At 43.1% G+C, this 121,505-nt stretch overlaps 3 protein-coding genes across 5 annotated transcripts; 2 read left to right on the top strand and 1 right to left on the bottom strand.

The window, feature by feature from the left end:
• Positions 1 to 37,525: 37,525 nt before the first annotated feature.
• Positions 37,526 to 83,257, top strand: UBE2E1 (ubiquitin conjugating enzyme E2 E1; the record flags this gene model as incomplete). Of its 2 annotated transcripts, XM_080338728.1 has the most annotated exons (6): positions 37,526 to 37,705; positions 39,836 to 40,014; positions 42,158 to 42,208; positions 75,879 to 76,011; positions 81,509 to 81,656; positions 83,160 to 83,257. In XM_080338728.1, 6 exons carry the CDS (start codon positions 37,526 to 37,528, stop codon positions 83,255 to 83,257), a joined length of 789 nt encoding a protein of 262 aa, XP_080194854.1. The 2 variants fall into 2 exon arrangements, with proteins under 2 accessions (XP_080194854.1, XP_080194855.1); XM_080338729.1 differs by lacking the exons at positions 37,526 to 37,705; positions 42,158 to 42,208 and having other exon boundaries at positions 39,863 to 40,014.
• Positions 83,258 to 87,987: 4,730 nt separating this feature from the next.
• On the bottom strand, positions 87,988 to 99,143 carry NKIRAS1 (NFKB inhibitor interacting Ras like 1; the record flags this gene model as incomplete). The annotated part of the gene is made up of 3 exons (XM_080339967.1): positions 87,988 to 88,227; positions 90,958 to 91,199; positions 99,050 to 99,143. The coding sequence occupies 3 exons, from the start codon at positions 99,141 to 99,143 to the stop codon at positions 87,988 to 87,990; spliced, it is 576 nt and encodes a 191-aa protein (XP_080196093.1).
• Positions 99,144 to 100,840: 1,697 nt separating this feature from the next.
• Positions 100,841 to 105,726, top strand: RPL15 (ribosomal protein L15). Of its 2 annotated transcripts, none has more exons than XM_080340590.1 (4): positions 100,841 to 100,913; positions 101,886 to 102,070; positions 103,093 to 103,229; positions 105,371 to 105,726. In XM_080340590.1, exons 2-4 carry the CDS (start codon positions 101,899 to 101,901, stop codon positions 105,674 to 105,676), a joined length of 615 nt encoding a protein of 204 aa, XP_080196716.1. In that variant the 5' UTR covers positions 100,841 to 100,913; positions 101,886 to 101,898; the 3' UTR covers positions 105,677 to 105,726. The 2 variants fall into 2 exon arrangements, with proteins under 2 accessions (XP_080196716.1, XP_080196717.1); XM_080340591.1 differs by having other exon boundaries at positions 100,843 to 100,913; positions 101,889 to 102,070.
• The last annotated feature ends 15,779 nt before the right edge of the window (positions 105,727 to 121,505 follow it).

Below are 121,505 nucleotides of genomic sequence, written 5' to 3'. Positions count from 1 at the left end.
CACCACAGCGGCACACCGCCTTCTTCCCATTTCACACACTGAAAATGAGTCACCAACCCATGGCAACAGGAAATGGTTAAGTGTTCTGTTTGCCTCCCACCACCCTACCACCACTGTTCTCACCTGCTTTTTACCCTTTCCTTCCTTTGTGTCCATTACATTACTCTCCCACTTCTCCCACTGCACAAACCTGCACATTTTGGCCAACCACCTCCTTACCTCCCTTGGCACATTGTATTGAAAAGTTGTTGATTTGTTACTCTCCCACTTTGCCTGATAGACTGCCCTGAGATTACAACCTTGCAGCGCTCGTACCACTGATGACATAACATTTCATGACTTAGCAGACGTACTCACAGCTCCATATAGTATGTCCCTGAGCATTTTATCGCAGCATGTGAGGAGATGTTTCACAGTATCCTATCTAGGCACTGCTCCTGGCCCAGAGCCTGAGCATTTGAACAGTAAACTCCTTTTAGGACTCATGTGAATGTGCACAGAGATAGCGAGGCAAGAAACATAGTTAACCACTAAAGTTCCTCACAATCATTGCAAAATGCCAATAGATTCTGTTCATCTCTACAGAGAATATAAATTGGAATTTAAACACAAGCAGGTTTCTCTTCTTGCTCTAGCAGCATTAATCTCAGACTTTAGGGGCAAAGATGGTTTCCTCCATGTGCCCTTTCTTTCTTATATCTTCTTTGGGAATCTGTTGTGGAGTAGCTGGTGATGCACATCTGCCCTTATGCAAACCAGTAAAGCCATTTGAAGATGTGATCCACATTGTTGAAACTCCACCTAGTTTCTAGGAGCAATTTGTGGAAGTGGTTCAAATCTTAGGGACTTGACTGTGCAGAGGACATCATCCTATACGATAGAGCGTCATTGCAATGCACTGCAGCTATCCCCCAACAATGCTGCATGCAGCCTTCCTTCTTCCACGACCTTAATGCATTTTCCCAGTTCACTCTGACCCAAACTCCAATTGTGCACCCAGGGACATTTTGACAACTACTCTTCCTGCTGACTTGCTTTCCCTGGGAGGAAGCCTAGGGAAACCCGGAGTGTAGGCAAGCCTGAATTGGAAGAGACGACCTCCACTTCTGGATTTGCCTCGACTAAACAGCAAAAAGAAATCTGAATCAAGAGCTGTGAGGAATCTGCATACGGCCAGTCCTGTGAAACGTACTAAGATGCTGAAAGGTTCAGATAGGTGCCTAACCACATTGAATTGCTTCCAGAGGAAAGTTAAAGCCCTATTGTTTGAAATTCTTAAAACTGTCAACTGGGAAATTCCCTGTAGAAAACAAGCCTGCATTGACTAGTCCTCCAGTGGCCTTTCCCATCTTCAGCTCCTGTGATTTATGTGCTCAAAAATTCCTTTGTGTTCTGTGCTTACCTGGAAGATTCACATGTGGCTGGCATCCAAGAACACCATAGTGGAGTTGCGTTAGACTAGTTCCTGTTGTATCTTCCCTGCTTTAATTTGGATCTAAAAGACCAGATATGGACCAGATGCAGCATGTCCTCTTCAGACTGGAAGGCCACATTTTCCCGTAGGGTCATCCATCCGGTTCGACAGATGATGGTCAAGAAGTGAAATGCCTCATCCTTGCGAGATGCTACCGGAGGGTCTTCCCTTGCTGCACCTTGCTCAGGCTCCTTGGCTTCAATCCTGCTCTATTTTATTTAAAGGTGACTGTACTGAGAGAAACAGAACTAGCCTGGGGCAGAACTGGTCTGAGTTCAGAACCAGTCTCCTACCAGCACAGACGTTTTGGAATATTTACTTCACATAGTTTTTCAGGATGAGGTTTTGTTTTAAAAATAGCATATAAGGGAATTGTTTGTTAATGCAACTCTGTTTCATGTAAGCGTGCCCAAAGCTCTTCTTTGCCATGTATACAGCAGTATATTTGCATATCAGAAGGTTTCACGTAGCTTCTCAAGTTACTGTACATGCCTAACTGCTTCCGATTGCCACAGTAACACTGGGGAAAAAAGCTTTTACAAGTGCTTCACCAGGCAAATCACATTTTTAGCAGGAGCAGAACAATTCCTTTCTCTTAGAAAGATGTTTTCAATGAGGGAAGAATCAGTACAGTACTTAGTTACAATACTGGAGTGTCAGTTGTTTATTGAGCCAGCAAAGGAGATATAAAAAGAACTGGCAGGGCTCTGCAAATCTCTTTGATTTTTAGTAGTGACTCTACTACAGTAAACAGTAAATAATGTAAATAGCAAAGGTGTTCTCATTCACAGAGAAATGAAATGAGAAGTCAAAATCCTTTTTTTTTCCTTGTGATAAGAAATCTTTTGAAACCCTCTGATGCCATTTCTTATCCCATCACTATTGCATTAACTTGATATGTTGCTGTTAAACAGCCACACTTAAATACATCAAATGGATTAATGCTGGCACTTTATCAGGTACAGTTTCTGTTTCTGTAAGACATCTCTAGACATATAGAAACTACTTCAAATGAGAGAGGAAGTTTCTCCTCTTCACTGATTCAGAGGACTGTATGTAACTGGCTGATATTTCTTAAACATCCCGATTAGTGCCAGGCCGGTCACAGCTATGACAGGGCAGATAAGTTAAGTGGGCTTTGAAAATTGCTCTATTTGACATGAGTTATCACAGCTTCGAAGTGCTCTCAACTGTGCAGGAAAGCAAGCAGAGGAGCAGTGAAGAAGAGCCTACAGACACATCCAAGCCAGCTGCAGTTTTGCCAGGCATAACTCAACCAAAGCTGAGGTATGAACTCAGTGAGCTGTCTTGCTCTGTCTTCGCTTATCTGGTATCGCTGTATGTAAATCCTCAGGCTGAAGGAAAGGAGAGAAAGAAGTTGCTCGCAAGAGAGAGTAATTTCATCACTGATAAAGGAAAGCGCTAAAAGGAGTGAGTCACCGGGCACCATTTACAGAGCAGTAAATAAACACAGTGTAGTCACTTGTTGCATATTTTTTTACTATCAAAAGTAAGAATGAAAGCTCTTCTCTCCCCAAGCCTTCTTGCTGGTTTCTGCCTTGAGCATCCAGCAGTTCAGCTCTGCAGGACCAGCTACCTCGCAGGCAGGCAGGCAGGCTTCCAGTCCCTTCCCACCACTCTGGGACTTGTATGATTGCTGCCTTAAATATATGACTCTGCACAAATAACCTTCAGCTCATGGGCCAGGGCCTGCCTCCCCCTGCTCTCTAGGAATGTCACTAAATCACTGCCAGCCCTGGCACAAAGCCTGACTCTGATTGTGTCATCTTGGTCTTGTGTCATGAGCCACTGGGGCCATAGTGAGATCAGGGACTTTGTGATGAAACAGGAAAGGTTTTTCCAAAAGGAAAACTGAACCCAAGAGAAGGAGATCCTTCCTCCTCCAGCCATATTTTCAGTGCTCTGCCTCCTTGCATGGGGCAGTTTGTGATTTCCTCCCCTTTCAGCTGCTGCTGACACATGGCTGGGTGCTTTCCAGCCTTCTCTGTGCACATTGTTCTGCAAGTGTTTGTCTTAGCAAAGCGCAGAGCCAGCCGCACCTTGCAATTAATAAATATGTGTCAACACTCTGTGCAAGCCTGATTATTATCATACCCTAGAATTAGAGGGCTGGCACAGCCATTGAGCTGCCCGAGGGCCTGATCCTGTCAGGTGCTCAGTGCTTTTCATTTCCATTGACAGGAAGGAGAGTGGAGGCTGGGAGGGAATTAAAGAATTCAGCTATCTAAGGGGTGATTCTTTTATTTAGCCTAACATTCTAAAAGAGATTATTGCTGTCAAGAAAGAGGAGCAGAGCAAAATTAATAGCTAGGGGCCATCCCCTCAACTGCTGTAATGCTGCTCACTTAACAGCAATGGATCACTGCTGATTTACATCAGCTGAGAATCTGGTGCTGTGTTGGTAAACATGAAATGGACATTATAAAAGGAAATTAATAACACTGAAAGCTAACCTAAAGGCTAAACATGCATGCAGGGATTCCTCTGTCAGTTACAGTGCAGCTGTGAGGGGCTTGAGTTGAATTTTTAATCCGTCTTGACCCTGACAGGTCAGAGAACTCCCCATTTATGCTTGAAGTGGTGTCCCCCTGGAGTCAGGGTCACACCGACCTACCTGGCAGGAGGAATTGAATCCTCAGGCCTGCTTATGATTTGCACCAACGCCTCTTTTCACTGGAAATGCTGCGACATTTACCTAACACTGCTGGCGTGATAAAGCAAGCACAGAGGCAGATCTTGAAGGGTGGTTAGTTTCCTGAAAATGCAGACAGGATGTATTTTTAAGATATCTCCACTCTAAAAATATCACATCAGGCTAAATCCTGAGCTCTTCTTGATTTCATCAAGCGCTCAGCATTGCTCCTGCATCAATACTTTCCAGAATTTGTAGAAGTGCATAACTGGTCTTTAGGTACCTTCGTAACTTGAGAAATCCTGCCTCCCTGGCAAGCAGGGGATCAGGCCATCCAGCAGAATTTGGTTGCCTACTAAGGAATAGGTAGTTCTTGTCGAAGCTGCTGCATCAGGAGGGTTGAGAATTGAGCTGGAAGGATGGAAATGAGCAGGTCCTTGACAGAGAGTGGTAGCCTGGAGTACCATCAGTGTTTCTTTCACAAGAGCTCAGGAAAAGGTGCTTGCTGCCATTTACTCTTTTCCATCTCAGTTGATTTGAGCATCTTTGCATCATTTAGAGCAAGAGAAGAGCTGGCGTGGGTACTGGTGTGCTGACTTGAATGAAGAGATATCTCAGAGATCTGCAAGGATGTCTGAAACAACAGCCTTGAAGGAAGCCTTGGGTCGGCTACTTGAATTAAACACAAATGAGAGTTCCTCCAAGAACTACTGTTAGTAAAGCAGTTGTAACCCAAACTTCCTCTGCCCCCTTCTAGTCTATACAGCAGACACTGCTGTAATATCAAGGCCCACTGTTGCAAAATAAACACCAAAACAGGTGAACTGTGCCCCATAGCGAGTTCAAGTGCAGCATGTTCAGGTGCAGGAGGCAATACTGAAGGGTCATATTGTGGTTAGAAAAAGGACCCTTACATCATGTAATGCGAAGTCCTTATCCAGTTTTTACAGTCCAAACCTGTCTGAGGGGCATAGACCTCTCTGTCAGCTGTGGACCGGACTCTTTGCCTTCATTCATGCTTTCAGCTTATTGGAAATAGCTTTGGGAAAGCTAATTCATGAGTTTAATTCACCATAGCTAACTATTCCTATAACCTAGGTCCTCCCTGTCTACTGTCTTTCTTGATTATTCTGGAATTCAGCTCCTGCATTAGATATTGTTAATCCAACTCTTCATTTTCCAGCCTCACTCACATAACTTAGTATCAATGGTCCCTTCTATGTAATAATACCAAGAAATGGCTTTTCCTAGCCAACATCGCAGTGAAAATTGTCATCATGGTACAGGACTGTTTTAAGGCATGGACCCACAGTTCCTAGTCCTACAGCACTGTTAAAAAAAAAGATTCCTGAGATCCATCAGCCAGTCCAGAGGCAGTGAAATGTTCTGAATAACATAGATTTTCCATTTCTTACATAAGCAAAGTCCATACCCTCTGTGAAAGGCATAGAGGACTATCTCATGTTTTTATAAGACCTGTTTGCATTTGAACACAGCAACCCCAGCACAAATCATGTGTGTACAGTTGTGTCAGACCTCCTGAGCAAGGCAGCAGATAAATGACTTCCCAGAGAGGCTGGGTGCTGCCGTGCGTGGTTGTGATCTCGTGTTCGGCTGCCATCTGCTCAGGACAGCAGAGCCCTCAGTGATCCATTGGACTAGGACTGCCACAATTCATAGCATAGCACTGTTTAGCCTTCATCATTTACACCTTATTTGCAGCCTGCCCATTGCTGAAAAAGCAATCGTGTTGTTTCCCTCCTAAAATTTCTCTCTGAAAGATCCCTTCTTATGACACTTTCCCAAAAACCACAGCCCAAACTCATCTATGGTTGAGCTGCTGTATCACCAATACTGCCCCTTGCTGCTTATGACACCATCTATTCTTTTTTTAAACTTCTCTAGCCAAAAGGCATCCTTTTCTTCTTTTTTCTTCTTCTTTTTTCTTCTTTTTTCTTTTGTTTTCTGTTCATACATTACCTAGCAGAGTTATATTCTGTTAGAGTGAGATTGGCACATAACATCTGTTGGTAAAAGGAATAGCGTTATCATTTTTTAGAGGGAACTTCTTTCTCATTCTGTGTAAGGCTGAAAGAGCAGCCACAGCTCTGACTTCTTTGTGTCTCTATGCTAAGTTGCTTGTGGCTGAAGTTAGTTGATTTATTACTTGTGCCCTTTAATGGGAAGAAGTATTCTCCCCAAAACTGTACTGGCATAGCTACAATTGTCCCTGGTGCCTTCTTGCTTCTGGATCACCTGGCCTTCAGCAAGAAATCCAGTTACTTGAGAAAAGAGGAGCAGGAGGGCCTGTCTTGCAGGGAATGCAGAAAGCAGGTCTGCTGCAAATACTACAAGGCTCTTTTATTATCTGCATCACCTGATGCAGACACAGCTTTGCTGCCTGGGGACCATGATACCTGTCTCCACCTCAGCATTGCTTTCTGGGGGTTTCATTGACCCTTTGCCTTGGTGTCTGCATTTGGAGGGCCTGTTCCACACTGGACTTCAGAGACACTGTCTTTAAGACCTTGTTTGTGCATTTTGACTATCGGAGCTCATTAAATCAGCTGATTAAAGCCTAGATCGTCAAAGGTATTTAGGCACCTAAATCTGGTTAAGCCTATTTGATCCCAGTGGGGTTAGGTATGCCTGTGTTTTAAAGGACTTGGGTGCAGTGTCCTGGTTTTGGGGGGAGGAGTAAGAGGAGGCAAGGAGCAAGAGACATTTTTCTGCAAAATGTGCATTAAAGGAGTGAATATTAGAAACTAAGGATGTTAGACCCTGAATTAGAGATCTGAAGTTTACAGAACTAATAAAGAATAAATAGTGGCAAGAAAATCAATGTTTGCCACATTTCTTCCAGCTTCTCAAAATATACTGGGGCAAACCACACACTTTCCAACACTCACATGCCTTTTTCCTCTGTCTCATTTGTTCCATTTCCTCACTGCTAGTCTGCCACTGACCATCAGCCCCCTCAGGCAAGGACTGTGCTCTCCTTTGTGTCCAGAAAGTGTTTGGCAGACCCTGGGCAATAAGCATATGTCTTTCAAAACCAGCTAAGCAGTGCAAGGATTTATGCTGCCCTGAAGCCCCACACAATAGGAAGAGCACATTGTGTTGACTCTTTGGTATTTGTTGTTGTTGGTCTTATGTGCTGGCAAGCAGGTCTCAGCTCCTTTTCCTGATGACTGCTGTGGAATAATCCAGCTTCAGTTGTGATAAGCCCTGATGAATACCTGAATTTCAGCATGGTTGCCGTGGTTGTGCCTGGACGTGACTCCTACCCTAGAGTTAAGTTCTTCCTGTGTAAACCGGGCTACTTTCCAGGCACAATCACAAGTTAGAAGACCACTTCTCTTGTCAGAAAGGAGCTGAGCTGCTTTCTAATGGTGGTGATTTGTGCCAGGGATCCCTTTGCTGCAGTTCTGAGGGCTGCTGGTGCTGCTGAAGGACACAGTGTGGTGTGGGATGCTGCTGGGAGCCCCCTCTCACCTGCATGGCTGGGCATCTACACAGCCTCCCTGTGCAACCGCTCTGACAAAGCTCAGCAGTTACAAGTGTGCATATTATACCTCTGGCAGATATAAATACGCGCTTATGCATATCTTGTATGGAAACAATTGAACAGAGATATCTGTCGCTGCAGCCTCTGAGTGTGCATGGATGTGAAGTCTGCAGGCAGAAACAACAGCTCCCAGCTCCCTTCACACTTGTTTCATCCCTTTGCCAGGCCATGTCTGACCAAAAGCTGCCTCTCCCCCTTCACTCCGAGAAGACAAGGCAGCACCCACAGAGCCCAGTGAAGAGGAGCCGGAGGAAGGACTGATTAAGACATGAGCAAGTAAACTCTGTTCATGAGGTGTTCCCAGCAGAGGTGCCTGAGGGACGTCTGCCCACAAACCCCACAGCAGCAGCCGCCTTCCCCACACCTCCGGAGACACCAGGAGAATTTCCTCTTCGGCTATTTTCAGGCAGCATCTGTGTCTCTCACCAGCCATGGATGCCACGAGGCATGGTGCCAAAAAATCAGCAGCTTGGCAGCTTCTCTACATGGACTCAAGAAATATATTCTGGATTATCTGTACCATCTGCCTCTCACAGGTGTTCATCTGGGAGGAGGGGGGAGGAGAAGGGCACCTGAGGGCACCAGAATCCAACTGAAAGTGTTTTATAGGGCAATACACACTGTAGCAGCTGGTGCTGATGAAGGAGGAAGGAGGAGGAAGAACAGATAATAATTCCTGCCTTGGAAAGATTAATAAAGTTTATTGCGCAGTTTCACCAAAACTGGGCAAATCTCTGAATCCTTATCCCTTGGTCTGCCAGGCAGACAGGGGAGGTTTGGGGTAAGAATCTCCAGCGTTGTGTACTAGAAGCAATTTTCTGGGTAAGTTTGGAGAGGAACTATGTGGTGTGTGCCTTGTTTGTGGGTCAGTGTAAGTTTGGAGTGAGCATCCACAAGCCATGGTCTTGAATCTTTTGTCAGCTACAGCAAAATACCACTAACTCTCAGCAGAGACCACAAAGATCTCATCCTGCTCTACTTATTCATGGTTAATCATTAAAATGTTCCTGAGAGTGGAACTCTAACAGTTCTCACAGAATGACAAAACCACATTTATGAGTAATAATCGTATTTGTGAGGAGACGAAACCCTGGCAGCAGTGAATGCTTTGCTTTCCACTGCTCTACAAAGACACTGTTTCCTGCCCCTCCCTCAAAAAGAATTTGCTGTGGCAGTCCCGGCACAGCCTGCACACCTACAGAAACCACGGGCCACCCACGCTGGCAGCACACCAGCACTCACCACCCGCCTCACCTCTGGGGCAGACACGGGTCAGTAGAAGCTGTAGCTTCTACACACCTGCAGAGTCTCCACACTGAAACAGGGAAACTGAGGCAGGAGGGTATTTCTGCTTCTTTCAAGACAACCTTCGACCTGCATTAGGTAGATCTGGCCAACACCTTGCCTGGTAGGTAGTCCTGCTGTCATCCTTGCTGTGGGTCTCAGAGAAGTCATGAAAGAACTGGGGAAGACCATAACCACTCCTTTCTCTGTTCCTTATAAACCATTGGTCCAACATCTCCTTTAAAGCCTTCAGAAGGTGCAGGGATGGCTGGGCTTCCAGCTGTGACACCTCCACACCCATTGCCTTCAGAAGTGTTTGTGGGAATAGACCAACTTTGCAGCTACTTTTCAAGACATAAGGCTGTGCAAGTCATGAAAGATTTGCACAGAGGGGAAGCAAAATAAAACCACTTTCAGCTACACCAGAAGGCAGTGCAGAGCTGGTGTGAGGAAAGAGATTGTTGTTTCATGTGGTTTCCAGATAACCACTGATAACATATATGATTGCAGCTGACCTTGTAATACTATATTGCTACTTGTATTTTCTTTCAAAGTATAAAAAGCTGTGTTGCCTAATGCAAATGAAGTTGACGGTGGAGAAGGAAGCTCACAGCACCTCTGGTACAGGGCTGATGACTAGAGTATCACCTTTCAGCCATGGCTCTCTTATTCCTTTTGTGTCCCTCATTGTATGGAACACATGCTGTCTATGCCATTTGACTGTAAAATGTGGCATTTCGTAATTAGACACGCAGTTTTCTAATCACCTGGCCTGACCACTGGGCTTTCGTTTGCTTCATCTGTGGAGCTTCATACACTATTTTGCATCACTCCTGCCACCGCAGAGGGTCTCAGAAGGGTTATGATGCCCACCTTCTTGGTGGTTCCCTGCCACGATGCTTCAGGTCTGATTGTAAGTTAGAGCTTCTCCATTAGTAACACCACAAACAGACCAGAGCCCTGATCCAAGGAATTTTAATTTGATACTTGTGGGAATAAAGATAAGTAATAAGAAAAAAGGAATCTTTGCTCTTTTGAACTAGACCAGGAAAACTAATTGATCTCAGGGAAGCTTACAACATACTCTTAATATAGCAGGTATCCATATTATTAAGGGCTCCAGAGAGTTCCGGTTTTATTCAATTTACTAAAAAACACCAGTGTTTATTTCCTAGTGCAGATTTTCTATTTTTGTTCTCAAGCACAGAATAAAAATACCCCAGATGCTAATGGCTGTTTATCGGGAATTTAGAAAGTGGAGAAACCGAAACTCAAAAAGAAAATTGCAATCATTTATTGATAGGACAGGGCAAAAGATAGTGTCAGTTGCCTATGAGTACTGCTCATATGCCTTATGGTGTGTATAAAGATATATAAACATTTCAGTGTCTTTGGGCACCTTGCCATCTTTAAGGCTAACTTTTTGTGTCACTTGTTTTTGGGATAAAGAGGAGTGAACAAGCATCATACTAGTCCTCATGAAAAGTGCCAAACTGACAGTCTTGAGAACAAGTACTTAATACATTTCTGTGTCAAGCAGCACAGAGGCACCCACCCAAGGTGTATTGAGAAGAGCTGCACAAGACTTCTCTCCTATGGGAAGAGAGAGGTACCTGAATGCTGCCCTCATCTTGCCTGCTGTGGGTGCTGGAAAGGGTCTTGGTGTAACACAGAGGAGTTGTATCTCAGGTGCAGCATAAGTCTGTCCTGGCTACTGCAAGCACCCCAAGATCATTTAAGCCACAGTCCTGGCTGAGTCCCCAAGGCTTTGTACTGATACCTTTTATCCTCAGATGTTTTATGGTAAGCTGTGCCTGATCTTCAGGAGCACCTGTAAGTTCAGCTCTTACAGAGCTGAATTTTACAGAAGTTTTATGAATATATTTTAGAAATGAGACTTGCCCTGTATTACGATTGCACATATATCAGACAACAAATTGCATAGCTGCTCTGGTCATCAGCAAATGTCTGCCCAAGGTTCCAGGGTCACCACATGATGTACATACCAGTTGGGCTGACTTCAGTCCCAGGAGAAAGAGAGAAAAGAGGAAAAAAAAATGATGACACAAGGCTTAATTAATGAATTGGAGAACCAAAACATAATTATTGCCAGTCAAGAGATATTGTGAAAAATAGGTCAAACAAACTGAATGTATTACAGCTATGTAGTTATTTTTATCAGCTGATATGTTTGACTTAGTACTTTGTGCTGTTTTGTTTAAAAGTTGGTACTACACAATTTTCACAGAGTCTGCCTACAGGAGACTGGGAAAACACACTACTAAGCTTTCAAAAAGTAGTAGTAACCATATGACATGGTATTGGGGGTCTTCTATCGGGGTTCTGTAAGAATCAGCATTAGGATTGAGGGCATTCAACATTTCAAATCAATGTCCTGGAAATGAATATAAAAATCACTGCTAATAAAATTTTCAGATGACATAAAGACAATGATGAGGACAGAGCACTTGTACAGACTGACCAGAAGCTTAGCAATCCTAGATCATTCTAACAAAATGTGGTTTTATGCAGTGAAATGTAAAGTAATTCATTTAGCAGAATGGATTCAAGCCAAAGTTACAGACTTCATCCTCTTACAGAATGGATCTGAAAAATATTATAGCAGAAAAGAAATTCAACATGGACTCTGAGGCAATCCTGTGATAAAACATGAGTAGTCCTACCCTGGGACTTCTAAACTGATGATTAGTGAGTAGGACTATGAAGTGATTCTACTGGGTAGAACATTGGGGCAAATTATACTGGAATACATCTGTTTTTAGTGTCCACCTGTTTGAAGTATATTTGAAGCAGGAAAGAGCCTCCAGAAGGAGATAAATCTTTGCAGGAAGAGATGCAAGGGTTGAGTGCTTTAGCTTATGGAAAAGCAAATCAAAGGGACTAAATTATTGCATAGAAGTACCTTTGTTGTAGGCAGAAAATAGAAGGATTGCCCAGTCTAGTGAAGAAAACTGTAAAAAAAAAAAAAAAAAAAAAAGAAATAATGGCTGGAAACAAAGGCCAGGCAAATTCAAATTTAAAAAACTGAGGAAATTTTTTATTGGTTAGTTTTGTTTTTTTGGGATTTTTTTTTTTGTAGTGAAGGTGATCAACCACTGGAACACATGGCCAAAGGATCAAGTCTTTCTCTATCTCGTAGCATCTTCAAATCAGGGTGTGCCTTAGCCAAATATGAATAATTGGCTTACTTACAGATATAACTGCAAGGAATTAAATGGCCTGTGATGCACAGGACGCTATACCAGATAATCTAATGATCCCTTTTCACCTTAACCTCTGTGCATCAATGAATAAAAGGGATGAATTCTTGTACTACAGTGAGACATTGCCAACTGAGAAAGGAAGAACCAATACTTTTGGCATACAGAGACAAGTGGAGGGTTCTTCTACACAACCAGAACTTTGTTACTTTAGTTATGACTTGACCCTTTAGTAATATGTTAGAGGACAAGAAATTGATTTATTTTGTGGGGATTCCCATTGCTAAATCATTCTTGCCAGAAGGTTTGGAAAACAAAATTTCTTTATTTCCTTCCCTCTAAAATGAGGTTTTCAATACATTAATTTAAGCAAATGCTAACCAAATGAAGAAAATAATTTGGAGGTTCCTATTATTATCTGTGATAAATAGTAAATACTAAGCTCAGTCTGAAGACAGTTGAAATTAAAGGGAGTCTCCACAGAGTTTTTCCAGTGGAAGTTTTATCAGGTTCACTGGCATTCAGACAGTTGTTATGCCATTATGCTATAACATATCCACATCCGGTCAGTAGAATAGGCTTCAGATACATTAGTACAGATCTGGATGCTCACCTGAGGACTCCACCTGCACTTTATACTCTGTAGGTTTGGTTTTTGCTGTGGTTTTTGTTTGTTTGCTGGGGGGGATGGAACAGTGGTTTGGTTTGGTTTGTTTTCTTAATACACCAGCCAAAGGCTTCTTAAAATGACATATATGATTCTGTTACCCATTTCTGGAACAAATTATATTTTACCTAGATTCAGGTTATTCTGTAGATATATTTTTCACAACTAGGGGAGTATCAACTTCCATCATAAGGTTCATTTTCACAATATCAGTGTCAAATAATTTGGGGAACTTCTCTATTTCCCCAAAAATCAAGGGACAATATTCTAGAAGACCTGAAGGGAATTCATCCCAATAGCTTCGATTTAGCTCCTACAATAAAAATGCCCTTTTCTGAAATGTTCAATTTTATCTGTCATACCTGCCTCTCAGCATCATCAAACCTCCTTGATAACCTGGCTCTTTAGTGTGTTTAAGCAAATATCTTGGTTGTGTAATGCTAGAGCCAGCTCTACTTCTGCTGTTTTCACTGGGAACACAAAGTCAAATTTTCTCACTACTAGTAGAAGTATTTTTTTTTAATGTAAGTAGCAGCAATTCTAAATATCATACATTAAATGAGTTACAGAACATATAAAGGCCATACTCTTCAGTAGGTGTTTTTTATTACCTGTTTTTATTACCATGTTCTTGCCTATAGTCGATGTGTAAAAAAAGGTCTCTTCTGTTCTATGTACATTACACCAGAAAAAGCACTGCTCCATTTTTGCCTCTCCTAGCCAGCATAGCATCATAATTAATGATAATTTTTAAAAATATGATCACATTAATAATAATACTTGATGTTTTCTCAGACAGAATAATACATTCCAGTGATACATGTATTAGGATGAAGAAGGGATTTACCTAACAGGAGGTTACTTGGGTGACAAGACAAGAGAATAGGATGGGAACAGGTGGATCCAGGGCACTTGGAAACTGTATAATATAATAAGGTCTCTAGATACAAATGTTTTACTTATTTAACTGGTTTATGAAATTATGCATACCTCTATATATATATTTAATACACACGGAAACTTTGCCTCTTTAGAATGTATAGCAATAGTTATTTTATTCTGCGATTGCCATGTTCAGGTCCACTCTGAGTACACCAGCTAAGCTTTTATTCTCTCTCTCAAAGAAAAGAAAGACCTGCAGAAATGCATCACTGATGCAGTGACTCCTACTGGGAATAGTTTCTCAGAAGGGAATGATGAACTGTCAGCAGAGAGCAAATACTTTGGGGGAAGACGGGAAAAACAAAACAAAAAAGATGCAGCTGAAAGGAAGGAGAATCTACAAACTGTGAAGCTCATTGTCAATTAGAAAACCTGTGACATGTTCCCTGTCCTGCCACTGATACCTTGAGGCCACCCAGAGAATGTGTCTTTAGTGTCTCTGGTCCCCCTCCAGTACTTCTTCATCACACTGCCATGTTGTCAGTCTCTTGGACCTGGTTGTAATGAGGAGCCATATCGAGAGAGAGCTGAGTTAGATATGAGAGGCAGCAGGATAATATCTGCCTTTACTAGTGGACAGATACTGCTTTGAAAACCCAGGACATGGGTCCCTGCTGATAGGATATGAACACAAGGATTATTAAACGAATGGATGTCATAACAGAAATAATAACACTGACCTCTAGTTTTCATCAGTCTTAATGTTGTTCCCTCATTATAACAAACTACCTACCCTTTGGCCTCATTTTATGCACATGGGAATCAGATTATTGCCTCATAAAACAAAGGAGCAGTGAGATTATCACTTAAGTAATGGCCCCAAACATACTGTTAGCACAGTGTCATGGGCTGCTGGTATACAGCAGTCATATAACTCCTTTCAGTAGGGCACAGTCCCAGTAAGACAGGCAGTGGAATGAGCACAGCTTCCCATTCACCCCAGGAGCAGCCAGTCCCTGGAATTTTATCTCAGCAACTTGTTAAACCTCAGAAAGCTCAAATCCGTTTAGAAGCGACAGCTGCTGCCTCCGTGCCAAGTTGCTTTATCAGTTTTAGATAGCCGATTCCCACCCCCTCTTTTCCCCCGGGTATTTGCTGATAAAATGTTTGCACACTGTTACATGGGGAAATAAAGAGCACTCGGGAAGAAAGAAAAAAAAAAAGGATGAAATAAAATTTAAAAAAGAGACCTTGATAATTTAAGAGCTGGCATTTCAGAAGGAGAATGTCAAGCAGTTTAGATCTTGTTGATGCTGAACCCTGGGGCTCTTCCTCCCTCCTTCTTTCTCCTCATGTTCAAAGCAGGCAGAGCGATCCCATGTTAAGGGCACGTAGCCGGATACGTCTGCTGGGGATTCTTCTGACCGGTTCCAAGCACACAGCAGTGACCAAAGTCTGGAGAGACAAGTATCTGTGGATATAATGCCAGCATTGTCTACACTTTCATTTCTGCTGTATGCTGGTCCCTCTCCTTCTCTGCATTCATCGTGGCTGTTACATTTATCTTGGGAGAGAGGCCATCATAGGCTGCATATATATTAATCATTTTTACCTGCTTTTCTTTTTATTCTTTGCTCCCTTTCTTTTCAGCACAGGGAGATAGAAACGCGGTAGTGTATCACAGCAGAAGTACTTATACAGCACTTTTTTTATCTGGAGATCTCAAAGTGCTCTACAGAGGTAAGTGCTAATATAGCAGTTATCATCCCTGGTTGTCAAATGAGAGAAGCGAGGCTAGGAGAGACCATACCCAAGAGCACACAGCAGGCCAGTGATACAGGGTAGAAGAGACCTCACAGCTTCCATACAGCATTTTGGGGTTTGTGCTATATGCTTCTTCAGCCAAGCAGCCTGGTGGAAAGACCTCTCTTGTCCTCCATCAGAGACACTCTGAGCAGCGAAAGACATCCTTTTAGACAGCAACTATGAGAGATTAAGCACTTCATGTTTCAGTGGACAAGCCAGTGCAGTGTAATATTATCTGCACTGTAGCAATAGTTATTTTCATCTCAGGACACTGCAAAACAGCTTTGCAAACACTGCTTCCCATTGAGGTTACCAGGCTGGCTGGGTAAGCAGGCTGCAAAGGATGGGTGGGCATTAGGAAATGAATATATGCATCAGGAGATTTAGAAGAGGTGACTACACATCTGATTATTAGCAACTACCGCTAAACACTCCTCCCTCCCAGAGCCAGGATCCAACCACCCTGGGTAGGCAGAGCTATCCCCAGTCACACAGACACAGCAGCAAAATTCTCATTTCCCCGAAAGTAGTGGTGTCTGCATAATATCACACTGCTGATTTTTATATCTTGATTTCAGTTTTGTTTATCTTCTGAGAAGAGTTATAAAAATAAAATCCAGATTTTTTTTTTTTTAAGTGCTGATGAGGATGGGAGTTTGGATGTCTCAGTGATTAGGTAATGGGAGAGAGAGTCTTTGGCTTGGAGTCACCCGTTCAACTGTACTCGGGTCAGCCATGTGTTAGCATTGATATTGTCCACTATCCCATGTACTGAGAAGCTGGTGGTCTTATCCTGATGTGTAGCTCAAAAGGAACATTTTACTTGCAACGTGCAGAGGATTTATTAGCAACAAGGTTGAGGAGTACATAAGCATGGAAAATTAAGCAGACCTGAAACTTCTGGGCTGTGCCAGGATTTCAATACGCTGGAAGATGCTGTGGATAATGCTGACCATGCTGCACACCTCTTGCAGGTAATGGGTCTAGGGAAAAGCCTTCACTGCGATCAATCTAGTACTTTATGAAAGGTGGTATCACCACTTCAAAAGAGGCTGAACCATAGTGTTCTTTTCCTTTGATAACTGAAAGTTTCAGTAGATTCAAGATTTAACTGACTCCTTTTTGGCTCGTACCAGCATATGAACTCCATGTATTTTTTTATATTATTATCTCCACTGAAAATATTCTGTGGTTTCTTTTTCCCAGCTGATACAAGTACAATATCTTTAACACAGTACTTGCAGCCAGTGCCAGGGCCTTGGACAGTTGTGGGGGGAAATATGAATTAAAAGTGGATTTGAAAAAAAATCTCTTCCTTAATGGTACCTTTGTAACTGATTAGATTTGGTAATGGACTTGCAAATGAAGTTTAAACATTAATCTAAGAGCTCAATTAGGTAAGGTATTATGGTGCAGCAGAGATTTTCTCCATTCCCCAAGCAAGTGAAAAAAAACTTGGAAATGAAGGCAAAATCAGCTTCTTTTCTTTCTTGTCTTTTGAGAGGTTTAGCAGAGGTTGTTACTGAATTAATGAAATACTATTGATTCATATACCCTTTCTAATAAGTGAAATGGAAGGGGATATCACTAATGTTTCCTGCAGCAGTTTCTTACTGCAACTGGTGACACCATTGAACCTCCATAGGCCTGAAAATCCACAAGCAAATGAGACCTCCCTGGAGGTCACCTGCTGACTGGAGATCCATTAGAAAACCATCTGACTTCTTTTGAGTAATATCTTAAGATTTCACTTTGCACTGGCAGTCATAAAGTACACTTTTCAGAATGACCAAGTTACTGGACTCCACAGTGTTTGCTCACAAAGGTTCCAACTCAAAGTCACACTTAACCACATGTTTAAATGGGAATTAAGCATATTATTAAAGTTAAGTGTGTGCTTAAGTACTGCTCTAAATAGAAATGCTTTCCTGAATCCAGAATAGCAGCAAAGAGTAATTCCTTCCACTGCAGGCCTTGCAGGGTGGAATGCCACAACCGACATTATGCAGGAGGTCAGACAGGATGGTTGGTTGTAGTCATCCTGTTTGGACCTCCAGCCTATGAAGAGGACACATCGTTGATCAAATACCAACTTTCCAACTGGACTATGTCCAGCACAAGCAAACAGTGTTTAGAATTACAAGGAAATAAAGACAGGCTGAGGTAATTAAACTCAGGGGAGATATTTTCCATTCACAAGCCCCAGTCATTGGTGTTTTGGATAACTTGTTCTATTAAAAAGCTATCTTTCTACAATGTATTTGAACAATCCTTTATTCTGCTCATTCTATTAAGGTTGCTCTAAAATTATTCCACTGAGTATTGCCAGCAGCTTTGAGACCTTTAGCACACAGCATTAAGTAGAAATGAATAAAGACTTGGCTAAAATAACACATGGTGACTCACTTAAAAGGTTCTGTCAAGACATTTTATACACCTTTCCTTTTACTCTGCTTTATTTATAATATTCCTCTGAGAAGCCTGAAAAGACTTGATTCTTCCCTCCGGCACTTGGTCCCTTATGCTGTGCAAATACAGGTTGTCTTCAATGGCAGTGGGAGTGAACCTGGTTCTTTCCTCGTACAGGTCTCGGCTTGCGTAGGCTACTGCTCTGCTAGACCATCCTCATCATGGATCAGCAGTAGAAGTGTCCCAATAATTGCTGCTATTCAGCTGCGTGATGAAGGGAGCATCTGTAATGCAGAATTGGTAGTTCATGTAAACTAATAACTGTGAGACTTTTAAACGTAAATTCTTGGAAAGCGACACATATTTGCATTCAGGCATTACAATATCCTCACAGTACATGAACCCAGGAGATGCCGAGTTTGTTAAAGAATGCAGCGGTCCACTGTGGTTTCCCACCACAAGAACCACGTTCAGTGAGAGACACTCATTCCACATACATCTAGTCGTGCCTTACAAGAAGACGTCCTTCAGCTACTGCAGGGAGGACAACCTAAGTGGGAGGACTGTTTTGCTGGCTGGGACTGTTCATGAGTGGGATGACAGCACTAAAACTATCTCAGGTACAAACATCACAGCATCAGCTGGGTGTGCATAGTGGGGTGAGTACTGAGCAGCTCAGCAGAGCCTTCCAAACCATGTCCTTCAGATCTGTGCTGACAGCAAAGCTGCACCACTCTGTGTGAGCTCACAGTCTTCCCTGGGTAGTGCTTTGAAGCAGGGAATTGCTTAACTCATCCCCCATCTTCTTGCACTCTGGTGCTTTTGCAACACATTCATCACAGCTCCTCCTTCCCCCTCTCGCTGCCATTTGACTGCCTCAGGAGAAGCAGGAATGTGGAGCCAAGTGGCTACATTGCTGATTTTGTTTTCTCTGAGGTAGCACCAGTGCTCTGCCAGCTTTATTTGCATGAAAAATATTGTTTAAAAATATGGGGGCTTTTTATAAGCTCTAAGGTTAGATCCCCTTCTCATCTATGCTGATAGCAATCAGGAGGTTGTCAACAAGAGATCTGGTTTAAAGTACAGCCTTAATTCCTTTTCAAGTCTTCTAACAGAGTGTAGATGCCACTGTGGAACAGTTGCCTGTCAGCAGCCAAAAGAAACCATGCTAGAGGTTGTTGCTAGGACCAGATATTAAAAAACTGCTTCCATTAGTCCAAGAGCTATCTCCTTTCCCACCATCCTCTTTCCTGTTTCTCCACTGCCTCCTCATCCAGACCTGGAGCCATACAAAGTGACAGTTGTTGGTGACAGCACCCATCTCTGGGAGAAAAATATTAAAACCCTAGCCCAGAAACACCCCAGGTAACAAAACTGGAGTTTCTTGAATTCAGGAAGAAAAACCATCCAGGGAAACTGAGTTTTCACATTATTAAGAGGTGGGGGTTAGGGGGATGTCCATCACATTTCAGAGAGCTACTGAGAGCAAGGCTCTCTACCAGCATTACTTCATCTGTCTTCAAAGAGAGAGGCAACAACTGTTTAGTAACACTGTGTAAAAAATCCTGACAGCTTATAACAAAATGGGAAGCGGAAACTGGATTTTTTCTTCAAAGATCATTGCCACTAAATTACCCACCAATTCTCTCTAATGAATTGTGTGACACAGCCCCAAGAGATCTTGCTTGAAGAACAGTTCTCCCAAGTAAGCTACTGTAAAAACCTTGACAGGTTTTTTTTCCCAGATTTGACAATTTCCTTGGTGCAAGATCCCTCCCCAACCCTCTCACAAGCCAGGCATGAGCATTGCTCACTCTTTCCTTTTACCTGCTTTCCATGGGAAGGACTAAACTCCTTTATGCAAAGACCTCTCTGGAAGTTTTCTGTCTCAAACGAAGTCGTACTAAAACAGACATTCAAGGAAAGCCTTTGCCTGAAGTACTTTTGCAAGATTTGTCCTTCGGTTGTATTTTGATGGGCTCATTGAATCTGACCTGTAACAGTAACAGATATTTAAAGATAAAAGACCTTGTATTTTGCTAAGGATTTGAGTTCTCAAAATACAGTGACCCTCACTGTGAGCTAATGCAAATTTGCATGTTTTCACCAGCTTTGATATACTTACAGTAATTTGGCCCCATCAGGGTTTCATCCTTTGTATTTTCTTTGAATTTACCTTATATCAGCTCTTTCCCTCAGAAAGAGAGCTCAGACTCTTGCCTGCATTATTGGGCCCAACAAATAGCCACCCATGAGATGGGAGATTGTACCCATCACTTGGTCCATTGTAGAGGTAGCATGACTGAGAAGTCAGATAGTTCAGGTGAGGTATTACAGAGCATCTCGTGCCTGGTACCTTCCTAGAAGGGTCAATCATGTCTGAGCACTTTTCTATTGATGGAGTGCTTTTGAGACAATGTAGTCATGATTTATTTTAGAGTATTTAATTCAGGGTACACTTATGGAGTTAAATTTTGTCTCCAAACCTGTATTGTTTATGTGTGTGTCTGCATTTGTATTTATATACGTGTGTCTATATATATCTATAGATATATAGTAGGCATATTGCTTTGGTTGGCTGCTCTTCAGATCCAGGACACAGAAAACCAACAGTGTCATAATTCACTATTAACATTCACAGACCTTTCCAGCCTCCCAAACCGTAACTGCTCTCTATGTTTTGTGAGATCAGATGACAAGGACCACTGCCTCATAACGGTACCTCATAACACTGAGCACTGAATTTGGACATCACATTAGACTGCAAAATTGCAGCCAATAATCATGGCTCAAAGCATATCACTGACATGAGCATAAATATTGCTCATTAAATATTATGGGAGAGGAATATAAAAATCTTGCTTAGTCTCTCATTGAAGCACTAAACAGCACAGCCAAAGCACCTGCTACATACAGCTCTGTAAATCTCTCTATATGGTATGGCATCCAGCACTGTAGAACTGGTTCATCATCATGTTCATCTACATTTTGAGGAGAGAAAGAGGTTCCTGGGGAACCAAGTCTAAACCTTTCCAGATGTGCTCAGCTATGGGAACCTCAGTACCGTCTTTGAGACCTCAGTTATTCTTCATATGACTGGAAAGCACAGCTGCTTCCAGTAGCCAACTCAGTGATATACAACATGACACCTCCATCCTTTCCAAGGCAGATCCCCTGCTAAAGTCAATGGGAATTTGGCATCTGTATCAGCAGCCAGTTTGGCCCTGCAAAATAAGGTGTCAGTATGTGGTTTTCAAGTCAGTTGCCAGTAGGGATTTGTTTCTGTGGGAGATGTCCTTGGATTTTAAAAAAAGATCATGCTAGCACTTTTGTTAGTTATATCAGTACAAAACCTGTCTATAGACCAAGCCAAAAGGTTTAGGATTCAAAATATTCCTATTGGATGGTGTTAGTTTGCTGGAAGCAAATTTATATATTCAAAACTCTAGTCCAGGCAAGATAAACCACACTTTAGCAGGCACTAAGCTGATGAAACCAAAGCCTTGCAGGCAGAGCCAGGCTTTAGTTCAGCATCCATCTCCATGGAAGAGGGCAGACAGTCACATGTGGCTCTGCCTACACTCCAAGCCAGCCAGATGTGAGGCAGCCAAGAAGCCCTGGTGAAGCATGTGTATTGGATCCAGCGTGTCATATGTACTCTTGATTAGTTTTCCATTTCCAGTCTTGGAAGACATCCTGATCCATATGTGGATTAATTATGCATCATATGCTCCCTTTGCAATCAAGAAGCAATATTAACATTTTCCTGCAGCTACAGAAACACCTTTACGTTGCAGGTCAGCATCTTTTCCTACAGCTAAGTTGGAAAGGTGGGGGGAAGGGAGAGGAGAAATAAACTTACTAGAAATGTTTCTTAGATTTGATTTTCCAGCTGTGAGCTATGAAGTTACATTTAAAAATAATTAAACCAAAAATGTCACATAGGTAGCTCACGTAGGGCTCTCAAATTGGTACTGACCACATAAAAAAAAAAAAACCAGGTAGTAAAAGATGCTAAGAGAAGCTACTATAGCTTCAGTACTCAGCACTTTTGAAAATCAGGCCACTTGATTTAGGCAGCTAAACAGGCACATTGGAAGTGGTTTGCCTTAATTAGTTCCCCAAAGTTACATAGATTATTAGAAAAATAACTAAAGAAGCATTTTATTCAGGAGACAAAATATAATGCAGTGTTAAACTATTAAGGATAATTTGCATGAAACATGGTGTGCACACACAACTCCCTCTGTTTGAACTTTACAGCCTTTCTATATAATATATTAGTAATAATTTTCTCCTTGTGATACTCGGCAGGTTTCTCTTGCTTTGGGGGATATTAGGTGAACTCTTTTGTAGGTAAAATGACAACTGTAAATGAATGGTAAGATTATGTAGCTGAGTGGATAAAATACTTTAAGTTATGGCACTATGATAAAGACACCTCTGCAAAGGTTGCAAATCATTTTTCATTTTAAGGTCAGTGTTCATGATTCCACTAACATTTTTAGATAGGTTTAAGAATGAGGTTCATTCTGTTTAAATATATCACAGGGCTGTATCTGCAGAAAGCTCTCTGTGCCTGCAGAGAACCCTGCTCCTATTCCATGGCAAGGAAAGACACAAGTCTCTGTCTGGGAGAGCTCCTTGGAAAATTCTTTAATTTGGCACTAAATATTTTTAATCCAATCCAGATTCTTTCTTTTCCAACTCAAGCCGTAGACCCTCTTTTTCTAACCATAGACCAAGCTTGTACTAATGATGAGGCTCATGAGCTTACACATAAGGAAGAGGATATTTTACCTTCCAAAGCTATCTTGTGCAAGATTGCTGGATTTCAAATTTGGAAAAATTTGTGGAATTTATACAGGAGAATTATGCAAGCACTTAGGGGGCTTTCAAATGGGTCACTACAGTATTAGGAGATTAGCTTTCTACAGGGCTGTGTGCACTAGGAAAAATAATGCCCATTTTAAAGATGAGCTCAGCTTCAGTCCTGCACCGGTAGTCTGTGCACAAGGGTATACACAACTTGATCTTATCATTCTGTCACAAAAACCTGCTCTCACCACCGCTGTGAAACCAATACAAGTTTTCCTTGTGGCTCAGCTCCATAAAAACTGATAGTAGTTTTGTCTTGACAAATGCAATTTGAAAGCTGCAATTTCCTTGGCATCTTTAGGGAGAAATGAGGAAGGTGCTTTGATGGGTTGGGAATTTTTCCCAGATTCTGCCCTCAGCTGACTCCTCAGAGAAGTCTAGGATTTTATGTTTTTATGAGAAAATAGTAAAAACAAACGAACAAACAAATGCTTCCCAGTTCAAAAGGAATTTTCAGGAAAGTGTCCTAATTTCACGATTGTTGATGTTACTTTGGGATAAGCCCTGTGTTGGACCTATGGATATGGCAAAAAGTTTGTGCACAAGGCCAAATTCTGCCCTTATTTCTCCACGTAAGAGCACAGTCTTGGATATCCTTCAATTTATACTGGAGAGCTTGGTCCTTTAGTATTGTGATTCTATTAAGAGACTGGCAGTTGATGCTTTTCTGTCTCACTTTTGGAAACAAAGACTTTTCCTCTGTCACAGTGTTGTTCCCACCACGAGTGTCCTAGCAGATATACAGCTAAAATCAGTGCTAGTGTAAGTGGGCACAATCTTTTATATCTCAGCTGGGTTGAGGAGCCTACACCAGCACTGAATCTGCCCTGGTATTTTAGACCAAAGGTGTTATTTATTACTGTAAGCATCTTATTCATTGCTGCTGGTGCCATAAATACATATTAAGATCCACCTGCTCCATGATTTCCCAGCAGCCGCATCACCTCTCAGTTCCCCTTTAATTTAGTTTAATTCTCCGTCCTAACCTCAACCCCAAAAAAACACACACAGACCTCCTCCCCCCACCGCCCGCGACCTTTTTCCTTTGTGGGGGACTTGAGAAAGGTCCTACGGGCACCGCCGCAGCAGTGGTGATTTTGCAGCGTTGCTAAATTAAGTCCCCGATTAAAGCCGACGAGCTCCCCCTCCTGTCGCCGAGCCGGAGCCCAGTCACCCCGAGCCGAGTCTTGAGGCTCCGGCTCAGCACCGATGGTACCTGCAGGAGGGCAGAAGGATGCTGAGAGTGGGGTTAATTTTGAAAGCAGAAAACTCCGGAGAGGAATAAGGCACTGCCAAGGGAGGTCTGGCGTAGAAAAACCGGCGTGTCGGAAAGCAAAGCAGCTTTATATTGTACGCTAGAGCCTTCATGGGCTGAGATGATAAAACTGTCTGGCACGGGGTAATGCTAGCCTTTGCCAGGACATTACTTATTTTAAACAATCACATCTTTAAGAAGGACATAAATGCTAAAATTACAAGAAAATCCCTTGTTCCTTTGCTATCTCTGTATCTTCCCTTGTAATGGTTTAACTCAAAGGGCTTGGGATCTAGGAAGGAGAAAACAGAATTTTTCAGAGACTGTAAGCCTGTCCCTGAGGCAGAGAGGAAAAAATGAATACAGAGTAGTGTTGAGAGAGGGCACCACATGCATTGTAGTCAGAACAATTTTGTTCAGGCTCTCTCCATCTATGTTTTATAGATGCAGCATGTATTCATAGAGCAGGAGGATGGGCAGAAGCCTGCATAGTGTTCTCCAGGCATGCGGAATGGAAAAGCTAGATCCAGAAGTGCGTTTACTGTGGGTGCTGCTGAAGCATATCTTCAGGCACAGTGTCTGGAGAGCATTTTAAGATGGAATGAGGTCTTTCAGGTGAAAACTCTGCTGAGAAATTGTCACCAGCCAGTGCTGTCAGACAACACGTAATTACTGTAGGTCTGCCCTTGGGTCTGACGTGTTTTAGAGCCTGATCACATAGTGAAGCTGAGCAGAACAAGTTGAGGAGTTTCCTCTTGTTCTTTGTCAGAGGCAGAGTGTACTCTGGAGCAACAGTGAACCAGCGGCTCAAGGTGTGTAGCTGTTCCCTTATTTACAAATCAGAGCTGAAACTCATTTGAAGGGAGGGGGGAAAAAAGGGGGTAATTGGATTGAGGCCTCCTTTGAATGTTGGCTGACAGCTATCGCTAAAATGGAAGAAGAAGAGCATCATGTATGGTGAAAGTGAACCCAGGCATAGGACAATGTCACCTATGTCCTTCTGCCACTTCCCACTCCTGGCAGGCCCTGGAAGTGCCTGGAGGTCAGTCTAAGCTATTGGGTGATAGTGAGGAGAAGACAGGGGTGTTGACACACAAGAAAGGAGGCTGGGGGGAAAGGCTCACCCCTGGAGCTGAAGTCATTCATTAAAGCTGTGCATGGGGTACAATGAGTCAAGAGGCTATTCATTTAAGACTGGAGGTGGGAGTAAAATTTAGTACATTACTTGTGGGTTTTTGCCAAAGCCTAAGCAAAAGTCTGAGAGAGAGCAATGTGTGTTCGCACCGTTTGCAGTCCAGTCAGGCAAATCTGGCACAGCTCAGCTATCGCAGGGTAGATGTTTTCCAAAAAATCCTGCTTCCGTCCTCTTCCCTCCCATCTCTAAAAAATCATCAAGGCCATTCACAGGGCTCTGTAGAGTGTGTACCGCAGATCATAGGACAAAACACATTTGTTCTTCTGAGCAGAGACTGTGCATGTGTGTCTGGATGCGAAGTATTGTGGGCTAGAGCTCGGAGCTGACATACATACGCATATATGAAGCAGGGCAGAAGGACACCACCATACAAGCAGAGAGGAACGGCGCTTTACACTGGTGTGAAAGCTTTAACCCTTCCCAGACCGGAGGACTGAGTGGCGCAGTTTAGAACAGCCATAACCTCCATTGGGCAGTTGTTGTGCATGGAGGTCCTTGGGAGCACCCCATACTTCTTCTCCCTTCCCCTTCCCCAATCTTTCCATGCATGCAGCAAGCACATCCCATATGCTGGGGGCCAGGATGGAGTGACAGATTAAAATCTCACCCCTATGAACTGCTTCAAAACACCTTTATGCCACAAGGCTATTGGGAAGTATTCATAGTGACAACCAGACCGTTCCTCTTAGTCAGAACTCTACATGAGGTAAGTTTGTTGGTTTCAGTTGGTTTCATTTGGATGCTCATGTTATTTATTATGGTTTCTAAGAGTAAATCAGAGTTTTAATCTTAGAAATAAGTGATGGGGAAACCTTCCAGCCGCCAAAGCGAGGTTTGACTCAAAAAGGAAGAAAGAACCCAGTTGTTCACAGGCAGCCTCAGCAATCGAAGCAGCCAGAATCTCCACTTCCTCAGTCACCACTTTCATCAGCACTGCCTTGGCACCAGGCTCCTCTCCTGAAATTGTGAGTAGGTGGAGATGTATTTGCAGGCTGGAGGGAGTTCCTGAGCTGACACACTGCCAGGTTCAGGCTTTGTTAACTGTTGCTTTCAGTGTGAGCTGCTGAAACTGTAACAGGAGCATTTTTAATATCATAGAGGGGGGTAAAAATTAAAAAGAGGCCATTAGATTAAGCAGCAACCCTGGGACAGGCTGTAAGTGACAGTTAAGAGAGAGATATCTGGAAGATTTGCCAAGTTCAAAGGTCTCCATTATTAATGTTCCAGTAGCTGACTTGATGGATTGTCTCTAGTCTATGTCTCCTTATTCCTTCCACCTTCTCTCCTAAAGACAAATGCTTAAGACAAATCTCTAGATGAAGGGATAGACTCTGTAATAGATTATTTCTTATTACTTAGAAATTGGTTAATAATTTACTAATTCAATTTCAGTGTTTCATTCCCCACTCCAATTAATCTTTAGAATACAAAGTAAATGCTGTTCTTTGTTCTTCCACTGCTAATGAAGAAAGAAACTAATGAGGAGACCTGGCCTTGATACTTTTCTAAAGATGATTTAGCAGCACAGGAGTTAATGCTGTTTTTTTCTCCTTTTCTATTTACTTCTGCTTCTTAAACACAAAATCTACCCATAAAACTCAAAGCTGTACAAGCTGGTCATGAGCCCAGTTTCAAGCATGTTACACAAGTCTTACTCTAGCAAAACTTCATTTTCTGGCGGAGTGTTACTAAAATCGTACATATATATACTCTTCCATTCTATAGATAAATATTTTATACAGATACCTTATACATAATCAAACAAAACAAGATACAGGAACCTTTGTACAGTGATTCAAACTGCTGTCTACCACTCTGGAATGGTGCTTTAAGATTTAGTAGATGTAGAGAGTGATTTGTTTCTAACAAATTGTATCTGTGGCTCTGTGGCCGTAATGCGTTTCAAAGAGATTTTTTTAATCACATCTGTCAGGAATTACACAAGTATGGTCAACCCAGCCTCCTAACATCCCTTCCAGTGCTGTTTCCTGTAATTCTATTACCTCTTGTTTCTTACTTCTTTTATACTGTTTTTTTCTTACCCTATCCCTCCCATCAGCACTCTGAGAAATATTTTAAGCCCTGCCTAAAGCACTGTACCCAGGATGCATGCGAGTCTGTGATTGATGGCTGCTCCTCTGCCAATACACTGGTGAGAATTAGGAAACCGGTTCAGATTCCAGCCAACTGACTTTTGTTCTTGCAGCATGTTCTGTCATCAGTGGCAGGGGTTTGGATGTAAACACTTAGGGCACTAAATGACACGTTCTAGTGTTTAGATGCTTTTTGCCAAGTGTGATTTCACACCTTGGTGAGCACAAAAGAAAAAAAAAAAAGTCAACAAACCTCCAAACAGAAACATTTATCTACTTTTATTACCACAGAGTCCTTTTTCTTAAAATAAAAATTATGGTAGTAGTGTGTGGGCAAAGTTGATAAGCTTACTTCATGCAATTGCCACTGATGAGGAAGAAAACAGCCTTTTTCCCCACACTGACGAGCTTGCTTAAGCCTGTCTCATTACAGAACAAGGGCAGTACATTAAGCCCTTTAATAGCAGGACCAGAATCCTGTCTGTGTGAGGAAGGGGAGCAAAGGTGCTGCTCAGCACAGGTTCCGCTATGAGAAACCGTGTCAGCCAGGACAGGACTCCTCACAGCAGGCTCTTGGCACCCTTCTCCATGTGAAGGAGATCACTCAGATCTGTACCCAGCTAGAATTTGCTTCTGAGGGCTGTGAAAGCCATTGCTGGCTGAACAGACGTATCCAGGTCTACTACAGGCCAGCACTCATGAGCTTTTTGTCTCTGTACAAGGGCAGGAAATTCCCTGTGCATCTTATTCTCTGCTTTGCGCTCGAGCACAAGAGAGGGCAGGGCTTGATGTATAAAGTTTACCTTACAGATTCCTAATTCTGTTAAGCAAACACATCTACACACCACAGAGCAGACCCCCAAATATATTAGAACTGTGAATTGTCCCAGATCTTTGGCAGTAAGGGAGTAATATTTTCCAAGTGACTGGGTAAACTGACACCTTCAAAACCACCATAAACTGATCGATTGGGCTTGACTCTGAACTCCCAGCATAAATCTGGAGTAAGGCTGCTGAACTCAATAGAGTTACGCCATGGTAAAATTAGAATCCTCCTTTTTGCCTTTTTTCTTTTACTATGCTAGCTAATCCCATAGCTGCAACAAAACTGAAAAATCTATATATACAAACTCCAGTGGCCAGGCTATCTTATTGTGAAACCTACAGTATATCCCAACCTTATAAGAAATCATTCAAGTGTGACACTGTCCTCTCTCTTGCTTTTCTGATAAGCAGAAAGAAAAGGCTGCCAATAGGATAGGAACTAGAAGACGGGAAAATATTATTTCACAGCAGGGGAAGAAACATAACTGAATGGAGATCAAGGCAGCTAAATTAAAGAAATCCACAATACCTGGGTAACAGGGCCACAACACAACACACGTCTGCAGTGGAGACTTTAAGGCAGCTGAAGGATTCTCCCAATGGCACTCTTGAAGTTGCAGAAAGCAGCAGCATCTCCACTAATGAGTTCCTTCCAAAAATCTGCTCCTATCTAATGGCTTGGTTTGAAACTGATTAAACTAGTGAAAAGAACCTTATTGACTTTATCAGTCAGTGCATGAGGCCTGAAGAGTTTAAATAAAAGGTAAACTGGTGTAATACTGTCATGATAAATGAACCCACAGTTTCCCAGGCTGCAGATGATTGTACTGCATTGTTTGTCCTGTGTGACATTGTAAATTTAAAAGGGTGAGTGTTTAAACCAAAAATAATGGCAGAATTTAGAAGTGGCATTGGAGAGGTGTTAGTCCTGTCTCTGCTATTTGAAAAATCTCCAGTTTCCTTGCCAACAAATTCCTAGAAAAAAAAAGATGGCAATATTCCATTACATTATTAGCTGTTTTTAAAAAATCATATGAATATGCCTTTCATATCAAGCTACCCTATAACGTCTTCCTGTAGTTTGCAGTTTCAATACATAAATTCTGAGGTTTGAAATGCAAATCTCATTTTTGGGGACCTAGCAATTTATGTGCAAATCTTCAAAGAGCAACTGAAAAGATTTTTCTCTGTCTTCCTGACTATGCCTGGTAGAGGAAGCACTCTTGACATCTGTTGTTCAGTGTCCTTTATTTTCAACCTCAGTTTTGCAAACAAACCCTTGTAGGGTGTGGTACATTTAGCCACCCAAAGTGCCACAGAGCTGTGCAGTTTTACTGACACCTTGATCATCATATTCTGTATCAGAGGCGTGTCTTCCTGATTTGCTTTAAGCATATACACGACTGGGTTCTTACCAGCCATGTTTGTCTAGGCTGGTAGGTGTCTTAGTATATGAAATAGATAAATAGATAAATAGATAAATAGATAGATAGATAGATAGATAGATAGATAAATAAATAAATAAATCTGACTTGGGGTTTTGCTCAAAAAAAAAGAATTTAAAACTCATGAAATGGGAATTGAATTTCTGCAGTTATGTTTTTGTCTCCTGTCCATATACTGGTAATACCTAAAGGACAGTTCAGTTATGCTATTAAAAGAAAAGGTTTCTGTCTAGAGGGCTCCTGTTTTTACCACAGCAGTTGATGAAAGAGGCAGTGGCTCTCAGACTATGGCTACTGCTGACCAGTGAGGCTGGGGAGCATTTGCTGTGTTGTTGGTCCATTGAGAGGAAGTGTCTTCCATGGGCATTTGCAAGGCACTTCAAGGAGCAGCCTGGAAGCAGGAGGAAATAAGGAGAAGTAATTAATGTAGTGGCATTTGCTGGAGAAGTAGCCACCATACCACCTGGAAGGAAGGGGAAGAAGGAACTAATCATCCATTTTCAATGCTTGAAGAAGATGGGAGGAAAAACCAAAACAAACACAAACTTGGCTGACTGGACACAGTGGCCAAAATTCAGGGAATCACTTGCAGGAGGTTAAGAAAAGCCATGAACATGGCAGGGTGTAGAGAAAAAATGGTAGAAAAGGTTAAAAAGAAGCAGAGAATCATGGCCAAATGTGGAGAAAGACAGTGTTTCAGTTTATGGGGAGAGGGAAATAAAATAAAAAGCCAAAGAGGGAAAAAGGTGTAATGAATTATTTGAGAAAGGATTGCAAATACAGCACCAAAGCAAGGTCCTCCTGTTCCAGTTCTAACTCAATGAGAATGTTGAATGAAAAGATTGGCAGAGCCACTTCATTACACCATGGATAAAGTTTCCCAAAGCATGTCTGCGCAACAAAAGAGGTTATTATATTATGTAACGTTACATAATTATACTGCTGTAGTTCCTTGTGTGAACGCTCTAGAAGTGAATCTTTTTCCATCTCTGGAAAGGGGTTTAGTTGAACTGGAGACAGTATTTTTAAGTTGGTACAGAGGTTCACGAGTAGGGTTATGCTCGTTTAACTGTATCTGTATAGTTGTATTGGTGTAAAGGGGGAAATGTGCCTGTGTGGACAAAGCCTGAAATATCTAGCTGTCCTTCAGGCCATAGACATGACATTCTTTAGCTTAGCAGGAAGCCACTTTTCAAAGACATCTTTTATGATTGTATGGTAACAGAGCAGAACAACACAAGGTTATTTAACAACAACAAAAAAAAACCCCTGTTTTACAAGCATTCACGAGTGTTTAGGTTTCCTAAGCTTATACTTCCATGTAAGCAATTGCTGAAGATGCTCACAGGATTGTGAGAGGGGATAATGAGAAAACATTGTGTGTGAAGTTTCAGTCCATGCTGTGAACACTTCCATAACCTTTGGCATAATCTGAGAGTTACCATGGCCTATATCAGGAAGAAAAAACTAGAAAATGGTGTTTAAGAAATCTTGAAATGAAGGAAGACTCCCTAATGCTGAAGTTTTTAACAGCACACACACCTTTTTGTTTTAACTATGGACTTTACCTGGGAAATGAAGAATACTTCATCCCTCAATAAATTTGAAAAATATATGATTCAAGTGTTAAATATAAGTAATAGTTAACAGTCAAATACATGTTCTATTCTTTGCTTCCATGCGCTGGTCAGACAAAAAAGAAGAAAAGAAGTGCTATACACTGGTTTCTCAAGAATGCAGCATCAGGGATCTGTAAAAGTCTGAGTGATTCTATTGCTTCCTTTTGAAGGGCTCTAATAATAAGGAGGCCTAGGGAGAAAAATTGCAGTTGAAGACCATTGAAGTCTTGAACTGTAGTCAAGCCACAGGGCGAAATTACTGAGCCCTGAACACCTCTCCTGATCCTTCTCTGTTGAGAAGAACCTTTGTTAGATGAGGAGGCAGAGGTTGAAAGACTCAATTGAAATCCTGACTAAATACATTTTCTGAGAAGTTAGGACATGTGGATTTTTCCCCACATGGATTTACAAATCCACAGAATTTGAGCAGACGGGGAATCACTCTTTTTTTTTTTTTTTTTTTTGGTAGAAAGAATAAACTAGAATAAGAATATTACTAATTCAGCATTTGAGCAAGCAAAGCAGATTTTCTTGTACTAACTCATTTGAGCCAGACTGACACATACTGTGACACTGAGAAATATTTGAAAGGGCAGAAAGAAAGGACTGTAGGTGTGAGTATTATTTATATGGTGAAAAACCCTTTTGTCTCAGGTACTAGAAAAATTGCTTTGTCCACTTATTGCTGAGTTCTTAAATAGCCCATGCAGTACAATTGACTGACATTTTATGTGTCTTATTGCAGATCCACATCTTCACAATGAGTGATTTTCCAGGGTACATCTTTGGAGACTATGGTCAACCTGTAACATTTCGGTGACTGTATGAAAAATACTGTCCTTTTCTTCTGAATTTATCAAAGCACTCTACAAAGGCAGAGGCATAAACTGTGAGCGTACACTATTAATGAGCCATTCCCAGCGGTTTTTCTCTCTGACTATTCTGTCGCAAAGACAGACACTCTGAGGTTAAGCTTAAGGCATAAAAAGATCTCTTGGGATAGCTGTGTAGGCAAAACAGTTGTACAGGCAAAACCCAACATCGGGAGGTGCAGTTTGTGCTGGCGAAACAGTCTTTGAGATGGGCTTTTCCTGGGCTATACCTGGCATTCTGCCAGCATAGGAATGTCACAAGATGACTGTAGTGGAAATCTTCAACTGTAGATTTGGTCCAGTAGTGGCCATTACCATTGGCCATTTAGTGGTGACAAATAAAAAGCAAACACAAGTTTAAATGTCAAGTTGGAATTACCTGCAAGTTAGCTGGAGAAGACTGGCAAAAATAGGACATTTGCTGCTGTTTGACCCATTGCCTGCAGAAGTCCTTTCGTCTAGGTCATGCTGGCCAACGCCTTTCACTTCTCCCAAGGCTCTTGCCAACATGAATGCCATTGCCCTGGGAGCTTTCAATTGATGATAGTCCATCTACTGCTTAATCTAGTGTGATCGTTCCTCTTGCTGAGATTCTTCAGGGCCTGAGTACTGCTGCCAAGGCAAAGTGGTATGTAGAAACAGAGAGCTCATGATAATCAATAAAGCAGCAGTTTCTGTAAACTGAAAAAGAGGCAGAAACAGGAAAACCATCTGAACTGGTGGAGCATGCAGTGCCAGAAGAGAAAAAGTCAAGGAGTCTGGAATACTGCGATGCAGGGAGCCTGTGTGCTGCAGAGACAGAGAAGAAAAGCAGAGCCAGCTACTGCAAAGCCCGAAGGAAGCACAGAGAGCACTGGGGAGGCAGCATTCTGCAGAAAAACAGATCCACCAGGCACAAAAAGGAAGAGACAGAAAAGTCTAATGAGTGGCTAGGGGTGCACCTCTATTTACACTTTCAGTCTAACTCCTGATTAACATCATTCTCTTCTTTTGCAGGAGGGAAAATGAGGATCAAAAATATGGAATCACTTCTAGAGACATGGACAAGGAAAGCATCAGGTATCTCTCAGTCCTGGTCACTAAGTACTATGGCAAAGTGAGAAACTGGTGAAACATCATATCTTCAAGGTAAAGCAATTTTAAGGCTCAAGCTCATCACCTGGAAGCAAGGAAGAAACCCCTGGAAATATATGTCATGAAACTTTTTATGATGCTGTGAAACTGAATTGATCTAAGCATCTTCAGATTTTCAGTTATGAAAACCAGAAAAGGCATAAAAGAATCACAGTATAGGTACTAGATACATATAGTTGTATGCAGTGATACTTCCCTACTTAAGCTTTTGGAATCAATTGCCAGACACTCTTCATGTCTGTGGGAGTCTGATCAGGACTTTAATAAGTCCGAGAAATGGAACAGTTCTCAAGTCTTTCTGCCCACACTCAGTCTCCCAGCAAGGCCTTCATGGAGCTTCCAGGACTAATCTCAAGCACAACCAAAACCAAGTGGCAAATAGCAGGGGTCTGATGACGAGACCTGAACTTTTTCCTTCCACAACCATGTCCTCTTTGGCACTGGAATAAAAGGAGAGGAAACAAGTCTTTTTCTGCTTGTAGACCCTTTCATTCTTCTGTAAGGAACTGAAAAAGATATAGCTCTAAGGATTAAGAGTGGTATTGTGTGAGAAAACTACAGCAAGGGAAGTTGGACTGCATCATTAAGTTACGGCAAGATAGTTGCGAGCAGGAAACCGAAGACTGAGCCTGTAAATTCCCTGCCCTTACGTGACATCAATGAGCCACTTGTGTTTTCTCTGTTACGCTTTCTCTCATTTGAATGCAGTTCCTTCCTCTTTTGGCCCAATTCAGAGTTTCTGCCTAGCTTTATTCAAACAGCTGTGTTGTAGTCCTGAGCTTATTGTACTTTTTCCTTGCCGCCTCACCTTGTATCACAGGGTCACATAAAAAGGACAGTGTGTCATCACAGGACTGCCTGAGATACCAGCATGTTTCTGGCTTTGCCACTGTCACTTGCAAGTGTGAAATTAGCAGTGAGCTGACATTAGGAAAGCCAAACAGATGATCATTTATTTTCTGCTCCCCATAAAAGGCCTGATGCAAAACTCACAGGAACTGGTGGAAATATAAGGGCTTTGGCTCAGACTCAAACAGACCAGCCAGGAATAATGCTGAAAATTTATCTGGAGCTGAGATGGTACAAAGGGACTAATCCCAGTCACCTTCCTTTAGCAGGAGGCTCAGAGTGATTTGAATTGGCTAGCTTCTGTTGTGAATTAAGCTCAAAGCCCCAAAGGCAACTCAGTTCTAGTCATCTAGCTTTGCAGCCTCCTCCAAACTCGATCCAGAGGGAAAAGTGACTAATCCTATTCAGTTGCTACACTGAGCTAATGCCATCGATTAAAAAAGCTTGGGGCATGGGGAAAATGAATAATCTGGGTCAGTTTTCCCCTGCAAATCCTTTGCACAACTTGGCAAAAAAAAAATAAAAAAGAAAAAAAAAGTTAGGAGACAGAGAGGATGCACTGATAAGAAGGAAAGCTCACCCAATAAGGTGCACACGCTTTATAGAAAAGAAATAGAATTGCATCAGTGAGGATTTGTCAGAATTCCCAAGATGGGAAGATATTGGATTAGAGGAGCTAGTTCTCCTGTTTGCTGGGGAAAGAATCATATTCTATACTTGTTTTCAGTTCTTTGGTGTCTGTGCAGGGTTGAGAGGACAATCAGAGGTGGGAGCAAGGCAAGCTGTAAAAACATTTCTAGGCACAGAAGTGGACTTTTTGGCCCCCTCTCTGGGGCTATGGGTATGGCATGGCTAGCAGAGGAGAACAGCCCATTGCCTGGTCCTAGCCATGACCTGGGAGGTGAGTCATAAAGTGGGAGCTGCCACTGTAACAGCTGCTCAAGCGGTGACATTAGTAGGTGCTTTCAGCAAATGCATTTTTGGGTAGGCTTCAAAGTAAATAACTGCTGCTGCTGGTTATCGTATTATTACTTTGAACGGAGTTACCAAGGATTGTGTGCTGCAGAAAAGGTTAGTCTACAGATGACCCTCTACCAAGGTTATTAACATAATAAAGGAAAAGTGCATGTGTGATTTTGTAACAATCTTTATGGTTTCCCTGCCCCTTGTCACAGAAGTGGAGGGCTTTCATTATTAATATCAGTTGTCTCATTTGACTTTGGTGCAGGTTTCCTGTGATGACAGGAAAGGGCTGGAGGTTTGTCTGTAGTGAAAGTGAAGACTTTCTGGTTTAAAAAAGTTGTTCCATAAGCAGTGATATTTGTGAAGCCTGATCACCTTGCTTTGTGTCCTCTCATCTCCTGCATTTGTCACCTGGCACACACCACCAGCCTCATCCTCCACAGCCCCCCAGGGTAGTTAGGAGAATGCTGACAGAGTGCCTGGCTGCTGTTAAGTGTATAAGAGCCGAATTCTGCCCCGCTTTTGTCAATTAAGGGCATGAAGTGATCAGATCACCCGCCCTTATCTAAATGTCAGTTTTCATGAAATGTATTATGTGCCTTCAAGGACATTGCCAATGGTGGAGATGCCAAAGCTCCACAGTTACGGGAGGGAAGGATGACCATGACTTCTCAAGTGTCATTCCTATGAGTCAAACCAGATGGGCTGGCAAGCTGCTTTTGGAGAACAATTCAGCAAGGCCTAGTATGTGGTACCACAGGTAACGAAGACTGAATAGAAGGGTTAGGAAAAAAGCCTCCAAAACAAACAAAAAAAAACCCCACCCAAAGACTAGGAAGTGTGACACTGTGGTGGAATTCTTTCTTTTGCCAGAGTGACTCTCCGTGTCTCTAGGGTATCTAACATACAGCACTGCTCAACCATGTGGGAGACCAGGCAGCAAACTGTGCGCAGTATAGGTAGTTTTGGGTGAAATTAGGTGCTGCTGAGCTGTATGCAGAAAACGGGGGAGGAGGGAGAAAGAGAGGATGAGGAGAGAGAAGCAGCAGATGCAGGGGTCCAAGGAAATAGAGGTGGGGGTGACAAAGGGAAAGACTGTCCCTGCACAGGTTTCCCCTCCCTTGGTACCTCTAGCTCAAGGACTACTGGATATAAACAGTGAAAGATCAGTGTGACAACCAGATCCTTGTGATGAGCGACAAAAGTGTGAAGCTGCTGTCCTGTGAAGGACAGGCTCAGCATCCTCTGTCCCAAACACCTGTTTTCTTCATGTCCCAGGTGTCCCCACTACTTGACCCAGCCTTCAGGTTTTTGTCCTCACTCAAGTCTGCACCCATGCTAAGGGACAGGGTCCTCCGAGAGAGGTTCTGCTGAGAGCCAGCTTCACACCACCTGCCTCACCGCTGGGCAGAGAGCCAGGTCCCACAGGAGCCCGAAGGCAGAACTCAGGCAAAGCTCCCTGGAGGCTCGGCAACGCTTCCCCCGGCTGGACCCGGGCCCTCCGACAGCTGAGCCCCTCAGGGCGCCCAAAACCCGGCGGAAAGCCCGGTCTTCAGGAGGAGCCAGCCTCGGCTGCCCACTCCCCAACCTCCATCCGCGCCTCCAGTCGCTATGAAGCGGAGATGTCCAGCCCCGGGATGTCCCGCCGGGGCGCTGGGCCGTGTGCCCCCTCCGGCCCCCGCCGCTCCGGCGGGCTCAGCTTCGTAATGGAACCGCGGCACTCCCAAGGCGTCATGTCGCAACAGCGCTCTGTCGAGGTAGCAGCCGAGCGTGCCTGCGGGTCACCTCGAGGTCTTCCCGCGGGAGGAAGGATGAAAATGCAAACTCCCGTTCATTATCATGATGCACAGTGGTGACAGTCATTGTATTTTCGGCCACTGGAGGTACCAAGTAATTCGATACGCGATCCCACGATAGGCTGTGGAAACCGGCGGCACCGAGCCAAATTTGCCCCGGGTGAGGTCGGTGGGAATGCTGGTCCCTATTGTCCCTTCACGAGTGGGTGCGACACCTCCGGGAAGAGCTGCGGCAGCCCACCGGGGCGGCCCGTGGGGAAGGCGGGCTGCTCTCTGCGCCCACGCGTGGGCTGGGGTTGGCGGGTCGCTCCAGCCCAAACCACGTTTCTTCGTTGGGTGGACAGCGAGAGAGAGACCGACAGCAAAGATTTCGAGAAGAGTAAAACCCCTCAGAAATACAACACGCCAGCAGCCCAGGCGGCTGAACGCCGCTGCGCCTTTCCTACAGATGGACTCTGCATCAGGGGACTTGGGGGAAAGGAAAAAAAAAAGGAGAGAAAAAAAATCCCTAATACTTTTACCTTTGGAAAATTGAAGGGGGGAGGGGAGGAGGGGGCGGCAGGGAGAGAGGACGGACTTGTGCTGTCGCTGCCAAGCCCCGAGCCCAGGATTTTGTTTTCTCTCCCAGCATGCGTTGATGACATCACGAAGTGCCCCTTCTTTGTGTGTCAGTGATGTCACCAAGTGCAGTGTGGGGGACAATGGAATCCTGAACTCCGTGCGAGGGCGAGTGGGAAGTGGCTGCTCCTGCTGCTGGTTCAGGGCTGAGCCGGGGGAGGGAAGGGAAGACACAGCTGCTGCTTCAGGGCTGAAACAGGTGAGAGACGGGAAAGCTGCCGGGGGATCCCTTTTGGCTTGCTTGCGGTGGGGGGTTTGGGCTGGGCTATTTTCTCTTTTTTTTCTTATTGCTTTCCAACTGAGACAGGTGAGAAGTTGCTTACTGCTGCCGGAGGGACAAAGCAGGTGAGGCACGGGAGCAGCTTTGGGGTTGAAACAGTTGTAAGAATAGGAGAAAAGCAAACAGCGACCCAGCCAAACATAACAACCCCCTCTCAGCCTTCAAAAAAAAAAAACTCAAAAAAAAAGCAGTCCCGGGAGCTTTCCCCCTCTCCCAGCCACCTGCCTCGACCGCGTCCCTGTAGGGCTCTCGCACGGAAGCAGAAGCGCAGCCAGGGAGGGTGTTTATCCCTCCCCCCCTTGGCACCGCTGCAGATTACTTTCCAGAGGGTCTCCATTAAAAACTCAGGTCCCCCCGCCCGAGCGCCCCATTCTTCCTTCCCCAGTCCCCCGCGGAGGGGGGGAACGACCCAGGACGGGGGGACTGTGGCTGCCGGGATCCCCCCTCCAGCCCCGCAGCGGAGGCTCCTCCGCCTGCCTGCCCCGCCCGGGCCCCGCTCCACGCGTGTGGCGACCCGGCCCCGCCGCCCCCCAGCCCCGCTCGGCGGTGGGGGAGGCAGCCAGGGAAGCCATTGCCTGTTTAATAGTTGCTGTTGCAGCACTTCCGCTTCTCTCCCAGCGAGAGAGACACGAGTGGCCAGGCCCAGCCGCACCGAGGAGGAGCAGCCAGACACAAAGGGAGAGGTAGGGGGACGGGGCACCCCCCCGCCGCCCTCCCCGCCGGCCCCGGGGGCGAGGGCGAGGGGCAGGTCTCGGCCGCGGCCCGGCGATGGGGCGAGAGGCGGTGGAGCCGGCGGGGCAGGGGGGATCGCGCCCGGGGCTGTCAGGTACCGCTGTCCCCCCGGCCCCTCGCCGCCCGGCCCTGTGGGCCCGCGGCCGGGGGAGCTCGGCCGGGCCCCCCCGACCCCGGCTCTCGCCAGGCGGAGGGGTGGCAGCGGGGGCGGCCCGACGGGGACAGGGGAGCTCCCCCGGGGGCCGGTGGCGCTGGGAGGGAGGCGGCCGTGTTGCCGGCCCCCCGGCCCGCTGCTGCCCCTTTGCCGCTCGCCCCGGGCCTGCGGCTGCTCCCCTCGCTCCCACCCGAACTCTCCCGGGGCGCCCTACCAGCCCCCACATCCCTCCCGACGGCTTCTCGCCCCTCTGGGGTGCGGACGTGCCCTCGGTAGCCCGCCGTGTTTGCCCTCCTCCCCTGTGTCCCCGAGGTGCCCGCACGAAGCTGGGTTGCCTCCCCCCAGCACCCTGCTGCCCCCCCCCGCTGCCCCGGCCTCCCCAGGCCCTCCACTCTCGCCCCTCGTAGGCCCTGGGCCCTTCGTTTCCAATCCCCCCCTCCCGCACCTCCTCAGCACAGACCCTCTTGTCCCTTCCCCCTTTGCTGGCATCACCCTGGGTGCAGTGGGCCTCAGTGGGTCCCCTCCGTGCACCCCACTCCCTGCTCAGCTGTTCCCCTGCAGTTCCCCCCCTCTCGCCCCCACTGTGCCCAACAGCCCATCCAGCAGGCAAGGGTGATCCAGCTTGCAGGGGTTTCCCCAGCTCCTTCGGGGTCTCCCCCCTGTTGCTGGGGATGCCCCATTTCCATTTTAGCGCTAGTGATGGTACCCCCTCTAGCCCCATCCCTTCCCACCTCCCCCACGTGCCTCCCGGGAACCCGAGGGACCGGAGCTGTTCCATTTTTATCTCCAACACCCCTAGGCTGGATAGTCGTGGGTGGTGATGGCTCTTGTGTGTGTGCAGTTTGGGGGAGATTAGAAGGAATTGCTTTGAGCTTCCCTGATCCTCGCAGCCGTCCTCATTCCAGTCTCTTCTTCTCCTCTCGTTTCACACTTGCTTTCTGAGAGGAAGCTTTGAAAGTCTCTTTTCCTCAGCTCCTCGGTGTTACTAGTGCAGGGGAGGCTGCTGCTGCTCCTGGTTCAACTGTAGGGCCTTAAGAGGGAGAGACACGAGGACCCTTTAAAAGGAGCATGACCCCAAACACAGAGTGAGATCATCAGCAGCCTTTCTCTGTGTGTTTGTGTTCACTGTTTGTTCCCCACACCCCATGGTGTCTCCTCTCCAGGTTGGGGTGTGTGGTGGGGGGGTCGCTATGTCGGATGACGATTCGAGGGCCAGCACCAGCTCCTCCTCATCTTCATCCTCCAACCAACAGACAGAGAAAGAGACAAGCACGCCTAAGAAGAAGGAAAGCAAAGTCAGCATGAGTAAAAACTCTAAGCTGCTATCTACCAGTGCCAAGAGGTGAGGCTGCAGTCAGTTTTCTTACTGATTCGCTGCATCTTCTCTCTTTCCCCATTTTATTTTGTTCTGTTCTCTGCTGTTCCCCTCTTGCTCCTGTTCCTCATCTCTAGCCCTTACACTCAACCTTTCCACACAAAGCTACCATTGTCTCACTTTTTTCAGCGTCTCTGTGCAGCCTCTGCCCAATTTCAGCGCTCTCTGCTCTCTCTTCCTGCTTCATCCTCTGTTCCATCCCGAACACTTTCCTGCCTTTTTTTCCTCTGGGCTGCTGCTCTGCCCTCAAGTATTTCTGCTGTCTTTTCCTTTTTCCTTATTAGCATCAGTTATAGGGAATGTGTAGGTTTAGCATGTAGGACCTTAATTCCTTCTCTGCTACTGGAAGCTGAATGGCCTGGGTAGGGCATTGCATTTCAGTGTCAGTTTCCCTCTCTGTAGGCTGGGATGGATCTAGAGTGGCTTTATTCTTTCCAGGACTGCTTTGGTGATTAGTTAATGTTTATTAAGAGTTTTGAGTTTGCTTGCACTGGGAGAGTACACTCCAGTGCAAGCAGTGTAATATAGCCCCAGGTCTTTTCCACCAAATATGTTACTGTTTTTCTGTCTGCTCATCACTTATATTGAATTTTCTGTAAATGGCTGGGTGTTGACTAGAATAAATAATCCACAGCATGTCCACTTGTGGACATTCTACTCCTAAATAGTTTTTGCTCACAGCCCAGAGTGGGTTGTTGGAGTTTTTTTGAGACTGAAATAATTTTTATTCCAGAATAATGGCTACATGCGGGAGAGATGCCTGCACAGAATAGTAATTCCGTGACAGCTACGTCAGTCACTTTTCTTCACCCAGACAGACTCTTGGAGCCACTCAGTTAAAAAAAATAAAAGTTACTCTTCCTTGTTTATTCTGTGTTTCACCTGAATTCAGTACCATCCTGCTCCAGGGAGCTAAGCTGGCAAATGGAAGTTTTCAAGCAAACTTGCAGTAGTTCAGTAAGAATAATAAACCATCTCACTGAAGAAGCTTTGCCAAGCAGCACAGGGAGGTTGTATTTGTAGGTGTCAAAAGTGACTGGGGTTTTATGCAAATGCCCTGTCATTGCAACTGAGTTCTCTGTGGCTTTGTAGCATTTAGGCAGTTTGGTTATTCCAGATCTCCACTCAGCAGGTTTCCATGGCAAACTGACATGGATAGTGGCAAGTGGTGCTTGCATGTCGTGCCCTTAACTCTTTTAAAAAGAAGATTGTAAACTGCCTAATATGAAAAGGCTGTGGTTCTCGTCTATGACAAGTGGAAGAGAGGCAGAAGATGCTGGCTGAGTTTAGAGGAGATGAGAGGCAGACTGAGTGCTGGGTGGGGAAATCTGGAGTGGAAGCCTGAGTGACAGTAATGGGACTCCAGGGAAGGAGATGATAGCTGGTTGGGCGTTTTGTGGCAAAGCAGCATGAGCCCAGAATAGTTTGGGCAGGGAGGACAGGGTGTTGTCTGAACGTGGTGGAGAGAAGGGAGCATCTGGAGTCCTGAGGGAGGGGACGTGGGGGTGTTGTGTGGCTCTTGGGGGAGAGGAGAGGGGTGAATTGAAGGTGGCAGGAATGTGCAGGAGCATTGGAAATAGATATTCACTTTCCTTTAAGTGTCCTTGGGAATGGCGCAGTTATTCACTCCCCTGGGGCTGGTGTTTTCTCTCAGGATAGTGATGGGAAGCTAGGAGGGAAGTGAGGGGAGCTAATTTGGCAATGACTATTTCTCTGGATCCAGCAAGACAGAATTCCTTTTCAGGCTGCCGTTTCCTCCTAGCACCTGGTCCATCACATTTGCAGAGGTTTTCCCTCATTTGCAGGCTGGTTGGCAGAGTAAAGCAGACAGTCTTTTCCACTGCCCTGTGTGGTTGGCATCTTTATGAGAGCGTACAAGTGTGTGCCTGTCTGGGTTCAGCCTGTGGTGCCTGTCTGCTTTTCTGTCCATCTCTGTAACAGGGTGTCTGTCCTGCTTTGTGCATTTGGATGGGTGGGAGGCTGCAGCTGAGAGTGCCTCTCTTACATAGCATTGCAAACTCGCAGTGACAGTATGTCTGTAAGGCGTATGTGTTAACTGCTGTCCCACACAGTGACTTACCTTTGTTCCTTCTTGCTTTTATTGCCACAGGATTCAGAAGGAATTGGCTGACATCACCTTAGATCCACCTCCCAACTGCAGGTTGGTGTTGATTCCTTCCCTGAGGAGGGTCGGGGAAGGTGAGGGGCTGAAGTGTGGTTGTGTGTGTCCTAACTGTCCTCAGAGGCTCTGGATAGAGTGAAGGAATGGCTGTTTAGGTGGTTGACAGTACTTTTGTGAATGCTTGGATGACATTAAATAGTTTACAGGTGGAGGGGACTCCAGAGATTATATGTGTTTTGATATGGGGGTTCTGTTTGTGTTTGGGGTTGTTTTGGTTTGGGTTTTTTGTGTTTTGTTGGTTTTTTGTTGTTGTGTGGGTTTTTTTTGTGGTTTGGTTTGTTTGTTTGTTGTTGTTAACAATTGCTTTTCAATCTGTTATATTGCTTTGTGTGTATGTTTCCAAAACTGGCCTATAAAGAAGAGTGTGAAAACTTTCTCCTTTTTTTTTTTTTTCTGGTTTATAAATCTAATGCCTGACTGCACTAATCTTATATAAATAAGAGTCCTGCCAAGGAAGCAGAGAATAGTAAAATGCTACGAGCTTTTTAGCTCAGAGAGTTCTGTTGTGAACAGTGGCTTACAGTGGAAGAGAAGCGTTTTCTCACTCTGTGGGTGCCCTACAGGAGCACACACGTTAGCTCTGAAAATAACAAGCAGGGTTATTCTGTTGCCCTTTACAGAGCAGCTTGTTTTTAAGTATGTTTTAGAAACTTGTATTGTTTGTTTGAAACATCTAGCAGGTTGATTTGGTTCATTGCCTGGTGGCCCGAGCCTCTTTACATTTGAAGAGAGGACAGTAGCGGTGTAACATCTTTGGTTGTGCTTGTTCATTGGAGAGGAAAGTTGCTTTCGTTCTGGTCTGTGTTTGCTGTAGTTGCCAAAGCACAACTCTGTTCTAATCTTCTTGCTGTGGCTGAGGTTTGAGGCCTTTTGATGTTGGTAATAGCAGAAAACAGAGAAAATTCTGTTTATGTCTATTTAGGTTGGTCTTTTTAGTATTGAGTTGTCACCCACAAATGAACATGAACCTTTTTATTGAAGCTTTTTGCCACTGTTAGTCTGCAGAGAGGTATTATCACAAGAGTTAGCCTGACAGCTCCAGAGCCACTCTCTCAGTACCAGTCCTAAGGATCATAATTAAGATTTTTGTGCTGTTTGGAAGATAACTGATGAGCTCTGAAATCTTTAGCTATTACAACGTTGTTTTAGTGTCAGTAATGACTCCCTGAATATTACAAAAGCTTCCACTTCTCAGTCTGGAGATGTCTGTCCTGTCTGCATCTTGGCTCTGTGTCAGGATGAAGTCCACATGCTCTCCCCTCCACCTCTCACCATATCCTGATTTTCATGGGAAAGAAACCCAGAAGCACAGCTCAGAAAGGCACTGTGGCTTGCTCTGTAGGTAACTGAGTCTAGATGATCAAGGTGCTGCGACTGCAGTCTGAGCTTTGTGAATCTATCCAAAAGTTCTGATAGTATATGAGTATGTCAGATTACAAGCTTCATGCAAAGATTTGTGTAAATAATATTAGAACCCTAATTTTTCCTTGTTTCTATTGCCATAATTCACAAGCTAGCAGATAATGTGTCTATGTAGAATATGGTTGTGATTTTTTTTTTTAATTATGTAGATGACTGAGGGTAATGCACTTCAAGGCACACATAGTAAGTTTGTGTTTTTTTCGGCCTTTGTAAATATTTCTCATGATAAAAATTACTTAGTACAAGTAGTGATTATTAATTTTTGCCCATAATGCAATTACAAGTATTCTGCATTCCTTCTGACCTTCAAAGGAGTGACAGCGAAGGCTGGCAACTCTTGCGAATAATACATGAAACTGGTGTTAATTGTTACTGTCTTTTAGTGTGTTGATAGGAAGGAAAACGTGAATGGAGGGGGGTGTGTGTGTGTGACCAAAGGAGTTTTGGTATTGCTCAGCTTTGGGTGAAGTCATCCTGCTTCAGTAAAGATGGTGCTGAGAGTGAAGGAGAACAGCTCTGCTGATGGCTAACAAGGTTCCACTTGCACAGTCAGGCACTGGGAGTTTGCTGCTTCTCTAGCAGCTGGTTTGTAAAAGGGTGGGCAGGTGCTGATTGCCACAGCAGTGAAATGAGCTTCAGCTATTGCAGTTATGGGGAAAGTTCACCTCTTGTGGAAAAAGAAATAGAAATAGTCAGTTTGGGAGTGTGAGGAGATTAAGCAAGTCAGAGACTCTGGTTGCTGCATGATGCTTAAGGTTGCCAAAATTTGCTCTGGGAAAGCCTGCTAACAGTTTAACTGCTTTGTTTTCTTTTTTTTCCCTTCATATGAACATTATTAGCATGCTGTGAGGGAAGTATTAAATACATAGTTCCAGAACTTAGTTTCAATTTCCTGCCTTCATGACTTTGGTTATCCTCACCTTTCCTCTGACCTCCAGCCCCTCATCTCTCTGCTGCCCTTGTGCCTCTGCAGGCTTCTTTCAGGCGTCACTGGCAGGAAAGAGAGGGTGGGAGGCATCCTTTTAGGCATCTCACTCTCTCCTGCAAGACTAATCTCAAAACTTACATATTTGGGGAGCTATATATGATATCAGGCACTACCTATTCTACTGTCAGCTTCAGAAGTCACATTTGAAAATGTGCGTCTGAAACTGTATCCTGTGTTATGTTGGAAATGTCATATTCCTTTTTTTCTACTGGACGCTCTTATAGCCCTCACCACCGTCTTTGTATTTTCCCCTGTTCTGTGCTGTGCCTGCTGTTTGATAGCACTTAATTGTTGGCTGTGCTTTAATTTTTGGCCTCATTGCAAAGTGCTGTTCTTCTTCCAGTCTTATTGCAGTAATGGGAGTTCACGATATTTAACACATCCCAGAGCAGCTCTGCATATTGAAAGAAAAAGCTTTAGATTGTAAATGATTTTTAATAAGAACTGTTTTATTTTTCTTCTTATAAAACACCACATATAAGATGCAATTACAAATAATGAAAGCCATTTGATATTTCAAACAAAATAGCTTAAAAACAAATTAGTTTCATTTTTATTTTTGCAGCTTGCAGTGACCGTATTTTCATGTGTGTAACCCACAGATCATCCGTTTTGTTGGGTTTTGCTTTTTTGTTTCTTTTGGGTTTTTTTTTTTGTTTGTTTGTTTTTGTTTGTTAAGCCCCAAACCCTGTGATTGAGCAGCTATGTGGGTTTTATACATACATGGGTAATATGAGGGGAAGTTTATCCCAGAACTTCCTCTCCCCTTAGTAGTTTCTTTGCTTCTGGTTTTCCACAGCTTGTCTGTGTCCCCCAGATGCTTACCTGTGCTCATCTCTGTCTCCTTCATCATCCCCTGTAGACCCTTTGCCCTTCATGTTTCCTTCCCTAGGCTGCGAATTTGGTTTTACACAGGTTAGTACTTTCCTTCTACAGAGGTGCAGGTTATGTGCGTGGAAACACAGCAGATGTTTGGCTTGTTTGTATAAAATAGATCTTTTGACTTGAAGACAATTTCTAAAAAGACGTATATAATACATTTTGCAGATTTGTGGATTCCTGATGGAGGCAATGCTGTCCTCAAGAGAGTCCTGCTGTAGTGTATGTGTAGTGTTTGGCTACTTCTGAATGGTTCTTACCCTCTTCATTGGTTTCAGTAGGCTGCTGCTCTAGAAATCTTTAACTTTCTGTTGTCCTCAAGGTGATTTGACTTCTGATATTAATACTGAGTTACGAAAGTTAAATGTGGCTTTCAAGTTCAAAAGTTAGTGGTTAGTGGTTAATATGAATTGGAGAATAATTGTTTGGACCTAAAGTATTTTAAATATTTTAAGAGGGTAACTGATGATTTTTTTATTGGACTTCCCATTATATCAGAAAGTTTTTACTCCTTTTAGGACTCAAAGAAGGTACCTAGAGACTTTTGGTCTTCTGTATATGTTGGTGATACAGAAGTAGGTCGTGTCTTTACATTGGATCATGGAAGTCTGCATCTGTGATTGTCTGCAGATGTCAAAATACAGTTCCATCTTGCTACGTAGGCAGACGTGATCTTTCTTTGTAGATAACACTCGTGAGTTCTGTGCCAAAGCTTTGCTTCTGTCAGTGTGATGAGGTTTCCAAAGATTTCACAGAAGTTAATTAAAGCTTTAAGTACTGTTTATTCTCTTTATGTCATTTATTTGACCTCCATATCTACGCATCTCCTGATAGTAAATCTGCTAATTGCCACGAGGTTATGAAAGAAATGTTTTTCCCCATTTTAGGGATGGGGAGTTGCAGCACACAGAAACCAAGTGACTTGTCCAAGGTCATGCAGGAAATCTGTGGCAAAGTAGAGCAATGAATGTAAATCTCCTCTGTTTCAGGCTAACTTGCAGCTGAGCTTTTCTCCTGGAACTGTCTGCACTGGTTGCATTATGAGCAGGGCTTTGAATCTGGGCTTTATTGGGTGTCTGATATTGACTGTATGTAAGCATGGTAGTTTAATGTTATTTTTCCCATCTGTGTAGAGGGACCAAAATGGATGTTAACTAGAATTAATTTCTTGACCAAACTGAAACAAGTTTGTCTCCACATGGCTCATTTAAGACAAGACCAGCTGTTATTTAAACAAAGACAATTTGCAAATCTTTACTGAAGAGGGCATTTGCCTGCAAGGCTTACAATCCCTTCAGAGTTAAATGCTATCAGAAATTCTTTATTTAAATAATAATAAAATACAGTTGTGTTTCCTGGCTCCTTCAGTTCGGCTTTTGTAAATTCACAGAATAAGGACCAGATCTCTCTAAGAGTCTCGTGAAAGTTAACTGTCAGCACTTAATAAATATATATCTCAGAGATGGTGAAGAGATGTGCTCTCTGCTATACTGTATGGAATGTTCATAGTTTTCAAAACTTTGCAATGTGGAATTAAGATTTTTTTGGCTAGAGAGAAGTTTGCAGAAAATGTGTGGCTCAAAGGCTGTTTTGAACCTAGTACTTTAATAATTAATGTATTTAATCTACATACCATGAAAGTCTGGCATTTGTTTTGATTACATTTGTTTTTATGGTGCTTGTAATTTTTTGCAACTTTGTTTTCTTGATACCTCCAACTCCAATGAGGCTTTACGTGCTTTTGCTTTTAAATCTAGTGCATTATCTAAGGATAAGACTAAGACTGTCGCTGTTAAACTATAATATCAGTGTTAGTTTTATTCTTTTCATGCTTGGAATAGTCCTTGCTGAACATAGCCATCTTCTAGCATAAACTTTCTGGTCTTAGATTTTGTAACTAAAAATCTTAATTTCAGTAAGGCTTTTTTTTTTTAATATATATGAACATTTAAATTATTAGAGCAAGGATGACACAAATGCTGCATTTTTACTTCCTTGTAGAAACAAAATATGCAGATCATATTTAATGACAACTATCAGCTTGCAAAAGTGGTTTTATCACTTTGTTCATTTTGTTTTGTTTCCCTTTGTGTTGTTTCTCTGAAGTGAGAGTGTTTTCTGTGAGAGGTTTCCAGCTGTTGGATAGGAAGGACCTTCATAATTAGTGCTGTGTGTAGCTGAAAAATATATTTTGTCATATAAGCTACCAGCGGTTCGGCATTCCCTTCCCCCTTTGTTTGGTACATAATCCCTGGAGAAATAACTCTTCCTTTTGAAATGGTGTATTAACTAATTTAGAGATCCTCTGCAGCTGTGTATGGTCGAGCTTGCAAACACTAAAAATAATACCATTTTTACACTCGGTGAATTTGAAGTACGTGTAGGTAGCAGCTCCTGCAGGCCAAGTCCTCTGCCTGATGTACTCAGACAATAGCTGCCCAGGAGCTGCTTCTTTACTGTGGATTAATTAGTTAATATTACAGGAATTCACTTTACGGAAGATATTCCTGTTTTTATTTCTTGGCTCCCTTTAAAAATCAGAAATGTTTTGATGGCCAGGCTGTTCAGACACTGTGGCAGGAGCTGGCTGATGCTGTGGTAGATTTTGTCTGGTGCATCCCAGCTCAGTAACTCCCAGATGAACTGCATTCTGTGCTTTTACATGCCAAACATCAGAACGATGGATCTTGAGAGCGGCTGTGAAATTGTATCATGGCTGAGAACAAAGAGGATTGGAATCCCTTCTGTGCAGACTTTTGTATACCACTTAATTTTATTATTTGACTTTCAGCTTAGCTGCCCTTGGAGGGCACTGTGCAACTGTGTTTATGATGCTATGTATATGCTTTATCTGACAAATTGTAATATTTCCTCTTGGTTATGCGGTCTTTAATTTAGCATGTATTCCAGCTCTGTCTACATTTTTATATTGGATATGTGTGTAGCAGCCATTTACATGTCTGGTTTTGTTTTAAGAAATATTCATGATATGTATATGGTACTTTATGGGCTTAAATGGGAAGCATGGCATTTGGAGTATTTATACTTTGAAGGTTATTTATACTTTTAAGGTTATTGATGAGTTTCAGTGTGTAGCAAAACTTCTGCAGCCTCTGCCTGTGCTCTTCTGTAATCACACACGAAAGACCAACCTTCCATACAGCACTTCTCTGAAAGTATTTAACATACCAAACAAAAATAAGATATCATTTTGTGTGAGTGGGTTAAGAGATTATTTCGTATTTGTGCAGACTTGCATGCCACATACAAAGCTAAGGGCTGTGCTTTCTCCACCAAAGAAAGTGCTTTAAACTAAGTTAAATTAATAGTGTAATTTAGTCATTATAGTAGAATCTTGCCAATCTGTACATTTATTTGAATGAAATAAGTTTATACCTATTTTTCCCTCTGAGGCTTAACAGTGGAGGTCTAAATACTGACTTCATCATTTTACAAGATGAACTAGAGAACATGTATTGTCAGGTACTATAAATAAGCTACAACTGTCAAAATAAACACTGTACACTCTGGAATTCAGAGGGGTTTTCTTGTTTCTCTTGCCAATTTGCAGGTTTCAGCAATATGCAATTGGTCTTCCAAGGCATTTGTGGGAAGTATAATGGTTACTATGGTGCATTTAATACAATTTTTCTATGTATGAGGGGCTAATTGACATTACCAGGAGAATATATCACCCATCTATATGCTTAACTGCAACTTCTAAAATGTAGTATTCTTTTCTTTATTAAGCTGGACTCCGTGGGAGGGAAGCGAGGGGAGAAAAGGAGAGTGGGGCATGCAGATTGCAGCTTGGGGCAGATGGGATGTTTGATTCCTTATGCTCCCTCCAATCTCTTCTGTGATTCTCGACTGAAAATACAGATCAGGTGAGATGAAGTTGAGCTGTTTTGAGAACTGGGTCTAGGCCAATTTTGGCAATTCATTTGTTTAAGAGAAAATACAAAGTAATTGGATTAAAGAAGCTGTATGAGTAATGATGTAGAATCCTGCTAAATTTATTTGATTCTGTATTTCTGTGAATCGGTGCAGAATTCAGGGCTTGATTCCTCCAGGGGCTTCAACTTTGAGAGTCAAGAGTGAGTGTAAACCAAATCAGCATGTTAGTTAGGTGGATTTTGCACTTTCTTTCTGCTGTTGTAAATGATTATTTAAGAGATCAGAGAGTTGAATTTCTCATCTTTCCCTCTGGAGCTGCTGGACTCACTGGAAACCCAGAGAATCTTGAACTGGTACTGAGAATTGTAAAGGCAGTAGTAAATTCTGTGGGCTAGAGGGGAGATGCTTCCCGAGGCAGGTGGACTGCTAATATTTAATGCTATTTCTGCTGTGGTTGTCTGAGCAATAATTTTTTGCAATTGAAGCTAATTCCAGTGTCTGTTAAGGAGAAACCAGGAGAGGAGTCTTGAGGTGTTTTCTTTCTTTCTTTCAATGCCTAGGATCCCACAGAGAGTTGCACACAGGAATGGAAAAGGCCCACAAACACTAAAAATTCTGTAGTCAAAGGTGTCTTTTCACGATAGATGAATTGATGAAAAGAAGAAAAATACTTCTAGTGTGGACACAAAGCTTTGTCAGAGTTTTTGGAGACAACAGCAAAGCTTCAGCGCAGTAGCTATTGTTATACAAGGCAGCCTGCCAGCATAACTTTCTCAAAGGTTTTACATGCAGCTTTAATATCTTCACTGAAATTTTAAGGTGCTGATTTAGGTGATGACCGTCATGTTTGAAATTTTCAAGTGGACAATTTCTAGAAAGTTTCAATGTGTTATTTTGTATTCTGAACAAGTGTAGACTGCCTGAGAAGTGGCCTGTAAATGGTGGAGAAAGTGCAATATATTTAATTAAAGCATTGTTTAACTGTTGCAGGTGGTTTTGAGAGATTGCTAAAATGCACACTGTTGTAGTAACATAGTTTTAAAGCAATTATATCAATACTGTAGTATACCACAAAAGGTCATTTCATCAGAAGTTTCTGATCAATCAATTGTTCTAATTCTATATTTGCATATTGTTTCCTGTATGTCTTGGTAACCTTTTTAAAGGAGATAAATTAGGTGATGCATACAAGCATTTATAGTTGGTGTCCTCCTTGACTTCCTTGTAAGTAGTTTATCAATAAGAATTGTCTAGTTTTGTTTTTGATGAGGTAATCCTCAATTTGGGAATTTTGTATTTTGTAGTTCGTTGGCTTCTGATGAAAGGACTTGTGCCAGCTTACAGTTATCTTAGAATCATAGAATTGTTTAGGTTGGAAAAGACCTTTAAGATCATAGAGTCCACCCATTAGCTTAACACTGCCAAGTCCTCCGCTAAACCATATCCCGAAGCACCACATCTACACGTCTTTTAAATACTCCCAGGGACAGTGATTCAACCACTTCCCTGGGCAGCCTGTTCCAATGCCTGACAACCCTTTCTGTGAATAATTTTTCCTAATATCCAATCTAAACCTTCCCAGCACAACTTGAGGCCATTTCCCCTTGTCCTATCACTCGGTACTTGAGAGAAGAGACCAACACCCTCTATGCTACAACCTCCTTTCAGGTAGTTGTAGACAGCGATAAGGTCTCCCCTCAGCCTCCTTTTTTCCAGACTGAACAGCCCCAGTTCCCTCGTCAGACTTGTGCTCCAGACCCCTCACCATCTTCATCACCCTTCTCTGAACTCGCTTCAGAACCTCAATGTCTTTCTTGTTGTCAGGGGCCCAAAACTGAGCACAGGATTTGAGGTGGGACCTCCCCAGGGATGAGAACAAGACCACCATTGCTTCTCTAGTCCTGCTGGCCACACTATTGCTGATACAAGCCAGGATGCTGTTGGCCTTCTTGGCCACCTGGTCACACTGCTGGGCGCACTCATTTGGGGGTCTTTCAGGGAGAGGGAAAAGACTGAAGGCTTTAAATAGCTGTGCCAGATACAATCTCAAAATATTATTAATCTGACTGGAGTTCTCCATTGCGTTAGCTGTGGGTATATGTTTTTTTCCTACTTCAAACTGAACTTCAACAGCACCCTTGTGATCTAGGAAACTCGGCAAGAAGATACGTAGTAGTGACAATAGTGACCTAGGAGATCTAGGTTTCGGATGTAACTGATATAAGGCCTTCAGCTGCCCTGCTGCTTGTTTTCTAGTTGCATCCCAGGACTGAAGTTTCTAGTGAGATTTTAATACTTAATTTAGAATAGAATTTTTCCATTTTTTTTCCATCCCCTCACTCTTCTTATGAGGTTAATCAGATTTCAGGCTATGGTAAGACTATGAGAATGAATGAGTTGCAGGTGAGGAATGGAAAAGGACATAAAACCCCTCGAGGCAGAAGAATGTTACGTTCCTATGGACAGCAAGACTGTACAAGGCATTAGGGGCAGCAGAGGGAGATGTCCCATCGGGGTGGCTTGGCATCCTCATCTTAAATGAAAGGGGAGAGCCGTCCATGGGCCAGCCTCATGGGCATGAATGTCTTTTTAAAATAGGCAAGCACGCAGGCTGCAACAGTAGTTTTTGCTGTGCTGCTTGTGGCATAACCCCACCTGGGAGGTGAAACATTGATACAGCAATAAATTCAACATATTTACACAGTCTTACACTCTTTACAATGCTCTGTAAATCAAGAAGGCACACCCTACTATACCTTGAAGAATACATATTACAGGTGCCCAGCTATATTTTTGTAGGCCTCCTTGAACTGCTGCGTGAGCTGCATGTGGCTCTTGATCCATGGGTTGTCCACCTGTGTCTTTAGAAGTGCATGAGCAAGATGTGAGGAGCAGGAGAAGGAAATTGGGGAAGCGATAGCAAGAAAGGATCAGAGGGAGAGAAGGGCAGTGATAGAAAGGGAGGGTGCAGAATGGGAGAGAGAAACAAGTAAGCAAGCAGAAAAGGGTAGGAGAGTTAAAAAATCCCTTGAAACTCAGTCAATCAAAATAAATTAGACTAGTATAAAAGATAAGAAGTCGCAAATTTAATTTGTTGAAGGCCTTGTGAACCTGCATCTCCTAAAGGAGCACACCTTTCTTTTGTAGCAACTGGAGGAGAAACATGACAAGAACTGTTACTCAGTAAATTCTCTAGTACTAGAAACACTGACACTTGTTAGGAAGTCTTTTTAGAACAGATTAAGTTGTTATACCCAGTAGGCAGTGGGGTTCTGGAAGCTGTTCCTGCAGGAGGTCATGGAGGTGGATAGAATCAGCACACTCATAAATGGGCTGAACAAATTCATGGGCAGCAGGTCCATAAACAGACACAAAGAGGAAGGTCAGGGATTTGAGCATCCCTAATCCAGCGGCTGTGGCTGTGGTAGGAGTACAAGGGGGATGGACTGCAGATAGTGACCACAGTCACCTGTTCGGAGGAGCATCTGCTCTTGCTGCTTTCAGGATTAGGGTACTGAATTAGGTGACCCCAAATGATCTTTTTACACTCTACGTGGAGTACCCACAGAATGACTTCTTCCCCTGCCCTATTGTCTCTCATTCTAGTCCACTGACTTCAGTCTCTTTTTCTGTTTCCTTGTTCCACTTGATGTTGCTTTTAGCCACATAAAGTGTTCAACTTCTGCCCTTTGTGGAACAGTTCCTGCCTCTCTTGTTTTTCTGCTTTGCAGCCTAAAGCAAGCCCTCCTTTCCTGTCACTCAGCCATTTCTCCTGGCTTTTGTGAAGGGTTAACCTTCATGCATTTGTCTTGCTTGAATTTAGAGTGTAAGATTTTCAGCGCAAAGGGCTTCTTTCATTTGTGTCTGTGTTTGCAAAGTGATATGTAAATTTCCAGCTACGTTTAAATGTTTTTTGATAATAAAGTAGGTTTAGTCCTTGGGCTTGTGGATGTCTCCTTATTCCCCCTTCCCCAAAAAATTAAGTTCTGCTTATGTTGTGACATAGCACTTTTTTTTTCCTTATCTGATTGAAGTAAATAAGGGAGTTGTTTTATTCTGCAGCTATTGTATTATCTCGAATATGTGACTCGGTTATTTTCCGGTTTTGTGCGCATCAAGGTTATCACAGCTGTTACTTTGTGATATTACCACAATGTAATAGGATAATGTGCTTTGAGATATATTAGTGTTGGTTTGTTGGTGGGTTTTTTTGTTTGTTTGGTTTTTTGTATTTTTTCTCCTTGGATAGTGGCAGAGAAATAATAAAGGTGTCCAACAGCTAATCTTTTTGCTGTCTTTGTGCTCCTACTTCACCTTCCACCTCAATAACTAGGAGGACTGTAAGTATTTGTTAGGGAAATATTAGTTAAATTGCAGAGCTATTACATGTGCTGAGACATTCCAATTTAAAGTACTTAGTATTCAGTGTGCGCACTTAACTAATAATGACTGTAAATATTATGTTACATTTGAGGTTTTGTAATGTATCAGGTATGTCTTATACATTGTTTTTTATACATAAAATGCAAATTTTTCTAACCCGTAGACACTGTGTGCTGTACTTGCTACATTGCTTTACACGGATTTTTTGCTCTGCTCTTTGTAGTGGAGTCTTATTTATGAGGGAGATGTAAAGTTCAGACAAATAATTTAGCATTGAGTTTGGTTGAGTGCATGTTCCACTGCAGTGCTGGTTACCAAAGAACTAGCTATTCAGGGCATTTTTACTAGCTAGCACTGGATTTTGTCAGGAAAGGCTGAAGAACAGGGACTGGGTAGTGGAGCCTTTGTACAGTAACACTTTGCAGTGGGGATGCAATGAGCTTTCAGGGTCCAGCTGTAAGCAGTAGCAGCAGAGTAAAGGGCTGAGGGTACATGAGGATGTGCTGTGACCTCTCAGGGCTGGCTGAACAGCTGGATGGGAACTGCTAGCGATTCACAGCTGGGCTTAAAGAGAGAGAAGGAAGGAGTGCAGATTGGGGTCTGGATCTGGGAAGGAGACTTGCCTGTTACCTGGTAAACCTATTCTGTTTGCAGTGATCTTCATCCATTCAGAATGAATGGGGGGAAAAAAGAATGGAGCTAGTGTGGGTGGCTGAACTATGACAGTAGGAAAAGAGTGGAAAATGGGGTGAGGTTAGACGTGATCCTTAAAAGCAGGGAACAACAGGGAGGAAAAAAACACATTTTGCTAGATCCCTTTCCATTAGTAAACTAGCCGATCTCTTGCACAGATTCTCAGCTCACTCTGTGCTTCTTTCCTCAGCTCACTCTTCGTTACAGTCCAATGTGTCCCAAGTCACCAGTATGGCATTAAGTTCTGCGAAAGAGAGCTAATGTGCCTGTTCTGGGCTCGGAGCTGAGCCTCTTTCTGCAAACCATCTCAGGCTTGTAAGGAGCGCTGCTGATGGCTTCTGCCTCCTTATCCTGCTGAGCTGAGCACGTTCTGGCCCCTTCTCTTTCCTGATGGCTGCGCCAACCCTTCAGCAGTGAGCCATTGCCGCTGATGGTGTCTGTAGTCTGTGCCTGCAGGGAGCTGAAGAGGCAAGGCTCTCCCATTGACAGGAAGAAAATACTTACACGGAATTAAAAAATAAACAGGCAAAACCTTTATTGTCACATTAATTTACTTGCAAATGAAGTATCAATGATCAACTAAACTATTGAATGTGTATATAGACTTCTTAATTTTTTTTAATTGCTTAAGTATTTGGATTACAAGTCAGAGGAGCTTGACAAAAGGGAAACAGGAAAGTGTTTTTAAAGTACTTCAATGGTCAGTTGTGATAATCCTGAGTGCAAGGCAACATGAGAGTTGATATGGGTCATCTTTCTTTATGTTGTACTCTTTGGTCATTGGAAAAGTGTATTTTATTATCTTGAAAGGTTTCTAGTCAAGAGGATGCATCTAAATTTCACTTGGGGTTATGAGGACATTTGACATGTGCAGTAGGTGAGCCTGTGTGAGTGTTTACACAGCAGACAGCTGTACGCTAGGCAAACGCAAGCTTCTTTTATCACTATTTTTACTAATCTTTCTGTCATGTACGCATAAAATGACAAATCTGTAAAGTCATCTGGTTGCTGTTTTAGCAAATGGTTTCTTTTCAGAGGGAGGATCTTCTTTTCTGGATATTAAAATAATATTGAAACTGTGATGTTTGCTTAGATTGTCTTTCCTGGAACATAATGTGTCATTTCCTTAATGACACACTAGGTCAAGTGCTAAATTTCAGTCCTTGCTGAAAGACAGTGAATGAACTGTATCCAGAAAGAAGTGGTTTTGTATGTCCCTGTTCATATTCCTAGAGTTTAAGGTCACTAAAAGAGTTGCGGATTTTAATGCACAATATGTATTGCTTACCCATTCTTTCTTAAAAAGTGCCAGACTCTACTGAACTAAGTGAGCACCATACTGGTTTATATATAGCCAGTGATTTTCTTTTTCTCAGACCATTATACAAAAAGAGGGTAAGCACTTTTTTTTTCTTCCATTTTTTGTTTATTAAGTCTGCTGAGGCAGCTGGATGGAAAAGAGCATCTTTTGGCTTCTGAAGGAAGGATCTCTCTTTTATTGTTTATTTTTGTTTAGTGTGCTGGGGATTATATAGGGTTATTCTCTAGTAGGGATTATATAATGTGATCATGAAGTTATTCTCTCTTCACAAGGGTCATATATGTGATCTCCGGTTAGTAGGGAGAAACTCACACTTTTGACCTTTCTGTCTCTTTGGACCCATTAGCTGTTGGACATAGCGGTGCTTCTAAAATTGCTTAATTGTTCCAAAGAGATCATTTGTGCTTACTCTGTTATTGCCATTCGATGCTGTCTCTCTACACACTGCCAAAACCCCACAGTATATTACATTTTTATTGTTATGTAAAGAAGCTGTAAAACAAACAGTGTGGTTGTGTAAGTATATTTGAAATCTTTGCTATTGGCTACTTCATTTTTTCCCTTTATGTCTCTAACTTTTACGTTTATAGTTTTGCCACCACAGGGAGCTAATGAAAAGCAAACATATAGACTGTTTGTTTAAAAATAATAATAATAATAATGCTATGCACAGATTCTTATTGCTTCCTTATTCATATTTATTATCCTGTTCCACAGTATAAGAAATGCTAGGGCATGCTGTGCTGGGTTGGGGGTTTTTTTAGTGGAGGATTGGGCTTTTTTGTCTTCTCTGTGCATTGATTTGACTGTTAACAGTCCTGTGATTTTAAGAAACTTCAACAATTTTAGAGCAAGTGAACATATAGCAAACAAAGAAAGGAAAAAAATAAATGCATGTGCAGTAAGATATTGATCTAGGTAAGGGGAGGTCTGTTGAATTGGGGCTTGTTTTGTTGTTTTGTGGTTTGTTGGGTTTTCTTTGTTTTGCTTTTTTTTTTTTCTTTTTAAATACTTGCATGCCTGCAGGGAATCGATCCTGTGTACATCCTTAGGACCCTCACAGGATTATGAAAGGTGATTTATTTTATGTATTCAAGTTTGTCTTTACTGAAGAAAACAAGGTCTTAAATTGGCCTATATTTTTGATTCTTTCTGTACCTTTTCTGGTATGTAGTAGAACGGCATGTCTCAGGAGTAAAATTATTAAATCCATCTATTTATTAAGGGTCTGACTTTCAGCACTAGCTGTTTACAGTAAGAGTACTTGTTGAGATGATGAGTCTCTTGATCATTCTTGGCCCTAGTGGGAAAAGTGTGTAAAACCAGCACAACAGCCACTGGGCAGCCTCTCTCACAACTTTTCATCCACGCTGGTCACAGCTGCTAAGATGTTTTTAATAGGTAGATAGATTTCTCTTAGCTTAAGCTGTTTTTCTGCTTTAATTGGGGCTTGCATGGCTTAGATCCTGCTTTCTGCTCCATTCTGAAAGATCCCTGAAGTCAGTTGCCACTAAGCTAGAGCTGCCTTCTTTCTGTAGCCTGTGCTGGGGAGGCACATCTACTTGTTTGGGGTCTGCTTGGCTTGGATAAAGGAACAGAAACTAACTATAGAGATGCTCAGGAGGGCTTTTGCCAGCAGTTCAAGGTAAATCCTGTACAGTAAGGAAGGCTCTAAATACCACCTCTCAATATGTGTTTTGCAGTAGGTCAATTGCTCAAGAAGAATTAGAATATAATATGGCTGCCAGACTTCAAGTTTGAAATAAATGAAGTAGATTTTAGCTTGTTTTTTATTTTGCACACTGTTTCATTTTGCAAATTATGAGGTAATGAATAATAATTTACAAATGTAAAAAATGCTAGATATTCTCTGCAGAACAGCTCTAAGGGAACAGTGTTGCATCAGATCGGCTTTTTGTCAGTGGTGTGTAGAGCATACAAGTGTGTGCAAACACCCCTTTTGAATTCACTTACCAGAGTGCAGTTGTATGTCTGAGAAAGTAAAGGGGTTTTTTCTGTTTACTTTCCCCATCGTTCCATCCCCCCATATCTGCAAAAATAGCTGCATGGAAAAGAATGATTGTGCAATCAACTTTCCCTTTCTTCAGCGTTTAACTTGACTTGCAAAAGTTGACAAAATACATATTTTTCCTAAACTCTGAACATTGCACCACCCAGAAGAAGCACACATGGGAAAGTCAAAACAGACTCCAAGGATAACGCTGACTTGCTATAGTTAATCCCAGTGCTATAAAGGGTAAGGCCAAATTTCTTGTCCTGACTGAGAGCGAAAGGTGTTAGCTGGGATCAGTGCTGCAGTATTGTATATTCTTGTCATCATTTTGTAGCAAAAATAATTTGCTACAAAGTGGTAGTATAATTCTGGATCTGCTCTTATGGAAGGCTGTATGAGTGTGTGTGACCTGAACAAGGATCTAAGCAAAGGAGTTGAAGTGGGCTCATTCTCTTTTATCCATCCTAGGTGGTCTTTCTACACTTCTACAGTGTTATTATGGTAGCAGTAGCTGTTCATTTCAGCTTCCACTGGACTGAGGTAGCACATCTGTGGAGGAATACAGATATTGTGTATGTGGATACACATCCGTATGTTTATATGCACATGCATATGCACTTAGATTTTACGTATGAAATAGCGTGGATATGATCAGAACTAGATATAACTGTACCATTATCACCCAAGTTTGTTAACAGATGTATGACATTTTTAGAAAACTTGATCTGAATGTCATCACACTCGATTAGGACACCTCATTTTGTATTTCACCCACCTGGGTTTCCTTTTTCCATCCAATCCTTCTGTGTCAGCAAGCAAGAATTAATTGTGCTCTTGTGCCCTTGGCTAATCATGGCAGACTGGTGGGTTTCCCTTGGTCTTTGCAGAGCTTTGACTTGGAAAAATGAACAATTTAACCATGTAAGAACATTTAATTTGTTTCATAAACAGTTTCATTGTTGAAAATATATCTTTAAAAAAAATAATCCAAATTACATGGATCCAAAAGATTTTCTATGCTCCAGAAATTTGTGTTCAAGTCCTGAAAGCTGTTCACATATAGCTGATGCCTTTCGTGTGTAAAATAATGTATATTAATGGTGCTGGTGTAAAGATCAAGGATCTCATGATACTGCAAAATGAAGCATTGCAACGTAAGCATATTTCTTCCTCCAGTAGTCTTGTTTCCCTTAGACATAAGAACAACCGGATTATTCAAAATGAAGACACTGTAGTCCTCATTTAAGTAGCATAACATGGACAAGGACTATGATCTTGGATTCCTCAGATCGTTAGTTTTGTATTTGTCCTTCTGAATTACTGTCTTGTCATGATTTTCCGTATCCTAGCCTGGGAGGGAGGTTCAGCCAAAGTCATGGAAATGGCTTTCAAGCCTGCTGTATGCATACTGGACAGGTGGCTAAGATTTCATACAGAAACTGCCAGATGTTTGAAGTCATTTTTTCCTATATTCTGTGGTTTTATTTGGATGATTTGATGCTAGTTTGTGTGCAGCCAACTGCATCAGGGTCTCAGGCACTGGAATGTGAGGGAAGTTGGAATTGTGTTCAGTAAGCCACGCAACACACTGGTACAGGATCACCCCACAGGTAACCTTTGTGTTTAGGGATCAGTCCTACAGCCGAGGTAATGGAAAAGCTCAGTAGTTTCTCTGAATTGTCCTTTTCTGTCGTGCAGTAACTATATCAAGCAAGGTTTCCACTGAAACTGTAACACCAATGTCATCAGTCTGTAATCCAGTGAAGTCCCTCTGGAATCTACTTCCACTGCTTTTATAAATCTAACGCCTCTACAAAGAGACCCCTATTTTATTAAATGTTTTGGTTGAAGTCATGCTTGTGTTCAGTGCAGCTTTCACCAAGACAATGGCAGTTAAATACAAATACAGGGGTACACCTTTCTTCCAAGTGCCCAAAAATGTCATTGCATTGATCCCTTTTAAGCCATTTATCCGTGACACTGGTGGCAGCACCTGAGAACTTGCTGATGTTCACAAAGTAAGTTGGAACTGTTGACTGTAAGCGCTTCTACAGGGAAGTTTAAAATAGCGTGCGGAATATGTGTGATATCAGAGGTTTGGGTGACATTACGTGATATGTTTTTTCTTTAGCTTTTTTATTGTCTCACTAGTGTCTCCAGCTATATGTGCACTATTTGATTTGGTTAGGGTTTGTTTGTTTTTTCTTCAAATATATGTGTGTATGTGTTATATAGGAGACCATTTTTTAACACTTATATTATTTGTTTTCTCATGTTCTCCCACAAGCTTCTTGCTCAGAGTTCATAAAGTTTGAGTTTCTTTACTTCCTTTACTTGTTCATCTCACTGTTTCTCCTAGTAGACAGGCAAGTTTACTCTGTCTAGAAGAAAATAGCCAGGATGAAATACTTCAGTCATTTATTTAACTGTTAGCTTCATGCTGCACTGAACACTAGTGCAGAAAGAACAAAATAAATTGGAAACATCTGCTTGCATTTTCTCATAACAGAAGAACAAGAGATGTGTTCTATTGAAATTAAAGGTGACAAATATAAGAGTAATAAAAGGAAGGTATTATATGTGTCTTCAATACATAAAATTAGGCTATGGAACTTACTATCACAGGAAATGTTAGGGCCAAGAACATAACAGGATTTGAAACAAAATTGGGCAGGCATGTGGGTATCATGAATGTTCAAAGTTAGTCTTACTAATAGTGGTGATTTTGGAGCAGTATTAAACCCATGCTCCTAGGCTTAAGCAAATTTATCTTGAGATGTTGTATCAGAAGAGGACTGATGGAGGACTGGGCAGAGAAGAACCTTATGAAGTTTAACATGGGCAGGTGTAGGGTCCTGCACCTGGGGAGGAATAACCCCAGGCACCAGTACAGTTTAGGGGTGGACCTGCTGGAAAGTAGCACTGCAGGGAAGGACTTGTTAGTTCTGGTCAAAAACAGGTTGACCCTGAGTCAACAATGTACCCTTGTAGCCAAGAAGGCCAATGGTACCTGGGGTGCATTAACAAGAGTGTGACCAGCAGGTTGGGGGAGGTCGTCCTCCCCCTCTACTCTGCCCTGGTGAGGCCACATCTGGAGTACTATGTCCAGTTCTGGGCTCCCCAGTCTAAGAAGGATAGGGAAGTACTGGAGGGAGTGCAGCGACAGGCTACAAAGTTGATTAGGGACCTAGAGCATCTTTCTTACAAGGAGAGACTGAGCGAGCTGGGTCTGTTCAGCCTGGAGAAGAGAAGGCTGAGAGAGGATCTAGCAATGTTTATAAATATCTCAAGGATGGGTGTCAAGACTCCTTTCAGTGGTGCCCAGCGATAGGATGAGAGGCAATGGGCACAGACTGAAGCAAAGGAGGATCCATCTGAATATGAGGAGAAACTTCTTTATTCTGAGGGTGCCAGAGCACTGGAACAGGCTGCCCAGAGAGGTTGCGGAGTCTCCTTCTCTGAGACATTCAAAACCTGTCTCAACACATTCCTGTGTGATCTGTTCTAGATGAACTTGCTTTAGCAGGTGGGTTGGACTAGATGATCTCCAGAGGTCCCTTCCAACCCCAACCATTCTGTGATTCTGTGAGGAGCATGCTTTTTGAAGTCTTTCAAATTAAACTTGCCTATGGATTAAAATTTACTGAAATTCTGAGTGTTGCGTGGAAATCTTGTTGTCCTGTCCCAGCTTGTACGTATGTAAGTATTTTTTTTCTCCCTCCCTTCTTCCACATACATGCCTATCTTGTATCTCTTTGGGGCTGGATAGCCTCCTTACATACTTTCTTTGTCCCTTTCTGTATCCCTTTTTTGCATCCCTTTCCCTATCAGCTCACCCCAGGAATGACCGTTACTAATCGCGTCTGATCAGGTTGCACGGGAATGCCTACAGAAATGACCTACAAAGTGAGCAATAGAATCCAAGGACTTATGAATGATTAATACCTACATGGAGCAAGAGCCACAACGTTGATTAAACTTGAGTATGCTGTGATGAGCAAAATCACTATATTTCTGTAAAGGAAGTGATGATGGTAGCAAGCTCTTCACCATGTCTTGGCTTTTTAATAAGTGGCACTTCAAGTTATGGAATTAATTCCACTGAGTGGAAAAATATCAGGAGTGAAGTAATAAATATGTTAAAAGGTTTGACTATTGTATTTGACATTTATGCCTGCAAATCTTGGCAGGGCTTTAAACCAGACAGTTCTTACACACTGGGGCTGGGGAATAGAAATATCTTCTTGATATGCTAAAGTTGTTTTAAAAAACAAACAAACAAACAAAAACCACGCAACCAAAGAACAAAAACCCACATCTGTAGTATCGGGGGAAAAAAAAAAAAAAGTGGTTGAGCAAAAGCATAATAGAAACAACAACTAGAAATCCCTGCACATTAGCCAAAATATTTGAGGTCTTCACGTTCTCTTATTGAGAGTATAGGAAAGGCAACTTGAATAAATCATGTGGCTTTGAAGGAAAGAACCTTAAAATGTCTCCTGTAGAGGAGTTCAGCCCTCTGCAGAGCTGTGCGAGTTCCTTTGTAAGGTTCTGTTCTTCTGTAATTATCTGAAAACTACAGTCAGATTAACGGCAGAAGCAAAGCTTGTTGTTTGTTTCTAAGATGCTCAGGAGTAGCACTGATTCATAACAAATCCTTAGAGTTTATTCTTCCATAAAGAATACTATATTTTGTCTTATTACAAGGATGCGGAAGCAACAAGGATGCTTTCAAAAGCGTTCCTTGCTGACAGTAACTGTGAGAGTGAGGAATGCCTTAATTACTGATTGGGCTAAGCATGATGAAGCAAACCCCCAATCAAAGTGCTTTGCAGCAATCTGGCTTTTGCAGTCGCTGCTGGTTTTTTTCTGGGTTCCCAAAAGATCTTTCTCTATCCTTCTGTGCATATGAATTTGTTCTGCTGAATTTGATGGTTGTTTTGTCATTGACTTGAACTATCCCAGACCGATACAGAAGTACTGGTTTCTAGAAAGACACTTGACAAATGTATTTGCTAACAGGACAGAACTTTAACAACACATAGTCTGCTGCAAATGTCTTAATGAATAGGGAAGATACTTACTGTTTACTGGCCTAGTGCTCATTCAGGGCATACCGATGGTGATGAGTCTTCCCATCTTGAAAAAGGAAGGGGGTAGGTTTTTCTGGCACGTGAAAGAGAAAAAGACTTAACAGATAAGTACAAAGTAATGTCTTGTCCATCAGCTTTTGTGTAATGATGTCCACTTTCTCTCTATCTTCATTTATTGCAGGGCAACAATAAACCAGGACACTCTTAAAAAGAGTATTGGAGAAGTAGGTGGATTTTGGCAAAGAAAGATGGAAATTATTTTTAAAAAACCCCAAAAAATGACAATTGGAGGAGTTCTTATATGAAGATACAGGGGTTGTTTCGTTTCAGAAAACAGACTGAGTTTTCTTTATTTTTATTCTCTAGAGACAACAAATGAGAAGTTTATTTTCCTCTGTATTTTAATATAAGAACAAAGGCTTATGGAATTGAGATTAAAAGATAGAGAAATCTAATGTATTTTAAAGAATTAAATTAGACACAGGGATTCCATGCTGTATTACATTGCTGAAGCCAGGAATTTAGCAAGCTTCAAAAAGGCTCAGGCTTCTATGGAGGGCAAACACAGACAGAATTACTGCAGCTTATTGGTAATACCAATTTCAGAAGGGAAACATGGATGCCTGGTTTTGAGGCTCAGTCAGTTACTGCTGGGGATGATCTTAAGGTAGGGGAAAGCAGAAGACCTAGAAGAAGCCTTCCAGTGCTTTTCTCTGCCCCATTTGACACTGGAAACCAGCCAGAGACAGGGCATTGGAATAAATGGACTTTAGATCACATCCAGCCTGCTGATTTCCGATATTTCCTTCGATAAGCTAGTAGAGGAACAAAGTTCTGTGACAAAATTTGCGTTTGACCTGTGATCAAGTCTTCCTGTTAATACTACTTCTGTTATACTGATGGGTGGACAGAACTTTATTTTAACATTGTTTTACAAAAGGAAACTGTGTTTAGAAAAAATATTTTTAAGTAGTATTATAAAGGTTTTGTACGTTATGAAATACAAATATATATATATATGTGACAAAAGTATCTTTAAGAGTAATTTCCCAAAGTATTTTTGTCAATACCTGTCTCAGAGAATTGAGGTTTAAAGCTGAATATGAGTGCATACATACTTCATTGTCTTACTTGGGTATTTAAGGTTGACTTTGCCTGATCAAATTTCAAGTTTGTGGTATTGTTAACTCATGTCTTGAAAGTTAGGTGTGTGACTTGACTTGTAGTTTTACATATATTTATACAGAGTGAATTAAAAAAATAGTTTTAGTATTGGTTAGTTTGCAACTCTGTTAGTGATACTACCATTGGGATGGGGTTTTTTTGTGTGATCTGTTTTACTCTTCTGTAACAAGATGAGCTCAGCAGAAAAGAACTATTTTCAGTTAGTTTGCCTTAACTGAAAAAAGAGAGTTGTCTTATAATAACTTTAAATTACATTTTATTAAGAACCAAATATAAAACAAAAGTATATTAAAAGTCTGGTGTAACGATGTGTCATCTGCCTTTGGAATTTGTCTCTTCTTACTGATTTATTAGGAAGACTATTTGTGTGTATGCCAGAGGTTTTATTTACTGACCTTTCTGAACTGAGATCATCTTGACATAGAAACTCAAATGAAGAAATATCTCTTAATTATCTTGTCTCAAAAGTTCAAGCGGGGTTGCCTAGACTGGCTGAGGAATTTTCTAACGTAGTCTAAATATATTTATGTTGTAAATGTATTGCTGTTTGACCATCTTTATTTCACTAAAGGGAATACTTGAAATGCCTTTTAGTGAGAAAGTCAAAGAGACTGAAGCTGTACTGACTGGAAACAAATATTTTTTCTTTCTTCTTCTTGTACTTTTCCCTGCCTTCATACCCCAAATCCTTGTGATAGATTGCTAATGATAGATTTCTTTCTCTTCTTATGTTGATGTGTATGTAAAATTACATCAGGCCTGTCAGTTCTTCCAGGTGTTTTGCCATACTACTGTATACTATTATGCCAGTTTCACATTTGTGCCTAATTGTAAGTAACATGTTCAGTTTTTCTTCAAAAAATTAATAGTGTAAAATTAGGTGGAACCTGTACATCTGTCTTCGTGTCAGTTTTAAAATTTTCTAGGCATGTCTCTTAGTATCTGTTGCTATTACAGCTGCGCTGGTGCAAAACTCTCAAAACATACCTAGGAACTCTAATTTTGTCACTCTTGCTTTAAGGTGTTACTTGTAGCAATGCTTGGGTTAAAAGGTTGGAAAATGTCAAGTGCTGTCCCTAAAACTCTGGCATGTGTCTGTGAGGTGCGCTTTCCTCCTTCTGTCTCAATGAAATATGACAGAAAATGTCATGCTAGCATTACAACCAGTTAAATTATTAACACTATACAATAAAGTAGTGCAAATTTTTACTAAATGCCACTAAAGATCTTTCTCTGTGAATGTCATGGATTGTGTGGGGAGTTTATGAGGAAAAATATGTCATTTTTTGTTGGAACTAGAAAATCCTAGGGAACATGGGAACACACCTTTTCAACTAATTACAGTGTAAACTTAGCATGATTTTTTTTTTCTTTCTTTTTTTCATGAAAGTGGAAGTTTGAAACCTAGTTTAACTTAAGAATGTCAGTGGTCAGCTGAAGGAGCGAGGTTTCCAAGCTGTGTGGGACCAGGAGCAGTTATGAGGTGGATGCCTGGACCACTTTGTGCTCTGTGGCTGTTCTTTCCTACCTCCCTGCCATGGGCCTCTGTCCGCAGAAGTGAACAGCCACCCATGGGTGTCATCTTTCCAGCTGATTAAATTGTTGCAAAGTCTTTTCTTTTTGGTGGAAATGGGGGAGGAGCAGACGTGGGTGCTGGCTTTTGTGTGTGGAAATGTGGCGTGCTTTTTATAAAAGGTGTAAGTGATATAATGGCCAAAGCTGAAACGTATTGCTTGGCACTTCATTGTCTTTAATGTTTCCTTACATTCAGGAGATACTTCCAGACAAAAATGTCATGAAGTGAAGGTATTGGGAAGTTTGAAAGTAAATGATGCAATTTTTTTTTGCTTTGGGGGGAAGTTACTTAATGTGAATTGCCAAATAGCATTCTAGAGAAAAAGGATAATTTGTGGAGGACTGTATCTGCCCCTTGAAATTAGTGCATGCAAGTTGGCCTCAAAACTGTATATACTATTTAAGAGCACTGCTTAGTCTTCTTGTGGTTCCTAATGTGGATTAAATTTAATGTTTCTAATACTATGAAAATAAACAAACAAAACCTAACAGCTTTAGAAGGCCACCACAAATTCCTATTCAGGCTATCCTTATGCATGTGAAATTGCCATCAAGAAATCAAAAGCCTATTTTTGCTTTTAAATCCCTTGAAAGTTTGTTTTCTGGTTTTGTTTCCCCTGAGCTTTTGTCTTCATGTCAGCTTCAGAACAATAGTTAGGTAAGAAAATGCTACAATAAATGCTGGTTAGCTATTGTGACTGGCTCGTGTTAGCAACTATTATTAAGGAGAACAACTTGCAGTAGTATGTAAACAATTTTTAGTGACTGCTATGTAGCTGGCTGGCAGCTGTGCTGTATTGAAGTGTAAGTAATCTTGTTTTACTTAAAAAATACTGAACTCACATCTCAGGTAAAATTTCTAGCCTATGCATGTTGAAGTTTCAAAACTCAAAGGTAGTGTTTTCAAATAACTTTTCCGCTAGGCAGCTTTGATAGTTTAGAATTGTGAAAACTAGTAAAGAGATGCTTTGGGTAGTACAGCATAACTGATAATATTTTGTTATTTTGAGTAACCAGATTTTGTTTTGATATTTGATGGTTTGTTCAATTTTGCTGTTATCTTCTGCAGTGAAATAGGTTAATTCAAATGCAGTGATCTTGATTTGTTCAGTGAATGTCAAGGAAAGGAATTTAATGTAAGGAGTTTAACATAGATAAAGGAGAAGGGGAAGGAAGACATCCAGATTTTTTTTCTTTTTCGGTTTCATGTGTCATTAAGATACATCATTCAAAACATAATATATTTAGATTAGCAACATAATTTAATCAGTATCAGCATTGGTATGCTGATGGGAAGCAATAGAAAGATGTGAAGCCAAGATAATGGGATGACCTGCTTCTCAAGTAATGTTGATTCTACCTATCCTTCATCTAATGGGGAAAGAAAGACTGTTGGTGTTGATTGCCCCATGGATTTGTTTTAACTTGTAGCATGTTTTTAGGGTGAGTTGGCTGGTAGGTGGTGGGGCAGGCAGATGGATCAGTTTTGGAGCATGAGGTACATGAGCAGATTTTTTTCTTTAGGTCATGCTCTCTTGAAAACTTAGTTGCCTATAAACCATCAATCTCAAAATACTGGATCATCTGTTCTGAGTACAGACTTTAAACAGAATTCCCGTAGTTCAGTGCAAGAGAGATGGCAGTGAATCTCTAGCCTGGCAATGCATTGTCTGCCCTCTTTAAAATAGCCCTTTTCCTCCCCATGGAAGAAAACTACCCCGAGGAGACAGTTGGATGAAACCACAAGAACTGTGTCCTTGTGAGTCTGAGGAAGTTGGAGAGTCTTGTCTGCTTTCAATTTTCAGCATAGCAGGGGCTTCTTGCCAAGTGTTACACATAATTTTTCACTTTCTGGGGCCAGTTTTTCCAAGCTGGTTTGTAGCTGCTGTTGCCCTTTTGATCTAAGTTATTTAGCATATGCATTTTATGATCTACAGAATTACCAGTTATGATGAAATCAATAGGGCAAACTGACGATAATCAAGTGCAAGATAACCAGTCCAGTATGTTATCTCAGACAGGTAGTCTTACGACATAGGTGGGATCCTTTTTTATTTCTTCTTTTCCTAAATGTGGACTTCTGAAGAGACAGAAGTCTCCAGAACACATCAGCACAATCTTAGCAGCTTTACAATTGATGTTCTACAGGGCGCCTAAATATTTATGATGTGCAGGGCTTTTTTTATCCATTTATCAAGACCACCTTTCATATTCCCACACTGATGTGGATAGGAGAGCAGATGGGTGTGGAGGACAAACAACTTTCGGTCCCAGCCTGATTCTGGAATGGCAAGTTAGTTGTGGTGGATTTCCATTTTCTCTAGTGAATAAAACATGTTATTTAGGGGAGAGCACTCTGATAATTTTAACGTAGCACAGTTCAGGCTGCTTAGGGGACATTATTGAACCATTTTGTTGTCAGAGAGGGTGGTTTCTTTTCTACGTATATAAGAAACTACCTTGTTCCAATATGTAGGAACCAAAGGGAAATAAAGCTTTTGTTTTATGTCATGAGCGGTACACCACATTTGAGATTAGTAACACAAGAATTTTTATATTTATTAATAGTATTGATTCTCTTTTATTGTCCTTAAATACAAGACTGGCGATTTGATGCTGGGCAACCACTTTCAGAGTATGTTTGCTATATAAAAGCATTGAAATTACAGTAACAAGTAGATTTACTAGTTATATTTCTATAACAACTTCCAAAAACCTGCTGGAATGTAAGGAGGCTCCAAGCAAATGTAGTTGCAAAAATGCTGCATTTGTGAAACTGCTTACTTTAGCTTACCAATTGTAAGTTGCGCATCTATGCCCTAAATAATAAATTTGGAAATGAGGTCTAATGATGTGAAGAAATTCCTGTCCCCATGTTGGCAGCTAATAGTCCAGTTGACACATGGCAGGAAGGAAACTGATGTAGGAATAACACAAGGTTAAGTTGGCAGAACACAATTTCTACCATCACATCTTCTTGTCATTTTAAATACACTGCTGCTAGTTGTTAGGCAAGTCAGATTCTCTTCTGCTCTTTCCCAGTTTGTTTTATTTTTTCCTGTGCAGAGTAGTTAGTATTTAATGGGAGATGCAAGGTCAAATATAAGCCGGCACATTTTAATTTATTTAATTTTTGGACACAGTGTCAAGCTATAACTATGAGGAGAAAAGGAAAGCAGATTTGCATACAGTGAAAATAATGTCATTGACTGCTTAGTTTGGCATTTTCTGTATTTGCATAGACCTGCAGAAACAGCCTCTTTGCTGTCGTGTTGGACACAGAAAATGTTCCTACTTGTAGTAGGACAAATGTGCAGTGCTATGAGGTGGAAGAGACTAGGAAGAAGCCAATGCAAAGGAAAATGGAAGCCCTTGAGAGCTGAGCAGGCTGGGTTTGTTTTCAGTTTTGGAACCACTGCTAAATTGATTAATTTCTCTTGAACCCTTTTATGAGGACTCACTCCTAAATGGAAGTGATTATTGTTAAACTAAATAGATCTGCAGCACACTCCTGAGAATACCGTAAGTCTCCTGACCTCCCCGTTAACTGAGATTTTATTTTAAATCTTTGAAGCCTGGTTTAAATATCAGACGCTGCAATGAAACTATTCACGAGCGTTGGCCTTTTCACCAAGTAGTTTAGTAGTAACTTCACAGTAATATTTTGTAGAGACTGAAATATTTCAGGTGAAGGTCCTAAATTTGCAAGTACTCCTGAGCATTTCTCTTCCTGTTGTAATTGAAAAGAGTGAGATCTTGGCAAGGATCAGGCTTTTTCAGTTGTTGTGTGATCTTTTTGCCAAGTATTTTTATATAAACTGGAAAGCCTAGTCTTTTTTTTTTTTCTCCCACAAAGAAATCCCCCTGAAGTCTCATAAATCCCTGCCTAACACCTTATCAGCTCCATTATCAGAGCTGTTTAGTTATTTAGTTCCTTTTTTAACCTCGTAAGAATGTAATTCGCTGCACTGTTTATCCTCCAGTTTAAGCTTTGTGCAATTTATGTGCGATTTTCAAACCTTCCCTCCCCAATTTTATATTAGTCTGATACTTAAGGGAAAAGCTTTGGTAGATGCTAAACCAGAAATTTTGTGTGTGCTCTTCTTTGTTAGAAATGTGGTGGGATTTGTAAGGTACTTACCCGCATGCAATAATATTGTGACTGCCATTTTGAAGTTAAGACAGAAAATACAGTATCTTCAATGAGTTACAAGAAAAATAATAGTATTTACCACTTGGTGCTGGAAAACCATGTCCTTGAACATGCATTAGATGGAGAATTAAGGTTGGTTTTCACAATTTTATAGTTCGGATTGCTGTAGCAATATATAACATTCCATCTTTGCTCACCTCTCATTTCCTTCCTTTGCCTCTTTCTTATGTTTTAATTAAAACCAGCTGCAATTCCTGCCCCTTGCTGTCTTTTCCCTCTGTCTTTGGTTGAGCTCTCAGGCATTTCACCTATGCCCAATCCATCATTTTTAGCTAACATTAACATAGAGGAGCACCTTGGCTGTGTATAAGGACAGTGGGCAAAAATATCAGTTTGATTCACGTAGTTACGTGGTAATTCAGTATGTTACCTTTAAATCTCCACAGTTGCCCAGGAGGGGTTGTGTTGTGTTTTGATTTTTTGTTTTTCTTTCTTTTCCTTTTGTTTCCATGCTTTGACTAAAAATTGGAGGCAAAATATTACATCTCCAAGTGGGGATAAAGTGGCAATTATATGGGTAGCCCAGGGTATCCTTTTAACTACTTCTGTTTCGCCTGGTCGAATTTCTTCCTAATAACTGTGTAATGTTTTAATGCTTATTTTATAATTGAAAAACCTGTGTAAGTCTTGTACGTGAGTCTTTGCACTGCATTGCAGCGTGCTTAACATAGTGGGATCCTGCCTGTGAACGGAGTGTCTCGGTGCTATAGTAATAAAAATAATATATTTTAGTAGCTAAAGGATGTGTAAAAAGTGACAATTTATTTCTAAAATTAGAGCTGTGCATTAATATGAAGCTTTTTTGTTTGCTTGGTTTTAACTCTGTTCTTTGACATTCCCATTTTTAACACAGCTTGTTCAAAGATCTATAGAGTAAAATTTCTTTGAATGAGGGATTTTCTAAGTGTGTGTTTATCAATGGCTACTCTAGACTAGCTGTCCTTCTTCCTTGTAGACCCCACACCTGCCTCCCCCAGTGATCTAGGACTTCTGGGGTACTTTTGCAGTCTCTGCACCAGCTTCAGCCTAATGACATAGGTGAGCAAGCTCAGCATGGATGCTCTTGGTGGACAACCAGCAAAAGCAGCATTTTTAACCTGAGATCAGGAATGGAGTAGATTAGGAGGGAAAATCAAGGAGCACCAGAACTTCATGGGAGAAGGACATACTGCCTCCCTGTCAGCTACCCAGTCAAAATTTCTAATGCATTTTGTGCATGCAATCAAAAGGGGGGAGAGGGGCAGGGGGTGAGGAGAAAAGAAAGGGTTAAAAAAAAGAGACCTTTTAACAGTCAATTCAATAGCTCTTAAAGCTGTGTAGTAAGGTGATGTGTATGTGACCAAGACGCAATTCCATGTTCAGTCATTCACTGTTTTGTAGTACAAAATAAAACAACAAAAAATGGGATGTTGTTATCAGTTTGTAATGGCAGAGCTTTTTGTTGGAGATGATTAGATTCTCTGCCACCTTGGAATTCCCAGGTGTCATTAGTATGTTGTTTGCTTTCTCATTTGAGTTATGTCCCTTGGCAAAGGTCGTGTCTGTGGTGTTTTTGGAAATTTTATTTATTTTCCACAAGTGTGCAGTTTCAAAGCAGCTTAGCTACTTGCATCAGATTCTTCCTGTTCAGGGCAAAATAGCCTCAAAAATAGTATCTAGGGATATAGAACAGCCAGAGTATGAGTTTGTGGTTTTGTTATTTGCAGTTTTAACTGAAACATGTTGTCGTTTTTCACGAGGTATTATTTATTTCAGCTTACCATGAAATTGCCCTTCTTCTCACCACTCTGACAGATAGCCACCTCTGGTATTTTCAAACCACTCTGCTGAATTAGTTAGCTTTTAAAAGGAAGTTGCACTTCTTTGGTATATCAGGTTATTAACCTAATGTCTGTAGCATCAACTAATTTTTGATACATTTTTCACTACTGTGATCTGCTGTTGCGTGTTTTCTATATTTCAAAGAAGAGGAACTAAAGCATTCACCAGGCTGTACCGTCACTAGCTTACATTATCATTTGGTCAACTCCTAGAAAGGACCAGGTAGTTTCCAACTGTACTAGCAAGTTGACGTAAACAGTGAGCTTTTTCTGAGTCATTCTCCTGGAAATCCCAGAGATTTTCTTACATGATGGACACCAAAAAATCCTTCCTTCCCTCGATGGCATAGACATCCTTTGAGTGATTTGCCCAGGGGTGCCCAGGCAGAGGAGGGAGCTGAGTTTGTGTCTGCAAAATATCAGAGTGGTATCACGTAATGCAGGGCTGTGGTGGAGGTGGTATCTGGCTGGCTTAATACGAAAAAAGCCATAGGCTGACTGTTCTTGCAGACTATCTGTCATTTCAGCTTTTTCAAGACATGAAAAAGTGTGTGTTTGTGTCTCTTCTCTGTGAACACTTTATCTCTGGGACAGAGTCCTGTGTTTACAATTGCTCAGTATTGCAGGGCATCTGAGTGTGCAACCAATTTACTTAGGTATCGTTCTGCTCCCCAGCCTCTTCTGCGGGCATTTCTAATTTGTTTTAAATTGAGAAAGAACACAGCACCTGCCAGCAAAGGGAGCCAGAGCAAGATGAGGTTCTTCCAAAGCAACACAAGGCTGGTTGGGACTTGGCCGAGGCAGAACTTTGAGCTTGGTCTCACCCGTGCCAAGACTTTCTCTCTGCCTTGCCTGTACTAGCAGGATTCAGATTGCTGCTTCTAGATTTGGAAAGGTAGATAGTTCTCAAACAAAAATTACCCTGGCACTGGGCATTATTGTCATAACATCCTCCCAAGGATAAGCCAGCAGCAACTTGGGAATGATCAGAAGCAGTTGTTACAGTGGGTGCAGTGCATCTTCACTGAGTGTATCACTGTTTTTTCCAGGGAAGAGAGATCTCAGTTGCACTCTTGTAAGACACATGCTACCCAATCTGATAATGATGGGTTGGGACTTCTTCAGTTTTCTTTTGGATGTCATCTTTTAGTCTGCATTACCAGTCTTTCATTTCTTTCTTTGGAAGTGAAGAGGTTGTGGGCTATTGAATTCAATACAGAATGCTGTTGCTCTCATATTCTTGTCTTGCAGTGGAAACAATTTCCAGGTAATTGGTTAAAATTGTCTTCCCAGTGGTCATGTTGGACAGCTTCAAAATGTTGCATTAACAGATCTAGACACCTCATTTGAGCAGTGGTGGCACACATCAGGCAAAGTGGCAGCTGTGCTTGTGAGCCTGGTATCTACGCATCAGTGAATTTCTTTTCAAAGCAGATAATTGCAAGGATTTTTAAACAAAGAATGTAATCTTTAACCTTTGACAATTTTCATATCTCCACCAAAAGTTAATGCTGCTGCACTGATGCTGTGGTCCAGTATCAGCACTTTTCTGTTAGGCACTAGATTTTCTTTAGCTGCTTGATATACTACCTGATCCTAATTTAAATCTGAGCAATATTGCACTCAGAAGCTGACTTGCTGTCTTCCTCTTTCAGTCTTTCCTTTATAACAAATCAATCTTAATATGTAAAAACTGGTCATCTACAGCTATTTCGCTCTGTTAATTGAATTATTAAAAGCTTCAGAGGTAAGCTTAGTACATCACTGTTAAAGCCTACTGATGTCTTGCAAAGATGTTGCACTTTTTTAATACAGAGGTCTAGCAGTTTATTACTTGCATGCAATGACAGCTCTAATTGGAAACCTAACAGGATACAGGAGATTTCTAAGACTATTACAAATAATAATACATTATTTTTTAAGTCTGTGGGATTTTTTTTATTGATAGTCCTTTGGGTTGAAGCTGGAAATAAAATGCAAAACATTGAAATATTTCTCGTTGGTTCAGAGGGCTGTATTCAGTGCTAATTGCACATCACATTTCTTGAGTGCTGAAGTGCTCCCAGTTGGCAGTACTTGTGATATAAATTCCAACAGTAAATCGGTGCTAACAAAGCTCAAGTACCTGTTCCGTTCAGTAGCTCCATCTTTAGGGGAGGGAGGGGAAGATGATCACAGCGCAACTTGCAGCAATGACAGTGTGTCAGTAGGTTGCTAATACCTACATAAAGAGGCGATTCTTGGAGTGGTGACTAAGGGTGCCCCAGAGAGTCCTTTGCAGAAAGTTTTTGCAGTTAAGCTGATGTCTTTCGAGAAGTAGAGCTTCCAGTTGAAATATAGCGCTCTTCCAGTTTAGTGCACAAGTGGTAGCTGGAGAGCACTGAGTGCCCAAATATATAGACCTGCACAGGACAGGGACAAGTCGTTAAGTGGGAGCGGGATGCCAGGAGCGCTCAGGATGGAATGGCTTTTACTTTAATTTAGTACCGATTCTGAGCTGCGTGGGGTTTTGGGTTCTGAGGAGAGAAATCTTTCCCTGGTGGCTGGTTCCTCGCTTTGCAGAGAACCCATCTCCCTTTACTACCTTCTTACATGCTTTGCTTCCCCAGGAGCGTGCTTTTAGCTATAGCTTCACTATTGTTGAACTATTTAGCACCAACATGCTGTGAACTTTTATTTTTAGTTTAATCTGAAAATAAAATTTTACATTTAATAACAAAACTAGCTCCCTTTCTCTCCCCTGATTCCCCTGCTGTCAAGAATACATTCACCAGTACTACAAAGAGCACAGGAAAAAAAACATGTCTCTGAACTATGTTGTTACATGGAGAATTTATATATTTGTAACTGTATTTCTATTTGTAACACTGTTACTAACACCTAACAATCACCCTGGTTCCCTTCATGTTAATCAAATTCATATTGTCATGGATATATTGAATTTATTGGGTTGCCTTCCCTCTCAAGTAATACTGCTCCATGATTGTTATAATATGAAAAGAACCTTTTTTTATACTTTTGCCTTATATTAGCATTGTTAAGAGAAGGAGGGGAAAAAGAGCAAGGCTGGTTTTCATTGTATTAGGGATGTAAAAACCCAGCCCCTTTGAGAACAAGGGGAGAAGAGATTGCTAAAGTCATAGCACATCCATGATGGAAAAAGCTGTGTCAGCACCTCCCTTTATGCAAAAGGAGTTTTCAGCTCTGGCATCTTGCAGATAAAATACTACCATAGCAGCACAGAAAGAGGTAGCAATGGAGTCCTAAAACCTTAATGGCTTTATACGTTGAGCTGTACTTAGAAATACTCAGTGACATATGGCACGCTGCAGAATACAAGTGTCTGAGGATCTCGGCAAAACTAATTTTCAACAAGCAGACATTTGTGTTCTGCAGCACCTTTAGTTTGTACTGCTCTTGGTCAGCTACTGGCAGGTTAGGGAGAATCTAGAATTAAACAAAGCTGGTTTGAGAAGTCACTGCTTTAATTTGACACAGTGATTTTAATTCCCCTTAAAAAAAAAAGCAGTTCCACAGCGCAAATAATATCAATGGGTTTAGTTCATGTGGATTCATTTTAGAAAAATAATAAAAGTGTAGGAAGTTTTGATATTTAAGAGTGTCATCATGTATTTGTTTTCCTTCAATTACACCATGAGCCTCGATTTAGCAATAATACAGGAATATATTTTATATTTAAAGAACACACAAGGTTAATAAAATCAATGTAAGTCCTTAATTTATTTAGTATGGTCTTTGGCATGGCATAGTGCTATTAAGGCTGAGCTAGAAGAACCACTTCTGAAATACAGTAGGAATTTGTTCTTTGAAACTTACATTTTCTGGTGTGTTGAGATTGTATAACATGCTCAGGAGCAGTTCTGGGCAATGCTGCTCTTATAAATGTCAGCAGAGAGAAGCTGAAAACCTTACCTCACCTCTAGTTTCTCAGCTTTGCTAAGCAGTCTGTAACACAGATAAAACTAGGTAAGATTGCTGAGATTTTGGAAGCATTCAATCTATTTTTAATCCCTGTCTTTACTTCAGGTGGTGTATGAAGTGTAACACTGAAAACTTTCTTCCATATCATACTTGAAGAAGCTAAGAAGTTGTATTTATTTCAACTGTGGTAATATTCCTAAACCAATTTTTTTTTTCTCTCTTAGCGCTGGCCCCAAAGGTGATAACATCTATGAATGGAGATCAACCATTCTAGGACCTCCAGGTTCAGTCTATGAGGGAGGCGTTTTCTTCCTTGACATCACATTTACACCAGAATATCCTTTCAAGCCTCCAAAGGTAAGAGACCTGTAGCTGATGTCTTAAATCATGGAACACAGCCTGTTTGAAAGCCATTCCCTTTAAGAACAATCTTGGGCTCCTTTCAGACATAACATTAGTTTCTATTAGCTAATGTTTACAGCTTTTCCAGTCCTCTTGCTTGCTATTTTACAGCTTGTTTTCTTTTACCCTGCTTCTATTTATAAGAGGTCCTAAGCAATTACTGTGAGCATCCAGACAGGGCTCTGAAACTGAAAAGTAAATAAACTTGGGGAGAAGAGAAAGGATACAAATACTTGTTTCTCAAACCACTCAGTTACCATAAGCATAACAGTTCTGTGTGTTTTGGCCACTAAACTAGTATTTAATTTTTCAGTTTTGTTGGGTACTTGTGTTGTTCACCTACTTGTACACTAACAAAAAGTTTTTGTAGGTGTGTTTTATTTGTGAAGCTCTTGTATTCCCTTGTTGTTGTGTTCCAGTGCTACAAGGCAAATATCAGCGCAAGTGAATGTTTTCTTGTGGTTCACATACTTGGCCAGAGGAAGAGTGTTGGCTTACAAGAAGAGGTGGTTGCATATACATTTCATGTTTTGCTTGTATCTGAAAGCATTGATGTGCCTGTTTAACTTCATACTTCAAGTCATCGCATTGATAAAATAAATGCCAATGACTGACCCGTTTTCAGACTTTGGGCTACTCTGCAGGAGAAATGACTTGCTGCCATAGTTCAGGCCATCAATCCATCTCATTGGAGGCAGTGCTAACTGGTCACACGAGACAAATTAATACAAGCTTCCCAAATTAAGGAAACTGTTTGACTGTTCTTGCTAGCATAACTGCAGGCTTTCTGGTAGTATCAACAGGACCTTAAATACTACCCCTGAACTAGGGCTCCAATTCACAAGCACAATGGTCTACCTTGGGACATCTCTAGTGATTTCCTGCTGACGCCCATCCATCCCTCTTTGGCAGCATAGATGCTTCTCCTATGTCTTGTGTTAAAATTTAATTCACTTCAGAATAGTTTTTCATTATTCTGGTTTAATTAGTTTGCATTGGACAATTTATTGTCCTACTGACTATGTGCAGTATCTCATGCAATAAGCCAATAAGCATTTGAAGAGGGAGCTTTCACCTTCTGGTGTGTGCTTTGCTACACCTTTGTGTTCTGTGCTGCAGGTCAGAAGCATTTATCATTCCAGGTTGATCCAACCTGGTGCCTTATAAGACCATATAATAACTACCAGTGGTATTGAGACAGCCCAATATGCCAAGTTCTGTGGCACAGAACCGAAGATACAGGTTTTTTTTGTTCCAGCTCAGCCATGCTTTCCATTCTGCACTTCTGACAGGGTTTCTTTGTCTTTGGATCTAAACCCTGGCCCAGATGAAAAGAGGGGTGGGATTAAGAAAAACAGGCACCACTTAGTGAGGTCTTAAAAGACTAGTTTAGTGGAGGTTCAGTGTATTGTGGCAGAGTTGCATTTAAACGGAGTCTTTCATCTAGCAGAGTCCAAGTTGGTTTACAAACCACATCTATGTATGGAAACAAAATACATGTAGCTTCAGTCCCATTAAGATGGGAAATAGGAGAAAGCACAGCGGTGATCTAATAGAACTTGCGCTAACTGGGTACTTCAGGTTGAAATGAATACCCTCTCTTTTGTTGAGAACCAAAGACTCTTATAGCATCTCCTGTGTTAACACCTATGCTAGTGTTAATCGATGATACTGTGGGAAATATAATTACATTGCTCCTGCTTTATTCCTGCTAATTTTTTTATTTTGGATTACCCAACTGCTTGCAGTGACTGATAAATATTGTTTGTGGGTCATCTTGAAGTGGTAGGGCTAATGTAATTATCATAGCCTTCCTGTATTTGTCTTTTAGGGCAAGAAATAAAGAAACAGCTAGTTGAAACAAAACCTGGAGTGTCATCTTGATGATAAGCGCTAGTAGAACAGCAGAATGGTTGAAGGCTGTTTCAAAAGCCTTGACCTCTGAAAAGATTAAGCTGTCTAGAGCGAAGGGACTAGTTTCCCTTGAACCTTCCTTGGTAAGCCTTGCAAGAATGGTGGAAGAAATCCTCAACTGCCTCTTTGAGTCCTCTGTAATTCTCACAAGGACAGTCCCTGCTGTGGGCTCTCCCGTGGTGAAGTGCCTATAGCAGTACACATTTCATAAGCTGAAAATGAAATGTCATTAAGGGATTTACCTTCTTAAATAAAGTGGTGAAACTGGTCATCCTGGCTGGTTTCCAAGCCCTTGGGAATACGTGTGAGAGAAGACATTGAGGCACAGCCACTATTGACAGATGCCATGTGGTTGACGAGTGTCCTGGAGATGTGTGATGAAGGACATAGAGGTGAAGCCTTTGAGGAGTCGGTCTGGCTCCAGATGAGGGTTTGATTCAGTATGTTGGAGCAAACTTTTTGGGGGAGGATGTTGCTATAGGAGAGCCAGAGGGCTGGGCTGGAAGTGGTATTAATGGATTCCTGGGAGGGTATAAAGAGGGACTGCACTACGGTACTTGAGGCTGAAGAAATTAAAGGTCTTAAAATTTCACTTGGAAATGCATTGCACAGTACAAGGAACTATAGTAGGAGAAATCTGATACAGGGGCAGATACTCTCTCCTGTCCTCAATATGTGTAATGGAGTTCTTTTGCATTTATTGAGCATTCTGTACAACACTTTGAAGATAGTAGTGCTCATCTGTTCTTTGCTTTTATGTTCTCTCATTTTGTGTGGTATTCTGCTTTTGCCTTTGTTTCAGATAGCAATCGAGTCAGGCACATGCTGGGTGGGCCTGAATTCAGGAGAATCCAATAAACAAATATAATTACAATGTAAGAGTTCAGTACTTACTCCTCCAGATGATTGCTATTCTTTTGTAGTATTACAATGGACGTTTTCCCAAGAGTTGTGTTATAGTTAGGTTAGATTTCATTTATTGAGGTGAAAACAGTAGCTTGTGTTGACCTGGTGTGTACTTTGATCATTTGTATTAATAACCTTTAACCACTTCCTTCCCCCCATTCCCATTTTGCTGCTTGTGTAAATTAACCTCTGCTATCACTTCAGGGTAAGGTTGAGATTAGCTTCTTTTATGTCTTTTCAAAAGCTGTGCTTAACTCTGTGTAGTTACTGCATTAATGTAATCTCAGGTGGTACATTTCCAAAGGATTGTTAGGTTACAGTATATTTTTCTGCTATTCCTCATGCTGTTCTCTTGACCCTGAATACATTATTCTACCTTCCAAGTAACTAAGTTTCTCTTGATTTTGGTCTGAATCTGCTAGCTTTATTTATTTATTTATTCTCTTTAAGGTGTAGTGAACATTTCCTTTAAATATTTTTGTTTTCAAGTGGGTCTGCAATCTCTTCCCCTCTCTTCATTTGGGTTTCCTGCATGACTTGCTTTTGTACCATCAGCAAAAACTGTAAATGGCAAGCAGCTGGACTACATGTGTCTAACACCATCCCAGTTCTGACTTGCTGCTTAAGTGAAAACAAATTTAGATTTTTCTCACAGTGATTTGGTTAGATAGAGCTGCTCTAGTTGGAGAAAACTACTTTTGGTGCCATGGGTATAACCCTCAAGGATTGTATTTTAAGGCTTGTTAAAGAAACAGGCTATTCTGAAAATACATGGGAGTCTTCTTTCTCTCTTTCACTTCCTTCCCAAGTAATAATTAAAAAGTGAGTCTAATTTTTAGGGGCAAACATGATTTGTGCTTTGCTATCAGTTATTAGTCAACTGGACTGAGAAACTGCCTACAGAGGTTGATTTCTGCAGTATTGAGTAGTTAGCTTTTGTGCTCAGCATCAGTATTAACAACTTTCTGTCTTTACAAATTAGAACTCTTGACCTCTCTGTTAATTTGGTCCTTATTGTATCAACTTGGAAATACTCCACACTTCCCCTTCTGGAAGTGTTTAATCTGTTAAAATTATTACCTCGCCTACCCTTAAGAAGCCTTGGCAAGAGACCTAAGCTGCAGGTCAAATAGAGAAACACTGAGCAAGCAGTGTGCTGGGCTGAGGGCTGCTCAGGAATCGAAAGCAGAGCCGCTGCCAGCAACTGCAAATGCCACAAACTTCTCTGTTTTGCCTGGGGTTGGGGCAGGTACCGCAGTCAGGTCTGCCCTCTGCTCAGGCTGGTGTGCATGGAATGCAGAAAGTCTTTGCCGCGCTTCTGAGGGTTGGATGATCCAGGAAACGAACATCGTTTTGGTTGCTCACCTGTTGTGCCTCCCAAGTAGACAGCAGCGGGGGATCTTGGTTTTGGACTTGCAGCTTGTTGCAGAAGGTGTGGGAGGGGAACACACATCTCTGCTCTCTTGCAGGCATTTTGCTATTCCCACCCATAGCGTGTGAAAGTGTAGGATTTGGGGTTTTTTGTTTGTTTGCTTCCTATTTTAATCTAAAATCCAAGCAGTTTACAAGGAACAAAGTAGAAGAGTCTCCCCAAGCATGCAGTGTGTTTGTCTCCTGTGTAACAAGTAACTGCTTTTAAAGCAAGTCCAAAAATGGCCAGTGCGCTCTGTACATCAGGAGCGTTACTGGGAACGCTGCAGGGATGCGGTGCAAGGGGACACACGAGGCACCAGGGCTTTGTAGCTGTGTCACCCCACCCCGAGCCTACAAGAGGGAGGGTCATAGGCAAAAGTTTTGCATCAGAAAGACAGTAAGAAAAATGAGGGTAGGCCAACAAGTTTTACACGTGGGCTGGTCTAATCTCCAGAGAAAGCACTAGTGTGTTCTTTGTACCACATGCTTACCGAGTGTGTTTTGCAAATACCCCCATGACCTATAAACAGACAATAAAGTTCGTGGGTGTGGATAGCTGACAAATTCTGAGGATTTAGGGCATGAACCCTCCAACCTTTATTCACGCGGTTAGTCCTAATTCAGGCTGCTGCTGTTCATCCAGCGGGTCAGGGTAAGGCCCTTCTGCAGGTTGCATTGTGTTATCCTGAAAACAGCTCGTGGTGCTTTTGTTTCCCTTTCGGATAACTTCTGTGGGGAGCTGCCCTGCTCAGTCACATCTCCCAAATCTCAAAATAATAAAATCCAACCAGTTCCCCCCTATGGCTGAGCTCTTAAAAGTGATGGGAGCCGTGGTTACGAGTGCCCCGCCCTGTCTGGGGGATTTTCCGTGTCCTCCGCATCCCAGCAGGAGCAAAATGCTGGCGTTAAAGCCGCGGGCCCCTTTGCTGATGTGAGCAAGAAGACAACAAGTGGGGCCGTCGGGGAGCCCCCGGGCAGCCCGGCCGTTCGCAGCGGGGCGGCCTGTGAGGCGGCGGGGCCCGGCTGCGCCCCCGACAGCGGCCGCCAGAGGGCGGCGGCGGCCCGGGGAGCCCGCCCGGCGCGGTGTGAGCCCGCCGGCCCTGGCTCGGCCCGGCACCCCGGGCCCAAAGGGCCTTCTCCCCACCCGTCAGTTCGTACCGCCTGCCAGTGGTGTGGTACCCCGGCACGCCGGATAACGTTAATTAGCTGTTTCTTGCAGGTAACGTTCCGGACGAGAATCTACCACTGTAATATTAACAGCCAAGGCGTCATCTGCCTGGACATTTTAAAAGACAACTGGAGCCCAGCATTAACCATTTCTAAAGTTCTCCTCTCCATCTGCTCCCTCCTCACAGACTGCAACCCGGGTAAGTCGGGGGGTGGTTAGTAGATCGAGAGAGGTTCTTCTTCCCCTCTACTCTGCCCTGGTGAGACCACATCTGGAATATTGTGTCCAGTTCTGGGCCCCTCAGTTCAAGAAGGACAAGAGAGAGTCCAGCGCAGGACAACAAAGATGATTAGGGGAGTGAAGCATCTCCCTTATGAGGAAAGGCTGAGGGAGCTGGGGCTCTTTAGCTTGGAGGAGACTGAGGGGTGACCTCATTAATGTTTACAAATATATAAAGGGTGAGTGTCATGAGGATGGAGCCAGGCTCTTCTCGGTGACAACCAATAGTAAGACAAGGGGCAGTGGACACAAACTGGAACACAGGATGCTGCACTTATATATGAGAAGAAACTTCTCGGTGAGGGTGACAGAGCACTGGAACAGGCTGCCCAGGGGAATGTGGAGTCTCCTACTCTGGAGACAGTCAAAACTCACTTCGATGCCTTCCTGCGTAATCGTCCTGCTCCAGCAGGGGGATTGGACTAGATGATCTTTTGAGGTCTCTTCCAATCTCTAGCATTCTGTGAAGTCCCCTGCATGGCCACACACCCTGCCAAATCCCTTGGCCCCCATCTCATCCCTCTGGCTTCAGCCAGGGTGTCTCTGGCCTCCAGCACAGCAGGTTTCCTCTCCGGAGCAGGGCATGAGGTGGTGGAGGTGATGCACCCCACCTGCCCGCTGTGCACAGCTGACTGGCGGGGAATGCGGTGGTCCTCCTACTGGCACATAGAATTGCCTTCCCCTTCCAAACCCGCTCAGGTTTGGGGTAAGGGTTAAACACTCTTCTCTGGTCTGTAGGACTGTAGTCACTCGGTAATGGAGCTAAAAGAGCCACAAACGCAGTTCTGAAAACGAGGGGACTCACCTTTTACTTCCCACCGTCTATTTAAAGCCGGTGATCAACTATGCCACAAGCAGTCCTCACTGCATCGCTAATCCACCATTACTCACACCAGTTAAGGGGAATACGCCTTGGTTTGCAAAGTCAATTTTACAGGTTGTGTTTCTATACGTGTCCATAAAACATGAGAGAAACGCCAGAGTTCATGCTATATTACATATAATAAAAATAAACTTGTTGGAAAAATGAAACCTTTCCTTGTGATCTGATCTTTCCTAGAAAGCAGATTTATATTGGTACAAGTACACTTAGCAATGAGTATGTCCCAGGCACTTTCAGAAGGGGTAAAAGAAACCTGAAATATGTGAATCAGTGGAAATTCTCAGTAATGCAAAATATGACAATATTAGATTGTCATTTAAACTCCTTAAAACTTTAACAGGCATTTCACTCTTTATTAGATAATACATTAGTATGTCACCATAAATACAAATCAGTGAAGATACAGACCATCAATTCAGTATATTTATGTTGTTGCAGTGTACCTTACCTGTGTGATTCCCTTGTATGAAATTCACAGTTTCACTTTATTTTATGCAGTAGCTTGTCTGAAATAAGCAGTTTGCTTTCTTTTCTTTTCAGCTGACCCCCTGGTTGGAAGTATTGCCACTCAGTATATGACTAACAGAGCAGAGCACGACAGAATGGCCAGACAATGGACCAAAAGATACGCTACATAAGTTGGATTTTCATCAAACTCTTACATTATTTGTCTGTGATGGAAAGAGCTGCTTATGATTTTGAAGGGGTGGGGGGAGGGAGGGTGCTGGTAAAGAGTAGGGTATTTCTATAACAGATTTTATTCAGTCTTTTATTTCCTAAGATTTTGTTGTTGTAACTTAAGGTATCTTGCTACAGTAGACAGCTAGGATTGGGAATAGCGTATTTTAAGACTGTAATTAGTTCAGCAATATTAGCTCACATATAGTACCGAGAAGAATGTAAACTACTTAGACTTCTTTGGTTTTCAGTTTGCTTGCAATATGTAAAAGATTAAAACAGCTTAATTTTGTACAGGTACATACGTTGACATTTATGTAAAAGTCTTTTCAAGACTCTACACGCTGTTTTTGCTTTTTGTTTTGGGTTTGGGGAGTTTATTTTGTGTTCTGGGTTGGGTTTGTTTTTTTAAAAAAAAGCTGTCGGGATTGTTTTCCCCTGCGGAGGGCACATTGGTATTTAACAAATCCTTTTTAAAGACTGTCATCTCGTGATCTGTGATATGGAGAGGTGGATATATGGCCTCACATATGAAATGAGAAGTAGTTTAATGTATTATTTTATAAGCCAATCTATCTTTGTGAAAAGAATAAAGGGTTTAATCAGGACTTACGGCAACCTGTAGTGAAATACCTTAAGCTGTTTAACTGTAAGGCGTGGAATAGGAGTCACTCAGTGGATTGGTTGTATGTTGTGGGCTACTTAAGTCTGCATTTGTTACTGTGCTAATAAAAAGATGTTTAAAAAAAAGGAAAAAGGGAGGAGGAAAGATTTCTGCATAGTGCCTTGCTTTATCATTTTGCCAGAACAGTGTCTCCCAGTACACCTTGAGGATCACAGTCTGGATATGGACAGGGAGTTCTGCAGGTGAGTGCACTCGCTGCTTCTGTGTTGGGGGACACACTTCTAGACAAGCTGTGGTGATCGACAGCAAAGACTTTTTGAGCTGTTTACTGTGTGTCAGGCGGGCTGGCAGGACCCCTGAGGAGGCAACCTGCCACTGAGTCCACGCTAGCTACCTTTTAACTTCAGTTCTCATGGCGTTGACTTTTCAGGACTGGCACATTATTTGACAATACAACTGGAAAAGTGTAAAAGATCTGGAAAGGGAAACAGGCAGGAGGTAAAAGGAAGAAGAGAGTATCTTCATGGTTTTCTGATAGGAGCGGTCCATTCCCACTTGGAAGACAGGAAGGAATTGTGTCCTGCTAAGCTGGCAGGAGACACCTTAAAGGAGAGTAAAGGAGTCTTAATTTGTGAATCCTTTAACTGCCTACAAAGATTATCTCCTAGAGACATGGCGTTTACGTTGAGGCATGTAGCAACAGAGCAGTTAGTTGTGGATATGGCATTTTTGGCCACTCCCTTAAGGTAAAGGCCGGAAGCACAGATTCATTTTCACACAGCAAGTACTTCACCTTGCGACATTCTTCTGAGCGATACGTGGTCATCTGCGCTCTTGGATGTGCTTTGGTACTTCAAAAGAAATTCTCTGTGTATTTTATTTATATACTTCTCTTCCTACCTGCATATAGATCAAATCTAACTTGGTGCAAAATAATCTTTTAACTAGAGGTACCCTTCTTTTGCTGGGTGGCTGTGGGCAGGAATACTTTATCCTCACCTGCTGAACTTCCTTCTTTTAACACAATACATGCTTTGGTGCATGAGCTCCCTCAGCTGTTTGGCTCAGCTAAGGAAAATTATTAGTGTGTAGCTACATCACACCAGGAGCGTCTCTGGTAATTGTTTCCTCCTTGTCTCCACTGAGTGAGGAGGTAAATGGCTTCATCTCAGTAGGTTTATGTTGGCTCCTTGCTTTCATGCCACCAGCATGTGCAAAATTAACCATTGAAGCTGTTTTGGGAGGACTGATCTGCACAGTGTTTATTCAGCAAGACAGAATTTTAAGAGGAACAAAGATGGTTAATTTACTAATTTATTTTTTTAATATAATATTTCCATCATCTTGAGAAGGGACTGTCTAGTTTTTGTAGTAGATAAGTGATCCCGGTGACCTAGGACAGGTTTTGAGTCAGCAGAATAGTAAGAACAAAATATGCGTTCTGTCCTTTAGCTACTACATTATACTCTGTACTTTACTTATTAACCCTGTGTAGAACTGTACTACAGTGAGTTTCATTTTGACTGGGTACCAGCTGCTGTGTGTAGATTATCTGCAGAGGAGACACTACATTTTCCATCACTTGTCAATAAAATACTAAGGTATTTAGGAAGAGCAATTAATCTGTGTGCTTAAAAAGCACCAGAAAAAGCTTATGAAAGAAATCAGTGGGTGGTGGTTGTTTATGTGGATGCCCAAAGTGATTCTAGAAACGAGTTTAACCAACTCAAAGATAACATGTTTGCCTTTACGTAACCTGTTTGGAAAAACTGACTTAGTCATTCAGAAGATCCCTTTCCTCTTGCCTTTCTTAAAACATTGTCAAGTCCTGAGTGTCTGGGGGAGCGAGTGAGCAAGCTGATCTCACACGACACGGCTCTGGCAGCATATGGGTGACATCAGCCTTGGCGCTGGAGTTGGCATTGAGTTTGCAGGGCGCAGAACCAGACAGGAACCCACCATCTCCGTTCCTTCCATCTCCACAGATTTTAAGCTAATTCTGACTTGTCAACTTGCACTCCCTTGGCTCATGGGTCAGCTTCAGTGACGATGGTGTGATTAGCAGAGGTCTTTACTTATTTTGATCGATCCAAAGCTGAATCAAGAAGGGTTCTGCAGAACTGAAGAGGAGGAACACGACCAATTCCTTGGTGAGAGGTTGCAGCAAGAAGGTGAACCACGGCTGCTCTGAAGTCACCCTCACATCCCAAGCGCACAGGCAGTTGCGGAGCCTTCTGGGCAGGGAGAAGCCCTGAGTTACACGTGTGTTTCGTCGGAAATGAGTGGGGAGGGAGTGTTGTTCTGCAGCATCGTTGGCGACAATGACTGTTACTAGCCAGGCTGGGGGAGGCCATGCTCCAGTGCTTACTCAGCTGCGGTGGTGCAATGGAAAACAATTGTATGTTTCTAGCAGGGCATCACAAGAGCTTGCTCATTCATAATTGCTCTTTTATCTTACTCCTTGGCCACAGCAATCCAAACTATATTGAGCAAAGCACATAAACAGTTTCATCTACCCTTATTACAAAGGTAGGAATACCTGCTTAATTTTTAGTGATTTGTATGGCTGCTCTGACATCAGTAATGCTGACGGACTTTGTCAGTATTCAGGAAGAGCAATGCTGTAAGCACACAGCTTAATTGTGATCATTAAGCACACTGACTATTTAGCAGTTATGATATGACAGTGCAAGTATTGCTTGTGGTTTTGCTGACTCACAGTGATATTCTCAATATTTGTTCAAAACAACATTAATTTAGTGGAAAATGTGGGAACTGGGTACTTTACTCCCTCTCCCAGTTCTTCAACTACAAAGAAAAGCTCATCTCAATTACAACAAGAGGTTGTGGGAGGCCAAAAGCTGGCCACTCTCTCTGGGAATGGTTGCTCATTCTTTCCCTCTATATCCAACGTTGTTTAGTTTACTGGCAGGCAGCAGATTTCCGCAGCACAGGTTTACCAGCATGGAGTGTCAAATATGGCACCTAGAGTTGTGTTCCTGAAGCTGGACAGTGCATGGTGTATGGAGACCAAGGTGGGTATGTCTGGGCATTTGTCATGGGGATGTTCCCAAAAAGCATCCTCCTGAGCTCCCTGGCCTCCTCTGACATCGAACAGCACTTTGTACCAGTTGCTATCTGGGTCGTAGCTCCATACCGAGGGCGGATCACCGCAGCTTGGTGGTACAGCTGCACAAGAGAATTACCCAATGCACTAAGCAGAGCCCAGGCAGTCCCTCCTGCGTACAAAATTGTTCCATATAATTTCTCAGTTAAAATTATCACCTATGTGAATGTGGCTCATTTGTACTGGATGTGCTGGAACAGAACCACATACAGCTATGTTGTCCTTCAGGTCATGGTGAAATTAATGAGTGCTCTGAGAGCTTTTCTGGTTTGTGCAAATAAATTCCTGAGCTGAAAGCACTACTTGCCAGACTTTGCTGACAAACTCCATGTCTGGGTAGATCTGTTCTAGTATCTCCTACAAGACTTTTTTTTTTTTTGTTCCAGACACTAGCAGGATTTTAGTGGCTAAATCTGCTGGTAGCTGGTTCTCCTACCCCAACCCCTTCTGCAACAACACACTGACCTCAGCCTCCTACAGCACCAAAAAGTCCCTGTGGCCCTGTTTAAGGTCAAGGTAAAAGGACTGTTGCCATTTCAAACATACCCTCTCTCCCAATTAAATGTTTTATTGCAGCTAGTACTATTTGTAACTAGAGGCTATAGATCTGCAGGGGGATGGCTTAATGAAAAGCTTGTTGATTTTTTCCTCAACACAGCTGTGTCCAGGCATAGCCAAAGCTGCTGCTACAGAGGCCTTCACCTGTCTCTCCCTCCCTCCTCCATAACCCTTGTTGCAAGACAGCTCCTCTCATGAAGCGCTTTTTAAGGCTTTTGCCACCAGTGACGTTTTCAAGGCAAGGAAGGATACCTCTCAGCCATAAGCTTGCTGATTTTATTGCTGAATGAGATTATTGCTTTAGGTGAAATCATGAGAAGCAAATGGCAGAGAAGGGACTTGGGCTGTGAGCTGGCAGCAGCAGACAACGCTAAGGTAGCCTAGTTATCAGAGTTATTCCCTTTGCTCTTCCTTCCAGGCAAGGGAAATGTTGATTTGTTCTGGGACTGGGAGAGTTTGCTAGCTAAGAAGGTGAAGGGCTCAAGCAGTGTTTTCCGATCTGTCACGGTCACTTCCCACAGTCTCACTTTCTCAGCCCTTGCCCATTGCTGTGCTGCTTCTGTTTCCACTTGCCTTTGCTCCAGGAGGTCAGTTTTGTTTCCCAAGACAATAACTGTTACCTACAAACAAAACAAAAGGATGAGCTTTATACAAAAAGCATCCACCACTCCCAGTGCTTTTGAACAGCTGGCACATGGCAATGCAGTTCAGACCTGTTCTTTAACTTAGTGCTGGTACAAGGTAAGCTGTGTGTAGTTTGGAAGAGCAGGGTCTGGGATTTGAATCAGCCTTATCTGCTTGTGGAATATGCAGGACTTCCCCTTTCCCTCCGCCCCAGTTGCTTAAAGGGAAACAATACCCAAGAGAGACGAAGTTAAACAGCCCTATTCTCCATTTATTCTGCAATTAAGGTGCCCTAGACAAACGGTAAGAGCACGATATCCGAGTAAGACAGAGCAGCGGATGCTTGAGAGATAAAAAGCACACATGGCAGCAGAGAAAGTGTGGACCCCACAGCTGTGGATTTTGCACAGCTTGTTTTTCCCTAAACCCCAGTCCACAATATAAATAAAGCCAAGCCTGCCCCAGGGGTGGCTGCTGGGCAGGTTTAGCTGTTAAGCCCCTCTCCCAGCCCAGCCGGCTGCCCGCTCCCGCAGGCAAGGTAAGCCAGGGTAAGCCGGTCTCCCATTGCTGGAAGATCAGATCAGCACCAGTACCATCCTCTCAGAAGCAGTTTAAAGAGCAGCTGGTTAGTGAACTGGAACAGCACAGCTGTATCAAGTTGCAAGGATCCATCAAGTGACTCCTGTGTCACCAAGACAGAACAGTGTGGCTGAGCTCAGTGGCTTGCCCGGTACTTCAGTTCTAGGATGTGCTGAAAATAGTGCTGGCCACCTAAAGTTACGGCTCCTGCTTATTTTGAGTTAACCGTTTTCTAAAAATATTTTACCAGCATCAGCAATTAGGGGAAAACATGCCTATAGTCACAGCAAACTCTGGTCTCATCTCTGCACTAGTGGTTTGACAAAGATCAAGTGATAAAGTCCCCTCTTGCTGATGATTTGGGGTTCTTGCTGTGGCCACACCTGCACACTCTTTCCTGTTCATCTGGCTAACTCCAGGATGTCTTCTGATTTTTTACTGCTAGAGATGTTTGTCCTGTTCCTGTGAGGTCTGAGCATTCCTTCCTTTTCTATAGCAGCCCAGAGTGTTAGGAAAACATTTTTCCCCTCTGTGAAGGTTTCAAAAGAAGATACAATCTTCATATGTATTTACCACATGCTCCAACTGAATTTTCGCTATGGTTAATCTCTGTCAGTATGAAAGAACACAACCTCTATTTAGTATAAAATCTGGCCAGGCTTTGGAGTGCATGCTGGAGAGCCCCCACTGCCAGCAGAGGCAAGGAATGAGCCACCAGTGCTTTCTGTCATCTGCCACACAGCAGGGGACTGTGCCACTCGATGAGTTCTTCCAGCTCAGAAGCATCACGTGTGGAGATACACCCTAATTCTGTTAAGGATGCTTTCTAGCAGAGCCCAAACTTTAAGTCCACTGATGATATCTTAAGGCAGAACTCCCAATCTCACCTACACTTCAAAGCCTGTTTTATATGGACTAGAAACCACAGGAATAAAACTAATTTATCCAGCTTATTGTGGGCACCACTCTTTCAACTATGTTATCCTCAGTCAAGACCATAACTTTAATTCTCCCAGAGAAGATAAGCAAACTGGCTGTTTTCTAAAGTACCTGCATGCAATGAGAGAGAAGTGCTCTGAGAAGTCACACAGAAGAGAGGGACACAGATCCTGTTTGGGCTGCGTTACAACATGCTGTAAAGTAACAAACTGGGGCCCTCGCAAAACACAGCGCCTGGGAAAAATTTCCTGTTCGTCTGCCTGTCTTTGCGGACGAGGAGAGTGATGATTGAATCCCGTATCCCTCATCTACGTGACAATCTGCAGCTCACACCAGCCCTACCAGCCAACATACCTCTCCTGTTAGGACACCTTCGGCTGCTGTCAAACTTGAAGCCTGCCTTCCCCCACCCTGCGTGCTGTCAGCACCAAACAAGTTACATTTTTTGAAAGTCTCTCCCTACCATTATCCAATTAATTCCTCACGCACTTTTATTTTTCTTTTAACAGCACAAAGCAGACGTTCGAAAAGCTGTAGGCTAAAGACATTTAACAAGGAAAACTACTCGAGAATATAAAGATACTGTAGGAAAAGCCATAATGCTAATGCTACATGCAAGTTATATTTGTTTAGCTAAGCTGGAACACTGTCAGCTGAAAACACTAGCTGCTTTCTAAGGGAAAATAGAGCAGTCATTTCACACAATTGAATTGATTCAATATGGTTGTTAAAATACATTAAAGCTGCTTTGCCAATTGACTAATGTCTGGGAGACCCATTGTCAGTGGCACTAGTTTGTAAGCCATCAAGTACATGAATACAAAACAAACAAAGATAATGCCCTTCGTTATATTATTCTGCGCACTTGAGCTCCCGTGCACAATATCTAAAAACACATATGAACTGCACTGCTGTAGACCATATGTTTTATTAGTCATAAGTGTCCTGGCTGGTGCATTCAGCTAACTGAATTTTAGCTGTAGTAGAGGAAGTGAGGCAAAAAACCAACACATTCTTTTGCATGACCTGCATGGCATGTGAATTAGGCTTCCCCAGCATGAGAAATCTTCCTTTTGCTGGATTGCCCAAGGCTGTGGGTACATTCGTTTTCCTTTCTATGCAAGTTTTACAGAAACAAAATGTGTGCTCTGCAACTTCCTATCACTGATATGGCGATAAGCCAAGCAGTTAAGGCACCGTGCATTTACCTCCTTTTTGTCTCTAAAGACGTCGATCTCCTTTTTGAGCAGTTCGACTCTTTGGAAAGCTTCGAGGCTGGTCACGGAGTACACGAGAATGAAGCCGTCAGCGACAGAGAAATAGTGCTTTGGCAATTCCACGCCCTCCTGCAGACCCCTGGTGTCATAAAGCCGTAATTGTTCCTTCACACCTCGATCTGTCTCCACTGACGCCAAATACACATCTTCCATCGTGGCACCCTCTTCTAAGCCTGTTTTATAACAAGCAGAAAAATTCAACTGGTGTTATGTATGGCACCGCTATAAGAATTATTTGCAATACGACAGAATTTTACTCCACAATAGCTTTCAGCGTGTGTTTTCCAGAGTGACTTGTCCTGGACTTGACCTTGCCTGACATCCCCACAAGGAGCTGTATTCACAAATCACCGCACCAGCTATTTACAACAGCGACACTATGTAAATGCAACATCTAGTACATGATCATGCCTGTAAAATTAATCTATACAGCATGCATGTTCGGGATAGGAGAGGGTGTATGGCTCTTCCCCCAGGTTTCCAAAACTCCAGCCACCCAGTGCACCAGTTATGTGCCAAACGATGCTGCAAATGGACCTGCCCAAAGAAACCCTTTCAGAAGAACAGCCAAGAACACCAAATAGTCAAGTACTAACATCTTGAGCCCACTTCTTTGCTTCACACTGAGCTGGATCATACAGTAGTAGCAGGAGCCAAAGCTGCTGTCTACAACTACCTGAAAGGAGGTTGTAGCATGGAGGGTGTTGGTCTCTTCTCCCCAGAAGCAAGTGATAGGACAAGAGGAAATGGCCTCAAGTTGCACCAGGGGAGGTTTAGATTAGATATTAGGAAAAAATTCTTCACGGGAAGGGTTGTCAGGCATTGGAACAGGCTGCCCAGGGAAGTTGTGGAGTCACCATCCCTGGTGGTGTTTAAAAGGCCTACGGACGAGGTTCACAGGGACATGGTTTAGTGCTAGAGTTAGGTTATGGTTGGACTCAATGATCCTGATGGTCTCTTCCAACCAAAATGATTCTTTGATTCTATAATTGTGGAAATGAATGTGTATTGGTGGTACAGTTAACCAACAAGTGAAATCAAGCCAGAAAGGGAAAGGGATGTCTGCATGCAAGCAAAGCTGAATTCTATATTTACTCAAATACACAGTGAGCTTTTTCTGCCCCTTAGGGATTTAAAATGACTCAGATTTGCTAATAGGAGCAAGCTCATTTACTGCAAGGTAATGGCATGCACAAGGTAACAAGCTTTCATATGTGTATCTATCACCTGCCCCATGGTAACTATCTGCATACTGGCTCTCCTTCCTTCCTCTCCCCATGGTAAATGTGAGGTAATTCAAGGCAGCTTGACTTCGAAACAATTAAAAAGACTTTTTTCCAAGCCAAACCTGAAAACACATAGATCACCGTAGCTTTGTGATCCTCCTGGATGCAAGTGCATAAGGTTACAGGGCCCAACAAACTATGTATGGCGTAGCTGGGCCACTTTCAAAGTCGGTTTAAGTATTTGTATAAACTCTCTGCAACCCACGTTTTTGCCTCCACTGCATTCCTATATACATGAATTGTTTGCTGTTGCAGGCATAGCATAATGAGTCCTGCATAATTCTCTTTGTCTGCCAAAAAGGGACCATATTAGTGTATTGTTTAAGAAAACACGAGGGATTATCTAGCCTGTGAAAATAAGGATTTTGCTCAGTGCTTTGAACGACACTATTCAAAATACTTCACTTTGACAAACAAGCTAAAGCTTTCCACCCACACCGATGGCTTCCCACGATGTATGCAGCATTCCTGTGCGGGAAAGTGGCACAAGCTGTTCTTTTCACCCCTCTCCCTGCAGTCTTCATAGACCAAACTCTTATCAGGTTTGCAACAAATTAATTTATCTCGCTTCCAAATACAGCCATGCTAAGGTGCAGCAACAAAACTAAGAGCAGAAAGACAAAACAAAGGTTAATAAAAAGAGGAAACACGAACACATTCTGTGTGGTTGGGGAACGTGTTACAAGGTTATTTTTAAAGAGTGAAGTAGGTAACAGCCCTTTCTGGATATAGCACTGTATTTTTTCTTGCTCTGCCTTACTGCATTGTACAGACAGGTCAAGGAAATATCTAGCATCAATAAATACTACTTTGGCAAGAAGGAATGAACCATAAGTACCTCAGTTTTCTTTTTAGGAAGCAATGAATAATGTTGTGGAGGGTTTTATCATCTAAATGCTGTACTGTAATTCAACAGTCTTTAATGTATCTACATTCTCCTATGACAGTTTCTTCCTAATGGCATTAAAAGGAGCAGAGAAAATTATGTCCTTTAACATTCTACTTGAAAATCAGGAAGAAAAATTAAGATCTGGGAGTTAAGTCAGCAGAATAGAGCCACAAATTTTGACGTGAAATGGAGGGGGCACTTCAAAGGGAACTGGAATTTATGCATCAGTATCAGGTTCTAGAGGTGAAATTTCACCTTACATGCATCAGGGGAGGGAGCGTAGGAAGGTAGATTGCTAAGCAAACACAGATAATTTTTAGAAATATCTATGTCACCTTATTCTAGGCCCTGCTTCCAAGGCCCAGATCATGTGCCAGCCACATGTTGCTGGCAATGATGTTTGTACTTTTTTGCTGGTACCATCCCATCCACGCACTTTCCCAGTCTCCATCCAAACACGGGCCACACGAGTTGCTGTTCAAGTGGCAGAACTAGTCAGGAAAGACCAGTGTTCTTGGAAGGTGTCTGTCACCATCCCGTCCTCCCCATCACAAGGACCATGGTTCTCCTTCCCTTCCCTGGCATCCCCAGGTGTCCTCCCACCCTCACTACTTGGTGGGCAAGGGGAGCTTGTACCGCGGAGTTACTGCCCTGCAGACCGCTGCCAGCTCCAGTCGGCTTTTCTCAGAGGAGAACATTATCATGGGCCTTTTCTCTCCTTTTTCTAAAATTTACAGAAACATATTTTGAGATACCTACTGCTGCGACACAGATGAACAGGCAGATGGAACCAGCTCTCAGGTTCAGAAGCTATGGGGGAAAGAGGAACCAACAAGACAGTGAACTATCTTGTGGTTTCTTTGGAAACTAAAGATAAAAAATAAAATAGGGAGGAAAAGGAGGAATAACCAGGAGATTTCCACTGTACTCTGTGCTGGTGAGACCCCATCTTGAATCCTGTGTTCAGTGTTGGGCCCCTCACTATTGGAAAGTCATTGAGGTGCTGGATGGAGTTCAGAGAAGGGTAATGAAGCTGATGAGGGGCCTGGAGCACAAGTCTGATGAGGAGCGGCTGAGGGAGCTGGGGCTGCTCAGCCTGGGGAAAAGGAGGCTGAGGGGAGACCTGATCGCTGTCTGCAACTACCTGAAAGGAGGCTGTAGCATGGAGGGTGTTGGTCTCTTTTCCCAAGTAACAAGTGATAGGACAAGAGGAAATGGCCCCAAGTTGTGCCAGGGGAGGTTCAGATTAGATATTAGGAAAAAATTATTCAAAGAAGGGGTTGTCAGGCATCGGAACAGGCTGCCCAGGGAAGTGGTGGAGTCACCATCCCTGGAGGTCCTTACATGGTGTGTCGACAAGGTACTTAGGGACATGGTTTAGTGCTAGAATTAGGTTAATGGTTGGACTCGATGATCTTGAGGATGTCTTCCAACCAGAATGATTCTACGATTCTATGACTGATGCAGTGCTCAAGCCCCTACTTAACTGCTCTAAGCCTTGGGAGAGGCAGAAAGGTCTTAGTCTATGTTACTGACTGCTGCCACAGAGGAACTGCAAGGGGAAGCCTCAGTCATAAATTGGGTGGTGTTTCAACCTCGGGTGGTTTCCCACTGAGGAAAAGAAAAGGCTCAATATACTGACTAATACTGCACACTCAGGCTAGACAGGGCAGAGATACTGTGAATACCAAAATGAAGTAAAATTCCAAGACAGGTGGAATTGCAGAAGTTCCCAAATGACTCTCAAACATAAATGCAGTGCGAATTTTACATCTTCTTGAGTACTTTCGAAGATCGCCTATGTAATCTCTCCTTCCCTCTGCCCAGTAAGAATTTAACAAAGAGCTCCTAAAGCCTGATATTCCTCATGTTTGTAAACTGCTGGATAACAAACAGGTTTTGCTTGCTTGGATCTCAAATGACAGCACAGCAGAGGATCCCTGACTCAGAGAAGAGCTGGACAGGCCTTAACAGGAGCTGGTCTCTTTAGATTTAGCTGCTAGTTAAGTACTGGTCCCACCAACCAGTAACCACAGTTGTGACCCTCAGTGGCATACATGCAGCTCCATTTTCATCTATTTCTAAAATGCAAAGCTGCCTGTAGCACTACCAGAGGTAGTTTTGATTTAAGAAACAAAGATGTGAGAATGCATAATTTGGTTAATTAGCCTCCACATCTTCAGAGCTGTGAAAGCCAAAACCTCAAATACCTCCAGCTGAGAGCAAGTGAGGCAAATTCTCTTGTTATGGGTTCTACCACAGTAATAGATGGTGCTTTTATTCCCACCCAGTAAGATGATTTAAAGTAGTTGCTTATGAATAACCTGACCATACCAGCTATTTATACAGCCAGGAGGCAGAGACAAGGAACATCGTGGTTTTTACATGAAGAGTTCTCATCTCCTTCTGTTGATCTAATAAGCTTGACCATAGGTCAAGGGGCCAGAGATATTTTAAAAGCAGAAGGAAGACTCCATTCTGCAACATCACTGAACAGGGACACTGTTTAAGGAAAAAACCTATCCTCTTTACAGACATGTCTCATGCCAAAGTTAAGCCAGCAACTCTCCTGTTAGCCCTCTCAAGAGAGCTCAGGCCAAGCAGTGTCAGCTACCACAAATATTTAGTGGGACAATCTTCTATGGCCAGTCAAGGACCCAGGTCATGACCAAGAAGAAAAGACTGGCCCCTCTGTCTTCAAGAGTGCAAGAGAAGGTGGAGGATTGGGACAAACACGACTCTGAAGCCATGAAAAGGGAGATGATCCCAGGTACCAGGCAACCATATATGTATGTTCAAGTATGTTCAACAACTATTTGGCCTGACCTATGGCAATATATTGCCTACATGACTCAAAGCTAAATCTGTCCCCATTTCAAACATCTTTCAGGTTTTGTCTGATTCCTTGAAACAGTTTAGCCAGAGAGGCTGCCATACAATACATACATTACTTTACGTGGCTCTGACGGTGTCTCTCATCCTTTTGCCCTCTCCTCTATCATCCTAGGGCCCCAGGCAAGTTTTAAAGCCCAGCACAAAGCCCAGTACCACACGTTGTTGCTCACAGGCTCCAGGGATACAGATATTCCTATTTGGTGAGTATTCCTCTCTCCTGAGTACTTTTTTCTCTTTGACCTCAAGCAACCTTCCTGCCTTTGCTGCTGACCATGTAAGCAATGGCAGCACTTAGGGACTTCATCCATGACGAGCCCAGGAGAGCTGAAGGTGCACATTTTTTCTGAGAAAAGAAACACAGTGCAACTGAGTTCACAGCACTATCAACAAGCACACAGCCAGGAGCATGGGCTTAAAGCCGAGTGCTCTACATAGAAGCATGAAACCTCCAAGGACACTAATCACTTCCCTGATAGCAGCTGTGCCACTACTCCTTTTTACAGGAAAGTCAACAGGAGGCACGTGAGCACTGGCATAGACTCTTGGCTGATCTACAGCCAGGAGGAGACCCCATGTCAGTGGCTGGGACACCTCAGAGGATGGCACTGAACCTTGTGCTCTGAGCCTAAAACCAAGTTCAAGCACAATCCTTGTTACTGGGAGGAGGATGGGGATGCTGTCAGAAATGGAAACACCCCATGCATGGGCTCAGTGGTCCTCTTCATGGATCCCCGGCCCCGGGACCGGCCACAGAGCTGCTCCTGCCGTCAGTCAGGAAGCACAGGTTTCCAAACAGCTTGTGTCCATGTTGCCGTACACGGAGAGCTGCCTCACTCATTGGCTCTGAACAGACGGGCTTTCAGCAAACACACTAGTCCTTTTCGCCTCCTGCCAAAAAGGCCAGCAGCCAAAATGTACGTGTCAGCTTTCTGGAGCTCACAAGCTTTAGGAAACGAGGGCTGAGCTTTAGTAATCCTGTTTTGAGCGTGGAGGGGCCACCTCTGCAATGGTGGCACCAGCAGCGGGCTTGTGCAGTTTAAAGCTGCGCAGGTGAGTTTCAAGCAAACACTGGCCAGTCCTCAAACTCTGTCCTTGCCCTGTGCGACCCACACGGTGGTGTCCTGCCTCTGCAGTTTGAGGGTTAAATCAACGCAGATTTGAGCAGTAGCTAAAGATCTTCTGGGAATCATTTTCACCAGCCCATACTTCAGGCACCCTCTGCCAGAACTGCCCGTGGGGGATGCAGGGAGGATGGTGATGACCCGGTGGGACTGCCAGGAACACCAGCATATCAGTCCACCCCCCAAAATGTGCCTGATGGCACTCACAGGTGGTATCGATAGCTCTGGGCCATGGCCACTCATCTCCTGGGGCTGCAGTGGCTCCGTATGAGCCCTCTCCATACTCTGACCTTGATTCTGCAATTTGGCCTCTTTCTCCCAATGTTTTGGATAGAAGATTTGACCAAAATCATAAAAAAAATAAAAAAAATCTTCTTTCTCCCCTTGCACTCCCCCTCTGCAGAGCAGAGCTGTGGGAAAGGAAAACGCATCTTTCTAAGGAGCAGGGGGAAAGTCTGCATTGCTCAATGGCTGAGCTGGAGTGGAGCATTCAGGAGAGACAGAAGGACACCAGCAGCTAGACCCTGGGCACGAGGCCTCACTCCGATTATGTCAGCCAGTATCCATGACATTGTATAATCGTGTACATGGCTGGCTCCATAAATAGCTCCTCCGATCAGCAACACCCGAATATCCTTCCTGCCTAGGTTGCTAATAGGAGCTGGGGGCAGGAAGCAGTGTAAGGCAATACGATTTAAGCAAAGCAGCCCGGCTCATGCTGCTCGGGTGTCTCTGATGATCGCCCAGAGATCTTCCTGAGGAGAGGAAGGTCTGTAGTAAAGGCAAAAACCTTCAGCCTGCAGGTTTTGCAGCCTTCACGCTGAAAGCTACATGAGGCTACGTGCGCAGTTCTCAGTAGGATGCTGGAAACAGATGTTGCTGCAACATTGAAGGAAATCCTCCTTTTAAATAAGGGTATTAGCAGGCAGTTCTGCATCACGCTTTGCCAGCAGATTCCTCACATCCACACATTTTAAAGTCGCAGTGCCTGCAAAGCACCGTGCTAGAAATCCTGGTGTTTATCCAATAACTTACCCCAATGTTTAATTTATTGGCTGGAGGAAAAGATACAAATGGACTAGATATCCACTGCCTAAGCCCTGAGACTCACCCCTTGTGCCACCCCCTATTTCTGGGTGAGGCAGGAGTAATTCATCAGCCTCATCATTTGCCCTTCCTCTCAAAGCCAAAGTCATGTGGAAACAGAGGGAAACAAGCCGGCTTTGCCTTTGCGCCCTTTCTTTTGTGGACAGCAAGTCTACGACATCCCACACTCCTGTCTCAAGTCTGTTTTCCACAGGAGGGTTTACTTGAGAGCCGAGAAACTTGGCCCTTGAAGTTCAGCACAGAATGTGGGACCTAAAGCAGAGCCATTTTACTTTCCAGCTCTTTGATTAAATATTAGCCAAAACCAAGCAAAATAAAGCATTAAGAAGATGGAATGAAAGTCTAACATTTTCTCCACCCATCACACTATATGTATTTCTTTTTCCAAGTATGTACAGCATCTTTCATGGAACAAGATATTTCTTATATAAATAGGCAGCAAGCACATGGCCTACTTTCTGTGTTTGTTTCTTTTTAAACATTCATGTATTTTATAACTGGTAACATCATGGAAAAGGTTCTCCTCCAAGCCTATTTTAATAATTGGTAGGCAAAGGACTATGAATTTCAAGAACTGCCCAGAGATGCAGCAAAACCACATCGATTTCCTCCCTCACCTCAGAGCAGTCCACAGTCCCCAGTTACTGCTCTTTGACGGCCCACACAGACCAGATTCTGGAAAAGCAAATAAAGCCCCCACCCCCAAAAAAGTAAAAATATCTCACCAACAGTATGCTTTCCATAGAGAAGTTGTTCCAAAATCGCAGTCTTTCCCACCGAGGCCATTCCACAAACCACCACCTTGTAGCCCTTCCCCATGTTCCTCGAGGGCAGGGTCAGCAGGTGAGCCCTGTGCGGACACAAGAGTCTTTAGCCCGGCGTGCTGCCCCCAGACCCAAGCAAAGTCCACCAAGAGACAAGAGCCAAAACGCGAAGCAGTGGTGAATCAGAGGCGCAGCTCCCTCCCAGGAGCTCACCAGTGACTGATATTTTTAGGACTAAAGTTTCCTCCTACACCATTTTTCAAGGTTTTCGGCGGCTGCCGCGGGTGCTGGTGCTTGCTCGCAGGCTTGACGCTTGTGCTGTCGGGCTGGGGGGGCTGTTTGCTGAATTGTGTCAGCCCTCTGGGGCAGGGACTGCGTGTGCTTGTTGGCGTGTGGGCAAGGCTGCAAGATTTGGGTTATTGGGCTTCATTTTTTTTGCTGCGGGACTGATGGTATCTGTTGGTATCATGATGGCTTCTATAAACGGGTTCAAGGTTTCCTTCCCTTCTACTTCACGCAGGGAAAGTTTCTACCTTTTACACATTAGGAGCTAGAAAATAGGAGTGTTAAAGGCAGAAGCACAGGAAAGCAACTGCAAAAGCAGTTTTTAAATTGCTTTGGATGGGGCAGAGGTTGGTTTTAGCAGGAGGCTTCCAGAAGCCGTGGCAGGGCAGGCCCTCACCCTCAGGTCGCTGTTTGGAGCAGTTCCTCGCAGAGAAAGCAGAAATGTACCTTTTTCGCACCAGGAGGGGGCTGGCCTTGTCCTGCTTTGATTGCAGTTTAACTGGGTAACGCTTCGCCAGTCAGGGTGCTCTGCAAAGCATACGCTGGAAAAAGGAAAGGTCACCCCACAGCGGGAGGGGGGACTTTCAGGCAGAGAAAGCCCAATTCCCATTTTGGTTCCCCAGCAGGGCCCAACAGCTGGCGGCAGCACACTGGGGATGCTGCTGGGGCTGGGGGGCGATAAAAACCCCCTGAGCACCAGGGGGTGAGCTTGCCCCTGCCAGTTCTCCTCTTTGGGCGCAGGGCAGGGAGGAGGCGTGCGGGAGGGGCACAGGAACACTCTGCGCCCCTGCAGTGCTTATGCAAGGAGGAACGTGAGCACGACACACCGGGGGACCCGCGGGCACCGACACCAGCAAGGGGCAAAGCCCGGGCCTCGGCCCCAGCACCTCGGCGGGGACCCCCCTCCGGGGAGCGCCCCCAGGCCCGTAGCACCGGGGGGCACCGGCATCAGCCACGGGCACTGCACTGCTCTCCCCACCCCCGTACCGAACAGTTCTTAGGGCTTTTTTCCCCCTTAGAATTTATGATTTTATTTTATGACGTTATTAATGATTTTTCTTTCAGGATTTTTTTACAGCGTTCTTTTAAAGTACTTTTTCTAAGCCCCGCCCCAGCTCCTAGCTAGTTTAGGGCTCTCATGGGCAGGGGGTTGTTTCAGAGGATGCCCCACGGCCGCCCCCCTAGCCCCGCAGCCCCCGGCCCCGCCGCGCGCCGGGGCGCGTGCCCGCCTGCAGCCCCGCGCGCCCCCGGGACCGCCCCCTCGGCACCCCGCCAAAGCGCGAGCGCGCACCTGTCCCGAGCTTCGCGCTGCGCCCCATCGAGCCGCTCAGCGCCGCGGCGGCGGGTCAAGCCCCGCCCCCTGCCGCCCATTGGCGGGCGCGGGGGCCGGGCCGCGGAGGGGCGGGGCGAGGAGAGCGGCTTCAGTCCCCCTAAGGACTGCATTACCCATGAGGCGCTGCTGCCGCCGCCGGAAGCGCGGTGCTGCCGCAAGGGGTTGTGGGAAGCAGGCCTCTTCCTTTCCGGTGCTGGGCGCCATCAGGTGAGGGGCTGTTAGCGTTTGGCCTTTCCCGTAATCCGGTGCCATCCCGGGCCCGGGGCGGCCATCTGCCCTCCCCGCTGCCGTCCTCGCCCGCCGCCACCCTGGCGGGGTGGGACGGGGCTGCTCCTGCGGCGCGGGGGATCTGCAGGGAGCGGGGGCCGGCGGGCCCTGAGGGAGGCCATTGGAGAGCCCGTGGGCTGCGGCCCGTCAGGGCAGCCCGGCTGCCTGGGGTGTGCGGCAGGGAGTGGGTGGGATGGGGACACTCAGCCGGGCCCCGGGTTGCAGGCCGCACATCGCAGCGTAGCGGGTGCAGGTTGGTTACAGGCCGCGCGGCTTGTTTCGACGCTGGGTTTGTAGTTCGTTTGTGGTGTTTAATGCCATAATGCAATCGTAAAGAAGGGGGGAGCTTGGGGTGGCAAGAGCTGTGCCATGGCTGGGCAGAGAGGGGTGTGGAAAATCGCACACCAACAGGTTTTATTCCGTGCAAATAAAATGCTGTGTTTTTCTGATGGTGATTTGGGTGGTGGCTTGATAGAGTTCACCTATATCTGCTAATTGCTGCAAGCGTGTGGGAGCTCAGAGGTGATTAAAACACATGAAAACTAAAGATGACACAACTCACAGTCACATACTTCTTTTATAGATTAATATTTACAACTTGATTCAGATGGTAACTCTCAATTTTGGTAGTATCTAACATACACATCTGAAAAATTCACAGCTGAGGAGTTCAACACTTACGAACATATAAAAAGGGAGAAAATTGCTGATAATGGTAATTGCCATGTGTCTTGTTGGAGTCCACCATGCGTGAGCCGTGTTACCTGGTGTGCCAGTGGTGCAAAGAAGCTTCAGAGCATCCCTTTTGTCAGTGGTGTTATGTGTGTGGTTTGATGCAGTGTCTCTGTTGGAAGCTGTTCAAATCTGGAATCCGTTTGGGTGCACTGTTTTTTCATTGACCTCTCGATTCAGCAGGTAGACAGGCATGGGTGCCTACAAGTACATCCAGGAGCTATGGCGGAAAAAGCAGTCGGATGTGATGCGATTCCTCCTCCGTGTCCGCTGTTGGCAGTATCGCCAGCTCTCCGCCTTGCACCGGGCTCCCCGGCCAACCCGACCGGACAAAGCTCGCAGGCTGGGATACAAGGCCAAGCAAGGTAACAAGATTTAGAGGTTAAGTCCGCGTGCCTTGTGATGGAGTGACCAAGTTTTACATCAGCTTCCTCCTGTTATTAACTGATAGTAGAATAACAAAATCTGAAGTCTCAATATTCCCCAGGACCCTGAAGTGTCCTGCGTGAAATGAACTTAATGTTATAAATGTGTTAAATTGGTAGCGACACACATAGCCCAAAACCTTATTTCATGTAACTTTGAGTTTATGCCTTTGGTGGCCATTTTGGCAGATGGAGATGAAGTGCGCTTTGGCTTTAATTCTTTTGCTGCATTACTGCAGCAGAGTTGAGCAGTGTTTTTAGTATCCTAGGTCTGGGAGGCGTCCTTGTTCTGCTCAGGTTTTGTCCTGCATTACTTTGGCTGTACCACAGCTGCATGTGCTTGAATAAGCAAGATAACATCATTTGTACTGTCATTAGAAAACAGTTACTGGTCAGGGAAAGAAACTTGGCAAAAGTGGCCACCTATCTGTAACTTGAGCAAATCACTGAAACTGTGCTTGTTCACTATGAAAATGTAGAGCTTAAGAGTCTGCGCTTCTGTTGCTGTTCATGAAGTTTGTCTAGTTGCCTCATTTTTCAGTGATCAAATTTGAGCAGGGTTTGCGGATGGCTTGTGCTTCAGTGCTTTATGAAAGCTACTATCAGAATGTGAGGTTCTAAGTTTGGGTTTGGGTGTTTTTTTGTGTTACAAGGTAGCTGTAGCTGTTCTTAGTGTATTTGGAACCACACAGTGGAAATGTGCCATAAGGTCTGTTTTGGAACTGAAAAATAGTCACAACGGGCCATCATTTCTCTTACTCAGTTGTAATATAAATAACAAAACTATCCTGTGCTAGCCATCTCTGGTTTTAGGTTTTGGTGAAGACTGGTGTAGTGACCTAATTTGGAGCATTTCATATGAAGCTTTTGGGATTGGAAATGCAGTATGGGCATCAGAACTGTTTTGCTGTGATCTGCATTTTCAGCACTACAGAATTCTTCTAAATCATTATTTCTTTTAGGTTATGTTATCTACCGTGTCCGTGTTCGCCGTGGTGGTCGTAAACGCCCAGTCCCGAAAGGTGCAACCTATGGTAAACCTGTGCATCATGGTGTTAACCAGCTGAAGTTTGCCCGGAGCCTTCAGTCTGTTGCAGAGGTGACTATTTTGGTTATTGCTTAGAAACTGGGTGGTAGGAACGTCTTTGTAAAAGCTGAAAATACTCAGAGACAAACAGAACCCCAAACGACTGTTTTGCTGATGTGTTGGGTAAAAGACCATGGACATGGATGGCAGGAAAGCACCAGAGTGTCTTGAAAAGCTGCATTGAGACAAATGAAAAAACTATTCAGGCTTTACAAATGTGGTCTGGGGGAAGTATTACTTAGGTGGTTTATTGAAGTTCACAGCATATACTTGTGAAGTATGCCACAATACTTGTTACAAAAAATAGACCTACAACTAGTAAAATAAGGATTAGGCATGAGAAATAAAAATTCAGATACGCTAAGGTGTCTGACTTCACTCATCACTAAATCCCATGTCTGTGTTCACTGCCATGTTGTATGTGTAACCAGCTTTAGGTAATGTTCCTTTCACAAAGTACAGATGAGTTCCCATCTTAAAGTCCTGTTTTTGTAGCAGGAGTGCCACACAGTGTGCTTAGCTGTATCATAGGGTCTGAAAGCAGCGTGCCAGAGACCTTCTGGTTCTTTATAAAAAGCTTTGGTACCTCACCAGCACAAGATTGGTGGTTAACTTGTTTTTAGGTGAGATCATGTTACCTGCTGAAATACTCGAAAACTTTCATTCAATGACATCTTCAGGTTTCTTGTCACAGGAGCAGTGTTGAAGAGATGTAGTTCTCACCTTTAGAAAAAACTCTTTTCAGTTAGAATTAGTGCTAGTTTGCACTCTCAAAAAAGAGACGTTGTGAAAGAAAACAAACTGCTCATTGCCTTTCCATCTTGAAGCGCAAGACTGTTCTGTTCCCAGGACTTTTAAAATGTTTGTAAGTGACTTAAGCAAGTCGAATATGGCGGGTTTTTGTAAAAGGGGAAAAACAAACAAAACAAAAACCAAACCAACAAAAAAACCCACCTCACACCACTCCTAAATGGGGCATGCTAATTTAAGGGAAACACAGATTATGACTTTAAAATGGAGTTTTGTGGTTTTGGTGCTCATGGCATTTTCTTCATATATGCTCTTACCAGACAACTGATGGCAAATCACATGCTCACTCATGGTGACAGCTCGTGGGAGAGGTTATTTGCCCTCAGTTTTAGTTCAGAATTTTCTGGCACACTCCTTCCTGCAAGGCTTAACATTTTTCAGATATAAATATTACAGAAATATAAAACCTCCATTGTAGCTACCATTGCCACATAGAAGCTGGTTGAGGGCAGTTGACGTTTTAACGTTTAATATGTGTGTTACTCTCACATGCTAGAATGAAACATGGACTTGAAATAATTTTATTACATATGCAAAAAATAGTCAAGTGCTGTGTAGTGAAAGACTGTAGTAATAGATTGGCATAGAAGATGGGTGGGCTCAGTTGGTGCATACTTGCCCACAGTGATGATGAACTCCCAGGATTAAACACACTTTTAGTGTTTTAAATAAGGAGCATTCTTCACAGAAGAGGCAGATGGAGTTGCATAATTGATATTTTCTGCTTTGTTTTGTTTTCTAAACTAAGACTGTTTTTTTCCAACCACAATTGAAGATAGGAATAGTAAGCACTAATATACCAGCAGTGGAACAAAGACTTGTTACATCAGCTCTTCCTTTTCTCCTGTCAGTATAAGCTTATTCTCTGCAGAAATGTCTTTCTCCCCCGTAGCTTTAGATGTGCAAAGTATTTCATAACTTCCCACAAAGGATTGTTCCGTGGCCCCAAGTGCAGTTTGTGTTCTTCATCTGCACATTAGAAGTTGTTTTTAACTCTGTGTATATACTTATTGGGTACTTCTGTGCACAAAGTAGTTCTTTCTTTTGTTAACCAAGCACCTTCCTCCTTAGATTCTTTAAAACCTGTTTCCTGTAGGAATTCAAGCGGCCTGTTGGTTGGGTTTTTTTTTTTTAAATACAGCATTCCTTTCAGGTATTACTTTTTCTTGCATCTTAGCAACTGGAAGGGGAACAGTTCTTTTAGGAAGAGAGGGTCTCTCAGAGAAAATTGAAATTTCTAGCACCTAGAAAATTTTAGGTTTGAGTTATTTGTACTTTTCTGCATGAAGAGTGCCCTGCATCCTTGATTTTACAGCCTTTTGCTTTTGTTTTTTTTCCTCTAGGAACGTGCTGGCCGTCACTGTGGGGCTCTGAGAGTCTTGAACTCGTATTGGGTGGGTGAAGATTCCACTTACAAGTTTTTCGAAGTGATCCTGATCGATCCCTTCCATAAGACCATCAGGCGCAACCCTGACACCCAATGGATCACCAAGCCCGTCCACAAGCACAGGGAGATGCGTGGGCTGACATCGGCTGGGCGGAAGAGTCGTGGTCTTGGCAAGGGCCACAAATTCCACCACACCATTGGTGGCTCACGTCGTGCTGCCTGGAGAAGACGCAATACCCTGCAGCTGCACCGTTACCGCTAAGTTTTGTAAACGTAATGATCTAATAAAGCTGATGTGGGTTGTTAAATTTATCAAGTGCTTCTGCTGCTTTTTGGTATATGTGGAGAAGTGTAGAATTCTCTGAGTTCAGGTGTTTCTGTGTTTTGAAAGGTTTTTGAAAATGTAATTTGATATTTGTGAAGATTGTAGGCCCCGAGCATACAGTTCTGTGATGGGTTTCGCTTTTGATAAGACTGAAAAGACACGTGCAGTGTGAACTGAAAGCCTGTCAGCCAGTCTATGTTCTTTTTTCTGTTGGCCTGAGTAGACTTCTTCACTGTCTGTAGGTCTGTCCTGTGCTCAGACTGAAGGCCAGCTTTGATCTTGTGCAATGACATGTAAACTGAAAGTGCTAGTTTATTTTTTTATAGGTGATTAAATGCTAATGGCGATTTTATTTTTCAAGTTCTGTTTTTTTTTGTATGTCTTCAGTGTAAAAGCAGCTCTTGAGCCTTCGTTATCTGCAAACATTGGCTAAATCAACTAAGTGCAGAACAGAAAGATAAGCTTTGCTGTGATCACTGAAGTGCACAGTATTTTAAATATGGACACTTCACAAAGAACTATACAATGGTTTAGGTTGAGTAGTACAATGCCGACTAGAGTAGGAATAACTTCATTTATGCAAGATTCTGGGCAGTTCATTTTACAGTGGAGACAGTGTTTCTTAGATCTGTCTTTTGATACCAGAATAGATAATTCTCTAGTGTTGGAGCTGCATCTGATGAACTCTGCATGGTTAGGTGGTAGGAATAATTACATTTGGGTGACAGTTATAATCATAGATGGATGTATTTTGGGCTACATTTTATGAAATTACAGTGTGACCTTTCAGCATGAAATCAACTTGCACATAAGCACTGAGAGGAGAATAACTGCAATTTCTGGTAAATTAGCTCCTGGATGGCATCCCATCCCTCAGCTGTGTCAACTTTCACTCAGCTCGGTGTCATCTGCAAAGCTGCTGAGGGTGCCCTTGATCCCACTTTCTGTGTCATTGTTGGAGATGCTAAATAGTATTGGTCCCAATACGGACCCCTGAGGGACGCCACTTGTGACCGGTCTCCATCTGGACATGGAGCCTCTGACCACTACCCCCTGGGAAGTGCGGGAGGAGAGATTGCCGCTGAAGACCGAGGCAAAAGCGTTGAATACCTCAGCCATCTTCGGGATTGTTTGTTACCAGTTTGCCACTCATAGAAGATGATGTGGCTGATCTTCCTTTTTGGAGGTTTAAGGTAGTGCCTGTATACCCAATGTGTCTGGTTTTTTGGTTTTTTTAAGGTAACAACTTTGAGTCTCATGCTACTGCCCTAGGGCTTGATAAGCTGTTATGAACGCTTCTCGTGGATGGGGGAAGGTGACAGCAGGTGACTGGCCTGAGGTTTCCCCTTGTGGTCATGTAGCTTTTGGATCTTAAAATAGGGAGGAAGTGGAAAACTAACCTCTCCGAAGTTTATCGAAAGTTATTGATAAATGTATGGTATTCATCAGAAGAGCTAAGGAATTGGAAACAGATGGTATTGTCTTCAGCGGGAGCTCTGGGTATGTGTGGCTCATCCCAAGTCTTCAGGAAATCGGATCACCTTAGAGTCTCCTCAGCACTGGAAGTGTCTGGTGCTCTGTTAAACAGTGGTTTGGGTTGGAAGGAGGAGAAATTGCAGTGCAGTTATTTGTGTAAAGAGGAAAGACAAGTTCTCATTTTCCTTATTGAAAGCTGTATTTTTAAAAGGCAAAACATTGAGAAAAAAAACTTTGGTTGGGGTTGTTATCTTGGGAAACGAGGTGTCCTGGTTTTGTTAAAAACAAGACCATTTTCTCTTTTAGTGATTTTTTCTTTCAGCTAAGTTCTTAAAAACTGCACTTTTCTGAAGTTAGATACATGTCTTGGTAAACATAGCAATGGAATGCAGCGTCGCCCATAAGAATGCACGTCACGTATTTGCAAGGAGGAGCTAACTGAACAGGTGACAAAAACTGACCAGCAAAGTATTCCATCCCATCCACGTCATACATCATATAAAGGTGGTAGATCACGAGGATCTCGCTCTTTCTTTGACTATGGCTAGCATCTGGGGAGGACCCTGAGTCTGCCTAAAAAACACTGATACTGAGCTGTAGCTGAAGGGGGCAAGGAGAGGGAAGAGGAGGCATCAGGAGTTTCACTGGTGAGATTTATTAAGACATGGAGGAATCCAGTAATCGGTTTCTAAGCCATCTACACGGCTCTGTTTGTGGGACTGCTTATTTCTCAGTCTGAACAGATGTAATTAAAAGAGCTGTCTGGTTTGTAGGCAAGACAAAATGAGCACCACAATTAAACTGCAGAGAAATGCAGCTGTATAGTACCAGCCTATTTCAGCTTGATATCAGGTGCATTTGAAAATAGTTGGCTGTAAGCTTTTATGAGGTTGGATTTCACTTTTGTGTAGCCTTTGGTAGAAGGTGAGGGCCTGGCATGTAACTCAGGCTCTGTTAGAAACTAATTCTGTCCTCTTGAAGGGTGGAACAGGTAAAAACAGATTGTGTGATTTGGCATGTTCTTTAAATAAGCAAGCAGTAAACTCCCTTCCATGTAGCTAATAGAGGGCCTCATTTCTTGGCAGCACTAGCTAAGCTGAAAAGTCCAGACTCGCTAATCAACAGCGAGTGTTAATTGTTTCCTTACATTGTCTCCAAAGCATTGGGAGTCTCTGCAAGGCAGCTGTGTTCTGTCAGGTGAGGGATGCCTGTGGAGGGCACAGATGCTGATGGAAGGTATGCTTGGCTCCTTCCTTGCAGCAGAAGGTCATTGAATGTCACTGGGTGATTTTGTGGGGATCTTAGAATGAAGTAATTAGCAATGGAGGAAAGCAATAGCTGCTCTTGCTCACTTATCTCTGTCCTTGTAATGCGGCAGTTGTTCACCAGCCTTGACCCAGTGAGAAAAGTGACTGCCTGTGAACAGTCCCATCCAGCTAATGAATTAAAAACTAGACTCTAAAAATAGCGTAGCCTGATTGCTACTCTTGTATCTATTCACTCTGCAAAATTGGAAAAAACATCTTTTTTGCCCTTCTGTGTTTCTTTTCTTTTGCAGCACACACATGTCTAGTTCTGAGAGCATCAAGCCAAAATAACCAAAGTGATGGAAACACTGCTTCAGCCACAAAAAAAACCAAAAAAAAAGGCAATTTGGATTTGGAATTAGACAGTTTTCTGGGACTTTGAGCAAGGCATTGCTTGAAATGTAAAGCTGTATGAAAGGATGGAGAGCTTGTGGGTTGTTCTTCTCTTCATGTGTCAAGGTTCTGTATCAGCCTCAATTTAATAGTTATATTCAGAGTGTTTAGGTTGCAAAGTCTAACTCTCTGAAGTTAGGAAGCGCCTGAGCTACACTGCTTACTCAACCTTTAATTCGGTGGCTATCCTGCTCTTACCTAATGTGCCAGAAGAGGCTTCTGGCAAAACCAAGGCTGGAACCCAGTTCTTCTGGGCACCTTGTCACTACCTGAAATTTAAGAGAGCATGCTTTTCTTTGGTATCAAATGATGCTCGATGATAACCTATAATTAAAGGCTCTTATGTAATGGAGATGACATTTAATCTCATTAACTACTGTCAGCTCTCCATCATTCAGGGAAATTGAGAGCTGGGGTATCCTGGAGATCAGGGAGCTCAGTGGGAGCAGATGAGTGATTAAATTAAGCCTGTCTCTGTTAAGATCAATGCTGGCAGAGAACACTATGTCAGATGCAATGAATCCTCCTCATGAGCCTGCTGGGCTCTCCTTGTGTTGCCTTCCTGATACCAGGCTTTAGGAAAGCCCTTGGTAGTTCATATGCTGGACCAGAGGTGGCTCTCTAGGGGTTATGCAGCCTGGATCTTGTTGCAAAATGGTGGTAGAGGCCTCTGGACCCAAGCTGACTGTCCACATACAAGCTGATAAGTTCCCTTGGAAACACAAGAATCAAGAGGCACATTGGAGGAAAAAAAGAAAAGCAGAATAAAAAAGAATCATAGAATGGTTTGGATTGGAAGATGCCTTGAAGATCATCTAGTCCAAAGCCTCTGCCATGGGCAGGGACACCTCTCCCCAGACCAGGTTGCTCCAAGTCCCATCCAGCCTGGCCTTGAACACTTCCAGGGATGGGGCATCCACAGCTTCTCTGGGCAGCCTGTTCCAGTGCCTCACCACCCTCATGGTGAAGAATTTCTTCCTTACATCTAATCTAAATCTACTCTCTTTCAGTTTAAAGCCATTACCCCTTGTCCTGTCACTATAGGCTCTTAAGTTAGCTGGCTTCCAGCTGGGTTCATCCGTGCCCTGGTGCTGCCCAGTGAGAGGAACGTGTTGCAGAGGAGCTAGGATCCAGCAAGGCTCATCAGCTGCATTTGTGTGGTGCCGTCCCCAGGGTATAAACCCAGCTGGACCCAAGTCTCAGCACAGAAATAGCTCAGGGTCCCTGTGTCTCTGGTGTTAATTTGCAACCCCGACAGACCAGCCAGCAGCTGCACTTCACAGAACCCAGTGCAGAAGAATGGTCCTTGGCTGGTGCTGAGAACCATAAGCTGTGAAAGCCATGACATCTCTATGTCCAACACTCAAGCCCTCCATTGTCCAGGCCTTGTCGCCAGGCTGTATGCCAACAGCCAGAAGAGCAGACAGAAACCGAGACCCTGTGACACTCTGCGTTGTGTTCACACATGTAACAAAAATGAGTCGACATCTCCAGAGAGATCATACGCCAAGTGGAGGAAGTAGCTCATTAGTCCGGTGTTCCCTCGTTTATTTATTCATACACTTTTCTTCCAGCGTTGTTTTTCTGTGACTAACAAGCAATTATTTGAACTCAGCTATTTGAGAATCACGGCCCTTCAACTCATCTGCTGTCATGATGCACCTGCCTCTCTCACAGGTTTCGTGATTAGTCAGGTGAGTTCAGATAGCAAGTTATGCAACCTTTATAAATAATATGTTTTGAGGTTTGTGTTTTCAATTTGTTCAGAGCTATATATAAAAATGATGTCTTATAAGTCGCTATGTTGTTTGCAACTATTTAGATAGTTTTGTCAATGCACAGTTTAAAAAAGTTATATTAAAGCTTTTAAGTAAAAGAGAAAATTTTGCATTTTCACTTTGTTTATGAGTTATTGTTACAGGTGTTGACGGAGAACATCTGGTTATCATCTATTTTACAGAAAAAGACACAAGGTAAGACTCAGCTATATAATAAAAATCATGGACAGATATAAACCAGTTAATATTTATGAATTTAGGAAAAGAGGTGGAAATAAAAGGAACTTTCTTGTTATTGTTTCTAATAAATTTATGTATACATTGCTTACACAAAATATTACACATTATTCATTTGCTTCTATTGAATCTGGAGAATCTAGTTCCCAATCTTAATGTATTTTTATTCCTGATGGATACCTGGTTGTCCGTTCTTAATAGGCAGAGGTTAAAAACCCATATGAACTGATAGTGAGACACTAATTTTTTCATGTTAGGGCCAGTGATTTGTACTGGGAAGAAAACATCTGCCCTTTATGTGTGATACACATTTTGGATTGTACTTGCTGCTTGGGTTTTGGACCCTGTTTTACCCAAACAGCAATTTTAAAGCAACGGTTATACTATATTCATGGCAAACACAGAATAAATTAATTACTAAAATATGATGGGTTACACTGGAAACCTAATTCTTAGACCTATGATTTATGTTGCTCAGAAGAAAAAGAAGATAAAACAACCCACTGAGAACAATTGAATCACTGTTCTGACTCCTGGGGCTAAATGAAAAACTCTGCTATAATTATTATTTTCATTGGCTAGTTTAATAAAAATACAAGAGTTGTAAAACTATGGAAAACACACGGCATACATGAGTTTCTATTTTCTCCAGTGATAGTCCCATCCATTTAGGACTGCAAACCTTAAAATACAACTCTAATAGATGATCTTGCCATTCTGGCAACACTCTGAAGTTTTAATTTACTTTAAGAAAAATAATTTTAAAATAAGGAGGTAAGAACCTCAATAATTATTTAAACCAAATTATGAGGGTGTGGAAATGAACTGCAGAACTGGAATTGTGTCCAGATCATAACGAACGCTGAAACTGATGTTTTTTGCAGATTTTGTAAATTGTCCTAAAATCACATTAATTCCACTACAGTTTGAATATTGAATTGTATGGTCCTGTCATAGGAACTCTGTAATAGCAGTAAAGGTTGAAGTAATTTCGTTGTATGCAGAGGTGTGAGATGGAGAACTAGGGAAGCAATTACCTTCCATCTTTCCCCACTTTGGCCCCTGAAGTGGCAACCCTGGACCAGCTCTTTCAGCACCCATGAGCCAACCCAACCTGACCTATCTCATTTCTTCTGGGTTTATTACAGCCCTGTGCAACAGGGCACTGCTGACTCTGTTCTTTTAATTGTTGTCGTTGTTGAATATCAGTGAGATTGCCAAAGCTGCAGTCATAGTATCATAGAATCATTTTTGTTGGAAGAGACCCTCAAGATCATAGTCTCACCATTAACCTAACTCAGGCACTAAACCATATCCTTAAGAACCTAATCTATGCAACTTTTAAACACTTCCAGGGATGGTGACTCAACTGTTTCCTTGGCATCCTGTTCCAGTGCTTGATAACCCTCTCTGTGAAGAAATTTTTCCTTGTATCCCATCTAAACCTCTCCTGGTGCAACTTGGGGCCATCTCCTCTCATCCTATCACTTGCTACTTGGCAGAAGAGACCAACACCCTCCGTTCTACAACCTCCTTTCGGGTAGTTGTAGACAGTGACAAAGTCTCCCCTCAGCCTCCTTTTCTCCAGGCTGAACAGCCCCAATTCCCTCAACCACTCCTCATCAGACTTGTGCTCCAGACCCTTCGCTGTTTGTGTTTGTAAGAAATGAGCTTCTCAGCTTTGTGTGCCAACAGTGTTGTCAGAAGAACTGACTCCAGCTGTCTGTCAGGCACGGTGGGGAGAAGAGCGGGGAGACCAGTAGGTCCAAGCTGGCCAGCTCTGAGATGGGAGACTTCCTAATTCAAAGACAGACCCAGTGTAATGTGTCCCACTGAGATCCATGACCCAGGACCGGATTAAGACTTGGCATTGCCTCCAAGGAGAAAAATAAAAGTGGGAGCTAATCAAACCCCTGGCTTTGGTAACAGGAGCTGGGATATGGCGTTCGGCAGCAGCTGGCTTCCTACCTCCTGAGTGGCCATGCAGGTCCAGCCTAGAGGTCTAATGGGCACAGCTTTTGATGGGGGCTCGCAATGGGGATTTGGAGAAAAGTTGGTGAGCATGGAGCAAGTCCAGCCCCACCTGTAGCATCTCGGGTTCTCTGAAGAGCAGGGTGATGATTTCCTCGCACCGTGGTTGCCCTTGGACTGTCCAGCTCAGGGGCTGCAGTGGGACCTGTGTGCCACCAGCCACCCAGGGCAGCTGCAAGTTGGGACATCTGGAGCTCACTGGGAACTCCCATGGAGCTTCTGGCTCAGCAGGAGAGCAGGCTGGATCCGTATGCTGGATGGCATCTGAGGGCAGATAAAGAGAAAATTGCCTTGACTCATAGGTGCCTCCTGTAATTTGAAATGGGAAGTGGAAATATAACCTGTTTTGGTGGTCTGCTCCTGGAAGCTCACTGAACCAGAGACTTTCCAGGTGACTCAGAGCAAGATGGTTGTTCGCCAAGAACTGCTGTATCAAGAATTTGGCAGGATGATGTAACAAGCAGTCGTCCTTCACCACTGGTAATGTGCCTTCTCTGCAAGATTTATGCTTACAGTTGACCAGTTCTGAGGAACTACAATAAAACCAAATGGCAAGTACCTGGAGGCATTTTCAGGATGCAGCTGAGCTCCTGCCTGGAACTGACCTGTTATTTGTTTCTGGATGTTATGCTACAGTTATTCAGAAAGAGAAGATAAAATTTCAGTGCTAGTCTCATGATGCCACACATTCCTTTGCAGTGGTCCCATTTAATTTGTGTTTAGCATGGCGTAACTTGGTCTATTTAGTAAAAGCACTAAAGCTGGTTGTGGAGAATGTCCCTGTTTCTTGGCAGCTAAAATGGCTAAGGTTCAGAGAGTGAACTCTTTGTTTGCTGGGAGCCGTAGCAAGAGCTGGCTTCTTCTGCGTGCTTCAAGTTTGCTACGCCTCTTCCACTGCCCCTCCTGGAAAAGTTTGTACTGGATTGAGCCTTGATGAAAATTGCCAGTGTTTGTAGCTGGAGGTCAATAAGATCCTTTCTATCCTGGAAAAAAGTGTGTGCATTCTCCTGGTTGAGAAAAAACAAAACAAAACAAAAACAAAAAACCCAGGAATGCTGCTTTTTGTTCATGTCTGATGTTCGATATCACCTTTTGGAGAAGATAATTGATTGTGGCAGGGAATTCTGAGAGTATTTTCAGTACTTGGAGCTGTGTTTGAGACCCTAGCTGGGAATCGTGTGTATTTGCTGATGTTCATGTAACAATAGATGAAGTGACCATGATGATTTTATTAAAACTGTAAGTGCCTCACCAAGAGGTTTTGTTGGTTCACCCATGATCACTAGAAGGAATGAGAGCATTTGCTTCATTCACTCTTATTCGTAATGGTTTGGAGCGGAAAACTCTGACTTACTGCAGGGAAATGTTTTTTCCACGCGCAAAGCTGGTAGCTGCATTTGAAGAAATGCAAGTCTGTCTTTATTCATAGTGCTGATAATATTCAGCTCTGTTTCCATCATATCCAATATGAATGGTCCTTTAACATGAATATCCTTGTGTCAGGAGCAATCTGGGAAAGTCGCTGAGGTATAACACAGACAGGCCCAAGATACAGGACAGCCAGAGGTCAGTATTTCTACTGCTTGTACAAGGGCCAAAATTACAAGTGTAAATTAATTTGGATCCAAAGCAATGTTTGCATCCAGAGATAGCCCACAAACATATTTCTGAGACCCTGTGAACATAATTTGGATTTTACACTGATGTTGCAGGATCATAACCCTTTTGCTTTCGACAAAGTTATTCCAGATTTACCTGGAATCTGAGTTATTTTAAGAAGCATTGTGTATTTGCAAAATAGTTTGAATACCTCAGGTTTGTTTCTAGTAGACTTTCCCTCTTGCTACCAATGTCTTGCATAGGATTTTATGAGAGAAATTACATTTGTTTTAACAGTTACGTTTTTATAGCTGGAAGCAATTTTCTTTAGTGTAACATTTCAGAAACCCTTTATGGCTAGCAATATTTCATTGAATGCCTGAAGATTGAGACCTACTGCATGACTTTATCATGTATAAAGCTTATTATCTGACATAATTTGGTGCATAGCAGGCTTATTTATTTAAAAGGTCACACAATCATATTTCACCACTGGTAATGGCATTTTTATCCATTTAATAGGTTTATCCTAAAGCATATTTATTCCTAATGCATTTTATTCTGAAGCCAGTTAATAACTTTAACTCTTCAGGCTCCTAGCAGAATAGAGAAGCCAGCATTTCGGAACTAGAATTGGACCAGTTGGGCCTAATCGAGGAGAACATAAGTTCTGATACCATGTTCTGTGTGTCATCTTCTGATACAACTCAGCACCTTGAAGCATTAGGCCTTAAATCATCATTTGACCTCCAAATTAGCCAGTGTGAGACAATGACTGGAGAAAAACCACTGTGCTATATACAGCTGCTGAAACTCTGGAGCTGTCCTGGCCCTTAAACTGCCAGTTATCCTTTGGGTAGTTACAGGTAATAACTCTTGGGGCCAAACCACGTTTTGGTTTACTGCCCAGAGAAATTTTACTGATATGAATATAGCTGCCTTATTTTGTCTGGCCATAAAAATGCAGTCTTCTTTCCCTGGGCCAATGCACTGGGACCAATAGCACCTGCAATCAAAGGCTGCTAAACCTTGAGCTATTTAGGGCTCAGATGTGGGTGGCATTTGCCTCTCTTTGTGACTGAGCTGAGCTTTCTCTGGGATTTTCCTTGTAAAATACGCCAGTAAACACAATAAGCTTGTGCTGCTCCAGGGGAAAGAAGCAAGGGTGGTGAGCAAAAGCTTGCAGGAGCTGTGGGTGGCATTCCCGATTTTGCGTCCCCTCTGTAGGACCTGCAGAGTTTTCCCAAGATGAGAAGTGTTTGTGTCACACTACATCCCTCCAAGGACCAACACAGTTTACAAAGAGAAAAAGTGAACTGGATTTATGGTTTGATGGCCTAGAGGGTTCAGAAGGAGAATGGTGGAGCTGAGCTACATGACTTCTGAAGCAATGGTTTTGATCCAGTGGCAGCACTGCTTCCACACCGGGGATGTCCTGGCCAGCGCCCTGCCGGTGTCACACGATGCCAGCATGATGGCTGGCAGCTTGCAGCTCAGGCCACTGTGATATAAGTGAGTTTGAAAAAGGCAGAAGGAAATCTAGTCTTATAAGGATGTTTATTACAAAAGACACCAGAGGGAGAAATGCTTTTGTTCCTGGAGAGGATTGGGTGGTGGGGCAGAAGGGACTGGCAGCTGTCAGGGTGAAAGGCAGCAGTTGTCTGCTGACTATCTTCAATACAACACCGCTGGTGTCTTCTTCAAGACAGTACAATGTGTCCTTAGAAATCACCTGTAGTTAAGTCATGCAAGTCTTGGTGTTTCAGTGAAAATAAAGGGTAGCTCTTTCTGGGTCTTTTGCACAATCCATTCTGCTTCTCTTCCGAAAATCATGATTGGCCCAATCAAGTAATAAATATTCTCATCTTTGTTTCATTAGCTGACAATTTTATTTCTGGATAAATAGAAGATGCACCAGCAGATTAAGTAACTTACAGCACAAAAGGAAAAGGTGGGAAGTGATGTTACTGCCATATAATATAGGCTTAATTAATGCAAAATTAATGCTTTGTCTTTCTGGACTAAAGGTCCAAGTCCACACCTTCCATTAAAATCTGCAGGCACAGCTGAGGCTGGTTGTAATATGTCACTATCACATGAGGTTATTTCCCATCATTTTGACCAGCCTAGAAGGCCACTTGTATTACCAATTTACGTGAATAAAAAGCACACCTGCAATAACACTAGGTAAAAGAGAAAAGCAGAAGTGTTACATGCTTCAGGCCATAAACTGACTGCTAAAGAGCTGAATCAGGAAGAAAGTCACCCTGTGGGCAAGTTAGTATATAGCTGACTATTATGAGCTTTTATGTCTTCCTCCAAGGCTCTGAGACTTGGCACTGAGAGACACGATGAGAGCGCAGGGGAACAGTTTGTGAGCCAGTTCCTCTGTTTTGGTTATACTTAGCTCTGTGACTACACTGCTCCTGCTACCTAAGCTAGTTGCATTCGTGTCATGTAGGCATGCCCTTAATGGGTAGGCTTTAAATCGTTCTATATTTAGCTTTTGCTTCTTCCTAAAGCATTCTGCACACATTTCAGGCTATGAAGGGATGCAATGACAAGCTAAAGACCTCTGGGACCTTCTTATCAGGATTTCTCTTCAACAGAGAATAAAATTAAAAAGTGCAACAATCTGAAGAGTTAGATACATATGCGAAATAGAAATGGAGAATAAGTAGGGCAAGGGGTCAGAAAACACTGTGTAGGGCTTGACCCAAGCTGACTCTAATCGATAGAAAAATTTCCACTGGCTTCCAGAGGCTGAGATTAGTTAGATGAGTTATTGCTATTTATATCATTTAATGTAGGAAAGAAGTCAGAGTTATAGCTGTCATTATAATGACTTTTAGAGGGCAATATTTAAGCTAGTAACTGAAGGCAGCTAGTAAGTCTTTGCTTTAAAGAAGCTGAAAATGGAAGGATAGGTTTGGTATGTTACCTCACCTAAGAGAAGTGTACTTGTTTGAACAACACAGTGTTTCAAAAAGATGGACCCAGTTTCAAAGCAGTAGTGATTTCAAACTGGGTCCATCTTTTTGAAACAACCTGTAGTTCCAGCTGCAGTTGGGGAGCACAAATTATTCAGGACAGACAGATTACGGAGGGTTTCGGAAGGATCACGTCAAACAGACTGACTAGATAGAAACACAGTGGCAAACTATTTTATATAGCAGAAAATAGCTCTCCTTATATGTGAACCATCATAAGAATTACCAGGGAAGAGAACTTGGGCTCACTGTAGATCTGTGCAAATGTCAGCGTTGTTCTCAGCATCAGTCAAAAAGACAAATAAGAGGTTAGGAATTTTTTCCTGAGGAACAAAGAAACAGAAAACATCGGGAGCTGTTGGGGCACGAAAATACGCTGCTCCTTGGCACTCTTCATCTAAACAAGTTTTTTCTCTTTGCAAAGTGTACGTTTGGGGATCAAATTAATATTATTGAAAATGTGCCAGGCATTGAAGAAATCCAACTCATCCAAAAGCAGACAAATGCCTGCTGATGGAAACTCCTACGTTCCTGGCTGGTGTGTGGATGTTTACCAGGATTAGGAGGGCCTCTCCACAGGGACAGAAAGGTGTAGGCATTCCTTCTTGACCTGAGCAACCACCAGCATTTCAGGCCTGAGGAAAAGGAGTCATCAGCCTCCACATACCTCTGGTGAGCTGGCCAAAGTGCATCCTGTCCCACCATCCAGCTATCAACTGCACTTGGCAGTTAAGTCAGCATTAGCTGGTGTGACACTGTTGTGCAGTCTCTCATCCAGAGGTGGGAGAGTCTGTAGCACAGGTGGGAGTCACTCTGCAACCTCTGGATAATGCAGTTAAACATGCAGTTTTAGCTGATCCACATGTGTGGGGTGGGAGGAAAGTGGGAGAAATGTTTGTGTTCCTTCGCAAGGGTAGGGAGGGGGTTTGTAGAAGCTTTCTGTTTCACTTTCTGTGCTTTTGCCCCCTATTCCACCCCTTCAAGTGTCAATGTCTCACTTCAGTCTCTTGCTAGAACCACAGGTCTTCTGCAGAGAGCAGCACCCTCAGCAAACAGAGGCTGAAGGATTCAGAGGATGGACCAAACACATGGATTCCCAATTGCTCTTCAGGTGGTTGTCCTAGTGCCCACCAGGCCTTCAGGTTGGAGAAGTGCCACGCCACTGGGAATGCCAGCAGTACATGGCATCTCCATAATGCCAGGATTTGTTTTGCTTTTCACGGAGGGGTGAACCACATGGAGGGAATGACATCTCTTCATGGGAATCAGGGAATACCTACAGAGTGTCACATCTTGAAGGCAATGTCACTTGCAGCTCAGCAAGTAACAGCAGAGCTTTAGCAGCCATGCTAGGGTCAAAGTAAAGCCTCTTGAGAAGCACAGGCACCATGATTTCGTCAGCACCCAGAGCCACAGGTTATCATTCCAGGTGCTTTTTGTCTGGGGTTTGGAAGAAGTAGGTTGAAAGAGGCTCCAAGAAAAATCCTGCTCCTGTATTACAACCCCTTGTGTTGTATTCCCCCAGGTTACAGGCAGAATAAAAACCTTGATTCTAAGACAGTTTTCTCCTCCAAACACAGAAGTACCCCTCATGGACTACTGTGGCAGTCCATTCATATCTTTGTGCTGACCAGCAGACCTATAGCATAAGAGTGGACAGGCCCATTTCTGAGAACTCCATTAGGAACTCCAGGATGGGAGTTACACTGGTTGCATGATCTCATGGCTACCTACAGCCGGCTTTACCTGCTGGACCTTCTCAGGAAACATCCCTTTTGGCTTCGTCTGATGTTGTGGACAAGGATCCTGAGTGGAAGGCTAGGTGGTGGGCCCATTACTTGCTTTTGCCATATTCCAGCCCTAAGGCAAGTGCTTGGCTCTTGTGTGTGTGGAGAGCCACCTCAGGGAAGGAATCAGAGAAAATGAAGTATGGGAGCATAGGGAGCAACGCAAGGTCATTAAGGAAGGAGATGATTTGAGATATGAGAAGCAAAATAAAGGCATTCCTGAAGATGGGTGGGGGGTGGCTCCAGGGCTGCAAAGGGCAGCACCAGAGGCAAGAGCAGGCTGAAACTGCTATAATGATCACCGAAAGTCTCAAAAGCAGATGGTAGAAGATACAAGAGGCTGGAATCCCACTGGGAGGAGCAAAGTCCTATCCTGGCAGTAAATAAGAGAGACTGAGATTGGGAATAGTGTGACGTCCTCTCCCTAAGGCATCCCACAAAGCTGTGTACGTTGCCTTTCCCATTTGTCCCGCCAGGCAGGAGCAGCAGCATTTGTCCTTGCCCACAAAGGAAGTGGGGGAGCAGTCCTTCCCTTTGTTGGCCGCTCTCAGGAATGGAGACCCGGAAAACCTGGAGCCTCCCTTGAGCACCACAGACTGCCTGCAGGTCAGGTGGACCTTTGGTCAGAGTGCCGATGCCTGCGTACTCATCTCTGAGTGCTTCCAACACTACCTGCAAATTGAAGCCTCCTGCCTCATCCAACAGCAAGAGCTTGAGTGCTGTAAGTATTTTGCAGTCTCAGTGAGCATCTAGGGTTGGTAACCCATTGATTAGTAAACATTAAAGAAACATCTGCTTTGCTAAAATCCAAAAATAACAAAAAAATCCCAGAGACACAGAATGCATGGGCAGAGAGTACTTGCTCTGCTGTTGTTTCTGATGTTCAGCTTGGTTTCCTAAGAGAATTCGTTTTATACACTATCTTGTCCTTTGAGATTGTTGGCCAGTTTCAGCTGCTGAGAGGTTTGACATGGCAGGATGGGTTAATCTCAAACACAACAAATTTATGCTTGGCACATGAAGAGCAGCAGTCAGGCAGTGGAGTGAGACAGAGTCCCAGCCAGGTGCCCTCAGCATGGGAAGGGTGGTTGTGACGTGGTGCCCCATACCCGGCTGTGCCCATGGCAGGCAGCACGGCATGGGGGCCAGCCAGAGCAGGCAGGGGCTGTCAGAGGGCAACGTGGCAGGGCTTAGGAAACATAGTTTGGAGCTGCTATGAGGAGAAGAACTTTGAATATGAGGAGAACAAGAAGCTTTTGCTGAAGGAAATCAGGGCTGGGGGGCAGAGGGCCTGGAGACAGTGGTGGGTGCTGTGTGTGCACCCAGAAGAAAGCTGGATGCCTCCTGGCTGCTTGGCCACAGGCAGAAAAACAGGAAAATTCACTCATTTACCTTATTTGACGAGTCAGGAAGCTTGCCCAAACTGACCTGTTTACCTCATTCAAGAAGAGAGGAAACTCACCCAAATTAGGAGGCTGTAAACTACATTTAGCTGCGTTTAACCTCTGCTTGTTAACCTCATTTAACCCCGCTGCCTCCCTCTCAGTCTGGTGGTCAAAATACACTATGAAGTGACGCATCTCGCTCTGCTTCCCGGGGACCGAGGAAGGACAGAGCTTGACTTTGGGTTCTGCGTTCACTTCATGGAGACCCTTTACCCACCCTCTTTATTGCTGTGGTGGGTTTTCTTTGTGGGTTCACTCCTGGGGGCTGGAGATGGGGGAGGGTGCGACCCCCCCTTCCGCGGTGGGGACATCCCTGCGTCACCACCCGAGTGCAGGAGGTCATTTGGGGACGCATTCCTCCCCCATGGTGGAGGGGAGAGAAGGGGGGTGGCGGTACAGGCTGTGCCCGGAGTCTTCAACTGCATTTATCTAGGCTGCAGTGGTGTGTGCATGCTAGCGAAGGGTTCTCTCCTGGCTTTTCCTTCTTCCCTGCAGTGAGAAAACGGGCGGCTGGCAGGGGAAGCAACACTTGTGCTGGGAACTGTCAGACGCTGCGGTCGGGATAGGAGAGAGCTCATTAGCTGCCGCAATCAGAGCAGTGGCATTTCCTGCCGGTGCTGGGCTGCGGAGCAGCCCGCCGGCGGATGCTGACACCGCCGGCCGTCACCGTGCCCCGCGGCCGCGTACTTGCACTGCAGCGGCGGTGGGCGAGGGCCGCGCCGA

The sequence above is a fragment of the Nesoenas mayeri genome (assembly GCF_963082525.1).
Source record: "Nesoenas mayeri genome assembly, chromosome: 2".
NCBI lineage: Eukaryota > Metazoa > Chordata > Aves > Columbiformes > Columbidae > Nesoenas > Nesoenas mayeri.
This window is presented reverse-complemented; position numbering and strand designations above follow the sequence as displayed.

Excerpts from the sequence above, each read along its gene's own strand:
- RPL15 (XM_080340590.1), top strand. The coding sequence starts at position 101,899 with ATGGGTGCCTACAAGTACATCCAGGAGCTATGGCGGAAAAAGCAGTCG. Across the intron at positions 102,071-103,092 it reads GGGATACAAGGCCAAGCAAG|GTTATGTTATCTACCGTGTC; the intron begins GTAACAAGATTT and ends TATTTCTTTTAG. Across the intron at positions 103,230-105,370 it reads GCCTTCAGTCTGTTGCAGAG|GAACGTGCTGGCCGTCACTG; the intron begins GTGACTATTTTG and ends TTTTTCCTCTAG.